The following is a 144,179-nucleotide window of genomic DNA, read 5'->3' as shown; positions in this document are numbered from 1 at the left end:
CTTCATTCTCACTAAAAGTGGGAACAAAATAGTCATTAGCGGTAGAGGGAGGGACCTGGGTGGGACAGGAGAGAGTGGGGAAAATGTAGGCAGGATCAGGTATGGGAAGAGACAGCAAAGAAGGTGAGATCCAGGAGAATGAATAAAATTATGTAGGATGTGGAATGTTGAAGGGACCACTAGAATGTTCACGGATGTGTGAGGTCCCCACCACTCACTGTGAATGATATCAGTTGCAATATCCAACAGGGAGGAGATAGAGCCTAAAGACACCACCAATAGATAGGCACAGCCCCCAAGTCAGGGATGAGACAAACCACCCATCTCAAAATTTTTAACCTAGAATCTTGTCTAAAGGAAGTACAGGGACAAATGGAGCAGAGACTGAAGGTAAGGCCATCCAGAGACAGTCTTAATTTGGGATCTATCCCATTCACAGATACTCAACCTCAGCACTATTGCTGATGTCAAAAAGTGCTTGGAGACAGGAGCCTAGCAAGGTTGTCCTCTGAGAGGCTCCACCAGCACCTGAAAACATAGATGCACGTATAAATAGTCAACAAATAGGACTGTGCCTGTGAACCCCAGTGGAAGAGATAGGGGAAGGATTGAAAAAGCTGAAGGGGATTGCAACCACATAAAAAGAACAATATCCACTAACTGGACCCCTCAGAGCTCCCAGAAACTAAACCACCAGTCAGAGTATACATGGATTGATCCATGGATCCTGTTACATTTGTAGCAAAAGATTGTCTTATCTGGCATCAGTGGGAGGGATGTGTTTGGTTTTTGGAGGCTTTTTGCCCCAGTGAAACTTGGTGCTATAAGGGTGAAGTGGGAGTGGGTAAGTGGGTGGGTGGAAGATCACTCACTTAGAGGTAAAGGGGAGGGTAATTGGATGGAGAATGGGGATTTTGCAGTGGGGAGACTGGGAAAGGGGACAGCATTTAAAATGTAAATAAGTGAAATATAAAAAGAAACTGCATGGGATTGGTATAGGAGTGACCAACCAATAATTGGCTCAAATTGAGAACCATGCCATGGGCAAGTACAAATCCCTGGCACTATTAATGATACTCTGTTATGCTTGAAAACAGGAGGCTGCCTTAACCATCCTCTCAGAGGCGCTACTCAGCTGACTGAAAACAGATGAAGAAGCTCACAGCCAAACATTGGAGGGTGGCCAAGAACTCTTAGGAAGAGGTGGAAGCATAGAAGACTCTGAATGGGATAGGAACTCTGCAGGAACACCAACGGAGTCAACTAATGTGACCTCCATGGAGCTCTCAGAGACTGAGCACCCAACCAAAGAATATACATGGGCTTTACCTAGGTACCTTGCACATATGTAGCAGATGTTCAATATGCAGCTCAGTCTACATGTGGGTGGCAACATTTGGTACCTTCCCTTTATTCCCAGATGAAAGAACACACAGAGACTTTATATTTTAATATGCTATAAGCAATACAATAGCTGGGAAAGTGACTACCCTTCATGCTGTTAGAATATACCTCCTGTCACTAACCCCAATATTACTTAGTTGGTCTTTACAAAACACATTCATGACCAAACTATCACTTTGGTTAATGTCATTCAACAACATTCTCTCCTCAACTTCACTGATACTTCCTTAAAAGTCTCCCACTTTTTTCTTTACTCCTTTCTTCAAAGCCCTGGGTTAGTCACAGTTTCTCTGCCAACATACTAGTTACCAATACTGTACCTCCATTACTGATTGATTGTACCTTGATCACCCAAGGCCCCCTTTGGGAACCAACACCAAGTTCTCTCCACATTTCCAAACCAAACCTCAAATCCTGTTACAGGAAATCCCTCTCACTGTTGATCAAGAGCCTCCCCACTCATCTATGTTCCCAAAATATTTTAATTTCAGAAGCTTCATTTGGAGGAATGGATCCTCACACTGGACAGAAGAAATAGTAATGCTGTAGCAAGTTCAGAACCCTTATAAAAATCTCACAATTAAAAATGGCAGGGGTTTGAACCAGGTCCCAACAAGGTTCCAGTCCTGAAGCTTATGACACTCCACTAGGAGAAGCATGATAATCAGTCATACAAGGAAAATTCTGAAATCTTTCCTGTGTAAATAAAGCATTCCTGACATCTCAGACTAAGCCAATGGGAAGATCAACCCCTAGATCCCACCCTACCACATTTTTATAAAGTACCTGTCCACAAGGAATAAAGTTCACCAGTTATTTCACCAAAGATCTTCTGAGGGTGCCTGCTTTATTGAGATGTAACTCTCCCTAGAAGAATTTCCTCTCCTGAAACCCTTATTGTTGGACTTTGGCTATGTCCTACAAGTCTGGTGCTTAACTGAAGCCTTTCTCCACCCAGTGGCTCCAGCTCAGGTTCCTAGCTTTCCTATGTGACTTGCCACCAACCCTAGGACAGTGAAATCCATGGAAAACGTCTAGCAGCCTGCTCTGCTCCCACCACACCAGAGCCTGAGACCTTTCTGTTCAGATGGCTGGGCTAAGTGTTCCTCTACTGGCTGGGACTTGGTCCACAGACTGGTACCCGCTTAGAGCCTTCCTCCCTCAAAGACTACTCTGATCCAACAAAAGTCTCTCAGGTTATATTCTCCCCAATACAACCAGATCCTGCTCTCAGATAACAGTTTTTCTTGAATTAACTTTATAATGCAAATCTAATTTTTTTCTGGCTCCTCTCAAGAGCTATCAAACAGACTCCAGATAAGTACTCCTACCAATCAACAGTCTAAGATTTTCTGCCTATTGCCTTTCCTAGGGTGGGATTTCTTCTCATTTCCTTGTTCATGGTGCTCCTCTTCCTAACCACCACAACCATGAATCTAAAAGTTTCAAATATACATGCAAGAGAGAATTTTTTCTAAACTGTTTAACTTTGCTTCTGTTCCTAGTCTATCTGTTCCAATAGATTTCAAATAGACCACAGACTACTCCAGCAACTTCTGTGCAGTCCCAGCTATTTCCTGAGAATGCACATCCTGGTTCAGCATCACACACTACAGCTCCCTAGCCTTAGATGGCTGCACAGAACCTGGGCATCTTCTGGCATAGCCTGCTATTCATGTACTTGACCAACATCCCTGCTTCACCAGGTCCCCCCACACTGATGCTCCAATGTCAGCAGGAAGTAAACAGAACTTATGATGCCCACTTACCCAACATCAGGGACCCAATAATAAAATGAAAAGGACACTAGACTTCTAGAGCATGTGGTCCTCACAGGTATTTCTCTTCTCTCTTCATTATTCTCTCACACCACTTGCTGCCTATGGCAATTAGTAGAGCTGGCCCCAGGGTTGTGAGAGTAGGAAAGCTACCATACTCTTCAATGGCTGCATCCCTCTGGAATGCAGGTCCTATACCTTACCTGGGCAGCACAGTAGAACCTACTGAAGAAAGATGCAGATGAGCCAGCCCCAAAAGTGTGAGAGCAGGAGAGGTGACCCAGTTCCTTGCCATCGGTAGCTGTCTGGAAATTGGGCCCTGCAACTCAACTGCCATTGCTGTAGAGCTGGCTTTGGTGACATCCATGCAGGTGAGCTTAACCTGAGGGCATGAAAGAAGGAGAGTTCCTCCTGCTCCTTGCAGACTGTAGCATCGAGTGAGCCAGCTGAAATAGTACTAGAGAATTCACCCTGGTGGTGTGGGTGTAGGAGAGCTGGTAGATTGACCACCCCAGCTACCATGAAAGTCCAGATTCAGAGCTTTGAGTTGGCTCACTCCAACATCTCCCTCATCTATGAACTACTGGAACTTGTGAAAGAGCTAATTCTGCAGATCCAAAGCTTCAGCATCTTCATTACGCAGGACAACACAGAATAACAGGGAGAAATCCTGATGAGGATCCAATATTGATGGTATCACAGACACCAAAGATCTTGAACCAGACCAGTGAATCATTACAATGTAAAGATCCAAGTAAAGATTTGTAGACAAAACGGTATATACTGTGGGGCATACTGTGCCATACTACGGCTTCTTGGATGAGATTATTTTATGCATTGTTTTGTTTCTCTTTAATTTTTCTTGTGAGGTAAGCTGCAAGTATTTAAGGCAGATAGAGAAGTAGAGGAAGATTAGTGACACTGAAGATCTTGATGTAAAATTCAGATAGAATCAAAAAAATTAAAAACAATTAAAAAAGCCTGGCAGAATTCTGCAGAGTATCCATAAGTCATGAACATCAATATTAGAAGTAAATTTTTATTGTATATTTGAAATATTTTATAAGAAAAAGTAAAATAATGCTTCTTTACTCCCCTCTCAGAAACACATTACATTAAAAAATGAGGTGCTATACTTCAAAACATTTACTCATGACTTCATTAGACTTGTTCACCTGTCCCTTATGAAACATACTTCTTTGAAAGCTCACACAGGAAGGGGTTATGAGAGACTAGGAGAGACACTGGAATGCAAACTGGTTGTACCTATTATTTATCACTAGCTCACACATTTATAGCTACTTTAAAAACTGGCACTGTAAAAATAAACTAGCTATTGTATGCAAAATTTTATTCTGTATCCAACAAACATAAAATTTATTTTTGACAGAAATGGTAAAAATTCTTTTACTGCTTACAATATTAGAGCTGCCAAAAATTAGGAATGTCACTTACTAGACTTGGTTAAAATGACATATACATCAAACTGTGCCATTAAAAGTCATTTTATGTCAGGTTCAAAAGAGAGCTTGTTGTTTCCCTGTATAGAAGTTACAACTGTCATCTAAATTACTGAAGGTGTTTTATGGCTCAGCTGACAGTTGTTGAGATTGTTCCCAACACGAGGCCCACATTCCTCTACCAGTTTCATCAAAAAGAGCTGATGCTTTTAAAATTAATTTCCTTATTTACATTCTAAATGTTGCCCCTCCTGGTTTCTCCTCTCAAAATTCTTCATCCCATCCCACCTCCTCTTTGAATCTGAGAGGGTGCTCCCCTCTAGCTCCCCGAGTTAGCATCCTCTTTATCTGGGGCATCAATTTTCTAGAGGATTAGGCACATCCTTTCCAACTGAGGCAAGAAAAGGCAGTTCTCTGCTACATATGTGCATGGAACAACAGATCAGCCTAGGTATGGACTTTTGTTGGTGACTTAGTCTCTGGGAGCTCCCAGAGGTCCAGGTTAGTTGACATCATTGGTCTTCCTATGGGTTTGCCAACCCCTTCAGCTCCTTCAGTCTTTCCCCTAACTCTTCCATAGGGATCCCTGACCACAGTCCAATGGTTGGATTTAAGTTTCTAGATCTGGTTCACTTAGCTACTGGTAAGGCCTCCCAGAGAACACTCATGATTGCGTCTTTTCTGAAATCACAACATAGCATCAGTGTCAGGATTTGTTGACAACCAAAGGATAGATCTCAAGTTGGGCTGATCACTGGATGGCCTTTCCTTCATTCTTAGCCCCATTTTCCCCTGAATTTCTTTAAGACAGAAACAATTCTGGATAAAAAATATCGAAGGTGGTTTGGTGACCCCATTCCTCAATTGAGAGCCCTATTTATCTCTGGAAGTTGTCTCTTCAGGTTACATCTCCCAACTGTTGAACATTTTGCCTAAGGCCATCCCCATTGAGTCCTAGGAGCCTCTCACATGCCAGGACTCTGGGCCTTTCTAAAAGTTTCCCCTGCCTCCCAACCCTGACAGCTGCATATTGGCAATCATATTCCTAGCACTCTGGGCTTCTATCCTGTCTTTCCCCATACTTGATTCTGCCCTCCTTCCCCTTCCACCTCTCCTCTAGCATCTAGATGTATTCCTCCATCTCCTCTCCATCCTCGTGATTATTTTATTTACCCTTCTAAGTGGGATTGAAGCATCCTCACTTGGGACATTTTTCTTGCTTAACTTCTTATAGTCTATGGGGCTGGATAATGGCATTCTGTACTTTTTGGTTAATATTCGCTTACCAGTGAATATATGCTATATATGTCCTTTTGGGTGTGGGTTACCTCACACAGCATAAACACTGAAAGTAAGCACCTTCTGACACAAAATTATATATATTCACTAGATTGGAGAGAAGTTTCTCAGTCTCTACACTTGGAAATCAGGTATGGAGATTTTAGATGGACATGGCTCCAGGAACAAAAGCAATAAATATCACATATGTAAAGTTTGTGTGTATGTGTGTATGTCTCTGTGTGAGTGCATGTGTGTGTAGGAATATGTGGTTTTATTATGTGTGTATGTGTATGTGGGTGTATATGTATGTGTATATGTGTGTATGTGTATATGTATAAATTTTTGTGTGCATATGTAATATGTGTATGTAAGTGGGAACAGCTCTCTCTCTCTCTCTATTTGTGTGTGTGTGTGTGTGTGTGTGTGTGTGTGTGTGTGTGTGTGTGAGACAGAGAGAGAGAGAGAGCTAGAAATTTAGAAGAGGGTCTGGAAGAAGAGATAGCAAGAAAGAGAAGGCAAAATATGGAAGATTAGTACATACATCAAAACACAGGATCCATTGAAAAAAATCTTTTTCATGAAAATTCCATACAATGACTTTACATAAATAAAGGATGTTAAGGGGAAGCAAGAAAATTCAGATGACAAATAAATTTGCTACCATGCCTGATGTCAAACCTGAGTTTCATCCCCTGAAACCAAATGTCAAAGAAGAAAATCATATCCAGATTGTCCTCTTACCTCTACAAACATGACATGCCATATGTGCACTGCAAACATGAACACATATACATACTAGTGGACAATCATATGCATGCAAATTTAATATAAATTAGAAGAATTTATAAGCTCTTTCTCTTGATCTTTGCTCTTCTCTTGCCCTCTTAACTTTGTCCCTTTTCTCCCCACCCCAACCCCTCCCCTCCATGTGCTCATGACCGGCCTTTATTTCTCTCCTCTTCTACTCTTCTTCTCTCATTAAAGGTCTCCACATTGGAAAAAAAGAAGAATTTATAAAACTAAAAAAAAAAGATAAAAGAAAAGGTAACAAATAAATTGAAGTAATAAACCCATTTGTAATTTAAAAAATGGAGTAAATTTACTGTTTCCTAGAGGTTCCAACTTGGAAGACATATTTCATATATTAATCACGTTCATGGATTCTTCATAACTTGAGTCCAAACAGTCTTATGCTGAATAACAGAATTCCAGTGCTATAAAAATTAATAAATCTCTCATATTCAAGCAGAGAAGTTTCTGGTAAGGTTACAAAAATAATAAACAGACAATACTGAGTTGTTATTTGCATTTTTATACAAAGATTTTCAATATGAAAAGACATGAGACATTAAACACATTTTTACTGGTCTCATCAATTTCTCAGGCACACTAATTCTCAGGCAGAAGGGGAAGTGGGCAAGGCCAGGGCTGTGTGTGGTATCAGCAGCTGGTGAGACACTCAAGGAGGTTTGTGTAAGAGGCTGAAGCACTGTGGGAAGAGAGCTATAATGCCGTGCACAGTAATAATCTGCCGTGTCTTCAGCCTGCACACTTCTGATGGTGAGAGTGAAATCTGTCCCAGATCCACTGCCTATGAAGCGATCAGGGACCCCAGATGCTCTATGGGATGCATAGAAGATCAGCAGTTTAGGAGATTGCCCTGATTTCTTTTGGTACCAAGCCAAGTAGTTCGCCTTGTATGTGCTTGAATAAAGGTTCTCACTGGACTTGCAGCTGAGGGAAACCATCTCACCTGCTGATACAGCAAGTGAAGTTGGAGACTGGGTCATCATGACATTAGCATTGGCACCTAGAATAAGAAATAGACAACAACAAACGTACACATTACACACATACATATAAAAACACAGAATAGAATAGCAATTAAAATTTGTCATTTAATATCCTTTCAATATCATGCTGTCAGAGTATTGTTGTATAAGACATATTATAGTTTAACACATATTATAAATTTCTTGCATACAAAGACGTGTCCCTTAAAAGATTATAATAATTTTCAACTTCTTACCAGATACCCAGAACAGCAGGGTCATGAATACCTGAGTCTGAAATTCCATCTTGCTCTCCCTGCTGCTTGACAATGCTCAGTTTTCACTGCAAAGACCTGATTTATATACTCTGAGCAGCTGAGCTCGACTGGACAGGCCTATGCAAAGCAGTCAGCAAGTACATAAACGAATGACTAGGAAGTGTGTCCAAGAGTGGCTGGTGTTAATTAACAGCCAAAAATAACATCAGAGAGAGCATGAGCAATCACTGAAAGATATCAGCTAACAGCAACTTGTGTGTTAGAATCTAAGACATATTTAAATCAATTGATTTCTACAGAAATATTAGGAGACCTATCTAAGACAGACAGTACTAGGGAAGTAGTAGGATATGCTCAAAAATATAACAACAACAAGAGAAACAAAGTAAAAAAGGAAGGAGGAGGGAAAAAGATGAAAGACAAATGAGACTAAATTTGTTTAATATAACTAATTTCAAAAACCACTCATACTGAAGATAAAGATTAGTACCTCAAAAATTTGGGCTTCAGTTCTTGAGCTAATCATGGATAGAAATGCAAAGAGCATCCCAGAATAAGTTAAGTCCTGTGGAAATTTTCATGGACATTAATTTATATCCAATCAAAGAAACTTTATCTTAAAGGAAGAGAAACCTAGTAGAAACTAGTATGTACTCTCCTGACAACTTCAGGAAACAGAGAGATCTAAGTTTGGGGAAAATAAAAGGGTATAAAAACAGATTTCATCATGAAGTAATGGCTGTTGACAAACAGTGCCATGAATTTTATTACAGAAATACAAATTCTAGTGTAATCTAGAAATTAGCAGCCTTGAATCTGGGTTCAATAAAATGTTCTTTTTGACATAATGACTAGTTTAAAGGAATCTGCACAAGGAAGCACAGCCATCCTAATCCAAATAAAGATTTTACAGAGACCAATAGATTACTGCATCCAAGATTGTTGACAATCAAAAAAATGTTGAGTATGAATGAAAATCAATAGCAGAAACATAAATGCTGAACCTGCTAGGACTTCAGATTAGTGAACTACAAAAGTATATATAAGAAGTAATTTATAAAATAAAGGTAAATAAAAAAATATCATGGCAAGGAGTGGAGATTCACATCTGTAAGTCCAGAATTAGGAAAACAATAGCAAGAGAATTATGAGAGTATGGCCAACCTTGGACACATAAAATGTGTCCAAGCTAATCTATGCATGGAGACAATCTTTCAAAACTATGTATTATTAATCAACTGGTTTCAGGACCTAGTAGCTTTATTTATTTAAAGCAAATTATTTATCTGATGTTAACATTTCATGACTAAGCCAAGAATATTATTGAAAATTAAATATGCATTTAATCAATATGCATTCCCTGTTATTTTATACAACTGTCTTACAGGTAAAAGAAGTTAAATAATTTCTGATAAGATTATTCAGATATCCACTGAAACTGATAACACCCCTCATATGAGAGAGTTATACAGAACATGAATTAAGGAAGTTCCCATAGTTAAGTTCAAGAATATGGCATATGAATAGCTATACCCAATCAGTGGTTAATAAAGTTGTCATATGCTCTCAATTCTCGTTAAACTTTATAATTTACTTTGTGATAAGTGCAGTGAGCTCAGACCAAGCTTTCATGTCATTTACTAGAGTTCATTCAGTTTGGACACATAGAGATAGCAACCTTACAAATCCAGACTCCTGTTTCAGACCAGTTTCCCTTATGAATATCAATGCAAAAAATACTCAATAAAACTCTTGCAAACCGAATCCAAGAACAAATCAAAATGATAATCCTTCATGATCAAGTAGGCTTCATCCCAGGGATGCGGGGATGGTTCAATATACGGAAATCCATCAACACAATCCACTATATAAACAAACTCAAAGATATAAGCCACATGATCATTTCATTAGATGCCAAGAAAGCATTTGACAAAATTCAACACCCCTTCATGATAAAAGTCCTGGAAAGAACAGGAATTCAAGGCCCAAACCTAAACATAGTAAAAGCCCTTTACAGCAAACCAGTAGCTAACATTAAACTAAGTGGAGAGAAACGTGAAGCAATTCCACTAAAACCAGGGACTAGACAAGGCTCCCCACTCTCTCCTGTTTCTCACAAAATAAGGGGAGAGCATGGAAACTAAAAACATAAAAATCCCAAGTTAAATTATGTCTAATAGAAGGAGTCCTACAGGCCTTAGTTACTTATCAAGTTTCCACAGTATGTCCTAGGCATTAATTTCTGATGTCTTTGCTATGTCAATACCCACTGCCACTGAATCTCTACAGAACACCAGTCTCTAAGATATGTGCACCATAGATCGGGAGCTTAGGAGTTTTTCTCTCGTTTCTGCTGATATCAAGATAACATAGTATAAACATCCTCACTAGCCTGGTAATTGATGGTGACGGTTTCTCCCAGAGATGCACATGGGGTAGAAGTCTGCATCATTTTGATGTTATATCTGCCACTGCAGTTAAAGACAGAAAAACAGCCACTGAGTAACCACATCATAAGAAAAGTTACTTGACAAATCAGTCTGGAATGAATACATTAGGCTAAGCTAATTACTCTTCTTGTGCTAACTTTCCGGAGAATCAGAGGAGAAGTAACACCAAGAGCTGAGTGACAAACCTCATGTCCATGTTGTGTTCTGGTTATAACTGACTCCAGCACAGACTGAGACCATCTTATTAAGAAGTCCTCAGAACTATCATCCTGAATGAGGTAACCCAATCACAGAAAAACACACATGGTATGCACTCATGTTTAAGTGGATATTAGCCCAAATGCTCAAATTATCCTAGATGCACAGAACATGTGAAACTCAAGAAGGATGACCAAAATGTGAATGCTTCACTCCTCCTTTAAAAGGGAAACAAGAATACCCTTGGGAGGGCATAGAGAGGCAAAGTTTAGAACAGAGGCTGAAGGAACGCCCATTCAGAGTCTGCACCACATGTGGCCCATACATATACAGTCACCAAACTAGATACGATGGATGAAGCAAAGAAGTGCAGGCTGACAGGAACCGGATGTAGAACTCTCCTGAGAGACACAGCCAGAATAAGGCAAATACATAGGCGAATGCCAGCAGCCAACCACTGAACTGAGAACGGGAGCCCCGTTGAAGGAATCAGAGAAAGGACTGAAAGAGCATGAAGGGGCTTGAGACCCCATCTTAACAACAATGCCAACCAACCAGCACTTCCAGGGACTAAGCCACTACCCAAAAACTATACATGAACTGACCCTGGGCTCCAACTGCCTAGGTAGCAATGAATAGCCTAGTAAGGGCACCAGTGTAAGGGGAAGCCCTTGGTCCTGCCAAGACTGAACCCCCAGTGAATGGGATTGTTGGGTGGAGGGCGGTAAAGGGAGGAGAATGGGGAGGGGAACACCTATATAGAAGGAGAGGGGGAGGGATTAGGGGGATGTTTGCCTGGAAACCGGGAAAGGGAATAACAATTGAAATGTAAACAAGAAATAACCAATTTAGTAAAGATGGAGGAAAAAAAAGAAGTCCTCAGAAGAGTGGGTTGTTCTCTGAACCAATAAAAATCACCATGGGCTGTGCAAAGTTATAGGGCTGGCTCAGAACAGTGGCTCAGCCAGGGATCAGTGTACCCAAAGATCTAAGGTCAGACATGAGATGGACATATTTTTATTGAAAAATTGATGGACATTTCTCTGAAATAAAAGAACAAAGTGAGTCTTCTTTTGTTCCTACAGGTCAATCTTGAACAGGGATCCTTTGTAATGACATAATCTTGAAAGTACAAGAACGCTGGTAGTCTCATTTTTCTTAATACCTGTCAGTATTGTGGGTGGCTAGATTTTATTTCTTTATTTCTTTAAAGATAAAGTGTGAGGGTGGGTCAGCAGGGCTCAGAGTGGAACAGTGTTGGAATTGTAGGCTCAGAGACTTAGTAGGAGTATGAATAGAGTGCCTTCCTGCTTAAAACTTCTCTCTGTGGGCATTTCTCTTAGGCCAGTGAGACTGTCACACCCGTAGTATTGTTAAAATATGATTGTTATAGGAGGATTATCAAGGAAATGAAGTTCTATGGGTCTGTGTCAGAAATACATTTTTCATGGGAAGTATAGAAACGGATTATACCTAGACATTGGCTTTCAATGCATGATTAAACAAATAAATAGATTAATGAATGAAAATATCATTCATAAATAACAATAAGAAAATGGATTGTAACTTATATTTTTAGAATATGACATATGAAGAGCAGATTTGTGTCACTTCCACCCCTCCTCTACTAACTCTTCTCATGTGACACCATACCCCTTCAATTTATGACTTCTTGTTTAATTATTTTTCACACACACACACAATTAATTTCTCTTGCTATTGTTCCTACATAGGTTTGTTTAGTGCTTTCCCCTGTAAACTCATCCCTGGAAAACTAATTTTCCTTTTCTCAGAAGTTGTTGCTTGCCTCTAGCTCTTCAGCTATGGGAAGCATCTTGTGAAATTCCTTGCATTCATGTTGTTTGTCATCTGCTATTCTTGTTTGGTGACCATAAATTTGAGGTTTCATGAGTGGAGCCTACCCGGAATGTCTATAAGCATGTAGGAACACTTGCACTGGTCCTCAGATGCATAACATCAGGTCTCTGTTTCTCCATAGTCTCTGAGTTTCAGGTGGAGGCATTGGTTGTAAATTTATGAACAGGGGCTTGTGGTATTAGAAGCCGGGGCTGGCAAGTCATAGTCATTCTCTTTACTTTGAATTCATAGCTCTCTGCAGTATTTTCTTTTTGTTGAAAAGAGAAGTTTTGTTGATGAGGAATAAGAGCTAGTTACCTATGGGTAAAAGAAAAATTACTTAGTATATACTTAGTACTTATGTTGGCTTAGGAAAATGGCAGCAGTAGCTTTTCTTCTAGGTTATGAATACTTCAGGCACAGGTAGTGGCCTAACTTTATAGAACCAGGCATGAGTATCTTAACATGGAATATACCTTAAATCTAATCAAGTTACTATTGGTTACTACAAAAATTAAAAGGCCATCATTGAAATATTGAAGGTATCTTCCCAAGTCAGTAACTATTTATACTTTATAAACTTATACTCAAGAAAAACTGTTTTTTCCTCTTGGCACCTTCCAATACTCTGAGAGACATCTCTTATGGAGAGATATGTTACATAAAAGTATAGTGAACATTATGGGAAGGATGGAAGTTAGTTGAAGGGATAAGGAAAAGTCAGAAAGCAGAAAACAAGGCAGAAGAATATATTCAAAAGAGATGGTGTATTTTTAAATTTTTTATTTTATAAAATCCAACATTATATATGACAGTAAGTTTATTTAAAAAGGAGAATTGGAAAAAACATACAAGGAGCACAAGACTGGGGGAGAGATATAGGAGCTCAGAAAAGCAAAGGACCAATTCTTTTCCAGATTAACCACTGAGAATGTAGCCTGCCAGCCTCTTGAATTCAGTCTATGGAGTCATGAACTCAGCTTCTGCATTCATGAATTATAAATAATGCTTTTACCAAGTTTAAGCTACATAATTTGTCTTAAGAAATACCATCTAAGAGAATAGGCAATCACTATGAAGGAAGGCCAGTGTCCAACTTAGAGCTCTCAAACCACAAATTTCTATATGATCTCATAAGCTTCAGACATTGCTGAAGAAATGAAAATATACACAAATATTTTTGCTTTCTTTTTCCATAAGAACCAAGCCAAGATTTTCACTAGCTTTTCACTAATGAATCAAGCATAAGTGCTCTTAGATAGAGGAGGAAATGTTCAAGGTCACAGCTGTAGGTGGTACAGGTATCTGTAAAACTCTCAAGGAGGTTTATGCTGGAGAGTTGTAATGCTGCTGACAGAAATAAACTGCCAGGTCATCAGCCTGCACACTGCTGATTTGAAGACTGCTTTGCATAGGTCCTTACAGATCAGCCCAGCTGCTCATGTCGTATAAACCAGGCCTTTTCTAAGAACTGAAATACATCAGACTGGCAAGGGCATCAACATGAAGTCACAGTCCCAGGTCTGCATATTCCTGCTGAATATGGTGAGAGTGAAATCGGTCACAGGTCCACTGCCTATGAAGCAATCAGGGACCCCAGATGCTCTACTGGATGCATAGTAGATCAGCAGTTTAGAAGAGTGCTCTGGCTTCTGTTGGTACCAGGCTATATTAGTACTAACACTCTGACTGGCCTTGCAGCTCATGGTAACTCTGACTCCTACTGATGCAGGCAGGGATTCTGGAGAGTGGGTCGTCACAATGCTCCCATAAGCACCAGCAATCAGAGATAAATAATGAGTGTGTGTATATACACACAAAAATTCCTGATACAACGTAGAAAATTATAATGCCTTTTCTAATGGCATTATGACTGTCTGCTATGGCTTCTAATAGAAAATAGCTATTATATCTTACATATCTTAAAACTATGATTATTTCTCTATAAATGAAATATTTTGAAGACATTATAGTACTTTGAAATTTCTCCCTAGACACACAGAGCAGCAGGAATATGAAGACCTGGGTCTGTGACTTCACCTTGATCTCCCTGCAAGTCTGATGTTTTTCAGTTCTTATAGAAAAGGCCTGGTTTATATGACATGAGCAGCTGGGCTGATCTGTAAGGACCTATGCCAAGCAGTGTTCCAATAAGGAAGTAATTGCCCGGGCACTGTGGTATGAGAGTTTCCAGCTCAAATAAATATCCAAAAATACTATCAAAGAGAATAAGCAATCACTGTGTAGGAAGGCCAGTGACCAACTTAGAGCTCTCAAACTGCAAATTTCTATATGATCTCATAAGCTTCAGTTCATGATCAAAGAAATGGAAAACAGTTGAGTTTCATAATAGTAAAAATACCATTGCTTGACAATCCAAGTAAAACAATAAACATGCTCGGCAAAAAAAGCAGAGTAAGAAATGGGAATAGAAAGAAAGAGAAAGGAACAGAAGAAGATGCAGGGAAGGGAAATGAGGGAAAGGAAGGGGGAGATAGAGAAGAGGTAGAAGTTTGGATTGTGGAGGTAAGTGAAATGGGGAGGAAACAGGCAACATATATTAAGACCAAGTATGGATCAGAGACTGAAGGAAAGGCCATCCAGAGACTGTCACACATGGGGATCCATCCCATATGCAGTCACCAAACCCAGTCACTGTTAGGGATGCCAAGAGGTACATGGTGACCAGAGCCTGACATAGCTGTCTTCTGAGAGGCTTTGCCAGAATCTGACAAATACAGAGGTGGATGTTTGCAGCCAACCACTGGAATGAGAACAGGGTCCCCAATGGAAGAGTTAGAGAAAGGACTGAGGTAACTGAGGGTGTTTGCAACCCCATAGGAAGAACAACAATATCAGCCAACCAGACACAACAGAGCTCCCAGGAATTAAACCAACAACCAAAGAGTACATACACATGGAGCAACCCATGGCTCCAGCTGCACATGTAGCAGAGGATGGGCCTTGTCGGGCATCAGTGGGAGGAGAGGCCCTTGATACTGTGAAGGCTAGATGCCCCAGTGTAGTGGAATGCCAGGGTGGGGAGGCAGGAGGGACTGTGTGGGTGGGTGGGGAAGCAGCCTCATGGAGGTAGGGGTTGGGGGAATGGGATGGGGATTTCCAGAGGGAACACCAGGAAAGGGGATATCATTGATGTGTACACAAATAAAATATTCAATAAAAAAATAAAATGAAGTTAAAGAAAGAGAAACATTAAAAAGAAAATTTGGGGTTTTGGAGACAGGTTGCAGGTTAAGAACACTTGTTATTACAGAAGACTGAGGTTTGATTCTAAGCACTTACATGATGATTCTCACTCATCCCTATCTCCAGTTAGGGATTTTCACATAGTATCTATACATACATACATACATACATACATACATACATACATACATACATACATATACATATATACATACATGCATACTTACATGCATATATATCTAGATGTTAGCCCTCAGCTTCTGCTCCAGCTAAAATATCTCCTGCATGCTGCCTCCATTCTGCCATCATGTACTCTTACTGAAAGCAGAAATGAACCTTTATTTATAAGTTGCATTAGTCATGGTGTTTCATTAGAGTAGAAGAATAATCAATAAAACGGGACAACCTATCAGGAGGATATTATAATTGTAAGGAGACACATACTGAACATGAATAATTGTATGTGGTCCATAAAACTTTCATTCCCTGCTGTATCCATTGTCTCTAAAGCCAGTGGATCTATTTGTTTTTAAGGAATACATAAATTGTTTAAATGGGGCCTTGGTTTTTCCCTTTCATAAATGTTAAATTAACTCAGAAAAGAAAGATATGGAAGATAGAGTCTGTCAACACAAAACATATCCTATGTTACTGTTGAGTGATATTTCTATGTCTTCACATATTGGTGTGTGTGTGTGTGTGTGTGTGTGTGTGTGTGTGTATGTGTATGTGTCTGTGTCTATGTGTTTCTGTGTGTGTGTGTGTGTGTGTTTCTTTGTCTCTGTGTGTCTGTGTCTATGGCTGTCTGTGTGTCTGTGTCTCTGTGTCTCTGTGTAGAAAAGGGAAATTAGTGTAGGAAAGGAAACATGTTAGAGGGAACATGGAACAGAAAGAAAGAGGAGAACAAGTGGAATGACTTAGCTAAGGTTATAATTGCTGTGTTGAAAATCATGAACAAAAGCAGCTTGAGGAAAGTGTTTATTCTGCTCATACTTCCAAATAATAGCCCATCACTGATAGAATTAAGGGCAGAAACTCAAACAGGGCACAAACCCAGGAGCAAGACTGCATGTAGAAATCATGGAAGAGTACTACTTACTGGCTGATCCTTCTGGCTTGCTAAGCCTGATATCTTTTAGAATTCAAGACCACCAGCCTAGGTGTGGGCCTCTCTACACTGGACTGATTGAGCCTTGCCCCAGTGATCACTAATTAATAAAATTTCCTAAAATTGCCCAAAGAATGATCAAATGAAGCCACTTTCTCAATTGAGGTTTCCTCCTAAGATGACTCTAGCTTTTGTCAAGTTAACCTAAAAACCAGTCAGGATAGGGTATAAGTATGGTTTATAGATCATATATTTGAAAGAAGTTGCTCTTATGAAACTTAACATTGTGTATAATGAGTATACATGAGTAAATATAATTTTCAATAGAAAAATTTTGGAAAGGCCCACAAGCTACAGAGTTTGGAAGCTCTGTATGAGTTCAAGAAAACAAAAGACATAACTCCTTCTAGATCCTCTAACTGGGAATGTAGGCTCCCTACATCAGTCCATTAAGTCCAGTGTTTGAATTCTGACATCCCGAACCATAAAATAATGAACTTCTCATATTTAAGTTACAGGTATATTGTAGTAAGTGATTGTAGAAGAAATAGAAAACTACTACAGAGACTTTTGTTTCATTTTGATGTAAGAACCTGTCACATCAATTGATATAGAAGACTGTGGTGGTTTGAAGAAAAATGACCCCCATAGATCCTTAGAGATACACACTATTAGAAGGGATGGCTTTGCTGGTGTACGTGTGGCTTTATTGAAGGTAATATATCATTGGGTGTGGACCTTGAGATCTCAGATGTCCAACCCAGGCTCAGTGTCTCACTCTCTTCCTGCTGCCTGCAAATCTTATTATGAAATTCTCAACTTCTTCTCCAGCACCATGATTGCCTACATTCGCCCAGGATTTTTTTTCACCGTGACAATGGGGCACTAACTTTCTCAATTGTAAACCATATCTGATGAAATATTCCGATATAAGAGTTGCTGCCTTTGTGGTGATACTTCCTAACAATAAAATCACGTGGTAGCTCATAACCACCTGTAATGGGTTCCAATGCCCTTTTCTGGTGTGTCTGAAGAGAGCAACACTGTACTCACAAAAAATAAATAAATCTTAAAAAATATTGTTCTCTAACTTTCTTTCTGATGATCACAAGAAAATTTTCCCATCACAAATGTTTTGAGTATGAGGAAGATAGTCTCTGTGGATAAGAAACAAACTCTAAGATAATTGGAAGGTGGTAAGCATTGGGGCAAAAATTTTCTCCTGCTCTGCTATCTTCTAGTTCTAAAGGTCAGTTTCTTTATTATCATCCAAAACTCTGAAATCATCAATTGTTTCAAAACTTTGATTTAAAATAAAACAAAGGATAATTCTTAAAAAATAGATTGCAAAAAAGAAATGATTTGTAAACCTGATATACGTGTGTGTGTATGTGTGTGTGTGTATAATGCATCAGTATATGTAAATAAGAATGACAGTTAATAAATAAAAAACAATTCATCAGAAATTTCATGTGTGGCCTATGCTGGGAGCTGACCTTGTGACACAGCTCTCTTTACACAGATCCAGTCTGCAGAAAGCCAGTCTTCAGGAGTGCTGACACACCTGAGAGCACAGGTAAGACCACCATTTCTGCATCAAGAGACCCTTCTGGAGCCCTCAGGACATAGAAACCGAGGAGCAGTCTGAGACAGGATCCTGGTTTCTGCCTGTGCCAGAGCTGACTCTGTGCCACAGCTCTCTGTACCCAGATCTTTTGGGGGAAAGAGCTGGATTCTCAGAAGTGACAACTATTCTGTGAGCACCGTAGAGACCACCATTTCTCCTCACATTCCTGTGCCAAGAGGAACCAACTTGGAGTCCCTTAGACACAGGAACAGAGGAGCAGTTTGGGAAAGGATCCTTCCAGTTACTACATGTGCCCAGAGTAGAACCTGTGAGAGAGCTCTCTATACCCAAATCCCTACTGAAGAAAGCTGAACTCCAGGAATGCTGATACACAAGCTTACATGAGGGTCAAGCTCCTGTCAGAGACAGAAGGACCAGCTAACATCAGAGATAAGCAGATTATGAAAGGCAAAGGAAAATACCTAAGCAAGAGAAACCAATTCTCCTGGCATCATCAGAAAACAGTTCTCACACAAAAGCAAGTCCTGGATAACCCAACACAAAAGAAAAGCAAGATTTTGATTTAAATTCACAATTTGTGATGATTTTAGTGGACTTTAAGGCAGACATAAATAACTTACTTAAAGGAATACAGTATAACACTGGTAAACAAGTTGAAGCCCTGAAAGAGGGAACACAAAAATCCCTTAAAGAATTATAGGAAAGAACAACCAAACAACAAAAGGAATTGAAAAAAGAATCCAGGATCTAAAAATGGGAATAGAAACAATAAAGAAAACACAAAGGGAGACAAACCTGGAGATAGAAAACCTAGGAAGGAGATCAGGAGACATAGACACAAGCATTACCAATAGAATACAAGAGATAGAAGAGAGAATCTCAGAGGCAGAATATACCATACAAAACATTGAAACAACAGCCAAAGAAAGTGTAAACACAAAAAGTGCCTTACCCAAAACATGCAAGAAATTCAGGACACAATGAGAAGATCAAATTTAAGAAAAATAGGTGTAGAAAAGAACAAAGATTCCCAGTAAGGGCCAGTAAGTATCTTCAACAAAACTATAAAAGAAAATTTCCCTAACCTAAAGAAAGAGATGCCCATAAACATACAAGAGCCTAAAGAACTCCAAATACATTGTACCACAAAAGAAATTCCTCCCATCATATAATGCTCAAAACACCAAACACACTAAACAAAGAAAGAATATGAAAATCAGTAAGGGGAAAAGGTCAAGTTAAATATTAAAGCAGTCCTATCAGAATTACACCAGACTTCTCAACAGAAACTATGAAATCCTGAAGATCCTGGGCAGATGTCATACAGACCAAAAGAGAACACAAATGCCAGCCCAGGTTACTTTTTCCAGCAAAACTCTCAATTAACATAGATGGAGAAACCAAGATATTCCATGACAAAACCAAATTACACAATAACTTTCTGAAAATCCAGCCCTACAAAGGATAATATATGGAAATCTCCAATACAACGAGGGAAACTATACCTTAGAAAAAATAAAAGGGTAATCTATTTTTAACTAACCGAAAAAAAGAGAGCAACACAAACATAATAACAAAAATAAAAGGAAAGAACAATCATTGGTCCCTAATATCCCTCAACATCAAAGGACTCATTTCCCTAATAAAATGACGTACACTAACAGGATGTATATGTAAAGAAGACCCAGCATTTTGCTGCATACAAGAAATAAAACAAAGAAAGATACTACCTCAGAGTAAAAGGCTGAAACACAATTGGCCAAGCATATGGTCCAAAGAAACAAGCTGGAGTAGCCTTTCTAATATAGAATAAAATCGAATTTGAAACAAAAGTTATCAAAATAGATAAGGAAGGACACTTCATATTTAACACAGAAAAAAATCCACCAAGATGAAACCTCAAATCTCAATATCTATGCTCCAAATGCAAGGTCACCTACATTCATAAAAGAAACTTTACATATATATATTATATATATATATTAAGAACTCTGCCCTAGGGCTGGAGAGATGGCTCAGTGCTACTCTTCCAGAGATCATGAGTTCAATTCCCAGCAACCACATGGTGGCTCACAACCATCTGTAATGAGATCTGGTGCCCTCTTCTGGCCTGCAGTCACATATGCAGGCAGAATGCTGTACATAAAATAAATAAATCTTTAAAAAAAAAAAAAAAGAACTCCACCCTAAAATCCTAACACATGACCACATGAGGGAGACAACAGTATGGTAGTCACTTGATAATTTTTTTTCCATTTCCCTATCTCACTACTGGGACTCCCATCTAGTTTAGGCCTGTGCTGGACCTGTGCATACTCCCACAGTCTGTGTGACTTAATACATGCATAAGTCCTGTTGTATTGAAGACACTGTTTCCTTGATGCTCTCAAAATCTTTGTGCCTCCTTACCCATGTAGATGCCTGAGCTCTCTGGTGAGGGGTTGGATGAAGCTATTAGTTCCCATCTACTACAGGAAGAAGTTTCCCTGATGATGGCTGAGCAAGATATGATCTATGGACATTCAGAATGTAATTAGAAATCATTTCATTGTTGTGTTCCTTTAGCAGAACTATATGCTTATCCTAGGACCATGACCTATCTAGTCTCATTTTCTTGGACACATGAGCAGTGCCTGGCATGGATTCCATATAATGGAGTGGACCTTAAATTCAGTTGGACAGGAGTTCTTTATTTCCACAAACATTCCAGAATACAGGATTTATAGTTGGGTTGCTAATTGTCTCTCTCCTCTGATAGAATACAGAATATTTTTCATTGCTATGAACACTAGTCAGTAGGCATGAAGGCTCTAGTTAGGCACCAGTAAAACTTTTTCTTGTTCAATATGGTGAAGGAAGAGGAATGTAAGAGAGAGAACACAGGAAGAGATAGCTAGCATTAAGAAACATTTGAAGGGTCATATAGAAACCTACTTTACAAGATGTTTATTAACATATATACATATAGGAAAGAAATTTAAATGGAATCTCCAAATGATAAGGGAGGAAAAACCCTCAGCTAGACATCTCTCACCACCCAAGAGAACCTCCAGTTCCATCAATGGGTTACATCTATATGAGTTGTTGGGCAGAGGATCCCCATGGAAATCCCCATTCAACTCTGGCTATTGGTTGCTCTCTACAAACTAATAGTAAGTCCCTATTGTGGAAGAGACTTACATCTTTCTTCTTGTTTTTACAGACTGAGGGGAAGCCATGACCTTTAAAACTAACACACAAAGAGAGAGAGAGAGAGAGAGAGAGAGAGAGAGAGAGAGAGAGAGAGAGAGAGAGAGAGAGAGAGAGTCCAAAATCTTGCTCTTCTGGTGCTGTCTTAAACTGGCAAGACTGTGTATTTCCCACAGATCTCAAACATTCACCATAAAATTCTGCAGACTGCTTCAAGCAATATGGATTTTATTTCTATTGTTCTTCCACAAAATATGTGATATTGATATCACTTGGATCATTCCAGGGGCTTTCTACCTTTGTCTGGCTTTTTTCTTTTTACATTACCCAATAAGAGAATGCATATTGTTCCCTGAATCTCCCTTACAAGTGTGAGATAAAACTCAAGCTTCAACCTTGCTCTAACTTCTCTAGAATCCTTAAGTTTCTCAAAAAGAGATTCCTTACTAGGCTCCTGGGACTGCTGATGCTTTGGATCCCTGGCAAGGATAGAAAAAAGAAATGAGATTCATGGTAATGCATGGTGAGTCATGGGACACTGCTGCAGTCCATGTGCATTTATTTCAGATATAAGAGCAAATGCAGGGCCTGAGGGATTTAAATCTGTGATCCTGAGATAAAGAATTTTGACAAGAAGGACCTGAGCTCTGATGAAGATTATCTTGTAGAAGGAATGGGATGATAAGAGAAAATCCTAGAATACTTGTTCTCAACCTTCCTAATGTGGGCATATCTGCATGTGAGGTGACATGCATGGAGACAGACAGAAGAGCACAGGCTAGTTCCTAAGGCTAGTGACTTTCAACTTTCTTAATGTGGCAACCCTTTAATACAGTTCCTACACTTGTACATATGCACATTCCAGTGGGTGGGCATGTCTGGCTGTGAATAGAGAAGCGATAGCTCAGTTCCTAAAACCATTTTCTAGCCAACCTTATGAAAGGGTTGTTCAGCCCCAAAAGAGTAACTACACAGAGGTTGAGAACAAATTCTCTAGATGTAACTGTTTCAGTTGGTAATTTGAAATACATGCTAAGCAATTAAATGAATTTTAACTCAGGATTAGAAAGAATTTCCAAAAATTTCTGACATGTCCCTAAGCATACTTCTGCCATTTTTGCAGTATATTTATGTATAATGATAATCTTGGTGTTGTTGACTACAAAATAACAATATCTACCTACTCTTTTATATGTTGAACTTGTGCTACACATTATGAAATCAAATATGCAGATATTATGAACTATTTTTATAAAAATAAGCAAAGAAACCCATGTCATTAACTTGTAGTTTTTATTTCATCTTTAATAAATTGTAAAATTATACAATATAAAAATGCTTTCAGTAAATTTTCTTATGACTTTTTATCATTTAATATTTTCTTCAATACCTAATTTATACACCTGTATGTCTGATGATGCACTGATTATTTCACATATGATATTGCAACTCAGATGAACATGCTGGACATTGACCATATATACTGATGTATAGATTTCCAAACTGGTTCTTGGGGATCCTGACAGCCCCATGGAAGTAGATACTGAAATATAAACATTTCATCCTAAAAACCAGAAGAATATAGACTGATAATATTGTCATTTATTAGGATGTAAAAGACACAAAATTTTCTTGTGCAATGCTATAGCCTAAATTGAAAATCTCCCTGCTCAGTCAGTCCTAGCACCATTATGTGTCATTTGCTGGGGTAATGTGGGGGTGCTTTGTTTTGTTTTCTTTCAATTCTTCTAAGTTCATAATCTCTTTTGTTAGCATTTCTTCTTGAACTTGAGCTACTCCAAGGGATTTTTGTTTATGTTGAAGCTCATTAAGTAGGACTTAGAATATTTTTTATTGTTTTAATATTTGGGAATTTCACATCAGAAGGGACTGCAGATGTCCCTGGTCTGTGCTGCTGCCTGGATCCATGTTCATGCTCATGGGCCATGTTTTTGAGAGTGGCCATATTGAGATGAATGATCATCACTGCCACCTAAGGAGTTGTTGAAGTCTTTGGCTTAGTCTTCTGCCGAGGGCTGAGATGGAATTTGTGGCCCATTCTATGGCAAAAAACCTGGTTGGTGTCCATGAACTGTACTGCAATTGCAGATATTGCTGAGGTACATGGCATGTGCTAACCCAAAATATCATGTGGATGTTCATTATTTATGCTGTTACCAAGAACCATGTGGAAGTTACATGGTCCATACACCCAATGACTGCAAAAGACAAGTAAGCTACTTTTGCAGTACTATAGATGACTAAGGACTCACATTTGAGAATGTAGGACATAGTAAGACTCTATGAGAAACCCTACAAACATCCTCCTACCCTACCCAATGCAAAGTAATAGCCTAGATGGAAATAAAATTCTTCCGTTGTGATATTGAACTTCTGTTTGTATACTTCAGAGGAGAAATTTTCTACTGCATTTTGAAAAAAAGAGTATTCTTCATGCAATACTGATGAGATGCTTTGAGAGGCACAAGGTGTCATTATTGAGTCTTTCCATTGAGTTTTCAAATTCTTTTTAACATTTTTTATAGATTTTCTTAAATTTACATTTCAAATGATATTCCATTTGCAAATTTCTTGAACATAAATCCCCTATCTTATCCCATCTCCCCCTTCTTCCATGAGTGTATTCCCCCACCAATCCACCCACCCCTTCCTATCTAAATGCCCTGACATTGATGGGATCAAACCTTGGCAGGACCGAGGGCTTCTCCTCCCATTAGAACCCAATATAACTATCTCCTGCCAAATATACATCTGGAGTCATGGGTGTGTGCACGTGTACTCTTTGGATGGTGGTTTAGACCCTGGGAGCTGTGGTTGGTTGGTGTTGTTGTTCTTATGAAGTTGAAAACCCCTTCAGCTCTTTTAATCCTTTCTTTAATTCCTCCAATGGGGACCCAGTTATTAGTTCAATGGTTGGCTCTGAGCATCTACCTCTGTATTTGTCATGCTCTCGCAAAGCCTCTCAGGAAGCAGCTGTATCAGTCTCCTGTCAGTTTGCACTTAGAGGCATCAACAATATTGTCTGGGTTTGGTGACTGTATGTATATGGACTAGATCCCCAAGTGGGCAAGCTCTGAATTGCCATTCCTTCAGTCTCTGCTCCAAACTTTGTCTCCATATCTGTTCCTATATTTTTGTTCCCCCTTCTAAGAAGGACTGAAGTGTCTGTACTTTATTTGTCCTTCTTCTTGAGCTTCACTTGATCTGTGGACTATATCATGGGTAATCCAAGGTTTTGGGCTAATATTCCCTTATCAGTGAATGCATACCATGTGCATTTATTTGTGATTGGACTACTTCACTCAGGATATTTTCTAGTTTCTTCCATTTGCCTTTGAATTTCATGAAATCATTGTTTTTAATAGCTGAGTAGTACTCCATTGTGTAAATGTACCATAATTTCTATATTCATTCCTCTGTTGAATGACATCTGGGTTCTTTACAACTTCTGGCTATTATAAATAAGGCTGCTATGAACATAGTGGAGCATGTCTCCTTGTAATATGTTGGACCATCGTTTGGGTTATGTAGGAGTGGTATAACTGGGTCCGAAGGTAGCACTATCTCCAATTTTCTGAGGAAACTCCAGACTGACTTCAAAAGTGGTTGAAACAGCTTACAATCTCACCAAAAATGCAAGAGTACTGTCTCAACATACTCACCAGCATCTGTTGTCACCTGATATTTTTATCTAAGCCATTCTGACAGTGTGAGGTGGAATCTCAGGGTTGTTTCGATTTCCATTTCCCTGATGACTAAGGATATTAAGCATGTTTTTAAGTGCTTCTCAGACATTCGATATTCCTTGGTTGATAATTCTTTATTTAGATTTGTACTCCATTTTTCTTAATAGGGTTATTTGATTCTCTGGACTATAACTTCTTGAGTTCTTTTATATATTGAATAATAGTCCTCTATTAGATGTAGGATTGGTAAAGATCTCTTCTCAATCTATTGGTTTCCATTTTGTCCTAATTACAGTGTCCTTTGTCTTACAGAAGTTTTGCAGTTTTATGAAGTCACATTTGTAGATTCTTGATCTCAGAGCTTAAGCCATTGATGTTCAGTTCAGGAAATTTTCCCTAGTGCCCATGTGTTCAAGGCTTTTCCTCACTTTTTCTTCTATTAGTGTGAATGTATCTGGTTTAAGTGATCCACTTAGCCTTAAGCTTTTTACAGGGCAATAAGAATGGATTGATTTGCATTCTTCTACATGCTGACCTCCACTTGAACCAGCACCATTTGTTGAAAATGCTGTCTTTCTTCCATTGGGTGGTTTTAGCTCCTTTGTCAAAGATCAAGAGACCGTAAGTGTGTCGGTTCATTTCTGTGTCTTCAGTTTTATTCCATGTATCTACCTGCCTGTCTCTGTACCAATAAAATACAGATATTATCACTATTTCTCTACAATACTGCTTGAGGTCAAGGATGGTGATTCTCCCAGAAGTTCTTTTATTGTTGAGGATAGGTTTTGCTATCTTTGGTTTCTTGTTGTTCCAAATGAATTTGCAAATTCCTCTCTAAATAGCTTTGATATGCATTTACCTGATCACTAATAAAATGGATCATTTCTTTGAGTATTTCTCAGCCATTTAAGATTCCTCCATTGAGAATCTTCTGTTTAGATCTCTACCCCATTTTTTATTAGACTACTTAATTTTTGATATCTAGATTATTGAGTTCTTTATATATTTTGAATATTATGTCTCATTTAAATGAATCCAAGTTGGTGAAAATCTCTTCAATTTTATATTTTACATCGTGTCCAATTGATGTTGTCCTTTGATTTACAGGAGTTTTATTTGATTCATTAAGTCCCATTTATTAATTGCTGATCTTAGTGTTTGAGCTTTCAGTGATCTGTTTATAAAGTCAACTCCTAAACCAATTCCTTCAAAGCTATTTGTCATATTCTGTTTTACATTATTCAGTGGATCTGATTTTAGGTTGAGATCTTTGATACACTTGGAATGGACATAAATGGATACATTTGGATTTTTCTACATGAAGATATCCAATATGACAAGTACCATTTGTTGTACATTATGTCAGTTTTGCAATGTGTATTTTTAGTCTTTTAATCAACACTCAATGTCCTTAGGAGTGTGGATTTCTCTGTGTTCTCAATTTGAGTCCACTGATCCTTATGTCTATTTAGCTGTTTTTATTGCTACAGTTCAGAAGTTCAAGTGGAAATTAGAGATGATGATACATGTGAATGTTCTTTTATTGTTTAGTATTGTTTTAGCTACAATGGGTTTGTATTTCTGTGTGTGTGTGTATACATGCACAAGAATGTAATCAACAGAAGCCAGTGTAATTTGACACCATCAGAACCCATTCCTTCCACAGCAAGCCTTGGTTTCCATAACAAACCCAAAGAGCAAGATTCTGACCTAAAATCTCATCTTATGAATATAAAAAATCCTTTACGAAGGATATAAGTAAGTCCCTTAAATACAGAAAAACCCAGTCAAATAGGTAAAAACCCTTAAAGAGGAAACACATACATCCCTTCATTAAAAATTGGAAAGTACATTCAAACAGGCAAAGAATTGAAAAAAATAGTCCAAGATCCAAAAATTTGAGATAGAAACAACAAGTGGAGGGAACCCTGGAGATGGAAATATCTATCTATCTCCTTATGAAGATCCATAAGTTTGTGTAAGCAGAGAACAAGAACTTAACTCCAATTTTCCTACAAATTGAGAATAAAAATTAAAATTAAAATTAAAGGACTAACCTGTTATTGTAAAAATATAAAAATAAAAAAAAGTAATGGTATCTTTTATCCAGCTAGGTCTGACACCTCAGTGTCCCAAGATATCTGCTAGATATCTTGGCGAAAACACATCCCAACTCCATGGCGACCCAGTGTCTCCAGACACTGCACACTTTCCTACACTCAAAACGTCACATAAAAGAACACACGACATAATAATCTTTGAGCCAATTGGTAAGATATAATTGCCCACTTAAACATACAAACCCCAGTACCATCCATCCCTTGAGATATTAATAACAACCTATAAATACACAGAGCAGAATCTTAACATCAGCCTCCATTGTCCTGCCACGGCTTCTCTCCTTCTCCCTCCTGTCTCCTCCTTTCCTTCCAGTCTCCTCCTCTTCCTTCAAACTTCTCTCCTGCCCATCCTTCCTTCTCCAATGACAGGCCTCTTTCTATCCTGTACCTGCCCCTCATCTGTATTTTATAAATTTAATGGGAAGAAGCTTCTGGTGAAGTCACATGATTCCTGAGTATGTGACTAAGCAGCTGTACTTGGGGCAGTGGAATTAGCATCAAAATATAGATAACTCCAGGACAAACCACAACACTAACCATCAAGGACATTGCCCCTCTTAGTTCTCCTAGCAGTCAGGAAATACTGTCTGTTATTTTTCCAAGTCATCACAGGGAATGGACTTCCCAATAGAATGTTTCTACTTGTTGCACAAGGTTTAGTAAGGACAGATTTTCCATTCAGTGGCCCTCTGTATGTATGGATCTGACTTATTTAAGAGTCTATTTGTTTGCTGCTGGCATTCTGCAAATACATAGGTGAATGCCAGCAGCAAACAACTGAACTGAGAATGGGACCCCCCATTGAAGGAATCAGAGAAAGGACTGAAAGAGCTTGAAGGGGCTCGAGACCCCATATGAGCAACAATGCCAACCAACCAAAGCTTCCAGGGACTAAGCCACTACCCAAAGACTATACATGGACTGACCCTGAGCTCCAACCTCATAGGTAGTAATGAATAGCCTAGTAAGAGCACCAGTGGAAGGGGAAGCCATTGGTCCTTCCAAGACTGAACCCCCAGTGAACATGATTGCTGGAGGGAGGGCAGTAATGGGGGGAGGATGGGGAGGGGAACACCCATAGAGAAGGGGAGGGAGGAGGGTTAGGGGGATGTTGGCCAGGAAACCGGGAAAGGGAATAACAATCGAAATGTAAATAAGAAATACCCAATTTAATAAAGATGAGAAAAAAGAGTCTATTTTCTGACTCACTTCTGAGACCTGGAGAAAAATCCAGCCAGTGTTTGGTCCACGTATGAATGTAAGTGGTTTTTATATCAGTGAACTAGCGTTAAGTTATTGTGAGCAACAGACACCTAATACAAGAATACAATTACATGTGAAACTTAAGAGTGTCACCCTGGGAGGTATATATTGCACTGTGCTGAATCAAATACTACAAAAATAGTATTTTAGAACTCTCTAATACCATTTCTAGAGAGTGCAGAAGCACAAAGTATTCCAGCACAAAATCTCTATGTGTGGCAAATAAATTTTCCACGACACTAGCTGTCACTTTCCAGGTAGAGCAACTACAAATTAGAAAGGAGTTCTGTGACACATGTGACATTAGAATTTCAAGAGAGGGAATATGAATGTTCCAATTCAAAGAAATTCTAGGCTGTACAGGGACTTCCAAATCAGCTTGGCCTTTTATATAAATAAGGCTGTAGGGAAAGTCTTGATCAAAAGAAAAAAATGAGATCCCACTCAAAAATGGCATGGGATGGTCAAGGATTTTTCCTCAAGCTTCATGACCAAGTTTGCATCCTGGGAACTCACATATAAACAATGAAGCACTTGCGCCATCTTTAATTCCAGCCCTTGTCCTGAAAGATGGAAGCAGAGACAGGGGCCTCTACAAGTTCACAGTGGAAATGGATGAGAGATCCTTTCTCAAACAAAGTGAAACCTCAAGACCAGCCCATGATGTTGTTCTCTGTTCTCCACATGTATTCCTTGTCACACACTCACAGACAATGACTCTGTCTTCAGACATACTGAAGGAAGCACTGGATCTCATTACAGATGATTTTGATCTGCAATGTGGTTGCTGGACATTGAAGTCGACCTCTGGTAGAGCAATCAGTGCTCTTTAATGAGGCATCTCTCCCCCCGTGACACTCACATTTTATATACATATACACAAAGGAGGAAGGAAGGAATTCAGGAAAGAAGGAAGATATTTTGACCACACATATAAATGTGTTAAAACAATGAATAATTGGTAAAGACAAAAGGTCAATCTACAAATCTGTTACTACAGACTAAATTGGAAAATGAGAGAGATAGAGTCATTGAAAGAAAAGCAGAAAAATAATGGCAACACAGACTCATGTTTCAAAGTAACTACAGCAAGATCTTTGTGAGTACAATCAGAAAAGCAGTAGAAAAATAAAACTACTAAGGAGAATTATAAACCTGAGTATTACAGATTATGATTGACCATCTTAAGTATAAAAATCTCTTTTTAGTTTAAATGATATACAAAGCTTCCATTAAGTTTACTATTACCTTAGGCCAAAAGTTAGTCTATCTGTAAAAGTACCTGATTAAGAAGTTACAGACTAGAGAGAGAAGCTGTGGCAGAACAATATGGCAGGTGACATTAAGATTCTACGCTGTACCTTTACAGGTTGTTACAAATGTTCTTAAGGGATGGATGGTACTGGGCTTTTTATGTTTAGGTGGGCAATTATATCTTACCTATTGTGTCAAAGATTATTGTGTTGTGTGATCCTTTATGTGATGATTTGAGTGTAGCAAAGTGTGCGGAGGGAGGAGACACTGGGCCACCGAGGAGTTGGGATGTGTTTCCGCCAAGATATCTAGCAGATATCTTGGGGCGCCTCGGAGCTGGAGCTAGCAAGGTAAAAGACAACAATACTTTTTTATTTTATTTTTTATATTTTTACAACAACAGATGGTAAACTAATGTGATGGGCAAGATTCCACTAGTAATCCTAAGAGTTGAGAGAAAGTTTTTATTTTCTAAGTAAGAGGAGGCCAGTGCCATGTTAAGTCATGTGATATCTCAAATGTGGGAATTTATCAAACAGGGAAGTAGCCTGGTATGGCAGGCTGTAGGTCACAGGCTGTGGGATGAGTAATAGCAGCTCAGAGAGTTAGAGATTAAAAGCTGCTTTTAAAGAATGTTGTTTAGAAAATCTTTCAGGACACTCATATTCTTTTTAACGTGGGATCCACGGGAATTTTGGGTTGAAATCTTGGTTAGACAAGCTACTTCTTAATTACAGTCATTCTTAAAAGGTGATTAAGTTTGTTTTTAGAAAGAGGAAAGTAAAGAGATTACCTGAATCAGGTGGGGATTTTCATCCACGGTTCAGAACTTAGATAGGGAAAAATTACTCACTACCTCCAAGTAGAGAGTTGTGATGAATGTCTGTAACCTCAGGCAGAGTGAATGCAGACTTATATTACAGAAGTTATTAAGGTTAAAGAAAAAATCTGTGGCTCCGGGTAGAGAGCTTAACAGATGGATATATTTTGGGCGAAAGTCCTGAGTTTTAAGTTGCTTACTGGTTTTAGAATTGATAGAAGGGGGTGCTGGTTCAACTGGAGGTCAACATGTAGAAGAATGCAGATCGATCCATGCTTATCACCCTGTACAAAGCTTATGTCCAAGTGGATCAAGGACCTCCACATCAAACCAGACACACTCAAACTAATAGAAGAAAAACTAGGGAAGCATCTGGAACACATGGGCACTGTAAAAAATTTCCTGAACAAAACACCAATGGCTTATGCTCTAAGATCAAGAATCGACAAATGGGATCTCATAAAACTGCAAAGCTTCTGTAAGGCAAAGGACACTGTGGTTAGGACAAAACGGCAACCAACAGATTGGGAAAAGATCTTTACCAATCCTACAACAGATAGAGGGCTTATATCCAAAATATACAAAGAACTGAAGAAGTTAGACAGCAAGGAGACAAATAACCCTATTAAAAAATGGGGTTCAGAGCTAAACAGAGAATTCACAGCTGAGGAATGCCGAATGGCTGAGAAACACCTAAAGAAATGTTCAACATCGTTAGTCATAAGGAAATACAAATCAAAACAACCCTGAGATTTCACCTCACACCAGTGAGAATGGCTAAGATCAAAACTCAGGTGACAGCAAATGCTGGCGAGGATGTGGAGAAAGGGAACACTCCTCCATTGTTGGTGGGGTTGCAGACTGCTACAACCATTCTGGAAATCAGTCTGGAGGTTCCTCAGAAAATTGGACATTGAACTGCCTGAGGATCCAGCTATACCTCTCCTGGGCATATACCCAAAAGATGCCCCAACATATAAAAAAAGACACGTGCTCCACTATGTTCATTCTGCCTTATTTATAATAGCCAGAAGCTGGAAAGAACCCAGATGCCCTTCAACAGAGGAATGGATACAGAAAATGTGGTACATCTACACAATGGAATATTACTCAGCTATCAAAAACAATGACTTTATGAAATTAAGAGGCAAATGGTTGGAACTGGAAAATATCATCCTGAGTGAGCTAACCTAATCACAGAAAAAGACATACATGGTATGTACTCATTGATAAGTGGCTATTAGCCCAAATGCTTGAGTTACCCTAGATGCCTAGAACAAATGAAACTCAAGACGGATGATCAGAATGTGAGTGCAGATCGCTCATGAGAGACACAGCCAGAATACAGCAAATACAGAGGCGTATGCCAGCAGGAAACCACTGAACTGAGAACGGGACCCCTGTTGAAGGAATCAGAGAAAGAACTGGAAGAGCTTGAAGGAGCTCGAGACCCCATATGTACAGCAATGCCAACCAACCAGAGCTTCCAGGGACTAAGCCACTACCCAAAGACTATACATGGACTGACCCTGGACTCTGACCTCGTAGGTTGCAATGAATATCCTAGTAAGAGCACCAGTGGAAGGGGAAGCCCTGGGTCCTGCTAAGACTGAACCCCTAGTGAACTAGACTGTTGGGGAGAGGGCAGCAAGGGGGGAGGTTGGGAGGAACACCCATAAGGAAGGGGAGGGGGAAGGATGTTTGCCCGGAAACCGGGAAAGGGAATAACATTAAATGTATATAAAAATACTCAAGTTAATAATAAAAAAAAAAAAAAAAAGAATTGATAGAAGGGTTGTTTAAGTTTGTTTTAAGGACAGTAAAAAGATTACCCGAATCACATGGGGATTTTCATCTATAGTTCAGAATTTAGATAGGAAAAAATTGGTCACTAACTACAAATAGAGAGTTGTGATAAATGTCTATAAGACAGGGAGAGTGAATGCAGACATATATTATAGAAGTTATTAAGATTAAATAAAAATCTGTGACTCCGGGTAGACAGCCTAACAGATTGATATTTTTGGACTAAAATCCTGGATTGATATGTTGCTTATTGATATTGGAATTGATAGAACATATTTGGTTTGTTTTATGAATTACCCTGCTAAAGGCCATACGGCTCGTTGATGCTAGCTAGCGAGGGTTTGTGGTTATTTTTTATATCTACCACAACAGGAAGCTCAGATTCTCTTAACATGGGCTCCACAGGAATTTTTGGTTAATTTCCTGATATCACAGAGTACAAAAGCCTATCAGGCTCATTGTTTAGCTTCCTTTTAAAAAAATTGTTTAATCTTCATAATGGGTGCTACTTTGAGTTTTATGGTTATATTATTACTCTGGGAGTGAGTGCAAGATACAAGCTTTTCTGGTTACAGATTAAGGAACACAATATATTGGGAGATAGATTTTGTCTTTGTGTTTTTAAAAAATGTGATTAGGCCCTGAAAACCTCATAGAGTCATACTAATCAGATTTGATAGAGGTAGACCACCTGAAAAATGCATTCAGGAGAATCAAACAAAAAGATATCTTGATTCTAAACTTTTGTCTTGAGCGTTGTATTTTACAGAATGTGCCTACTTGGATTCCTGGTCTCAAGGACTTTCAGCTGGGTCCAGTCAGGACATATCGGCTTCAGCATTTGCTTCATTATTCCTACCCTCTACCCCCAAGGATATCTCAACACCCATGTACAGCTTGAAGAAGTTATAGAGGAGTCATTGCCCCAATTCCGTGGACTTTGGGCGGCTGAAAGTGGTTATTCTAAAGTTGTTTTATGAGGAATTTAGAAATGGTTGTAATTTAACAGGAAGGAATTAGTTAGATTGAGTTATGTCGTCCTAATCTCATTTGTTAACTAAGCTAAAATCATATCTTTGCTTTGATATAGAATTTATTTGTTAAAAGTTTAAAAGTACAAGGTTTAGAGCCAGTCCTTCTATTGATGTCATTAGAAACTTCTGAGTTGATTACACATGTGAGTTAAGGGCCAAATAGCAAACATATTGCTGACTTTGTGACTTTCAAGATATTATTAAGATATAAAGACAACAGTACAGATTGTCTTACATAGGTAGATGGTTTTCAAAAACTTCAGAAATCCAAACAAATTGAGATTTAAATTTATTTATCTTTTGTTGAGACATATCTGCTCCTTACAGTTCCCCTTTGGCAGATTTAACAAAGAATTTGAACATCTCTACCTCCAGATGAGGCAATACTTTGTGGCTAGGCAGCCACTAGACAGTTTCATCTGCAGACTAATACTGTCCAGAAAAGGACAAATTATGCAGAATAGTTGACTGATAAACTCTGCCAAGACAGGGTGATCATCCCTTCAAAATCTGCATTTCAAGAGTCTGTTAGTTGATGTTGGGCCAAAAGACTGAAGTCTTGCACTCACATGTTGCTAACAGGGGACTGTGCTAGTGGAGAGTTGTCTCTACAACCTCTCAGTTCTGGAAGCCATGTTAGGCTTCCTATATGTATAGATATTTGGTCATTCTCATATTTCTGATGAGTTGAAGACTGATTATAGTCTCATAGCCTATCAGCTGTTTAACTCTGAATATACATATTTTATTGGAGTGTTATCAGATAGTATACAAGCTAGCCAAGATATAATATAGATTTTAAGCCTTTCTTCAGCTGGAATGGATAACTAAATGTTCTCTTTAACTGATATAGTGATGGAATGGGTTTTAAGTATATCATATGCTTTATAAAATGTAGAATGGTAATAATTGTACTCAATTTATATATTAAGTGAAAAAGCTTTTTAACTGGACAATAAGGGGGAAATGTTGTGGTTTGCCCTGGAGTTATCTGTACTTTGATGTTAATTGCACTGCCCCAAGGACAGCTGCCTAGTCACAAACTCAGGAATCAGGTGACTTCACCAGAAACTTCTCCACATTGAATTTGTAAAATACAGGTGAGGGGCAGGCAGAATAGAAGGAGGTCTGTCATTGGAAGAGAAGGAAGGATGGGTGGGAGAGAAGTTTGAAGGAAGAAGAGGAGACTAAAATGGAAAGGAGGAGAGGAAAGGGAGGGAGAGAAGCTGTGGCAGGACAATATGGCGGGTGACGATAAAATTCTATGCTGTATCTTCACAGGTTGTTACAAATGTTCCTACAGGATGGATGGTACTGGGCTTTGTATGTTTCGGTGGGCAATTATATCTTACCAATTGGGTCAAAAAAAAAAAGAAGTTATACACTAGGGGACTTAGTGCCTACTGCTATTATAGAGGATCCTTGTTTGGTCCCACCATCCACATCAACTAACCCAAACCCTCCTGACACTTCTGCTATGGGAACTCTCTCATGAACATACCCATACTCCCAAACATTATTTAAAATAAAATAAATACAGAAAGAAAGAAAACGAAATACTACATCATACTAGCAAGATTGCTCCTTTTAGGGAGAAAGCTACTTAAAGCAAAGACTAATGACCTGCGTTTGATTCCTAGCCCCCACATGGTAGAAGCAAAGAACAGATTTCTCCTGTTGTCTTCTGCTCTACACACACACACACACACACACACACACACACACACACACACACATACCACTACCACCACCACCACACCACCAAACCACCACACCATAATAAATGTCTTTTATTAAGTTTTTCCTTAATGTAGTTCATATTCATTGTCCTTTTTAAATATAAAACTTTTTTAAAGAGGTAGGAAAGTCAAAGGTACAATACTGAGAGTGGAGAGAATAGGCAGACATGTGGTAAAGGAAATGAAGGAGAAAGCATGAAAAATATAAGGCATGAAAAAATATGTTAGTAAAAGTTTTAAGTGATAAATAGTAATTAAGAAGCTATCACAAAGGTCTAAATTATGTTAAAATGTTATTAAATCCTAAAGTTATAGGATGGGAAATATATGATACATGTGTATCTGTTTGTAAAATCTCCTTTCATTATTTGAGATCTTTTTCCAAGCAAGCTGAGAGCTCTGTGTTGAGATGTCAGAGAGGAAGAGAGAACTGAGAGACCGAGCTTTAGTGAGTTACAAACCCAAAAGTTTTTGTTCAGCCCTGGAGCACTGTGGGAGGATCATTCCTACTCTGCTGACAGTAATAGGTTGCAATATCATCAGCCTCTACAGGATCTATGGTGAAGGTAAAGTCTGTCCCAGACCCACTGCCACTGAACCTGGCAGGGACCCCAGATGCTAGGTTAGATGCACCGTAGATGAGGAGTTTGGGTTGCTGTCCTGATTTCTGTTGGTACCAGTGCATACGTGTACTGACACTTTCACTGGCCCTACAGGAGATGGTGGCCTTCTGCCCTAGAGACACAGCCAAAGCAGGAGACTGGGTCAGCACAGTGTCACCAGTGGAGCCTGGAAAGAGAAACACACAGTTCATTGTTTTATATGTTTGAAAACCTTCCCAGCAGAGGACTTTGTAATTTAATTTTTTTCAGAAAAATTGTGGACTTCACTGGAGAAGCCAGAAAATCAAGGGGAATGGGGAAACTTAAAATGAATTACAAATGTCCTAATTATAACGAGAAGAGCCCAGAGGCATGGAAAGCCATGATGGCCACAGAGGTTGCTTCCAACACTTCTCTATATTATCACCTGGAACCCAGAGGAGCAGCACCCATAGCAGGAGTGTGTCTGTCTCCATCTCTAAAGCTCGAAGAGAGGATGATTATTAGGCTCCTGGCAGCTGCCTTTATAGGAGACTGGACTGTTGCATAATGACTCCGTATGCAAATCAGCTCAGCAGAGTGTGTACTGCTCCTGAAAGAGCACCTGGTCCTGTTTCACCCACAGGGAGTTGGTGTCAGCAGAAAATCCACTAGAGCATGATATGTGTCTTACAAAAACCTGAAAGTCTATTTTATTAAACCTTTTCCCTGTGGTCTTTCTGAGGTATGATGTAGGGGATTGCAAAAATAAATGTACCGTGTAAAGATGTAAAATATTTCAAGACCAACTTGATACCTCAAAATTATACACATTGATAATAGTTTTTTGTTTGTTTGTTTGTTTTCTGGTGTTTTAAATTTTGTGATATTTCACACAAAATATTCTATTTATATCAATTCTACCCCACCCCACCAATTCTTTTCATGCTTCCCAATTTCTCCCAAAGTCATTACCTAATAAATATTGTTTTAGGTGTATACATAAGTCTGTATGTGTTTCTAACATTGATACGTAATTTCATTCAGTCTTTCTCTTATGCATACATGTTTAGGTGTTATTGAGAATGAATAACCTATCATTGGAACATTCTACTTTGTATTTATCAGACACTAACTCATTGTAGCTCTTTATCTAGGAGTAGGACCTTGGGAGATTCCCTAATCTACAATGGTATTTTACCTGGTGGTGTTATTCTTCAGGTCTTGTTTATTTAGGCAGCTGTACCATTAAGATTTCTTAAGAACAGCTTCTCAGTCTCTATAAAATTACCCAATCCTACAGCATACCTTTTGTATGTCTGGTTATTACAGTCTTCCTGCTGTAGCTTTCATGATGTAGGATTTTTGTTGGTTTATTTGAGAATTTTATACATGAGTAATATATTTACTGAGGTTTAGGTATATGGGATGTATTAGAGAAATATCAGTTGAGACCAGGAATCTCACCATTATTCAGGTATTCTTTGCATTTTGACAATATGCAGATTTCTATTATGGTCTCTATCTACTGAAACAAAAACATGTCTTTGATACTGGGTGAGACACCAGCCCTTAGCTCGGAATTTAGGATAAGTATTTAGCATACAATTAGAAATTGTTTTACTTTCAGAAACTGATAATAGTAGGTAGTCTTCTAGAGTCCATGATTTCAACAGTAGGTTGCACTTAAATACCAAGCATAGGCTCCTTCTTATTTAGTGGGACTTAGACCCAACTAGGCAGTTGTTGATTGCCCACAAAATGTAAGTGCATTCTTCCATCATTGAGGATAACTTGCCCTGCTGGATATTGCTGTATTTCACAGGCTTTACAGTTGCATAGAACTAATGATTGCTTTTCATTTTGACAGTTTGCTTAGGTCTTTGCAATATTGAAAGAACTAGTCCCTGGGGAGGAGACTTCTAGGTTGGTTCTAGTTCTATTCTTCTAAGTCCTGTGTCTGAAATATGTAATATCTTCAGTAATAGACTCATGCTTTTAAGAGATGGGAGGCAAGCAAGGGCAAAATCAATAGACTATATTGTTTTCAGACTTAATTGGATTCCCCTGATCAACAACTAGAAAGAAAATAGCTTACACATTATGTATACTAGGCAACATTCAAATTCCTACTGATCCTCCTGCTCCTATCTTCTGGAAGAAGGAATCTCAATTTGTCTCACTGTGCCATGCTTGGTAAATAGCTATTTTTTTTAATTGAATAGTTTATTTATTTACTTTTTAAGTCCTTTCCTGGTTCCCCTCCTCCCAGGCACCCATTCCTACATCAACACCCTAGCATTCCCCTACACTGGGGAAAAGAATCATCACAGGACCAATGGCTCCTCCTCCTAGTCATGCCAGTCAATGCCATACTCTGCTATATCTGGGGCTTCAGCCATAGGAACCCCCTTATTCCATGTGTACACTTTGGTTGGTGGTTTAGTCACTAGGAGCTCATGCATTTCTGGATTTTGATATTGTTGTTCTTCCTATGGTATTGCAAACTCAGTCAGCTCCTCCAGTCATTTCTCTAACTCCTCCAATGGGGTTCCCATGCTCAGTCTCATGGTTAGCTGCACGCATATTAAACTGTATCTGTAAGGGTCTGGCAGAGCCTCTCAGAAGACATCTATATCAGGATCCACTAGGCAAGCATTTTTGGCATCAGCAGCAGTGACTTGGTTTGGTAGCTGCATACAGGCTAGATTCCCAGGTAGGACAGTCACTGCATGACTATTCCTTCAGTCTCTGCTCTACTCATGGTCCATGTATTTCTTCCTGAGGATATTCTCTTCCCCCTTCTATGAATGACTAATGCATCCATATTTTGGTCTTCTTTTTCTTGAGCTACATTTGGTCTGTGAATTGTACCTTGGATATTCTGAGCTTAAGGGCTAATATTGACATATCAATGAGTGCATACTATGTGTTTTCTTTTGTGACTGTGTTACCTCAATCAGGATGATATTTTCTAGTTCCATCCATCGGCTTAAGAATTTCATGAGGTCATTGTTTTTAACAGCTGGGTGGTATTCCATTGTGTATATGCACCACATTTTCTATATCCATTCCTCTGTTGAAGGACATTTGGGTTTTTTCCTGCTTCTGGTTATTATAAATAGGGTGCTATGAACATTGTGGAACATGTGTCCTTGATAAATGTTGGAGCATCTTCTGGGTATATGCCAAGGAGTGGTATAGCTGGGTACTTATGTAGCACTCTCTCAAATTTTTTGAGGAACCTTCAGACTGATTTCAAATGTTGCTTGCAATCCCACTAACAATAGTGGAGTATTCCTCTTTTTCCAAATCCTTGCCACCATCTGCCATGACCTAAGTTTTTGATCTTAGCTATTCTCACTGATGTGAGGAGGAATCTCAAGGTTGTTTTGATTTGCATTTCCCTGATGACTAAGGATGTGGTACATTTCTTTAGGTGCTTCACAGTCAATCAATATTCCTCAGTTGAGGATGTTTTGTTTAGGTCTGTACCTCATTTTCAATAAGGTTATTTGATTCTCTGGAGTCTCAGTTCCTAATGGATATAAGACATCTATCAGATGTAGGATTGGTAAAGATATTTTCCCAATCTATTGGTTGCTGTTTTGTCCTGTTGACAATGTTCTTCACCCTACAGAAACTTTGCAATTACATGAGGTTTCATTTGTTGATTGTCTATCTTAGAGAATAACACATTGGTGTTCTGTTCAGGAAAATTTCCCCTTTACCTATGTGTTTATAAGCTATGTGCTCTTAACTATTTTCTCTTCTAAAAGTTTCAGAATATCTGGTTTTATATGGAGGTCTCTCATGGCATAGGACTTGAGCTTTGTATGAGGAGATAAGAATGTATCAATTTACATTCCACTACATGATGACCACATTTTTAACCAGCACCATTTGTTGAAATGCTTTCTTTTTCTTTTCTTTATTTTTTAATCCCTAACCCCACATTTCTTATTTTCTTATTGGATTTTTTATTTACATTTCAAATGTTATCCCCTTTCCCCCACACAATCACCCACCCTTTCCTGCCATCCTACTCTGACATTTCTTTACACTGGGGGCTCCATCCTTTGCAGGATCAAAGGCTTCTATTCAATTTGGTGCAAAACAAGGCCAGCCTCTGCTGTATATGAAGTTGGAGCCATGGGCCTGTCCATGTGTACTCTTTGGATGGTGATTTAGTCCCTAGGAGCTCTGGTTAGATGGTATTGTGGTTCTTATGGGGTTGCAAACCCCTTCATCTCATTCAATTCTTTATCTAAGTCCTCCAATGGGAACCCTGTTCTCAGTTCAATGGCTGGCTGTGAGCGCTCCCCTATGTATTTGACATACTAAGGGAAAGATTTTCAGCAGAGAGCTATAGATGCACCTATCATCATTCATGTCTTGGCATCAGCAGTATTATCCCCATTTGGTAGCTGTATGTATATGGGCTAGATACTTAGGTGGGGAAGGCTCTGGATGGTCATTCCTTCAATCTCTGCCCCAAAGCTTGTCTCCATTTCTCCTCCTATGAATGTTTATTCGATGGGATGGTTTTAGCTGCTTTGTCAAAGATCAAATTACCATACATGTGTGGGATAATTTCTGGGTTTATTGATCTAACTGCCTGACTCTCTATGAATACAATGCTGTTTTTATCATGATTACTCTGTAATGCAGCTTGAGGTCAAGTATAGTGATTCCCCCACATGTTCTTTTATTGTTGAGAATAATTTTCCTTATCCTGGGGTTTTTCTTACTCCAAATGAATTTGCAAATTTTTCTTTCTAACTCTAGAAAGAATTGAGTTGGAATGTTGATGGGGATGGCATTGAATCTAGAGATTATTTTTGGTAAGATGGATATTTTTACTATAATAACCATGCAAATGCCTGAGCATGAGGATCTATCCATCTTCTGAGATCTTCTTTGATTTCTTTCTTCAGAGACTTGAAATTCTTGTCATACAGATTTTTCACTTGCTTGTTTAGTTTCACACCAAGGCATTTTATAGTATTTGGGGCTTGTTAAATTCCTCATTCCAGAATATAAGATAATATACTTCTTATGTTCATACACAGAATTTAAGCATTAGAAGAAAAAAGACACAAATATCTTTACTGAATTTTCTATATGTATATTTCAATTCAAAGAATCTGTTCATTAATTTTCTACCAAACTTTGTATCAGTTAGGCAGAGCAGCTACAAGCAGAAGGAGAAGTGTATAGTTTGAGGGATGTATGGTACAGTCACTTGGTTAAAATCTAAGAGGAGATTTGTGTAGGAGGCTGAAGCACTATGGGAGGAGAGTTGTAAACATGCTGACAGTAATAAAGGACTGTGTCTTCAGCTTGCACACTATTGATGGTGAGAGTGAAATCTTTTCCAGATCCACTGCCTGTGAAGCAGTAAGGAATACTAGTGTACTGATTGGATACATCATAGATCAACAATTTAGGAGACTGCCCTGGTTTCTGGTGTACCAGGCTATATTATTACCCACATTCTGACTAGACTTGTAGTTCATGGTGACCCTTTCTCCTAATGATGTGGACATGGATTTGGGAGACTGGGTTATCACAATGTTCCCATTGTCAGAAATAGATAATGAGTATACACTTATACATACATAGAGTTCCTGATAAAAGCATTGGAATCCAAAATGCCTTTTGTAATGGAAGTCTGCATACTATTGGCTTCCTATAGGAAATAGCTATTTCTCTACAAACGAATTACTGTTAAGATATTATACTTTTAAATCTCTAACTAAACAACCAGAGCAGTACAAATATGAAGTCCTGAGTGTATGATTCCATCTTGATGCCCATGATAGTCTGATGCATTTCAGATCTCACTGCAAAGGCCTGGTTTATAACTCATGAGCAGCTGGGAGGACCGCTAAGGACCTATGCAAAGTAGTCATCAAATATGGAAGTAAATTACCTGGACAAGGGATTGTGAGTGTATCCAGGTTAAATCAATAGCGAAAATTACCATCAATGACAGTAAACTATAACTGTGAAAGACATCAACTCAGAAGATCAAGAACCAACTTAGAGCTCTAAAACAACAGAAGTCTAGATTCTCTCATGACAGGCTTCCATTAAACTCAAAGAAATTTATCGGAGGTTTGTTTTTGAAGAAATAATACAAGAAGTACTTTCGATTCAATCAGGAAGAAACAATGAATATGCTGGACAACAACAGAACGAAACAGGGGAAGTAGAAAAGAAAGGAAAAAAGGAATGAAGGAAGGGCAAAAGGTAAGAAGAATAAAAGAAAGCAGAGAGGAAAAAGAGTATAGAAAATTTGGGATTTGGGGGAAGGGCAAATGTGGAGAGGAGAAAATGAGTGGAGAGAGATAAAAAGAGAGAGAGAGAGAGAGAGAGAGAGAGAGAGAGAGGAGGATTGGTGCAAAGAGTCAACTCAGTGGTAAAAGTCACTTTCTCCTCTTGTAAAACACTCAGGTTTGACTCATTTCAAGCTTTCATATGATGATTCTTAGCTATTTATACTTCCAGTTAAGTACGTACGAGGTATACATACATACATGCACACACACACACACACACACACACACACACACACACACACACACACGTATGATTTGGAATTTGAGCCCTGAGCATCTGCTTCAGCTACCAAGTCTTGTACCTGATGCCTTCTTTCTTCTTTCATTCAGTCTGTCCTTCTGAAAGTACAAATGAACCATTTCTTAATAAGTTGTCTGCTCATACTGTTTATCACAATAGAAAATTAACTACTAAAAAAAACCCATCAGGGGATATTATACCTGGAAGAAGATACACGCAAAATATGAACATTCTTATGTGTTCTAAAATACTATCATGTCCTACTTTGTCCATGGACTCCAAAACCAGCTGATCAGTTTCTTTCTGAGGAACACATATTAGCATTAATTAGCATACTGTTTGCATAGAGGTCCTGGATTTCCCTTTATATTTACTCATATATATGAGATAAAGGCCTGAAATGCATATTCTTCTTACACTTCCAGGAAACAGTCCATCACTGGGGGAAGTTAGTCCATGAACTGAAGCAGAATTGGAACCCAGAGGCAGAAGCTAACCAGAAGCCATGGAGAAAGGCTGCTTACTTTTTTTCCTCGTAGCTTTCTCAGTTCTATTTGATATAAAACTCATGTCCAAAACCAAAGGCTAGTCTGACCTACAATGGAATGCATCCTCCTCCATTAACCAGTAATTTATAAAATGCCCAACAAGCTTGCCCACAGCCCAGTCTTATGGAGACATAATTTCAATTGAGGTTTTCCCATTGAGATGTATCTAGCTTGTACGAATTTAATATAAAAATTAATCAAGTTGGAGTGTAAATATGGTTTACATATAGTAATCTTGATGGGAGATGCATTTAAGAAACTAAACACTAGGGCTGGAGAGATGGCTCAGTGGTTAAGAGCACTGACTGCTCTTCCAGAGGTCCTGAGTTCAAATCCCAGCAACCACATGGTGGCTCACAAGAAACTAAACACTATTATAATATGTATATGTCAATATAATTAATTATTCAGCCAGGTCAGGAGATTAAGAGCAAAGCTAGTAGGTAAGTGCCCTATGAGGCTCTCTGCAGCCTTTGCGTGTTCTGTCCATATCCTAAATACATGGAAACTTTGGGATTTAAACAGATGGATGCTTCAGTGCTTCAGTTTCATTGTTTATTTTTTCAGGATCAACAATTGATCCATATTTTCCTGCCTAACTCAAGTATACCTTTATATAACATAACTTGTGTTGGTTACTCTAAGTACTTGTTCTTTAACTAAAGAATTCAGAAAGAAATGAAGTTTGTATATAATAAATATGTATTCATAATTAATGTTTAAAATTAAATAAACTGCCATTATTGAAATTTAAAGATTGTCTATTTCAAGAATGTGGATGATTAACATGAAACAAACATTCTTAATTTGTTTCCAAACTACTTGTTCCACAAATGAGCACATATACAAAAATTAAAACACTTCATGTCAAGCCATCTTTAAAATCATGCTTTTAAGATAGGCAAAAGCAGTAGAAAAAATTACTTATTCATGACTCAAAATACTGTCTCTCATAATAGATTAAAGGACACATTATCCCCTAAAAGCTCTCCTTGGCTTTTAAGTTTAGTAGACTAAGGCAAGGCTCAATGATACTTGGACAAAGAGGTAAGTATTTGGATAGCAGACTGTATATTGAAAGAAAAGCTACTGATTCAGACATGGTCTGAGAGGTCTGAGGGCGTGTGTCTTGCAGATTGAGTCACAGGAGGAGACTACAACAGTATTTACAGTATTAACTTGTCACATCACCAGGCTGAATACAGATAGTGGGGAGAATGAACCCTGTCCTAGATCCATTGTTAATGGAACAGTCAAGATTTCTAGTGGGTACCTAGATAAACAAATGAGTAGCCTGTCTCTGCGTTTGTTAGTATCTGGATAAAGAGATTCTTATGAGAGCACTGTGTAGATACCACTGAACTTGCAGTTGATGGTGAACCTCTGTGCTGCAGATATGTCCAGGGGGTTCTCTAGTTCAATCACTGTCCTCCATAATCTTTCCACTCCTCTCTAGTCTCCCATGCTGAAGCCTATGATACATAGCTCTTGCTAGAGGTTTTAGGAAATGATGTAAGTTCCAAGCTGTGCTAGGGTGCTTTTGTTTATGTTCACAATCAAAAACTTATGTGAATTTCTCTCTCTCTCTCTCTCTCTCTCTCTCTCTCTCTCTCTCTCTCTCTCTCTGTGTGTGTGTGTGTGTGTGTGTGTGTGTGTGTGTGTGTGTGTGTACATTGTGTGTATAATTTACAATCACTTCCAATCTAATGATGTTTCATTGGCAGGACGGCTTGCAATGGTCAAAACTGTGGTAAGAACTGTTTTGGCTGCCATTCCTATCCCTCATTCTAAGCTATTACCCCAATACCATTATTGTTCTTAACTTTCTATATATTGTAGTGTAAATAGTCACACCTCTGTTCTGCTTGGTGATGGGTGTCTACAATCTGAGTATTTGGGAGGCAGATGCAAGAGTAACTGGAGTTTCCCAGCAAACCCTATCACCCAGCTACACAGGGGCACTGCTAGACACCATCTCAAAGGTATATATGTACACACACTTGTGTATCCCCTTGCATAGAGTTCCATCAATATGAACATATGCTATCATTTATGTTAACAACTTAATTGCCTTTTCCCTAACATTGATTATTTATCTTCTTCAATGAAACCAAAATTCCTTGTCCATCTGAAAAAGTAGATAGTACTGTCAGTCAGACAAAAATATAAATTGATAGAAAAGAAGATAAAAAATAACTCAGGTGATGGATTGCAAAACAAGGATGTGATAGGGGTGACTTCTTTAAAAGGAGCTATAAGAGAAAGCCAGAAAGAAGTGATCTGACCGTAAATAACTCAGAGAGGAGCCCTCTTCAAAAAAACACTGTGATTGTGAAAGGCCAAAGGCCTGAAAAAATGCACAGGACCTTCATATGTTCATTGTTGTGGAAGAAGATAAAATAGCCTTTGCATAGGACTGAGACTGCCTGATTTGGGAAGTCTCTCAGTAAGTGTGAGGTTAATGACAAATTCAATGAGAGCTGGTGGGACAATGAGCACAGTGAGCTCATGTCTTCAATGTTGTGTTAAAAACAAAAGCTGTGCAGACTGTTGTCATTGCTGCTCCAGATGACATTGTAGGATGTTTTCCTCATCCTTGTCTGAAACAAACACAATGATATTAATTGTAATGCCTGGAACTGAAAACCTGTTTCAAAGTCTATGTGTAGGAAGGTTACAGCCCACAAGGAAGAATCTACCATTGGTGTGTGTGTGTGTGTGTGTGTGTGTGTGTGTGTGTGTGTGTGTGTGAGAGAGAGAGAGAGAGAGAGAGAGAGAGAGAGAGAGAGAGAGAGAGAGAGAGTTTGGTTTGTTTTCTGAAGGGGTAAGGCATCAAACTGTATCCTAAGTCTTTGTATTTAAAGCTATTGAATGGTGTTATTCAGGATGATATTTTCTACTTCATTCCATATGCCTATGAATTTCATGAAGTCATTGTTTTTGATAGTTGAGTAGTACTCAATTGTGTATATGTACCACATGTTTTGAACCCATTCCACTGTTGAAGGGCATCTGGGTTCTTTCCAGGTTCCGGCTATTATAAATAAGGCTGCTATGAACATAGTGGAGCATGTGTCTTTGTTATATGTTGGGGCATCTTTTGGGCATATGCCCAAGAGAAATATAGCTGGGTCCTTGGGTAGTGCAATATCCAATTTTCTGAGGAACCTACAGACTGATTTCCAGAATGATTGTACCAGTCTACAATCCCACCAACAATGGAGGAGTGTTCTTCTTTCTCCACATCCTCACTAGCATCTGCTGTCGCCGGAGTTTTTGATTTTAGCCATTCTCAGTGGTGTGAGGTGGAATATCATGGTTGTTTGATTTGCATTTCCCTGATGACTAAGGATGTTGAACATTTCTTTAATTGATTTTTGGCCATTCGAAAATCCTCAGCTGAGAAATGTTTTGTTTAACTCTGTACCCCATTTTTAATAGGGTTATTTGGCTCTCTGGAGTCTAACTTCTTGAGTTCTTTGTATACTCTAATTGCTGCTAATTTCTTAAGTCCAGTTAACCACTATCAATGGTTCTAGTAGCCCCTTCTCTTCTTTTTTTTTCCAGTTCTTCATTTGGCTTTATTTTGTATTTACACAAATGTATCTGCTTAGACACCTTACAGGGTTTATGAAAATTAATGTAAATGAAGAGACTCTATAAATCAAACTCTGCCTTAAATATTCTAAAGCAGAATTCTATAGAAATTGGTTGCAGAAAAGGAAATAGATAAAACAGCAACAGTATTACTACTCTAAAAAACAAAAATAATATAAAGAGATAAGTAGTATGGTAAAAACTTAATGACTCTATGCTTCAAGTAGATGCATATAAATTTCATTAATGCAAATCAAACTATCAGCACAATAGGTCCCTTTACATTTAAAGGTTCTCTGTGATTACCAAAGCTGCCCATAGGAAAAACCCTTGCAGCTGAATTTCCTTTTCATTTTAACTCATTACTTATACATTGCTTGTGGCTGTTAATTTTTAAAATGTGAGATCAAAGGAAGTATTCTTCCACATCTCAAAATTGAATTTGTTCTTATCATAGATTTTAGTAACCTCCACATATGAAGGTTTTAAATATTCTTAGCAAGTCTATAATTCTTGCTTTTTCATATAATGGAGTCATTTTGTAGCTTCTCCTCCATGGATCTGAATGGCCAGCATAATTTCTCTTGCACTTTGGAGGTATTATTATGCTAAATAAGGGTTATATGAACACAGGCTCTATGATGATACCATCACAGGACTTCAGACATTTTAGACAGCTAAGTAAGAGGCAAGAGACATTAGTACATAGTGTGGGGATTCACATGGAAATTCAGAAAGAAGATTCAGAGCCAGGTGGAAATGGAGAGGGATGAGAATTCTATGCTGCTAGATATGCCATCCAATATAAAGTTTATCAAATATTTATTTATAAACATTTTCATTAAAGATTTTTGGAGTATGATTGAACCTATATTATTAAGCAGGAGAGAGAAAACATAGGGAAAAGATGATACTCTTTGGTTGGTGGCTCAGTCTCTGGGAGCTCCTGGTGGTCTAGTTTAGTCGACACTATTGCTCTTTCTGTGGAGTTGACATCCCCTTCTGTTCCATCTACCCTTCCCCTAACTCTTCCATAAGGGTCCTCAACCTCCACCCAATGCTTTGATCTGTCTGAATCAGCTGCTGGGTAGAGGACAGCCATGCTGCTTCCTGTCAGCAAATACAACATAGCATCAAGAATAGTTTTAGGGATTGTGCCTGCCCATTGAATAGATCCCAACTTGGGCTGATCACTGGTGGGCCATTTTTTTAGTCTCTGCTCCATTTTTCTCCCTGCATTTCTTTTAAACAGGAGCAATTTTGGTCAAAAGTTTTGTAGGTGGGTTGGTGTCCGCAGAGTCCAATGGGGGTCCTCTCTGACCAGTGGAGGTGATCTCTTCAGGTTCCATATTCCCACAGCAGGGCTTTTCAGCTAAAATTGCCTGCATTGAGGCCTGAGAACCTTGCCCATCCAAAGTCTCTGGGACTTTATAGACATTTTCCCCATCAACCACTACCCATCATCAGCAGCTGCATATTTCCATTCATTCCACTGGCCATCTGGATCTCTCCCCCTGTAAAAACATATCTCATCCTATCCCATATTATCCTCTTTTCCCTCTCTCCCACCCATTTATCTCCCTCTCTCTGCATCCTATGGCTATTATTCCCTCATTCTATGTGGGATATAATCATTGTCACTAGACTCACTTGGGTCTTCTTCTTGTTTACCTTCTTTGTGTATGTGGGGTGTATCATGGATATTCAGTACTTTCTGGCTAATATCCATTTATCAATAAGTATATACCATACATATCCTTTGATATCTCACTCAGAATATATTCTAGTTCCATTCATTTGTCTGCACATTTCACAATATCTTTCTGTGTGATACTGAATAGTTCCAATGTGTAGTTGTTCCATATTATCCTTATCCATTCTTCAGCTGCGGGACATAAGGCTATTTAAAGTTTCTAGTTATTAGCAATAAAGGTGCAATGAACATAATTGACCAAGTGTCCTTGTGGTATGTTGGAGCATTTTTCAGGTATACCCAGGAGTGGTATAGCTGCATCCTGGCTTAGAATTATTCCCAAATTTCTGAGAAAATGCCTAATTGATTTTAAAAAAGGGCAGTTGTCTTGTTTAGGATTTTACTGCTGTGAAAAGATACCATGACAAAGGCAAGTCTTATAAATGACAATACATTATTGGGGCTGGCTTACAGGTTCAGAGGTTCATTCCATTATTCTCATGTCAGCAAGCAAGCACGGTACTGGAGGAGCTGAGAGTTCTACATTTTCATCTGAATGCTGCTAGCAGAAACCTAATTTCCAGGCAGCTAGGAGTAGGGTTTTAAAGACCCTGCCTACAGAGACACACCTACTCCAACAAGGCCACACCTAATCCAATGAGACCACACTTCCAAATAGTGCCACTCACTAAGCCAAGCATACACAAACCATCACAGTAGTACAAGTTTGCATTCCCACCAACACTGGAAGAGTATTTCTTTGCTCACCATCTTAACCAGTGTGTGTGCTTCATTGAATTTTTTATTTTAGCCATTCTTATTGCTGTAAGGTGATCTCATGGTCATTTTGATTTTCATTTCCCTGATAATTAATGAAGTCGAACATTTCTTTAAATGCATCTCTTCCCTTTGAGAGTTCCCTTTTGAGAATTTTCTTTTAAAAATCTGTCCCCCAATTATAATTTGGTTTATTTTGTTTTTAAGAAGACTAAAATTTTGAGTTCTTGATGTATTTGGATACTACTGCTTTGCATGATATAGGCTTAGTGAAGATCTTTTCCCAATGTGTAGGCTGCCATTTTGATAGTATCCTTGGCCTTATAGAAGTTTTCAGTTTCAAGAGGTCCCATTTAACAATTGTTGGTCTTAGAGCCTGTTCAGTATATTTTCTCTGTTCAGTATATTTTCAAAGCATTCGAAGCTATTTCCTCCTTTCTCCTCTATTAGAGTCTGTATATCTAATTTTATGTTGAGATCCTTAACTCACTTGAACTTGAGGTTTGTGCTAATAAATATGCATCAATTTGTCTTCTTCTACATGCATAATACCCCTCAAACAAGTGGCACTTGTTGAAGATGTTTTCTTCTTTCCAATGTATAGTTTTGGCAGCTTTGTCAAAAATTGTAAGTGTATGGGTTTATTTCTTGGTCTTCAATTAATTCCATTGATCAACTGGTCTGTCACTGTACTAGTACGACTGAGGTTTTTAACTGTGTGCTTTGTAGTACAGCTTGTGGTCAGGAAAGGTGATTTCTACCAGAAGTTCTTTTATTGTTGAGATTTGTTTTCACTATTTTGGGTTTTTTGTTTTTTAATATGGAGTGGAGAGTTGCTCTTTCAAAGCCTATAAAGGTTGTGTTGGAATTTTGATGGGAATTGCATGGAATCAGTAGATTGGTTTTGGTAAGATAGCCATTATCAGTAAGCTAAGACTACCAATCCAGGACCATGGTTGATCTCTCCATGTTCTGAAGTCTTTTTTGACTTCATTCTTCAACCATTTGAATTTATGATCATAAATGTCTTTGACTTGTTTGATTAGCATTCTGCCAAAATATTGTATATTATTTTTAGACCCTAAGTTTGATAAAATTCAAGTTATCAAATGTATAGGATTTTAATTGGAATGTTGAGAAGGGAGGAAAATGGAAGCAAAAAATAGAGATGGAATGAACTGAGTGGAATGTAGAAGTATGGGAAGGTAAAAAGAGTACAACTGGGTGAATACGTTTCAATATGTGTGCTATATTTGAAAGTAATTGAAATACATTCAGACATTTATTATATTATAGCAAAAATTGTATGTTATGGTAAACAAATGAAAACAAAATAATATAGGAAAGCTTCTGTAAGGCAAAGGACACTGTTGTTAGGACAAAACGACAACCAACAGGCTGAGAAAAGATCTTTACCAATCCTACAACTGACAGAGGGCTCATATCCAAAATATACAAAGAACTCACGAAGTTAGATGGCAGGAAGACAAATAACCCAATTAAAAATGGGGTTCAGAGTTAAGCAAAGAATTCACAGCTGAAGAATGCCAAATGGCTGAGAAACACCTAAAGAAATTTTCAACATCTTTAGTCATAAGGGAAATGCAAATCAAAACAACCCTGAGATTTCACCTCACACCAGTGAGAATGGCTAAGATCAAAAACTCAGGTGACAGCAAATGCTGGCAAGCATGTGGAGAAAGAGGAACACTCCTCCATTGTTGGTGGGATTGCAGACTGCTACAACCATTCTGGAAATCAGTCTGTAGGTTCCTCAGAAAATTGGATATTGCACTACCCGAAGACCCAGCTATATCTCTCTTGGGCATATACCCAAAAGATGCCCCAACAAATAATAAAGACACATGCTCCACTATGTTCATAGCAGCCTTATTTATAATAGCCAGAAGCTGGAAAGAACCCAGACGCCCTTAAACAGAGGAATGGATACAGAAAATGTGGTACATCTACACAATGGAATATTACTCAACTATCAAAAACAATGACTTTATTAAATTCATAGGCAAATGGATGGAACTGGAAAATATCATCCTGAGTGAGCTAACCCAATCACAGAAAGACATACATGGTATGCACTCACTGATAAGTGGCTATTAGCCCAAATGCTTGAATTACCCTAGATGCCTAGAACAAATGAAACTCAAGACGGATGATTAAAATGTGAAGGCTTCACTCCTTCTTTAAAAGGGGAACAAGAATACCCTTGGCAGGGAAGAGAGAGGCAAAGATTAAAACAGAGACTGAAGGAACACCCATTTAGAGCCTGCCCCACATGTGGCCCATACATATACAGCCACCAAACTAGATAAGATGAATGAAGCAAAAAAAGTGTAGGCTGACAGGAACCGGATGTAGATCTCTCCTGAGAGACACAGCCACAATATGGCAAATACATAGGCGAATGCCAGCAGCAAACCACTGAACGGAGAACAGAACACTCGTCGAAGGAATCAGAGAAAGGACTGAAAGAGCTTGAAGGGGCTCGAGACCCCATATGAACAACAATGCCAAGCAACCAGAGCTTCCAGGGACTAAGCCACTACCCAAAAACTATACATGGACTGACCCTGGGCTCCAACTGCATAGGTAGCAATGAATAGCCTACTAAGGGCACCAGTGGAAGGGGAAGCCCTTGGTCCTGCCAAGACTGAACCCCCACTGAACAGGATTGTTGGGGGGAGGTCTGTTTGGGGAGGAGGATGGGGAGCAGAACACCAATATGAAAGGGGGTGGGGGGCTAGGTGGATGTTTTCTTGGAAACCTGAAAATTCAATAACAATTGAAATGTAAATAAGAAATAACCAATTTAATAAAGATGGAAAAATGGGGGGGAGAAAGTTTAAAAAAAATAGGAAAAGAGCTGAGTTGTTTGCAGCTCCCTGACCTCCACTGTCTGGGTCTGGCTCACACTGCCATCTTGCGGACACTTGCAGAACACAAGGAGCATCTTAAACTTAGAGGAATTCAGGTGTCTAAAACACAACTGGTCTGGAAACTTTCCCCACTAATTTTATGTCAGTCAGGTTCTCATAGGGCATATCCAGCACAGGTAAGTTATTCACTGCCTTTTACCCTCTGTTATTTGTTCAACAGGTCTCCTTGCCTTCCCAGGAAGTCCAGCTAGCATCAGAATCATCAACCAACACCAGGAATGACCATATGGCTAAAGGCCAGCATAAGAACACCATTCAAGGGGTTTATATAAAGAGACCCGTGGCTTCAGCTACATATGTAGCAGCGGATTAACTTGTTGGACATCAGTGGGAAGAAAAACCCTTGGTCTTGACAAGGCTCCATGCCCCAGTGTAAGGGATATCATGGCAGGGAGGTGAAAAGTGGGGTGTTTGTGGTTAGGTGGGGAAACACCTTTATAAAAGTAAGAGGAGGGGATATGGGATAGGTGGTTTATAGAATTTAACCAGAAAAGGGGATAACATTTAAAATGTAAATAAACATATATCCAATAAAAATAAAAAAAGAACAAACAAAGTAAAAGTTCAAGTATTTCTATAGTTCAATGAAAATGAAAATGCAACAAAACCAAACCTATGGGACACCATGAAAGCAGTGCTTTTAATGAAAGCACTAGAAACCTTCTAAAAGAAATGAGAGTGATCTCATGCTAGTAACTTAACAGCACACCTAAAATTCTAGAACAAAAATGAACAAACACTCAAAGAAAAATACATGCCAGAAAATCAATCTGGGATTGAAATCAGTGAATTAGAAACAAATAACAAAATTCAAAGAATCAATGAAACCAAAAGCTGGGTCTTTGAGAAATTAACAAGAGAAACATACACCTAGGGAAAACAACTAAAAGGCAGAGAGATAATATTCAGATTATCAAAATTAGAAATGAAAAGGCAGTCATAACAATTGAAATTAAGGAAATTCAAACAATAACTAGGTCTTATATCAAATGCATGAACTCCACAAAACTAGGAAAATTTAAATGAAATGGACTATGTTCTAGATAGATCCAACTTACCAAAGTTAAATAATGTTTAGGTAAACTATCTAAACAGTCCTATAGACACTGAGTAAATAGAAGCAGTTAACAAAGGTCAATCAACCAAAATAAGCCCAGAGTCAGATATTTTTGAGGATGCTATCACGTCGAAGGAGAGGTAGTACTAATACTCCTCAACCCATTCTACATAATAGAAACAGCACGAACATTGACAACCTCATTTTAGAAGGTCACACTTATGTTTCATTCAAATAGGCTTCATTACAGCGATAGAATTGTGAGTCAATAAAAAATTCATCAACATAATCTACCACATAAAAAATCTGAAAGAAAAAAAACATAAACATCTCATTAGATACTGACAAAATCCTTTGACATAATCCAACACCCCTTCACGTTAAAAGTCTGTTAGAAATCGGAGATATAAGGCACGTACCTGAACATAATAAACACTTACACACCAAGACAATAGTCAATGTCAAATGAAATACAAAAATAAAGCAATTCCACTAAAATCCAGAACAACCAGGAGCAGCAGGACCCCTGTGCCTGAGACACCGCCGGAACCTGAAGGAACAGACCGAATAAACAGTTCTCTGCACCCAAATCCCGTGGGAGGGAGAGCTAAACCTACAGAGAGGCAGACACGCCTGGGAAACCAGAAGAGACTGCACTCTGCACACATCTCAGACACCAGAGGAAAACACCAAATGCCATCTGGAACCCTGGTATACGGAGGCTCCCGGAAAGAGCGGCACAGATCTTCCTGGTTACTGCCACTGCAGAGAGGTCTTAGGCAGCACCCCACGAGCAAACTTGAGCCTCAGGACCACAGGTAAGACCAAGTTTTCTGCTGCAAGAGACCTGACCTGGTGAACACCAAACACAGGCCCACAGGAACAGCTGAAGACCTGTAGATAGGAAAAACTACACGCCCAAAAGCAGAACACTCTGTCCCCATAACTGGCTGAAAGAAAACAGGAAAACAGGTCTACAGCACTCCTGACACACAGGCTTATAGGACAGTTTAGCCACTGTCAGAAATAGCAGAACAAAGTAACACTAGCGATAATCTGATGGCGAGAGGCAAGCGCAGGAACCCAAGCAACAGAAACCAAGACTACCTGGCATCATCGGAGCCCAATTCTCCCACCAAAGCAAACAGGGAATATCCAAACACACCAGAAAAGCAAGATCTAGTTTCAAAATCATATTTGATCATGATGCTGGAGGACTTCAAGAAAGACGTGAAGAACTCCCTTAGAGAACAAGTAGAAGCCTACAGAGAGGAATCGCAAAAATCCCTGAAAGAATTCCAGGAAATCATAATTAAACAAGTAGAAGCCCATAGAGAGGAGTCACAAAAATCCCTGAAAGAATTCCAGGAAATCATAAATAAACAAGTAGAAGCCCATAGAGAGGAGTCACAAAAATCCCTGAAAGAATTCCAGGAAAACACAATCAAACAGCTGAAGGAATTAAAAATGGAAATAGAAGCAATCAAGAAAGAACACATGGAAACAACCCTGGATATAGAAAACCAAAAGAAGAGACAAGGAGCTGTAGATACAAGCTTCACCAACAGAATACAAGAGATGGAAGAGAGAATCTCAGGAGCAGAAGATTCCATAGAAATCATTGACTCAACTGTCAAAGATAATGTAAAGCAGAAAAAACTACTGGTCCAAAACATACAGGAAATCCAGGACTCAATGAGAAGATCAAACCTAAGGATAATAGGTATAGAAGAGAGTGAAGACTCCCAGCTCAAAGGACCAGTAAATATCTTCAACAAAATCATAGAAGAAAACTTCCCTAACCTAAAAAAAGAGATACCCATAGGCATACAAGAAGCCTACAGAACTCCAAATAGATTGGACCAGAAAAGAAACACCTCCCATCACATAATAGTCAAAACACCAAACGCACAAAATAAAGAAAGAATATTAAAAGCAGTAAGGGAAAAAGGTCAAGTAACATATAAAGGCAGACCTATCAGAATTACACCAGACTTTTCGCCAGAAACTATGAAAGCCAGAAGATCCTGGACAGATGTCATACAGACCCTAAGAGAACACAAATGCCAGCCCAGGTTACTGTATCCTGCAAAATTCTCAATTAACATAGATGGAGAAACCAAGATATTCCATGACAAAACCAAATTTACACAATATCTTTCTACAAATCCAGCACTACAAAGGATAATAAATGGTAAAACCCAACATAAGGAGGCAAGCTTTACCATAGAAGAAGCAAGAAACTAATCGTCTTGGCAACAAAACAAAGAGAATGAAAGCACAAAAACATGACCTCACATCCAAATATGTATATAACAGGAAGCAATAATCACTATTCCTTAATATCTCTCAACATCAATGGCCTCAACTCCCCAATAAAAAGACATAGATTAACAAACGGGATACGCAACGAGGACCCTGCATTCTGCTGCCTACAGGAAACACACCTCAGAGACAAAGACATACACTACCTCAGAGTGAAAGGCTGGAAAACAACTTTCCAAGCAAATGGTCAGAAGAAGCAAGCTGGAGTAGCCATTCTAATATCAAATAAAATCAATTTTCAACTAAAATTCATCAAAAAAGATAAGGAAGGACACTTCATATTCATCAAAGGAAAAATCCACCAAGATGAACTCTCAATCCTAAATATCTATGCCCCGAATACAAGGGCACCTACATAGGTAAAAGAAACCTTACTAAAGCTCAAAACACACATTGCACCTCACACAATAATAGTAGGAGACTTCAACACCCCACTCTCATCAATGGACAGATCACGGAAACAGAAATTAAACAGAGATGTAGACAGACTAAGAGATGTCATGAGCCAAATGGACTTAACGGATATTTATAGAACATTCTGTCCTAAAGCAAAAGGATATACCTTCTTCTCAGCTCCTCATGGTATTTTCTCCAAAATTGACCATATAATTGGTGAAAAAACGGGCCTCAACAGGTACAGAAAGATAGAAATAATCCCGTGCGTGCTATCGGACCACCACGGCCTAAAACTGGTCTTCAATAACAATAAGGGAAGAATGCCCACATATACGTGGAAATTGAACAATGCTCTACTCAATGATAACCTGGTCAAGGAAGAAATAAAGAAAGAAATTAAAGATTTTTTAGAATTTAATGAAACTGAAGGTACAACATACCCAAACTTATGGGACACAATGAAAGCTGTGCTAAGAGGAAAACTCATAGTGCTGAGTGCCTGCAGAAAGAAACAGGAAAGAGCATATGTCAGCAGCTTGACAGCACACCTAAAAGCTCTAGAACAAAAAGAAGCAAATACACCCAGGAGGAGTAGAAGGCAGGAAATAATCAAACTCAGAGTGGAAATCAACCAAGTAGAAACAAAAAGGACCATAGAAAGAATCAACAGAACCAAAAGTTGGTTCTTTGAGAAAATCAACAAGATAGATAAACCCTTACCCAGACTAACGGGAGGACACAGAGAGTGTGTCCAAATTAACAAAATCAGAAATGAAAAGGGAGACATAACTACAGATTCAGAGGAAATTCAAAAAATCATCAGATCTTACTATAAAAGCCTATATTCAACAAAACTTGAAAATCTGCAGGAAATGGACAAATTCCTAGACAGATACCAGGTACCGAAGTTAAATCAGGAACAGATAAACCAGTTAAACAACCCCATAACTCCTAAGGAAATAGAAGCAGTCATTAAAGGTCTCCCAACCAAAAAGAGCCCAGGTCCAGACGGGTTTAGTGCAGAATTCTATCAGACCTTCATAGAAGACCTCGTACCAATATTATCCAAACTATTCCACAAAATTGAAACAGATGGAGCACTACCGAATTCCTTCTATGAAGCCACAATTACTCTTATACCTAAACCACACAAAGACCCAACAAAGAAAGAGAACTTCAGACCAATTTCCCTTATGAATATCGACGCAAAAAATACTCAACAAAATTCTGGCAAACCAAACTAATGGCACATTAAGACAATAATCCACCATGATCAAGTTGGCTTCATCCCAGGCATGCAGGGATGGCTTAATATACGGAAAACCATCAACGTGATCCATTACATAAACAAACTGAAAGAACAATACCGCATGATCATTTCATTAGATGCTGAGAAAGCATTTGGCAAAATTCAACACCCCTTCATGATAAAAGTCCTGGAAAGAATAGGAATTCAAGGCCCATACCTAAGCATAGTAAAAGCCATATACAGCAAATCAGTGGCTAACATTAAACTAAATGGAGAGAAACTTGAAGCAATCCCACTAAAATCAGGCACTAGACAAGGCTGCCCACTCTCTCCCTACTTATTCAATATAGTTCTTGAAGTTCTAGCCAGAGCAATCAGACAACAAAAGGAGGTCAAGGGGATACAGATCCGAAAAGAAGAAGTCAAAATATCACTATTTGCAGATGATATGATAGTATATTTAAGTGATCCCAAAAGTTCCACCAGAGAACTACTAAAGCTGATAGACAACCTCAGCAAAGTTGCTGGGTATAAAATTAACTCAAATAAATCAGTAGCCTTCCTCTACACAAAAGAGAAACAAGCCGAGAAAGAAATTAGGGAAACGACACCCTTCATAATAGACCCAAATAATATAAAGTACCTCGGTGTGAATTTAACTAAGCAAGTAAAAGATTTGTACAACAAGAACTTCAAGACTCTGAAGAAAGAAATTGAAGAAGACCTCAGAAGATGGAAAGATCTCCCATGCTCATGGATAGGCAGGATTAATATAGTAAAAATGGCCATTTTACCAAAATCGATCTACAGATTCAATGCAATCCCCATCAAAATACCAATCCAATTCTTCAAAGAGTTAGACAGAACAATTTGCAAATTCATCTGGAATAACAAAAAACCCAGGATAGCTAAAACTATCCTCAACAATAAAAGGACTTCAGGGGGAATCGCTATCCCTGAACTCAAGCAGTATTACAGAGCAATAGTGATAAAAACTGCATGGTATTGTTACAGAGACAGACAGATAGACCAATGGAACAGAATTGAAGACCCGGAAATGAACCCACACACCTATGGGCACTTGATTTTTGACAAAGGAGCCAAAACCATCAAATGGAAAAAAGATAGCATTTTCAGCAAATGGTGCTGGTTCAACTGGAGGTCAACATGTAGAAGAATGCAGATCGATCCATGCTTATCACCCTGTACAAAGCTTAAGTCCAAGTGGATCAAGGACCTCCACATCAAACCAGACACACTCAAACTAACAGAAGAAAAACTAGGGAAGCATCTGGAACACATGGGCACTGTAAAAAATTTCCTGAACAAAACACCAATGGCTTATGCTCTAAGATCAAGAATCGACAAATGGGATCTCATAAAACTGCAAAGCTTCTGTAAGGCAAAGGACACTGTGGTTAGGACAAAACGGCAACCAACAGAGTGGGAAAAGATCTTTACCAATCCTACAACAGATAGAGGCCTTATATCCAAAATATACAAAGAACTCAAGAAGTTAGACCGCAGGGAGACAAATAACCCTATTAAAAAATGGGGTTCAGAGCTAAACAAACAATTCACAGCTGGGGAATGCCGAATGGCTGAGAAACACCTAAAGAAATGTTCAACATCGTTAGTCATCAGGGAAATGCAAACAAAACAACCCTGAGATTTCACCTCACACCAGTGACAATGGCTAAGATCAAAAACTCAGGTGACAGCAAATGCTGGCGAGGATGCGGAGAAAGAGGAATACTCCTCCATTGTTGGTGGGGTTGCAGACTGGTACAACCATTCTGGAAATCAGTCTGGAGGTTCCTCAGAAAATTGGACATTGAACTACCTGAGGATCCAGCTATACCTCTCTTGGGCATATACCCAAAAGATGCCCCAACACATAAAAAAGACACGTGCTCCACTATGTTCATCGCAGCCTTATTTATAATAGCCAGAAGCTGGAAAGAACCCAGATGCCCTTCAACAGAGGAATGGATACAGAAAATGTGGTACATCTACACAATGGAATATTACTCAGCTATCAAAAACAATGACTTTATGAAATTCATAGGCCAATGGTCGGAACTGGAAAATATCATCCTGAGTGAGGTAACCCAATCACAGAAAAACACACATGGTATGCACTCATTGATAAGTGGCTATTAGCCCAAATGCTTGAATTTACCCTAGATGCCTAGAACAAATGAAACTCAAGACGGATGATCAAAATGTGAAGGCTTCACTCCTTCTTTAAAAGGGGAACAAGAATACCCTTGGCAGGGAATAGAGAGTCAAAGATTGAAACAGAGACAGAAGGAACACCCATTCAGAGCCTGCCCCACATGTGGCCCATGCATATACAGCCATCCAATTAGACAAGATGGATGAAGCAAAGAAGTTCAGGCCGATAGGAGCCGGATGTAGATCTCTCCCGAGAGACACAGCCAGAATACAGCAAACACAGAGGCGTATGCCAGCAGCAAACCACTGAACTGAGTACAGGACCCCCCGTTGAAGGAATCAGAGAAAGAACTGGAAGAGTTTGAAGGGGCTCGAGACCCCATATGTACAACAATGCCAAGCAACCAGAGTTTCCAGGCACTAAGCCACTACCTAAAGACTATACATGGACTGACCCTGGACTCTGACCTCATAGGTAGCAATGAATATCCTAGTTAGAGCACCAGTGGAAGGGGAAGCCCTGGGTCCTGCTAAGACTGAACCCCAGTGAACTAGATTGTTGGGGAGGGCGCAAGGGGGGGGAGGATGGGAGGGAATACCCATAAAGAAGGGCAGGGGAGGGGGATGTTTGCCTGAAACCGGAAAGGAATAACACTCGAAATGTATATAAGAAATACTCAATTTAATAAAAAAAAAATCCAGAACAAGACAAGATTGTCCAGTCTCTTCATATATATTCAGTATAGTACTTGAAATTCTACCTAGACTAATAAGACAACTAATAGAGATAAGGGATACCATTTAAAAAGGAAAAAAAAATCAAAGTATTGTTATTTTCAGGCTATATAATAGGACATGTATGTGACCCCAAAAAGTCTACAAGGAAAGTCTTAGACCTGATGAACACCTAGAGTAAATCAACTGGATACAAAAGAAACTCAAAGACAAACAAACAGGAAAATTGCAGCCCTCCTGTTTTCCAAAGATAAAAATGGCTTAGAAATCAGGAAAACAATATACTTCAATAGCCACAAATATTATAAAATATCTTGGAATAACTATAACCAAGCAAGTAAAAACCTATATGACAAGAACTTCAAAAAATAAAGAAGGAAACTGATAAGATATCAGAAGAAGAAAAGATTTCCCACTTTCATGGATGAGTAGGATGAACTTAATGAAAATAGCCATCTTACCACAAGCAATCTACAGATAAATATAACTCACATCAGCATTCCAATGCAACTCTTTACCGACATCAAAAGAGCAATTCTCAACTTCTTATGGAATGAATATCAATAACTAGCCCAACTTGTGATCTATGCTACGGGCAAGAACCAAACTCTGACACTGTTAATGACACTCTGTTATGCTTGCAGAAAAGAGTCTAGCTGCCCTCTGAGAAGCTCCATCCAGCAGAAGACTGTGCAGACACCCACGGCCAAACTGTGGATGGACCTTGGGGATTCTTATGGAAAAGTGGGGGAAAGAATTACAGACCCCAAAGAGGGATAGGAATTCTACAGGAAGAGCAAAAGTGTCAACTAATCTGGAACTCTCCAGCTCTCAGAGACTAACTCACTAATAAAAGAGTATGAACTGGCTGGATGTCTCTGCACATACATAGTAGATGAAGAACTTGGTCTCCATGTGGGTCACGAACAAATGGAACAGGGGCTATCACAAAAGCTGATGCCTCTTTATGAGATATGATCTCCTAGCTGGGTTGCTTGCATGGCCACAGTGGGAGAGGGTAAGCCTAGCCTCTCAGAGACTTGATGTGCCAGGGTAAAGAAGATACCCAGGAGTCACTACTCTCTCAGAAGACAAGTAGAGGAAAGTAGAGGAAGCTGTGGTAGAAGCTGACTACAAGTGGGTTCAGTGTGTTGGATATAAAGTGAATAAATAAAAAATTAAAATTAAGTTAATTTAACTTTTAAAAATATACTGAAATAGATATCTTATGAAAGGTAATATACAGGTTCAAAAATATTATTATCAAAATTACATCACAGGTCTTATCAGATATTTTAATAATTCTCAATTTCATATGGAAAAACAAAAAAAACCAAGGATATATAAAATAATTCCTTATAATAAAAGAACATTTTGGGAAATTGACATCCCTGACCTCAAGCTATACTGCTGAGCAATACTAATAAAACCTGCATGGAATTGGTGTAGAAATAAAAGAGGTTGTTCAGTGCAATAGAATGGAAGACTAGCAAATAAACCCACACATGCTTAATTTTTGGCAATGAAGCAAGAATAAAATATTAGAAAGGGGAGAGGATCTTTTAAAATGTTGCTGCTCTAACTGTGCATCTGCATGTAGAAAAATGCAAATGTGTCCATATTTATCACCCTGCACCAAACTCAAGTCCACGTGGACCAAACAGGTTAGGGCAAAAACAGATACACTAAATCTAATTGAACAGAAACTGAGGAATAGCCTTGAACTCCTTAGTACAGCAGACACCTTCCAGAACAAAACACTAATGGTTCACACACCAAGATCAATAAATAATGAATGGCACCTCAAGAAACTGAAAAACTCCTGTAACTCCATCAATATGACAAAACAACCGTCTACAGAACGGGAAAAAATCTTCACCAACCCTACATCTGACAGAGAGGTAATATCTCAAACATATAAAGAACTCAAGAACTTGGGCACCAATGACCCAATTAAACAATTAAGAAATGTGGTACAGAGCTAAACAGATTTCTCAATAGAAGAATCTCCTATGTCCTAGAAGCACTTATAGAAATGCTCAAAGCCCTTAGTTATCAGAGAACTGCAAATGCAAATGACTCTGAGATTCTAACTTATACCCATCCGCAGGACTAAGATTAAGAATACCGAGCGATAGAACATGCTGGTGAGGATGTGGGGCAAGAACTCTCCTTCATTGCTGCAGGGAGTGAAAACTTTTACAATCACTCCAGAAATCAATTTTCTGTTTTCTCAGAAAATTGGGATTAGTTCTATCTAAAGATTCAGCTATACTCTTCCTTGGCATATACCCAAAGAATCCACTAGCACACCACAGGGTTGTATGCCACACTTTGTTCATAGCAGTCTTATTTATAAGAGCCAGAAACTAGAAACAACCCATATGTCCCACAATGGAAGAATGGATACAGAATATGTGTTTCATTTACACAGTGGGATATAAATCAATTTAAAAACAAAGACAAACATGAATTTGTCAGGCAAGTGGAAGGAACTAGCAAATTTCATCCTGGGTGAGGTAATAACAAATCCAAAAAAGCATACATGGTAGGTACATACTTATAAATGGATATCCCACATCATTTACTAATTAAAAAAATGCTTTTTAATTTTTATAATGCTTTACAGGCTTGCCTATATACCAATCGTGTGAAGGTATTTAATCAGTGTTCCCTATTCCCAAATAATTCCATTGTGTATTAAGTTAGCATAAATTTAGTCAGTATCCATGTTTTTTTTTTTTTTCAAGAAACCTACAGATCCTTGCTAGGGATGTCTAGAGAGAAAGAACCACGTGAGAATTGGAATCTGATTGAGCAGGAAGCCAAAGAGTTTCTTGTTTAGACATAAAGAACTGTGAAGAGAAATCCTTACCTTGCTAAATATAATCACTTTCACCATCCTTAGCCTCTAGTGGTATGAAATCTGCCTCAAACCAACTACCATTGAGCCTGACAGAAACACCAGATTCTACACTGAATGCTTCATAAATCAGGAGAATGTGGGCTTTTCTGGGTTCTATTTGGTAACACTGAATGCTATTATTGTACAAAATGTCAGTAATGCTCTCACAGGACTTGTATGATATGGTGTCTATTTGTCCCAGAGAAACAGCAACGCAAACTGAAAACTGGGTGAGCACAATGTCCCTGGTAGACACTGGAATGATAAATACACAAATACTACAGTTACATGTATTCTGAAACCATCTCAGTGTGATACATAGGACACCTGTGACAACAGTCACATGCATCACTCTGAACTATTAGGAAATAAAAGGGAAATTGTGATGGTTAAAACCAAATTTAAAATGCTGTAACTCCTGCTATCAAGATCCTAGAGATATGGGAAACACACATGGCTACAGCAGAAGCTCACAATGCTTTGCTGCACTGTCTCACCTCATACTCAGAGCAGCATCTGTAGCAGGAGAGCATCTGACCCCGTCTCTGAGAACTGATTCCAAGCTTTGAGGATCCTGGGCCTTTGCCTAATTATTCAACATGCAAAGGAGCTCATTAAACCTCATAATCAGAAGGACAACTGCTCTCAACTCAATGGTCAGTGGAGTTGACAAAACTATTCACTGAGCAGTTCAAACACATCCTAAGGGATTTAAGGAGTACCCTGTTCAATTTTCACCCTGTTTCTTTTATATATATATATATATATTGATCATGTTTCCCTGTCCCCAACTCCTCTCTCTCTCTCTCTCTCTCTCTCTCTCTCTCCCTCTCTCTCTCTCTGCTGTCTCTCAAAAAACATTTTTTTAAATTGAAAGACAGAAATAAGTACTCTATGCATACCCTACTGTAAAGAATTGGAGAATTTTGGAACATTTTCTAATCTCAACAATATCAAAATGTTCAAACAACAGTACATTTCATGTTGTGTTCCTTAGTGAGAAGAGAAAGCAACTGGATCTTATAAAAGAGTTAAAGGATATGGATTCCTCTTGGTTTCAAGAAGAATTTACTGAGTATTCTTCATCCCAAATCTATAAATGTCCTAAGGAACTAAGATTATGAAAAATATGAACAGAGAAAACAGATCATTGTAAATGAGCAGAATTTTACCTTACTCTACTGTTAATACCGAAATAACAAGATATTCAGAAGATAGAGCATTTGTACCACTGCGTCATATTCAGGATGGGAGTATCTAGTATCTCAGTCTCCACAGTCAAAAGCAGATAGAAAGTTTGCAGAGTGATATGTGACCCCAAAGATAAGGACAACAGATAACATATTTTCTCTCCTTTTTAGATCCTAAATATGTTGTGTGTAAAGTTCAGGTGTATATGTATGTGTATATGTGTGTATCTCTGTGTATGGTTTTTATTTGTGTATGATGTGTATGTGGGTATATGTGTTTAAGAGAGAAAGATGAGACAGAATGAGAGAGAGGCAGAGGGGGAGAAGTAGACTAGAAAGAGAAAATTTCGGATTGTTGTTGTTCGGATTCATAGAGTAAAATTGTGTCTCTGTACATTCCGTTGTTAATTATGGACATGCAGATGGCTAAATGCTTCTTACAGGACACTTGTTTTGTCATTTCTATGGCCCATCACTGGGTTTTCTATCTTATAAATATTTATTCTTCCCACCTTCATAATGCAATCTAAAATATTACCTAATTGGCTATGACAAATAACGAACAACAGGAAATGAAAGGTGGAACTTCTCAGCAGAGAGAGGGATGCTGGAAGAAGAGACATGTGGTAGATCCAGCCAATGAATACAGAGATGAACAGGTGAAACAAAGCCAAGCACGGTTAGAGCTGGCCACAAAGAGAGACTTAGTGCCAGGGATAGTCAAGTTAGAGTAGCTGAAAGACTACCCAGAGAAAGGCCTAAATTTCAAAATATTAAAAAGCCTCTGTATCAATATTTATGTTGCTGGTGAGTTGAAAATAATCTCACTATAATTTGAGGAAAAGGAAATGGGAAATGAGGCAATTTAGTGAATATGGTAAAATATATAATGTAATTTAAAGACATTCTGTTGTGAAACTTGTGTAAAATGAGTACATATCAATAAAGAATTTTAAAAAGCAGCAACAAAACACAAAGTACAAAGGAACTTGCCACCAAGCCTAGTGTCAGACCTGAGACCCCAGAAGCCACTTGGCAAAAACAGAATCAACTCCTAGTTGTCCTCTGACATCCACAAAAATTGCATGGCACATATTCACCTACATGTGTACACACACAAGCACACACATACACACACATACACAGAAAGAAAGCAGAAAGAGAGATGAATACATGTGTATAAAGATAACTAAGTAAATAAAAGGAATACAAATAGAAGAGTCAGAAAAGGAAAGAAAGGTCAGGAAAAAATGGATATCACTAAGGAAGTAAGAAACCCCTCTAGGAACTAGAGAAATAAAGAGACAAATTTTTTTCTATATACTTTTAACCAAAACACAGTTTACCAATATCACCACAACAGCCCATAGGTCTTACATTAGGTACCAGATTTATAGAACTATGAAAAAGATAAATTCCTCATATTTAATCAATAGAGTTTGTCCTAAATTGTTGCAGAAGGAATAGTAAAAAACAATACTGTGGTTTTATTCTGCATTTTGATGTATAGAAATTTCATACCAAAAGACAGAAGAGGAAGTGAAGACATTATTTTTTTACTGCTCTGTAAACATTTTCTTCAGCTTTTAGGCATGCCAGCTCTCAGACGGTAGAAGGAAGTGTGCATGTTGTACACAGCTGTTGAAACTCTCAAGGAGGTTTGTGTAGGAAGCTGAAGCACTGTGGGAGGAAAGTTATAGTACTGCTCACAGTAATAAACTGCCAGGTCTTCAGCCTGCACACTGCTGATGGTCAGAGTGAAGTCTGTCCCAGATCCACTGCCTATGAAGCGATCAGGGACCCCAGATACCCTAGTGGATGCCAAGTAGATCAGCAGTTTAGGAGACTGCCCTGGTTTCTGCTGGTACCAGGCCAAGTAGTTCTTTTCTTCTCCATTCCAGAAAACCTCTGACTGGACTTGCAGGTAATGGTGACCCTCTCTTCTGCTAACACAGCCAGGGAAGATGGAGACTGGGTCATCACGATGTCCCCACAGGTACCTGAAATAATGAATAAGCAATGAAAATGCATACATACAAAAACATAGATTATAATAACAGTAGAAATACATCATATATGTGTCCTGATAATGTCATAATGTCTGAACATTATTACATAAGAACATTATATATTCATATATAATAGTCACGTATTGCAAATTTCTTATTTCAAAGATGAAACTTTGAAAAGATTTTACTACTTTAAATTTCTTACCAGATACCCAGAGCAGCAGGAACATGAGGACATGTGTCTGTGATTCCATCTTGCTCCCCCTGTCTGTCTGATGCAGTTCAGCCACAGAGCAAAGGCCTGGTTTATAAATTCTGAGCAACTGGGCAGGGCTGGGGAAATCAATGCAAAGCAGACAGAAAAAAAACAAAAACAAAAACAATGCAGTGTGTATGTGTGTGTGTGTGTGTGTGTGTGTGTGTGCTTGGTGTCAATCAACAGGCAAAATACCATCAGAGAAAGCATAAGGAATACTGAAAGTGATTGACTTCCTCATTTCCAACAGAAATCTACTATCAGATCTAATAGTTTTGGGTTAAAATCCAAGACATATTTAAATCAGGTGACTTTTGTAGAAACATTTGGAGAGCTATCTCAGATCGACCAGTCTAGAAAGCATGATAAGATATTCGAGAAAATCAGAATAGAAGAAAGAAACAGAGTAAGAATATTGTCCTATGAAAGATATTAAAGGATATGAAGGGAAAGAAAAGAGTCAAAATATTTGAAGTTAAATTTGTTCATTGTCCCCCATCTCCAAATGAACTCTTACAATGAGAAAATAAACATCCACCATCCAAGATAAACATGGGACAGAGATGCAAGGAGAAGACCAAATAGCTCTGTGAAATCCTGGGGGACACTAGCATAAGCCTAGGGTCAAAGAAGCTTTAATTTCAAAGTAAAGGGAAATCCAACAGAAACTATCATGTTTCTCACAAGTTCGGGAAGCTTAAAGAGGATTCTCAGTTTGGGAAAAAGGCAAAGAATAAAACAAACCAGATTTCTTTACTTCGTCATGACTAGAGACCCCCACTACCAAGAGGTTTTATTCCACAAAGGCATGTTTTCGAGAAGTCTAAAACTTAGCAGGATGAAAACTGTGTAAATATGGTCTTGCTCACTATTGAAAAATTCTGCAGAAGTGGTACAGCCACTCTAAATCAAGGAATGAATTTACAGAGACCAATAGACCACAACATAAGAGATTGTTCACATCTAAAGGAAAAAAAATGTTTGAGTGTGAAGGAAAATCAATAGTAGTAACAGAAATGAAATAGTCACCTGAATTCAGGTTAGTGAATTATGAGAGTGTATATGAGATGAATTATAAATACAGCGTTATGTGTAAAATACAAGAAACAGAAAAGTAAACTAAGTATCATGACAAAGAGTGAGATTTATATTTGTATCCCAGGGCTGCAGAGACAAAAGTAGGAGATCCTTAAGATTACAGCCAGTCTTGGGTACATAAGTTCTAGGCCGGGCTAATCTATGCATGCAGACAAGTTGTCCAGATGTATATCATTAATCAACTGACTAAAAGACAGCACATGGTATTTGTTATCCAAAGTGAATTATTTGTCTGATATTAATGTGTCAACATTAAGCCATTATACTATTAAAATTAAATATGCATTTAATCAATATGCATTTTCTTTTACTTTTTATTAAATCTATCATTTTATACAACAACTTTACAGGCATAAAACATTAAATGATTTGTGATAAGCATGTTTAGATTTCCTTTATAAACTGCAAACATACCAACATAACAGAGAGATGGTCTGTGGATTAAGAAAGCTCCCAATCACTGTTATCAGCAGGCCTGGTAGTTCCCAAGGGCAACAGGCCTTCAGGGATACAGGTAAAGCTGGCAGTCACTGATGTCAGCAGGCTACTGGGATTGCAGGTAGAACTGTCTGTCCTGAGTGGCAGCAGGATTCCAGGGATACAGGCAGAGGTAGTAGTCCCTGATGGTTGCAGGCCTCCAGGGTTACCAGTGGAGGTGTGGATCAGTAGATGGAACACAGAGGACAGGGCAGACCACACAGATGCTGGGCTTGCTGAAGAAGAGGGCAGGTCCTGGGTAGCAGCAGGATACCACGGAAGCAGGCAGAACTGTGCCTCAGGATATGAAGTGCAGACAGTGTAGGAGAAGGAGCTCACTGCTGGGTTTTTCTGCAGGGGACAACATGCAGGAACTGTGTTTGTAGTCTCACCTGTTGGGCCCTGATGGCTGCAGGCCTCCAGAATTGCAGGAGGTTGTGTGGACCTGAAAATGGAGCACAGCAGGGAAAGTGCAGACTTCACAGCTGCTGGACATGCTAGGGGACAGAGCAAGCAGTGGATGGGGAGGAGAGTATAGGATGGAGGGATGCATAATATAACTGTCCTCTGAGAAGCTTCACCCAGCAGCTAGTAAGATAAATAGATGAAGGGACCAAGAGCCAACGATCAATGTTGGAAGAGTCTTGTGAAAGAGTTAGGGGAAGGATTGATGGACCCAGAGGGGATGTCAACTCCATAAGACCAACGGATTCAACTAACCTGGGCCACTGGGGGAACCCCAGAGACTGAACAGCCAACCAAACAGCATTCATGGGCTGGACCTATCCCCTTTCCATCCAACCCTGCATATATGTAGCAGAAGTGAAACTTGGTATTCATTTGAGTCCCCCAACAACTGGAGCAAGAATTCTCCCTGACTCTTTTACCTGACTGTGGACCATATTCCTCTAACTGGAATGACTTGTCTGACCTTGTTGGGGGAGGGTGTGCTAGTCCTGTAATGACTTGATGTGCCATAATGGGTAGGTACCTTTGTGTGATGGGGACCTCCCCTCTCTCAGAGGAGAGAAGGAGGATAATATGGGAGAAAAGCTGTGTAAAGTCAAGACTGGGAGGAGAGGGGAGCTACCATTCCCACGTAAATTAATTAATTAACTAATTAATTAATAAACAAAATAATTCCCAATCTCAAACTGAATAATATACAAGATGGGTAAATATTCCCATCAGTGTCTAACAAGTTGTCATGTGATCTAGATCTTAACTTTATATCTTGCTTTGTGATAGCTGCAGTGAGCTCAGACTGTGCTTTCATGCCATTTACTGCTGCTCATTCAGATTAGACTCATGGAAACAGGGTCTGACCAATTTAAAGACTCCTGCAGCTAAGCATGGGCTTCATTGATTCTTTGAATTATTCTATTTGTTTATACTTTATTGATTTCAGTCCTGAGTTTATTTTCTGGCATCTACACATCTTGGGTATATTTGCTTCTTTTTGTTCTAGATTTCAGTTGAGCTCTTAAGTTACTAGTATGGGATCTCTACAATTTCTTTTAGAAGGCATTTAGTGCTTTTCTTTTAGCATTGCTTTCATGGAGTCCCACAAGTTTGGATTTGTTACTCTTTCATTTTTATTGAATTATAAAAATACTTGAATTTCTTTTTTGTTTCTTCTTTTGTTATTTTTATTGGATATATTTTTTATTTACATTTCCAATGTTATCCACTTTTTTGGTTTTGGGAGCATGAACCCCCTATCCCATAGCTTCTTCCCTTGCTTCTAGGAAGGTGTTCCCCACCCACCCACCCACCCACATATTCTTCCCACATCCCTGCCCTGACATTCTCCTACACTGGAGTATTGAGCCTTGTCAGGAACAAAAGGATGTGTCTATCTTTGGATGGTGGCTTAGTCCCTGGGAGCTCTGGTCAACTGGTATTGTTGTTCTTATGGGGCTGCACACTCATTCAGCTACTTCAATCCTTTCTCTAATTCCTCCACTGGGGATCCCGTTCTCAATTTCATGCTTGTCTCTGTTTTTGTCTGGCAGAGTCTTCAGGAAGCAGCTGTATGAGGCTTCTTTTAGCATGCACTTCTAGGCATCGGCATTATTGTCTGGGTTTGTGGATGTATATGGGCTGGATGTCCAGGTAGGGCAGTCTGTGGATAGCCTATCTTTCAGCCTCTACTCAAATCTTTGTCTCTGTATTTATGCATGTGAACATTTTTGTTCCTCCTTTTAAGAAGGACTAGGCATCTACACTTTAGTTGTGCTTCTTCTTAAGTTTCATTTGGTTTGTGGACTGTATCTTGGACATTCAGGACTTTTGGGCTCATATCCACTTATTGGTGAGAGCATACCATGTATTTTTTTTATGATTGGGTTAACTCATTCAAGACATTTTCTAGTTCCATCCATTTACCTATGAATTTCACGAAGTCATTGTTTTGTAGCATCATTGTGTAAATATAATGCATTTTCTGTATCCATTGCTCTGTTGTGGGACATCTGTGTTCTTTCTAGACTTTGGCTGTTATAAATTAGACTTCTAGGAACATAGTGGAGCATGTGCTCTTATTGTATGATGGAGCAGCATTTGTGTATATGCCCAGGAGTGGTATAGCTGGGTTCTCCGGTAGTATTATGTCCAATGTTTTTGAGAAATCTCCAGACAGATTTCCAGAGTGGTGTTCCAACTTGGAATCCCACCAACAATGAGAGAACATTCCTCCTTCTCAACATTCTCACCAACGTGTGTGGTCACCTTAGTTTTCAATGTTAGCCATTCTGACTGGTGTGAGTTGGAATCTCACGCTTGTTGTGATTTGCATTTCCCTGATGACTAAGGATGTTGAACATTTCTTTAGGTGTTTCTCAGCCATTTGATATTCCTCAATTGAGAAATCTTTGTTTAGCTCTGTACCTCAATTTTGAATGAAGTTACATGATTCTCTGGATTCTAATTTCTTGACTTCTTTTTATATATTGGATATTAGCCCTCTATCAGATGTAGGATTGCTAAAGATCTTTTTGAAATCTGTTGGTTGCCACTTTTTTCCTAATGACTGTGTCATTTGCCTTACAGAAGCCTTGCAATTTTATAAAGTCCCATTTTTTTATTCTTGATCTTAGAGCATAAGCTATGGGTGTTCTGTTCAGGAAAATTTCCCTAGTGCCCATGTGTTTGAGACTCTTCCCAATTTTTCTTGGATTAGTTTTAGTGTATCTAGATTCATGTGGAGGTTCTTGATACACTTGGACCTGTCTTTTGTACAGGGTGATATGAATGGATTGATTTTCATTCTTCTACATGCTGACTTCAAGTTGAACCAGCACCATTTGTTGAAAATTCTGTCTTTCTTTCCACTGGATGGTTTTAACACTTTTGTCAAAGATCAAGTGACCATACGTGTGTGGAGTTATTTCTGGGTCTTCAATTCTATTCTATTGATCAACCTGCCTGTCTCTCTATCATTATCATACAGGTTTTATCACTATTGCTCTGTAATACAAGTTGAGGTCGAGGATGGTGATCACCCCAGAAGTTCTTTTATGGTTGAGTATAGTTTTCCCTAACCTGGGTTTATTGTTATTCCAAATGAATACACAAATTGCTCTTTCTAACTCTGAAGTATTGAGTTGGATAATAGATTGCTTCTTCTTTGACCTAGTGTCCATTGAAAAGAAAGTTGTTCAGTCATCATGAGTTTATAGGCTTTATATTTTCTGTTGTTTTTGAAGTCCAGCTTTAATCCATGGTGATATGATAATATGCAGGATTTCAATTTTCTTGTATCTGTTGAAGCTTGCTTTGTGAATGACTAAATGGTTAATTTTGGAGAATATTCAAAACATGTGGGGAGAAAAAAATATATTCTTTCGTGTTTTGATGAAATGTTCTGTAGACATTCGTTAGGTCCATTTGCTTCATAACATCTGTTAGTTTTATTATTTCTCTTTACAGTTTCTGTCTCAGGAACCTGTTCATTGGCGAGAGTTAGTTGTTGAAGTTTCCCACTGTTTATGTGTGAGGTTCAACATGTAATTTATGCTTTAGTAATATTTCTTTTATGAATGTTGGTATCCTAACTTTTGGAGCATAGATGTTAAGAATTGAATCTTCACTTTGGTGACTTTTTCCTTTGATAAGTATGAAGTGTTATTTTCTGTCTCCATTTATAATGTTTGGTTGAAAATTTATTTTATAGATATTAGAATCAGCATTCCATGCTGTTTCTTGGGTGCATTTACTTGGAAAACATTTTTCCAGCCCTTTTCTCTGAGGTAATGTCTATCTTTGTTGTTTGACTCTGTTTCTGGTATTCACCAGAATGATGGATCTTGTTCAGGCATCCTCTCTATTATCCTGTGTCTTTGTTATGGAAAATTGAGTTCATTGATGTTCAGAAATATTAATTACCAATGATTGTTAAGTTTTGTTACTTTGATGTTATTGGAAGTTGTGTGTATGTTTGTGTGGGATTTTATTCTTTTGATTTTTCTTGTGTGATATTATTTATTTCTTGTGTTTTCTTGGGTGTAGTTACCAACCTCATGTTTTCATTTTTCTTCTAATATCCTCTGTAGCATTGGATTAGTAGAACAATATTTGAATGTTGTCTTGCAAGCCAATATTTTGTTTCCTCTGTCTATGGTAACTGAACATCTTTCTAGGTATAGTAGAAAGAGTTGACATCTTTATTTTCTTAGGGTCTGAAAGCCATATGCCCATGCCCTTTTGTCTTTTAGAGTCTCTGTTGAGAAGTCAAGTGTTTTTCTGATAGGTCTACCTTCATACATTACTTGGTCTTTTTCCTTACAGCTTTTAATAGTCTTTCTTATGCACATTTACTGGTTTGATTATTATGCATCGGGAGGATGCATCTTTTTTCCAAGGATATTTAATGTTCTGTAAGTTTCCTGTATGTTTGTAGGCCTCTCTTTCTTTAAGTCATGGAAATTTCCTACTAGAAGTTGTTTGAGGATATTTTTTAAGCCTTTGAGTTGTGTGTCTTCTTATTCTTCTATTCCTATTTTTCTTAGATTTGGTCTTTTCATGGTTTCCAAAATTTCCTGGGTTTTTATGTCATGAAATTTTAGATTTAGCATTCTTATTACCTATGTATTAAATTCTTTTACCATATCTTCTATGCCTGATATTCTCTCTTCCATTTCTTGTATTTAGTTGGTGATGCTTACATCTGTTGTTCCTATTCTCCTTCTTAGACATTCTATCTCTAGGATTGCCTCAGTTTGTGTTTTCTTAATTTCTTTTGTTTGTATTTTCAGGTCCTGAATAGCTTTATTAATTTCCTTCACCAATTTTGTTGTAGTTTCCTATATTTCTTTAAGGGACTTATTCATTTCTTCCTTAAATGAATCTATCATCTTTGTATGATATTATTTAAGGTCAACTTCTTGGGATTTTGCTATGTTAGGATATTCACACAAGTTGTGTGCCATATACGTGGTAACTATAACATCATCAGCCCCCATATTGCTTATTTTGATGATGAAATGTGTATGTCCCTTGGCCAATTGCCACTAAGCCTATCAAGAATGCTAAAGTCCAGCTTCAAAATCTTAAATCAGTCAGTGTGCCCACTGCCCTGGCTCATGTACAATCTTTTTCAATAAGTGTTTTCAAAGTTTGTAGGAGAATCTGATTTGAGTTGCAAGGGATGAATATCAGGTCTCGAAATGCTGAGAGCAAGATACAATGGAGTCTGAGTCATCTGAATATCTTCAGAATATTGTTCAAGAATGAGATAAAACTGTGAGGTCATGTGAAATTATTAGACACTTAAACATTTTTGAAAATTCATACTGTAATCTTGGTGGATTTGTTTTGCATAGCCAAAATGTCTAAGCATTTTGAATTATAATCCAAAGTTTCCATGGGTAAAAGGCCTTTCCCACAGTATTTAATCCTTTGTATGTGAAATTACTACCAGAGCATGTGTTCCTATTGTTACCTTGTGTGTGTGTGTGTGTGTGTGTGTGTGTGTGTGTGTGTGTGTTCGTCCTTTTGCAAATGCAACATTCATGCTCCATTCTATGTGATGGCTAAGAATATATCCATTTTGTGCTAGGCCCCAATTCTAACTTTGTAAAAGATAGGTCTTTAGCAGTTATGAATCCTTGTCATTTTCCCAGCATTGTACAACTGTTAGTGAGGGAGCAACTGTTGAACGAGATTATGTACTCATTAAAGAAAAAATCCAACAAGATGGCATTCAATTCTTAAGATCTATACTTCAAGCACAATGGCATCCATGGATGTTTAAAAAACACCAGTACAATTTAAATCATGTATTGACCCTCATACTCATAGTGGGATACTTCAATACCTCACTCTTACAATAAGCAGGCCATTCTATTAATTTTGTTTTACAGAAATTAAACAAAGAAATTCTTGAGCTAACAGATATCAACAGAACATTTCACTAAACCACAAAGGAATATACTTTCTTCTCCACACATCATGGTACTTTCTACAAAATTGATCACATCCTCAGACATAAATCAAGTCTCATCAGATAAAAGAAAATTGAAATGATTCCATATACCTATCAGACTGCCGCCATAGACTCAATCTAGATATCAACACCAACAGAAACAAGAGAAAGCTTACAAACTTATGCAAACTCAACAACTCCTGAATGAATGGAGAATAGATCAAAACAGAAAAAAAGAAAGAAATTAAAAATTGTTTAGGATTCAATGAAAATGAATACACAGCATACCCAAACTCATAGGACACATTGAAAGCAGTACTAAGCAGAAAGTTCATACCATTAGGTGTCTACATTAAAAGTTAGAGAGATCTCAAACTTTGCAAAACAGTGAGAGCTCTAGAACAAAAATAAGTAATCACACTCCAGAGAAGTAGATACTACAAAATGATCAAACTGAAGGAAGAAATCAATAAAACAAACAATGTACAATAGAAAGCATCAATGACAAAAAAAAGCTGATTTTTGCAAAAATCAATAAGACATCCAAACCTGAATTGGAAACCTTTCTGGTTCTTTGGACAGTGAGTTGTGTTAGATAACATTTTGCTAGAGTTATTATGTGATGGCATTTTTCCCAATGTGGACAAAGGTGAAATGTTTCTCTAAGGCAGACTCATGAAGGAATGTTTCACTAAAGCAGACACAGGTGATAAGATGTTCTGCTAAAGCAACTCTGTGAAAGGACACTTGATGAAGGAGTTTTCTCTAATGACACTAATATGTTGGTCTGCCTTATATTGCATAGTTGAGCCCCATTTCCTAGGACTCCATTGACAGAAACATGCAAAACATTCTGGTGGTATGCTGTGGCTTCTTGCTGCTCCTGTGGGCTTGAGATGATTAGCACAGTGATGTCAGCTGATACAGACTCATAAGGACTTTTGCTAAATCAGCCTCGAATTCTGAGGCAAGATATGTGGTAAGGTGAGACCCATGGAGGACATGTGATATTTGGAGGGAATATAAAAAAGACTCAACTGACAGTGAAAGGGGCTTGCTGGTACAGCTATCTCTGCAACACTTCTAAGTCTTAAGTCTTTGTTGACCTTTGCTTCTTTGAGAGAGGCATTGTAGAAAACTTCTCCTGGTATCCCTGCCAGTCCAAATCCATCCTGCTGACTGATGTCCAGAATTGGCTGTGGCCTGGCTATTTCTGCTAGGTTGTTTCTCCCTTGCTGCTATCCCAATACTACTGACTGAGGTCTACAATTGGATTAAGTATGTATGAGTTAAGAAATTTGTTTCAAGCATTACAAGGGAATTCTAATTTAAACTTTGCAAAATGTCTAATAGCTGAAACCATAAAAGAGATAATTCTTGTAGAACAAATACTGCAAGAAGCATAAGTGGATGGAATTGATCTTGTACTTGATTGTATTCTAGTAATTTTACCTTCAACTCATTCTTCTACTGGTCACTTTACTCCAATGTTAGATAGTATTATAGAATGCATTTTCTTATCTCATAAACAAAGTAAAAATAGAAGATGTACATAATAAAGATTTCTGAATTAATTATTAAAGGTAGAATAAGAGTATGTCCATTGGCAGGAACAGTTCCAGCCAAAACTGCAGGACTTCTTACAAATGTAGTAATGAGGATTAGCTAAAACTTTGTAGTAAATTATTGGGAAAAGTTAATCATAAATATCCAAAAAGCAAGTGTCTGCACTTTACAAAAAGCACTAATTGGATTCTCCCACAAATAGTAAAGAGCACACAAATTCCAAATGCACCAACATTTTTACTTATGCAAATAATATAGGGATTACAGCTTTTAAATCAGATAAAATAAGCAAGGTGATTAAAAGTCTGGACATACTGATTAAAAAACGGAATTGTATACTATCCTTATGGTATTATTACATTATTCTGAATCTCAACATAATTACTGATTCTTAATATGCCAGAATAGTTGTCATGCATATAGAGGCTGCTAAATTAGTTCCTGATTAATGAGAATTAATTTTGTTATTTATACAACTACAACAATTCACCAGAAGTGAAAATTATCCATTATATATTATTCATATTCAGTTTCGTACAGGTTTGCCTAGTCCCTTATGTTAAGCAAATGAGGAAATTGGCCAATTACTAATAGGAAATGTATTAGAAGCCTCGAAATTTTGTGTGAAATATCATGCTAATAGGTAAGGATTAAAGAAAATAATTTTCATCAGTTGTCAAAAAACCATAGAAACAATTAAAAATGTCCTATGTGTTCTTAATAAAACAAAACACCATTACCTGCTGGTAGTAAACATAGGGGGTAGCAAAAGATGACATCTTGCAGATGGACATTTTCCATTTTGCAGAATTAGGAAAAGAAAAATATGTACACCATACCATTGACACATTCTCAGGGTTTCAAAGGACAATTGCTTTAAATTCTAAAATGGCTGATTGTGTAATTACACATTTATTGGAAATAATAGAAATTGTGGGGATACCTACACAAATTAAAATTGAGTGCTTTTTCATATGTATCCAATAAAGTGAAATAATTTTTCTTATAATATAAAGCATGTTACTGGTATACAACATAATCCAACAGGACAAGCAGTTATAGAAAGAGCCAATCATACCTTAAAAGAGATGCTTATTAATTTTCTAAATGTTGGTAAAAAAAAAAAAAAGGTACAACAGCAGCTAAGAGACACTAGATTATTGTGGCAACAAACCCTGAGGAACTAGGCCAACTATTGCACTGTGAGGATATCTTGACATTAGAATGGAGACCTGCAATAGTTTTAAGACAGAGGCATGGTGCACCTATACAGTGGATTACTACTCAGCTATCAAAACAATGACTTCATGAAATTCTTAGGCAAATGAATTGAACTAGAAAATATCATTTTGCATGAGATAACCCAATCATAGAAAAGCACATATGGTATATACTTCCTGATAAGTGCATGTTAGCCCAAAAGTTAGAATTATCCTAAATGTAATTCACAGAGCACATGAAGCTCAAGAAGAAGGATGACTAAAATATAGATGCTCCACTCCTTAAATGGAGGAACAAAAATATCCATAGGAGGGGATATAGAGGCAACATTTAGAGCAGAGAATTAAGGAAAAGCCATTCAGAGCCTGTCCCAAATATGGCCCATGAATATACCGTGACCAAAACTAGATAAAATTGATGAAGCTAAGACTTTCATATCGACAGGAACCTTATATAGATTGCTTCTGGGAGACACAGCCAGAACATGTCAAATGCAGATGCAAATGTTAACAGTGAAAGACCCCCGGAGCAGGGAGACCCTCACTCAAGTCTCGGGATGATGCGACCCCCCAAGAACTCACGTGAGACCATCCTTGCTGATAGGACCCAGTGCACTGGGGTCGAGACTCATATCCCACGCAGGGGCAGTGGAGTTCGACCCCGAGAGGCTGGGAGAAAAGGTATTTAAAGGGAGAAACCACAACCCAAGGGGGCAGTGGTGATGTCATTGGAAAATCACAAGAATACCAGTGAAAAATCACAAGGAGAAACTCCCTGCTTCTCAAAATTTTTCTCTAAGATTTTAATCTAACTTTATGGTCAGCTAGTAGAGGGCAGGGTCTGGAATTTGAGGTATTAAGGGCTTTTTTTAAACTTCTGACTTCTTAGCTGCATTTTTTATTCTTTCAACAGCAAACCACTGAACTGAAAACAGGACCCATGTTGGAGGAATTAGAGAAAGGATTGAAAGAGTTGAAGGGACTTTAAAACCTATCAGAAAAACAATGCCAACCACCCAGAGTTTCTAGGGACTAAACCACTACCCAAAGACTATACATGAACTTCAATTGCATATGTAGCAGAGGATGGCCTTGTTGGGCACCAATGGAATAGGGAATCCCTTGGTCCTGCCAAGGTTGGACCCCCCCAGTGTAAGATAATGTGGGGGTGTGGTAAAAGTGAATGAATTGGGAGGAGCACACCCTTATAGAAGAAAAGAAGGGGGAGGTTATATGGGGCTTATGGACAGGAAAATGGGAAAGGGAGTAACATTTAAAATGTAAGTAAAGAAATATCCAATAAAAGAAAAGACAAGAATCAGTAGACAAGATAAAGCATCAGATAGTCTGAGCTCAGTCTTATTAACCTGCATAATCACTGTTTATATATGAATATTCTCAGCTCTTTTTTATGAAAATACCTACATGTAGGGAAGATAAGACATTGTACTTTTAGGAATTTATTATTGTAAGTGACTCTCTTAGCCGCCTAATGATGGCTTTTCAGGGTATGATGACAGTGGAAACTAAAAAATCATCTAGCAACATCTCTGCAGTCTGAGGGTAATTTCTTTCCCAAAATCACCTACAAATCAGATAGACACTCCCACCAACACTGGCAGAAGCATAGAAAGTGGGGTTCTCTTATTGTGTACTAATAGATATAGGGCTAGAACTCTCGAAAATTGTAATTTCTCTCAGTGTATGGGAAGATACACTTGGGCCTGGGTTCACGGAAACTTTCTTTCCCAGGCAGAATATTCCAAGGCTGGTTGATGGCAATTTGACCTTGAGAAGCAGAAACCAGAGGCACAGATGTATAGAGGCAGAATATAGAAGAGGCTGTGACAGCCTACCACAGTAGAGGTGCATCAGACACAGGTACTAAATTTATATCATTTCCAACTCTCCCCTCCAACATCTAGCACACTTGTTCTCTGAACTCTCATATTTATAACTGCTTCTCCTTTTTCTTCTTAAATTATTATTGCTACACAGATGCACATACACATGCAAACACAAATATAAACATACGTGTATCCTACTGACTCCACTTAGTGTTGATTATATGTACATGTGCTTAGGGCCAACCACTTGGGATTGTATAACCTGGGGAAGGGACTGTCCAGAAATATACTGAATTCTCACTCTCTTAGCCAGCACTGACTGTCTTTAGCTTTTTATATGGGAGAAGGGCTTTGAATCAGATTTATGATGGATTTTCTTTTAATACTCTTTTGTATTTCTTCATATTGATTGCACTCTATGTATACTGAGTTACCTCTGTATGTAACCCATGTTTTAACACCAAATGTACCAAGCATCTTTAGATCAGATGAATGAAAAAAATCAGATAAAGAATATAAAATTGCTCCTAGGTTTAGTGGAAGAGAAAGTTTAGTGTAGATCAAAGGGAGAGCATACCTAGAGGCAGGATCATTAAGAGAACCTAGAGTTGACATGACCAGAAGGAACCAGAATATATGAAGAGGGAAGTTGGACTAGCCAGACCAAGAGGCCAAAATGTTTACTTAAAGGGTAGATAAAAACATGGTTGGATCCATAATGCTGGATTATATAGATGCCAGAGAGCTGGGGGAAGGTAAACACAGTCCAATATTTAGGATGGAGTGTTTAGGGTAGGGAGTGGGATGTGCCAGCCAAGAAGGCATTCTAACAGGTAAAGACTGGGATATGCTTGGCAGCCAGTGTCTTCTTTGATATGTTAATGGATATCTAAATTAGCTATTTTCCCCTTGTTTTAGACCTAACAAATATACTTTACTGTGTAGTGAGCATGATTCTAAAACTGAAAAATACAGAAGAGTATGTATATGTGTATATATGTATGTATGTATGTATGTATGTATGTATGCATGTATTTATAGTGAAAAAATAAACATTAGAATGAGAATATAATTTGTATTTGAAAGTTAGTCAGACAACTAACAGCCCTAATTATATGAGGTTCTTTTATGTTGAAAGAATGTGAAAATTTTCTCCAAATTTAGTAGTGTCACCTACTAAATAAAAAAGTAATAAATATCAAACATATTCTATGAAAATTTGAATAGAGATCACGATTTTATAAGGAAATTATTTATGACATGTACACACCATTATAAACACTGTACATTTCATAGTTTTATTTTTGTCTTAGGTCACTATTCTTACGAGAAGCACCACAACAAAAACAATCTAGGGAGGAAAGGGTCTAAGCACCTTATACTTCCACATCCATAGCCCATCACTGAAGAAAGTCAGAACAGAAAATCAAGCAATCCAGGACAGGAATTGAAAGATCCCACACAGAGAGACCCTTACTCAAGTCTTGGGAAATCACGGACCCCAGACACAGAGAGACCATTTTGGATGTAATAAGCAAAGGCGAGGTTTATTACAGAGACCTATTACAGAGATCTCTGGGCCAACACATATCCCATGCAGGAGACAGAGGTGTCGGCCCCGAGAGGCTGGGAGAAAGAGTATTTAAAGGCAGAGGCTGTGAGCACCAGGGGATGGGGGGGGATGTCAAAGGGGAATGTACCACAAGTTACAGGATTGTTTTATGGCTCCAGGAGATAAGGGGACACCAGAAGGTTTTATGGCCCCCTGGTTCCTGGAACACAGTTACTAAAGCAGGAGAATGGTTGGGTCTTTAGGTCCTCATTATTTTTAAAAGTTTGTCAAAATTGATGAAGCATCTGTATTTGAAACACCTCTGGTTAGGCTTGGGCTGTCCGGTTTCCTAGAATGCTCTCTGCAGGACACAATGGCTGAAAAGCAAGTAGGGGCTTATCAGGGTCTGGAGGATATCTGTTTAGAGTATGACTTGAGTAAGCTGGGGGATGTCTTGGATGGTTTATGGGTCAGTCCTCCATAGCTTGAGCTGGTTTTTGCATTCCTTTTCTTTATCTTTATGGCCTGCTATTCCTGGCGGCAGGGCTTACTCTTTTAATTTTATATTTTTAAACCTTAAATTCGTATAATTTTCCTTTCAGAATCTGAAGGCAGCACCTGATGCAGAGGTCACTGTGTATTACTGCTTAGTAGCTTGCTCACATGTCTTACAAAACTCAGGACCACAAGCTTAGGAATGGCCTAACTGGGGCATTCCCACATCATTTACTAATTAAGAAAATGCTCTACAGGCTTGCATATATACCAATCTTGTAAAGGTATCTAATCAGTGTTCCCTAATCTCAGATGACTCCATTGTGTATCAAGTTAGCATAAATTTAGTAAGCATACTTTTTTTTCCCAAGAAAACTGCAGACCATTGCTAGAGATGTCTAGAGATAAAGAACCATATGAGAGTTGGAATCTTATTGAGCAGCAAGCCCAAGAGTATTTTCTTTACACATAGAGAACTGTGGAAGAAATCCTGACCCTGCTAACAATCATAGTTTGCACCACTGTTAGCCTCTACAGGTAGGAAATCTGTCTCAGACCAACTGCCACTGAACCTGACAGAAACACCAGCCTCTACACTGAATGCTTCATAAATCAGGACAATAGCAACAGTTTTGGCTTCTGTTGATACCACTGCACACTGTTATTGAACAGTGTGTCACTGTTGTTCTCACAGGACTTGCAGTATAAAGTGTCCATTTGTTCCAGAGACTAAACCCAGCAAACTGAAGACTGTTTCAGCACAATGTCCCTGGTAGAGTCTGGAATTATAAATATGCAAACACTACTGTTACAGATGTATGGAAATCATCTCAGTTTGATGTTGCTGTAAAATAATAATTTAAAAAAAGGCTGTTCTTTTTCCAGCAATAGTTCTGGCACCAGAGTGTCCCAAGATAACTGGTAGATATCTTCAACTCTGTCAGCAAACCCTCTCACCTGCTTTGCTCTTTCCTATATCACACTGCCTAAGGTCTCTCTCTGAGCCTGGCAACAATCTATCTATCCATCTAGTTCCCAAGGCAAGTCGCCAACATGCCAGACATATATATCCCAATTCTGTTGCAGTTTAGTGTCTCTGACTGCTACATACTCTCTTAAACTTAAATCAGTACAGGAAAGAACACACAACACAATAACCTCTGATCCAATTGATAAGATATAACTGCCCACATAAACATAAAAGTTCTGTATAGATCTATCCCTTAAAAATATTCATAACAACCTGTAAATGGGCAGAGAGGAATCTTAACATCAGCTTCTATGTTCTCTCTGCGGCTTCCTCCGCCTCCCTTCCAGTCGCCTCCTCTCTCTGAGAGTCTTCTCCCACCCATCCTTCCTTCTCATCCAATGACAGGCCTCATTCTATCTTGTACCTGCCTATACCTGTGTGATGACATCATCCTGCATTTTGATACATTTGACTGTCAGAGCCTCCTGGGTCACCTGCAGTGTTTTACCCGCCTCCTCAGACTCTTCGGGGGTCCCTTGCAGGGTTTGACCCCTGCTGAGCCCTGCTGTTGCACTTGGAAGCTTTTTTTTTCCTAACAAAGGAACAGCCTAGCCCAGACACACCTGGGTGATGGTCAATTGTTACTGCCTTTTGTTTTCTCCCAGCCTTTTGTTTTGGGGATTTAGGCTGGTCTTCTTGGATTTCTCCCAAGTAAATTTGGTCACAAATTCGCTCTTTTGTTACCAAAGCCTTAAGGCAGGGTTTCCCACTGTGCCTCCTAGATTTTTCCACCTGGTCAACTTGGGGTATATATTCGGTGACTAAAGCTACAGAATTGCCTTTTCTTGCTTAACAGGAATAACCCTGGTATGTCTGTGTCTTTTTTAATCCCACAGGCTTATGCCTGGTTATCTGTGCTATGTTGGTGTGGGCATCGACATATGATGCCTGTGACAAAAGTCACAAGTATCACTGTGAAATATTAGGAAATGAAATAGAAAATATGATAGTTAAAACCAAATTTAAAATGCTATAATTCTTATTATCAAGATCCTAGGGACATGGGAAACAAACATGGCTAAAATAGAAGCTCACAATGCATTGCTGCACTGTCTCACCTGGTATTCAGTGCATCAGCACCCATGGCAGGAGAGCAGCTTACCCTGTCTCTTAGAACTGGCTACAGGCTTTGAAGATCTTTGAGCATCCTGGGCCTTTGCCTAATGATTCAACATGCAAAGCAGCTCATTAAACCTCATAATCAGAGGGAATGAGAGAGAGGCAGAGAGAAAGGGGGAGAATGAGAGAAAAATAACAAGTTGTTGGGATTCATAGAGTAAAAGTGTGTCTCTGTACATTCTGTTGTTAATTATGTACAGGCAGATAGCTAAATGCTTCTGACAGGACCCTTGTATTGTCATGTCTATGGCACATTACTAGGTTCTCTATTTCTAAATATTTATACTTCTCTACCTTCCTAAGGCTATAACAAAGATTGAACAATAGCCCTACAAAAAGTAGAAGGTGGAACTTTGCAACAGAGAGGGGGATGCTAGAAGATGAGACATGTGGTAGATTCAGCCAGTGAATATAGAGGTGAACCAAATGAACAGGTGAACCAAAGCCACACACAGTTAGAGCTGGCCATATAGCAAGACTTAGTGTGAGGACTAGTCAATTTAGAGTAGCTGAGAGACTGCGCAGGAAAAGGTCTAAGTTTCAAAATATTAAAAAGTCTCTACATATTTACATTGCTGGTGGATCAAAGACATTCTCACTATACGAGGAAAAGGAAATGGAAATGGGTAAACTTAGTGGATGTGGTAAAATATCTGATATACTTGAAAGACATTCTGTTGTGTTAATTGTTGCAGGAGGAATAGAAAAATAATACTGTGGTATTATTCTCCATTTTGTTGCATAGATTTTATACCAAAAGACAAAAGAGGAAGTGAACACATTATTTTTTACTGCCAGCATGCCAGCTCTAAGAAGGGGGAACTGTGTATGCCAGGGCTGTGGATGGTATACACAGCTGTTGAAACCATCAAGGAGGTTTGTGTAGGAGGCTGAAGCACTGTGGGAGAATAGCTATAGTACTGCTGGCAGTAATAAACAGCCAGGTCTTCTGCCTGCACACTGCTGATGGTCAGAGTGAAATCTGTCCCAGATCCACTGCCTATGAAGCGATCAGGGACCCCAGATTCCCTAGTGGATGCCCAGGAGATCAGCAGTTTAGGAGACTGCCCTGGTTTCTGCTGGTACCAGGCCAAGTAGTTCTTTTTGTTTTCACTGTATAAAAGACTCTGACTGGACTTGCAGCTCATAGTGACCTTCTCCCCTGCTGACACAGCCTGGGAGGATGGAGTCTGGGTCATCACAATGTCCCCACAGGTACCTGCAATAATGAATAGGCAGTGAAAATGCATACATACACAAAATTGATTAGAATAACGGTAGACATTTGTCATTTAAATGTCTTTACAATGTCAAAATGTCACAATATTAGTATATAATAAATATTACACACTGGCAAATATTGTAAATTTCTTACTACAAAGTTGAAAGTTTGAAAAGATTTTAATACTTTAAATTTCTTACCAGATACCCAGAGCAGCAGGGACATGAGGACCTGGGTCTGTGATTCCATCTTGCTCCTCCTGCCTGTTTGATACAGTTTAGTCACAATAAAGAGACCTGGTTTATAAATTCTGAGCAGCTGGACTGGGCTGGAGGAAACCATGCAAAGCAGACAGGAAATATAAAGCAGATGCCAGTCCAATGTGGGTGTGAGTGCTGGTGTCAATCAACAAGCAAAATGTCTTCAGAGAGAGCATAAGAAAACACTGAAAGTGATTGACTTCCTCATCTCCAACAGAAATCTACTACAGGATCTAATAGGTTTGGGTTAAAAATCCAAGGCATATTTAAATCAGGTGACTTCTTTAGAAATTTCAGGAGACCTATCTCAGACTGCCCATTCTAGAGAACATGATAATATATGCTAACTAAACCACAAGAGTACAAGAAAGAAACAAAGTAAAAATAAGTCCCATAAAATATAGTAATGGTAAGGATGAAAGTAAAAAAAAATTGAAGATAATTCGTTCATTGTCTCCCATCTCCATATCCATTCCTATAATGAGAAAATGAACAGTGCCTCAAACATTTGGATCACAACTTCTGAGATAAACATGGAAAAAGAGATGCAAGTAGAAAACCAAATTATCTCTGTGGAAATTCTGCAAGCCACTTACTTAAGCCTAGGATCAGAGAAGCTTTAAGTTCAAAGTAAAGGCAAATAAAACAGAAACTAGCAATCATATTTCCCACAACTTCAGCGACCTTAAAGAGGCCTTTCAGTTCAGAGAAATGGCAAAGAATAAAACAAGCTAGGTGTCTTCGGCTCATCATGCCTGGATACCAACAATACCGAAAGGTTTTATTCCATAAAGGCGAATTCTCGAGAAGTCTAGAAATTAGCAGGACTAAAAGTGCCTAAATATGATCTTGCTCACTCTTCTAAAATTCTCCAGAAGGGAACAGAACCAGCCTAAATCAAGCAATGATTTTACAGAGAGCAGGAGTCCACAACATCAGAGATTGTTCACATGTAAAGGAAAAAATGTTTGAATGTGAAGGAAAATCAACAGCAGTAACAGACATGAAAGAACCACTTGAATTCAGGTTAGTGAATTATGAGAGTGTATATAATATGAATTATAAACACAGCATTATAGGTAAAGTGTAAGAAACATAAAAGTAAACAAAATATGATGACAACGAGTGACATTCATATCTGTATCCAAGAATTGGAGACACAGAAGCAGGAGATCCTTAAGATTAAAGCCTGGCTTGAGTAAATATATTCTAGGCCAGGCTAATCTATATACTTGCTTACGAGATTAGAGGTGGAATTATGTTTGTGCCATTCTATTCTTTAGGGTTAGTTGAAGTGTGATTACTTTCTTGCTTGTTCTTTAATGAGGCTTTCCTCCGTGTGTTGGAGATTTTCATGGATTATTCTTTGCAATAGAATATCTTGCTTTTCCCATCTATGGTCATTGAGAGTTTTGCTGGATATAGAATCATGGGCAGGCATTTGTGTTCTCATAGGCTCTGATGATATCTGCCCAGGATCTTCTGTCTTTCATAGTCTCTGGTGAGAAGTCTGGTTTAATTCTGATAGTTCTGTCTTTATGTTACCTAACATTTTTCCCTTACTACTTTTAATATTCTTTCTTTGTTTTATGCATTTGGTATTTTGACTATTATGTGACAGAAGAAATTTCTTTTCTGTTCCAATCTATTTGGAGTTCTATAGGCTTCTTGTATGTTCATGGACATCTCTTTTTTTAGGTTAGGGAAGTTTTCTTCTATATTTTGTTGAAGATTATTGGCCCTTTAAGTTCTATACCTATTATCCTTAGGTTGGGTCTTATTATTTTGTCCTAGATTTCCTGAATGTTTTGGGTTAGGGACTTTTCGCATTTTGCATTTTCTTTGACTGTTGTATCAATTTTTCTGTCATATCTTCTGCCCCTGAGATTCCTTCTTCTATCTCTTGTATTCTGTTGCTGATGCTTTCATCTATGAATCCCGATTTCTTTCCTAGGTTGTCTATCTCCAGGTTTGTCTTTGTTTGTGATTTCATCATTGTTATTTCCATTTTTAGATCCTGGATAGTTTTGTTCACTTCCTTCTCCTGTTGGCTTATACTTTCCTGTGATTCTCCAAGGGATTTTTCGGTTTCCTCTTTTAGGGCTTCTACTGATTTACCTGTGTTGTTCTGCATTTCTTTAAGAGAGTTATTGGTGTCTTCCTTCTCTATCATCATCATGAGTTGTGATTTTAAATCTAATTCTTGCTTTTCTTGTGTGTTCAGGTATCCAGGGCTTGCTGTAGTAGGGGAACAGGATATTGATGATGCCAAATGGCCTTGGTTTCTGTTGCTTGGGTTCTTGCCCTTGCCTTTCTGCACATTGTATCCCTGGTGTTAGCTGGTCTTACTGTCTCAGATACTGACTTGACCCTCCTGTAATCCAGTATGTCAAAACTACTGGGATACCAGCTCTCTCACTGGGGCATGTGCATAGGGAGAGGTGGAGCACAGGGTAAGCTCTCAGCAGACAGAAACCAGAAGGATTCTATTCCACACTGCTCTTCAGTTCCTGCATTCTTAGGGCTGCACACAGATTCCTCTTGGGTCAGGAATGTGATCAGAAGTGGTGTCTCACCTATGCTCTCAGGATTGTCCGCACTTCTGTGACTCCAGCTTTCACCCAACAGAATCTGGGAACAGAGAGCTGTGGCACAGGGTCAGTTCAGGGTGCAGGCAGAAACCAGAAAGATCCTGCCCCAGACTTGTCCTTGGTCCCTGTGTCCTGAGGGCTCCAGCCCCATTCCTCTTGGGCCAGGAAAGTGAGCAGAAATGGTGATCTTACCTGTGTTCTCAGGATTCTCAGCCCTTCTGAGAATCCAGATCTCTCCCAGCAGGATCTGGGTACTGAGAACTGTGGCATATTTTCAGTTCCCAGTGTAGGACTCAGATTTACTTTTGAAAATCATTAAGAGTTTGCAATTTTTCATTATGGATTGGTACCTTTTGTAGTCAAAATTTTTTTGACTAATTTTATAAACTAAATAACTGAGTGAGTCTCTATTTTTTTCTATACCCTTAAGCATGGCAAAATTCTTTGTGTTATATTAAATATATTCTCGAAAACATATCTGTCAGAATCAGCATACAGAATGTCTTCCCTATAGAGATAACAGACAAATTGAGGAAATTGCTTAAAAACAATTTCTAAGGGTTGTTGCATAAAATAATGGCATATAGTTGGAATATTTTATATTCCCTGTGGAAGTACCTTGCACTGGTATCACTTTAGTGCAGTGCCCTTTCAAAGCAGGTACTGTGAAAGCAATGCTTTCTCTATATTTCTCATGCAAGGGTATTAAAAAACAATCTTTGAAGTCAATTATTATTATAAGTCTTGGTAACAAAGATAGTAAAGGAAGCCCAAGCTGTAAAGGACCCATTGCTTAAATTACCTTATTAACTGCTTTTAAACCCATTGTCATCCTCCATTTACCTGATTTCTTTTTTTTTTACAACAAAAAATGGAATTCTAACAGCTGGTAAACTCTTCTATATATTGAGCATCCAGCTGCTCTTACACCAGTTGTCCTAGTGCCTGCAATTTTTCTTTTGTTACAGACCACTGCTCTCATCAGAGAGGCTGGTTTTATAACCATATGGATGAAGTAAGGCTGTTGGTATATTAGCAGTGGCCTCCTTTATAAATTTGGAAACTCAATCCCTGTGATGTCCTGTTTTCTAGACATGAGCACAGCTTTCAATAGTTCTCTATCACCTGTATCAATACCTTTCCTGGGAGCATCTACCATATCACCTTTAATTTCTTCATTTGCTTTTTCTGGATTTGCATGAATATTAATTAAAGTATCCCATCATTGTAAAAGATCCTTTCCCCATAAATTGATTGGTATGTCAGTCAAATAAGCTCTCAACTTTCCTGTTTGCCCTTCTAATCCCACACAGGTAATCCATTGGACACATCGTCTTATTTGTGATAATGGAACCCTTTCTATAAATTGTGTGTAAAATGTCTGAAGTCACCAATATGGATTCTAGTACATTTGGGAATATATGCTAACTAACATCATCTCCTATATCCACCAAACCTCCTATGTCAACACCATTCATTTGTAGCATCAATTTGTGTCTCTGATCACTAACCATTTTTTTTGCCAGAACACAAGGTTTCCAGTACTTCCTTTCTACTGAATCAACCTTGTCCTTAATGTAAGGAAACAACAACAGTTGAGAAATTCTATCCCCTTCATCAATTTGTATCTCCTCTTTCACATACCGCATAATTTTTATTTCCTACTTGCTATCCATACCTACTATACCTGCATACACAATAAATTATTGAGAAGTTAATCAACTTCTTACCAATATTATTCCCATTTTCCCTGAAGGTAAGGGACCATGTACACCATTGGTCAACTTGTAACATTCAACTTTTGGGAATAATGAAACGGAGTATCTATAGCCAGATGCTAAGCTGCACTTCTTTCTGTAACATGTATAACATGAGAAATACCTAATTCTATTTTCTTGCCTATTTGGTACCTCCTGACTGATCAAGGAAAAACCACTGTTATTGTTTCCTGCACAGTTTCAAGCTGACAGGCTGTTCTCTTTGTTTCCTTTAGTAACATTTAATTCCTTGCTAAATTCTGTTTTGCTAAATTTTGTAGCATCATGCTTCCACCATTTAATTGCTCAACCATTGTAATTGCTGTCCAGCTTCTAGGACAGCTGACACCAATCCCTTGCAATCTTGTGAGATACCCTATCCTGTGTAGACCAGTTATTTAGAATGTCTTTGACAATGTAGGAATATTAGCTGTATTTCTCTCAGTTGCCAGGTCAATTCATTATAAGCTTGCCCACAATTGCTAGCAGGTTTATGCTGTACAAGGACTGGGAAGGCTGAAGGTGCCAGTGTAAACCAAGGCCAATTGTCTGGTGGTGTGCTTGGCTGCACCTTAACCTGTTGTACCCATACAATTCCCTGTTCTTTCCAGCCCCTAGATGCAGAGCAGGTAGCAGTTGACTTTCCAGCCCAGTTTACTTTGGGCTTTCATCATGTGGTACATTCCTGGCCTCATTAACCAAGCATGAATTTTTTTCACCTCCCACTTGTCCTTTATTTTCCAAGAACTTCCATATGCAAACTCTCTGAACACAGAGACAATTCTGCACTCTTCTCTAACAAAAGAAATTGTCAGCTTTCTTCTTAAACTTTTTCAAAATAATTTGCATTAAAACTGTGAAGCAAAACCAAGAAAAACTCTTCTGGTAGCAAGGCAGTAGATGCCATTTTGCCAATCTCCATAAGCAACATTGTTAATGACTCATAAGTTACCTTTTCCTCTACATTAGAAGCAAATTACTCATTGGGACTTGTAAGGAGCCATATTGGATTTGGGCCTGGCCATTTTGTGACTATAGCTCAAAGTGGCTACATGACTCTTGGCCACATGTACTCCTCTAAGAGCCTCTCCCAGGAATTTACGGCACAGGAAGATAACATTCACGGGATGCTTCAGCCTAAGCAAAAATCAGTTATCTCCTGAGTCAACACCCGCTGTCTCCACTGCCTGACCTCATTGTCTACCGCCTGACCTCTTTGCCTCCAGCTATCACTGCCTATATCTTCATCTCCCCCTCCTCTGTGTTTCACGAAGGACACTCCCCCTACCTGAAAGCCTTAAAAGCTGTAACATTCACCCCAATAAAGGAGACCTTGACAATAGAATCTTGCTTGGTCTCCTTCTTCTCTTCACCCTCATTTGGCCCACAGGTAGAAAGACTCTTCGGGACCCTGAATAACTGGGTCCCCGCTGGCGGGGACAGGGACTGACACATGTTGTGCACCACAGATAAGCTTTAATTTTTTTCTCACCTTACATTTAATGATGGTTCTTTTTCATTAGATATTTTATTTCTTTACCTTTCAAATGTTATCCTTCTCACCTCTGCTTCTATGAGGAAGCCACCTAATCCTGCCTCCCTCCCCTGGCATTCTCCTACTTCGGGCATCGAGCCTTCAAAGGAACAAAGGCATCTCCTAACACTGACACCTGAAAAAGGCCAGCCTCTGGTACATACGCAGCTAGAGCCATGGGTCCCTCCCTGTGTACTCTTTAGTTGGTGGCTTAGTCTTTGGGAGCTCTGGGGTTTCTGATTGGTTGATATGGTTGTTCTTGCTATGGGTTTGCAAGCTCATTCAGCTCCTTCAATCCTTTCTCTAACTCCTCCATTGAGGAACTATGCTCAGTCAAATGGTTAGCTGTGAGCATCCGCCTCTGCATTTGTCAAGTTCTAGCAGAGCCTCTGAGAAGACCGCTATAACAGACTCCTGTCATTAAGCAGTTCGTGGCATATACAAGAGTGTCCGGGTTTGTTGGAGAAAGAGGAATACACTTCCCTGGTTGTTGGAATTGAAATCTTGTACAATCTGGAAATCAGTCTGGCAGTTACTCAGAAAATTACTACTTGAGGACCCAGCTATACCACTCTTGGGCATAAACCCAAAAGATGCTCCAACATACAACAAGGACACATGCTCCACTATGTACATAGCAGCCTTATTTATAATAACCAGAAGCTGGAAAGAATCCAGATGCTTTTCAATAGAGGAATGGATACAGAAAATGTGGTACATCTAAAAAATGGTGTAATACTCGGCTTTCAAATCAATGACTTCATGAAATAGTTAGGCAAATAGATGGAACTAGACAATATCATCCTGACTGAGGTATCCAAGTTACAATTAAACATACATTGTATATACTCACTGATAAGTGGATATTACACCAAAACTTGAAATTACGCAAGATACAATCCATAGACCACATAAAGCTCAAGAAGAAGGATGACCAAAGTATGAATGCTTCACTCCTTCTAAAAGGGGAACAAAATATTCATAGGAGGAGATATGGAGACAAAGTCTGGAGCAAAGACTGAAGGAATGGCCATTCAGAGTCCTCCCCCACTGGACAAAGCCAAAAAGTGCATGCTGACAGGAGCCTGATACAGCTGTCTACTGAGAGGCTCAGCCCGAGCATGTCAAATACAGAGGCTAATGCTAGCATCAAACCACTGATTTGAGAATCGGGTCCCCATTGGATGGGTTAGAAAAAGGATTGAAGAAGCTGAGTGGCTTTCAACCCCATAAAGACAACAATACCAACCAACCACAGCTCACAGGGACTAAATCACTAATTAAAGACTACACATGGACAGACCCCTGGCTATACCTCTATATGCAGCAAAGGATGGCATTGTTGGGCACCAGTTAGAAGAGAAGCCCTTGTTCCTGCTAAGGCTAGACCACCCACTATACGGGAATATCAGGGTAGGGAGTTGGGAAGGGGTAGGTGGTTGGGGAGGGGTAACTCCCTCATAGAAGATAGAAGAAAGGGGGTGAGATGGGGGCTTATGGACAGGAAACTGTGAAAGGGAATAACATTTGAAATGTAAATAAAAAATACAATAAAAGCAAATCCACTTTCATGTTTCACAAATGATAATTTGTCTCAAAAGTGAATAGCAAGAAAAGGTAAATTTTCAATTAATATTTAATTAATACATGTTTGAGGTTGATTAACATATTGTTTTTATTGAAGTAAAAAATATTTCTCTCAACCCATCCCAAAACCTTTACTTATTATAAGACAAAAAACAAACTCAATTTTCATGACACAAAGTCTTGTTTATCATTAGTGTAGTATAGTGTAGAATGATGTATCACAGTCTCCACATTTGGAAAGTAGATGAGAAATCAGTAGAGGCAGATGAAATAGGAATAAGAAGCATAGATCAGAAACATTGGTTATAAAGTTAAACCTCATGGTTTCTCTAATATTTGCATCCTAGATTTTATAGGCTTAAAACTCTGTGTATTTGAATGTGTAAGTGTGGGTGAATGTGAGTGGGCATGTATATATGAACGTGAGTGTGCACCTGTATATATCGCATGAAAATACATGGAAGCCTAGGGGTTGGAAGGACATTATTTGGAGGGAAAGTGTGTGTCATAAAAAAGAAACAAGGGAAAAATGAAGATTGTCAAATTGTATGACATAATATTTATATTTTTATGGAAATCAAAATGCATGTACAAATAAATAAAGTTAGCCAAAAAGAGAAATGGAGGCAAATTGCCAAGTGTTTCAAGGTTAAGGAAGATTTCCCATAGCTGAGAAAATCAAAAACCAGATTTTCTTTTGTATACTCCAGTGAGAATATAGGCTGCCAGGTTCTTAATTTAGCCAATGGAGATTCATGTTATAATTTCTTATTCCAGAATATAAAATAATAAATTTGTCATGTTCAATGTGCAGAATTTAATTAAAATTAAACAAACAAATATCTTTTCTTTCTTTTGCCATAAAGATCTTCCAATTCGGGGTTGGGGATTTAGCTCAGTGGTAGAGCGCTTGCCTAGCAAGCGCAAGGCCCTGGGTTCAGTCCCCAGCTCCGAAAAAAAAAAAAAAAAAAAGATCTTCCAATTAAAAAATGTCTCCCGTTCATAAATTTTCAACCAAACTTTGTATCAGTTAGACAGGCATAGCAGCTCCCAGGCAGAAGTGGGCAGTGTGCAAACCAGGGCTGTGTGTGCTACAGGCATCTGGTGAGGCTCTCAAGGAGGTTTGTGTAGGAGGCTGAAGCACTATGAGAGGAGTATCATAATGCTGCTTACAGTAATAAACTGCCAGGTCTTTAGCCTGTGCACTGCTGATGGTAATCCCAGACACACTGCCTATGAAGTGACCACGGACCCCAGTGTACCAATTGAATGCCCAAGATATAAGCAGTTTAGGAGACTGCCCTGGTTTCTGTTGGTTCCAGGATACATAACTACCCATATTCTGACTGCCTGTGCAGCTCATGGTGACCGAGTCTCCTCCCAATGTGGACATGGATTTGGGAGACTGGATCATCACAGTGCGCCCATTGGTATCTGAAATCAGAAATAGATAATGAGTATACACTTATACACAAATAGTTCCTGATACAAACACTGGAATCCAAAATGTCTTTTCTAATGGCATCGTCTGCATACTATTGGCTTCCTATAAGAAATAGATACTTCTCTACAAATGAATCACTTTTAAGAAATTATAATACTTTTAAATATCTCACCAGACAACCAGAGCAGTACAAACATGATGACCTGAGTCTGTGATTCCATCTTGATGCCCATGATGGTCTGATGCATTTCAGATCTCACTACAAAGGCCTGATTTATAAATCATAGGCAGCTGCTCTGGCCTCTAGGAACTTATGCAAAGTGGTCATCAAATAATCAAGTAAATTACCTGGACAAAGGGTTGTGAGAGTATCCAAGTGAAATCAATAGCCAAAAATGCCATCAAAGACAGTAAGCAATCACTGGGAAAAAAGTCAACACAGAAGCTCAAGAACCAACTTAGAGGCTCTAGATACTGTCATGACAGGTTTCCATTAAACTCAAAGAAATTTATAGGAGGGGAGTTTCCCAGAAATAATACAAGAAATATGTCTGATTCAATCATGAGGAAATAATAAATATTCTGGGGAACAACAGAACAAAACAGGAGAAGTGAGAAAGAAGAAAGGAAAGAGAGAAGGAGAAAGGAAGGCAAGAGGAATGTGTGAACGCAGAGGATGTAGAAAAAGAGGAAATTTAGGATTTGTGAGGGAAGGGAAAATGGGGAGAGGAGAAAATAAATGGATGTAAAAGGCAGAAATATTTTTAAAAAGGAAGGAAGGAGAAAAGAAAGAAAAGAAAGACGGAAGAAAGGAGAATGAAAGAGAGAGAGACAGAGAGAGGGACAAAGACAAACAGACAGAGACAGAGACAGAGAGAAAGGAAGAGAGAGAGAGAGAGAGAGAGAGAGAGAGAGAGAGAGAGAGAGAGAAGTATTTGAGTTCAGAGAGTCAGCTTAGTTGTTGAGATCAAGTTCAGATTGACATGAAATGCAAAAAGAAGCAACAGGGTTGGACAAATGGCTTAGAAAAAAAAACACTATCGCACATACTCTCTCATTTATAACTCACAGAGTTTTAAATTCAATTATATAAATATAATCACAGTTGTGGTGGGTGTGTAGCAAGGATACTATGAGAAGAACACAAAATTTTGGGAAAGGAATTATGGAGAGATTGAGAAGGTAAGGGATGTGTCTTAGTTAGGATTACTATTTTTACAATGTAATATTAAGACCACAATCAATTTAAAAGAATCCAAAAATGTATTAGCCTTACAATTCTAGGTATAACAGTCCAGGTAACAGTCCATCACTGAGCAAAGTTCAAGCAGGAACTCAAATAGGGCAGGAACCCAGAGGCAGGAGCTGACCAGAAGCCATGGAGGAGAGCTGCTTACATGCTTGTCCCCTCAGACATTTCTGAGTTCTATTTGATATAGAAATCAGGTCAGACCAAGGGTAGCCCCACCCACAATAGACTGGATCCTCCCCTGTCAGACAGTAATTAGGAAAATGCCCTAAAATCTTGCCTACAGCCAAGCATTATGGAGGCATTTTTTTCAATTCAGGTTTTTCCCATTCAGATGACTCTGGCTTGTGCAAATTGAACATTTAAAACTAATCAGGACAGGGTATAAATATGGATTATATACAATAATGTTAAAGGGAGATGCTTTTATAAAACTGACCACTGTGCATAATGTGTATATGTCAATGTAGTTAATTTTTCAGTATGGACAAAAAATAAGGAGCAGAGTTGGTAGGTAAGTACCCTCTGAGACTCTGTTGCTGCCTTTGTGTGTTCTGTCCATTTCCAAATTACATGGAAACTTTAGGATTTAAACAGATGAATGTACTGCAGTTTCACTGATTACTTATTCAGCATCAAACTTTTGATATACAAGTTTTTGCATAACTCAACTGTACTTTTATATAACATGACGCATCAAGATCATTCTAAGTACTTGATCTTTTACAAAAGAACTCAGAAACAAATGATTTTTATACCTATGCAGCATTCATTGCTAATGTTCAAAGTTCAGTAAAGAAAATGATGTTATTATTGGAATTTAGTGACTGTCTATTTGAAGAAAGGGATGATTAATAGGAAATGAATATTCTTAAATTGTTTCCAAACTACTTGTTCTGCAAATGAGCACAGACATAAAAATTAGAATACTTTATGTCAAGTAACCTTTAAAATCATGCTTTCAAGATAGGCAAAAGTAGTAGAAAATAATTATGAAAACGATACGAAGATTAAAGAACATAATACCTGGTAAAAGCTCTCCCGGGCTCTCAAGTCTAGTTGACTAAGGTAAGGTTCACTGATTTTTGGACAAAGAGGAAAGTGTTTGGATAGCAGGCTGTGTAGAGAGAAAAGCTACTGATTCAAAAACTTGCTGTCAGGCTGAACTCTGATGGCTAAAGTACAGGAGGGACTATAAGCAGTGTTCACAGTATCAACTTGTCACATCAGACGGGTAGTGGTAGAGTAAACACTGTTCTAGATCCACTCTCACTGGAACAGCCAAGATTCCTGTTAAGTACACAGTTGAACAATGACTAACCTATCTCTGTTAGGTAATAATGTGCTTTGTAGTCCAGGCTGCCCTGAATCCCTGGAAATTTACCTGTTAAAGCATTTTATGTGCTGCAATTCCAAGTATACTCTACCTTGTATATCTTACCAAAAATAGTACTTTGTTAATATTTTATCTGAATGTAGAAAATCCTCCCATGTCTACTATTGCCTGTCACTGATATTGGGTAGCCACAACCATTCATCCAGAGAGTAAAATATGTGTAACTCAACAGTAAATCCAAGTTCAGCCTTGGATTGTTTCAGTATAATTTCCATCTCAGACTGATGTTCCCTAGGCCTCTAGGCATGGTGGATGAATGGAAAAGGCTGCTGTGTCCCAGGAGCTCAAGTCATCATCTTCAGACTTCCTGGCTCCAAGGTCGGGAGGAAACTCTTCTGTGTTATATTGTGTCAGGTGGTTTGTGGTGCATTTTAAACCACAGCCCAAGGAGTTGAATGAACTGGGAAATGTTGTGGAAACCATATTTGTGGGAAAACTGTAACTAAGAGCTGTCAGCCTTTCTCGATATGTAATCACAAAACATCATGGAACTTTTATCTTCCAAGGCCCTATGATCTCCCCTTACCTACTGTGAGAAGCCCATATTTAACTGCAGGAGTCTTTATATTTGTCAGACCCCTGTCTCTCTATGTGTCCAATCTGAATGAGCAGCAGTAAATGACATCAACACATAATCTGAACTCACTGCAGCTGTCACAAAGCAAAGAATAAAGTTTAGTGAGGATTGAGATCACATGACAATCTGTTAGACACTGGTGGGGATAGTTACTCATCTGGTATATCTTTCAATTTGAGATTGAAAACTATTTTGTTAATTAATTAATTGATAAGGTAGTTGATTCAATTTACATCTTAATGGCAGCCCTCCTCTCCTCAGAGTGTCCTCCTTACACAGCCTCTTTCCCCACATACTCCTCCTGTTCTCCTCTGCAAAGGGGGACGTCACCCCACAAGACCTTGGGCACCAAGCCAGTATGGTTGGTGTGCATCAAGTCACTGCAGGACTAGCACATCCTCTCTCACCAAGTTCAGACAATGCAGCCCAGTTACTGGAACAGGGTCCAGAATCAAGCAACAGGGTCAGGGAGAGTTCTTACTCCAGGTGTTGGGGGACTCACATGACTACCAACCTTCACTTCTGCTACATATATGCAGAGGTGGACGGGAAGGGGCTAGGTTCAGCCTATGAATGTTCTTCGGTTGGCTGTTCAGTCTCTGGGAGACCCCCAAGTGACCCAGGTTAGTTGACTCGATTTGTCTTATGTAGTGGTCATTCCGTATGCATCCATCAATCCTTCCCCAACTCTTTCATAAAATTGCTTGAACGTTGTCTAATTTTGGTTGTTGGTCTCTTCATCTGTTTTGGCCAGCTGCTGAGTGAAGCCTCTCAGAGGACAGTTATGTTAGGCTCCCCTCCACTCCCTAGTTTCCTCCCCATCCCCTGCCTGTTGGGGCATCTAGCAGGCCCAGTGGCTGTGAGGTCTGCACTTTACCTGCTGTGCACCATCTTCAGGTCCACACAGAAACCTGCAATCATCGAGGCCTGCAGCCATCAGGGACCACCAGGTGAGATCACTAACACAGTTCCTGCAGGTTGGCCCTGCAGAAAAACCCAGCAGTGCGCTCCTCCCCCTATACTGTCTACACTTCATGTCCTGAGGCACAGTTCTGCCTGCTTCCCTGGAGTCCTGCTGCTACCCAGGATCTGCCCTCTTCTGCAGCAAGCCCAGCAGTTGTGTGGTCTGCCCAGTCCTCTGTGTTCCATCTTCTGATCCACATCTCCACTGGCAACCCTCAAGGCTGCAGCCATCAGTGACTACCAGTTTTGCTTCCATCCGTAGAAGCCTGCTGCAACCAGGGACATCCAGAAGCCTGAGGCCATCAGTGACTGCCAGCTCTGCCTGTATCCCAGGAGGCCTGTTGCCCCCAGGGACAACCAGGCCTGCCAATACCAGATATTAGGAGCTCTCTTAATCCACAAACCATCTCTCATTTATGTTGATATGTTAGCAGTTCATAAAGGAGATCTGAACATGCTTATCACAAATCATTTAATTTTTATACCTGTATAAAATGTTGCTGTATAATGTTGCTGTAAATATGTTGCTGTATAAAATGATAGGTTTAATGTTAAAATCCAAGAAAAAAGCATATTATTGAGTACAATAATATACTGGCTTGATATTTGTACATTATTATCACCCGAATAATTCACTTTGGATATCAAATACCATGAGATGTGTTGTAGTCAGTTGATTAATGATATACATCTGGAAATCTTGTCTGCAGTCATACATTAGCCTGGTCTAGAATTTATGAACCCAAAACTGGCTATAATCTCCTCGATCTCCTGCTTCTGTCTCTCCAGCTCTGGGATATAGATATGAATGTCACTCGTTCTCATGATATTTTGTTTACTTTTATGTTTCTTACACTTTACCTTTACCTGTATTTATAATTCATATTATACACACTCTCATAATTCACTAACCTGAATTCAGGTGGTTCTTTCATGTCTGCTGCTCTTGGTTTTCCTTCACACTGAAACATTTTTTCCTTTAGATGTGAACAATGTCTGATATTGTGGACTTCTGGTCTCTGTAAAATCATTACTTGATTTAGAGTGACTGTGCCCTCTTCTGGAGAATTTGTCAAGAGTGAGCAAGACCATATTAAGCCAATTTTAAACCTGTTAATTTCTAGACTTCTCTAAAATATTCCTGTGTGGAATAAAACCTCTTGGTAGTGCAGGTTTCCAGGCATGATTAGGTAAAGAAACCTGGATTGTTTTATTCTCTGCCATTTTCCCAAACAAAGAATCCTCTTTAAATTCCCTGAAATTGTGGGAAACATGATTGTTAGTTTCTGCTGATTTACCTTCAATTTGAGATTAAAGCTTCTCTGATCCTAGGCTTAAGTTAATGTCCCCCAGGATTCCCAGAGATAATTTGGTCTTCTCCTTGCATCTCTGTTCCATGTTTATCTAAGAAGTTGGGACACTGATGTCTGAGGCACTGTTCATTTTCACATTATAAGAGTGGATATGGAGATGGGAGACATTGCACTAATTTAACTTCAATTTTTTGACTTTCCTCTTTCCCTTCCTATCCATTTCTCTTTTATAGGACATTATTCTTACACTGTTTCTTTCTTGTATTCTTCTGATTTTCTCAAATATCTTATCATGTTTTCTAGAATAGTTAACCTGAGATACCTCTCCTAAACTTTCTACAAATGTCACCTGATTTAAATATGTCTTGGAATTTAACCCAAACCTATTAGAACCCTGGGTATATTTCTGCTGGAGATGAGGAAGCCGATCACTTTCAGTTTTTTTCTTATGCTCTTTCTGATGGAATTTTTTCCTGTTGATTGACACCAGCCTCTCTCACATACTACCCAGGCATTTGATTTTATTTCCTGTCTGCTTTGCATGATTTCCTCCAGCGCAGCCCAGCTGCTCAGAAGTTAAAACCAGGCCTTTGCACTGTGACTAAACTGCATCAGACAGACAGGGAGAGCAAGATGGAATCACAGACCCAGGTCCTCATGTCCCTGCTGCTCTGGATATCTGGTAAAATTTTTTAAAGCATTAAAATATTTTCAAACTTTCATCTTTGTAAAAAGAAATTTGCAATATTTGCTAGTGTGTGATACTATTTGTATAATAATGTTCTGACATTATGACATTTTGAGGACATTAAAATGACAAATTTCAACTGTTATAATAATCTATGTTTGTGCACGTATGCATGTTCACTGCCTATTCATTATTTCAGGTACCTGTGGGGACATTGTGATGACCCAGACTCCATCCTCCCTGGCTGTGTCAGCAGGAGACAAGGTCACTATAAACTGCAAGTCCAGTCAGAGTCTTTTATACAGTGGAAACCAAAAGAACTACTTGGCCTGGTACCAGCAGAAACCAGGGCAGTCTCCTAAATTGCTGATCTACTTGGCATCCACTAGGCAATCAGGGGTCCCTGATCGCTTCATAGGCAGTGGATCTGGGACAGACTTCACTCTGACCATCAGCAGTGTGCAGGCAGAAGACCTGGCAGATTATTACTGTCAGCAGCACTACAGCTATCCTCCCACAGTGCTACAGCCTCCTACACAAACCTGCTTGAGAGTTTCAACAGCTGTGTACACCACACACAGCCCTGGAATGCACACTTCCCTCATCTGCCTGAGAGTTGCCATGCCTAAAAGCTGAAGACACTGTTTTCAGAGCATGATAAAAAAAAATAATATGTTCAATTCCTCCTATGTTTTTTGGTATAAAAATTCTATACACCAAAATATGGAATAAAACCACAGTATTATTTTTCTATTCTTCCTGCAACAATTTACCACAAACTCTGCTGATTGAATAGAGGAATTTACCTTTTTATAGTTTGATAAATCTGGTATCTAATGTAAGACCTATGGACTGGTGTGGTGATATTGTTAAACTGTGTTTTGGTTAAAAGTATCCAGAAAAAAATTATTTCTTGAATTTTCTAGTTCCTGGAGGGATTTCTGACTTCCTTACTGTTATTCATTTTTTCTGACATTTTTCCTTTTCTGACTCTTGTATTTTCATTCCTTTTATTTAATTAGTTATCTTTATGCAGATGTATTAATCTCTCTTTTTCAGTGGATGTGTGTGAATGTGTGTGAATGTGTGCATATGTGTGTGTATATATGTGTATGTGTATGCATGTGACTGTATATGTGCATGTGTGCATGTGTGTGTATGTGTGTGTATGTGTGTGTGTGTGTACACTCATAGATGAATACGTGCCATGCCATTTTATGTAGGTCAGAAGACAACAAGGAGTTGATTGCTTTTTGCCAAATGGCTTCTGGGTTCTCAGGTCTGACACTACAATTGGTGGCAAGTGCCTTTGCCCTTTGTGCACTGTTGCTGCTTTTTAAAATTCTTCACTGATATGTCCTCATTCTACGTAAGTTTCATAACAGAATGTCTTTCAAGTACATCCTATATTTTAAAATATCCACTAACTTTGCCCATTTACATTTTTTTTCCTCTGGTTATACTGAGAATAACTTTCACCTACCAGCAACATGAATATAGATACAGGAAATATTTAATATTGTGAAGCTAAGGCCTTTTGCTGGGCAGTCTCTCAGCTACTCTAACTTGACTAGTCCTGGCACTAGGTCTTTATATGGCCAGCTCTAACTCCGCTTGGCTTTGGTTCATCTGATCGTTTGATTCAGCTCTGGGTTCAATGACTGAATCTATCACATGTCTCTTCATCTAGCATCCCTCTCTCTGCTGTGAAGTTTCACCCTCCACACATATCTGACTATTGTTGTTTGATCTTTCTTATAACAAATTAGATAATATTTTGGATTGCCTTAAGAAGGTAGTGAAGAATGAATATTGACAAATAGAAAACCCAGTAATGAGCCATAGAAACGACAATACAAGAGTCCTGCAAGCAGCATTGAGCTCTCTGCCTGTACAGGAGTAACAATGGAATGCACAGAGATACACGATCATAGTATGTACACCAGTGAATAGATATACTTTCTTCCTAATGTACTCTCACTTCCCCCTCCACATCTCTCTCATTCTCACTGTCTCCTCATTCTATCCTAAACACACACACACACATACACACACACACCTGTACACATACATACACACGTACACACACATATGTACACATACATATACACTTACACATGCATACACAAATATACACTACAAACATACTCATATGCACATGTATACACATACACAAATGTACACATACAGAGATACACACATACATACAGACACATGAACTTTACATACAATATATTTAGGATTCAAAAGGAGAGAAAATGTGATACCTGTTGCCCTTGTCTCTGGGGCCACAAATCACTCTGAAAACTTTTTATCTGCTTTTGACTGTGTAGACTGAAATACTAGATACTCCCATCCTGAGTACGACTCAGTAGGACAAATGCTCTGTCTTCAGAATATCTTGTTAGTTCAGCATTTGATTTTGGAGTGCAGTAAGGGATGACTCTGCTTATTAACAATTACCTGTGTCCCATATTCATGTCTCTCATAAACTTAGATCCTGAGGACATTTATAGATTTGGGGTGAAGGTTACTCAGTATTGTAAATTTTTGAAACCAAGAGGAAGCTATATCCTTTATCTCTTAAATAAGATTCCGTTGTTTGTATTCTTGCTAAGGATCACAACTTCAAATGCACTGTTGCTTGAAAATTGAGATATTGTTGAGATTTGAAAGTGTTCCAAATATTCTCAAATTCTTCACAGTAGAGTATCCATATAACACACTTATTTTTGTCTTTCAGTTTTAAAATTTGCTTTTTGAGAGAGAGAGTGTGTGTGGGGAGAGGGAGAGAGAGAGAGAGAGAGTGAGAATATGAAGTTGGGTGGGTAGGGAAGAGGAAAGAATCTGGTAAGAGTCGGGAAAAGGGAGATTTTATCAAAATGTATTATGTAAAGGTGGTTATTTTTTTTTTAAGAAATGAGTTGAAAATTGAAGGGCAGTTGTACAATTCCCTAGGATGTGTTTGAGCTGCTCTGTGAATGGTTTTGCCAACCCCACTGACCACTGAGATGAGAGCATGTGTCCCTCTGATTATTAGCTTTACTGAGCTGTTCTGCACGTTGAATCATTAGGCAAAGGCACAGGGTCCTGAAAGCATCTACAAAGCCTGTGACCTGAAAAGGAGCCACTTCTCAGGGACAGGATGAGCTGCTCTCCTGCTCTGGGTGCTGCTGTGAATACCATGTGAGACAGCACAGCAAAGCATTGTAAGATTCTACTCTAGCCATGTATATTTTGCATTCCTTTGTGACCGTGATGGTTGGAATTAAGGCTTTTTAAGGGGTTGGGGATTTAGCTCAGTGGTAGCGCGCTTGCCTAGCAAGCGCAAGGCCCTGGGTTTGGTCCCCAGCTCCAGGGAAAAAAAAAAGCTAAGGCTTTTTAAATTTGTTTTTAACCATCACATTTTCCCTTTTATTTCCTAATAGTTCACAGTGATGCTTGTGACTATTGTCACAGGTGTCATATGTATTACACTGAGATGGTTTCAATATGTCTGTAACTGTAGTGTTTGCATATTCATCATTCTAAACTCTACTGGGGACATGGTGCTGACCTAGTCTTCAGCTTTCTTGGTTGTGTCACTGGCACAAATTGAAACAATACCCAGCAATTCCTCTAAGAGTGATGACACTGACACACTTTACAGTAATATTATGCAGTAGTATACAAAGAACCAAGAACAGATTCCCATAGTCCTGATTTATGAAGCATTCAGTGTAGAAATTCGTGTTTTTCTCAGGTTCAGTGATAGTTGGTCTGAGACAGTCTTCACATTCACCATTAATGCCGTAGAGGCCGACAGGGCTGCAAACTTTTACTGTCAGCAGTGTAAGGAATTTCCTGCACAGTTCTCTATGTCCAAACAAAAAGCTCTCAGGCTTTCCTCCCAATAAAATTCCAACTCTCATGCGTTTCTTCCTCTCTAGACTTTAATAGCACAGATTTTCAAATTCCTTGAAAAAAAGTGTACCGGCTAAAATTATGTCAATTTGATACACAATGGAGTCATCTGAGAGTAGGAAACACTGATTAAATACCTTCACAAATGAGGTATACAGTCAAGCCTCTAGGCCATTTTCTGAATCAGTAAATGATAGGGGAAGATCTCTGAAAATATCCCTGAGGCCATCCCTAAGCTTGTGGTCCTGAGTTCTATAAGACAGCAAGACGTGTGAGCAAGCTAGTAAGCAGCAATCCTCAGTGGCCTCTGCATCAGGTGCTGATCCAGGTTCCTGTTCTCGCTTGCTAGAGTTTTGTGCTAACTTCCTTTAGTGATGAATTATGGATGTGGAAGTATATGCCACAAGAAAACAGTTTCTTCCCCAGATTGTTTTTGTTGTGGTGCTTCATCATAAGAATAGTGACCTAAGACAACAAGTAAAACCATGAAGCATACAGTATTTATACTGGTGTTTATGATCCCCTGTACATGTTATAATTAATTTCCTTAATAAATGGTGATTTCTATTTTATTTCTCAAAGAATTTATTTTAGTTTTGTTAATTTTTTTGAACAAGTTGCACTACTAAATTTGAAGGAAATTCCTTCATTCATTTAAGATAAAAAAAACACAAATATTTAGGACTATCAGTTTTCTGACTTCCAAATACAGATTTTATTCTCACCCTAATGTTTTATTTTTCACTCTATACCTTGGATTGGACTCCTAAACATTTGAGAAAGTATCACACTCACTCCATAGTCCAAGCTGAACTGCAATGCACTATAAAGGCCAGTCTAGATTTGACCTTATGGACTATGTACTTTCTCCTCCTGAGTGATCAGATTCCGATACACATCATCATGTCCAGAACTTTTGAATTTTTTGATGATCTCACTTTGGAAGTGAGGTAATTCCAGATATCTGAGTATAAACAGCCACAATCCATAGAAATTTGGTTAATACATGCCTTTTTATCCCCATCTTGACCTTTCATATTGTTTCAAGAAGAGTTAGTGATCTCTATAATATGACCTTCACCAGAAGTACACTTCTGTATTTTTCAATTTTAGAGTTAGAGCTCATTACACATGAAAGTATATTTGTTAGGTCTTAAACTAGGGACAAATGGTTAAGTTTGGGGTCCATTAAGATATCAAAGAAAACACTGGCTGCCCAACATATTCTAGTCTCTACCTGCTACAGAGCTTTCTTAGATGATACACCTCAGTCTCTACCCCGAATACACAATCCCATATATTGGACTGTGCTTGTCTTCCCACTGTTCCTTTGGCATCTATATAATCCAGCATTATGGATCCAACCCCTCTTTTCATCTACCATTAAGTAAACTTTCTAACCTCTTTGTCTGGCTCTATCATTCTGGTCATGGTGACTATGGATTCCCAAAGATGTACCTGCTCCTGGCTTTACTCTCCCTTTTATTTATTCTAAATTTTCTCGTCAACTAAACTTAGGAGGATTTATACCCTTTCCCTGATTTTGTTTTCATTCATCTGATCTAAAGGTGTTTGGCTTATTTAGTGTCAAAACATGGGTTACAGACAGAGGCAAGGCTCATTATACATAAAGTACAATTAAAATGAGAAAATGTGAAAGAATGTAAAAAAGAAAACCCAACATAAAACTGATTCAAAGGCACCCTCTTCATAAAAAGCTAGAGGCAGTCAATGCTGACTGGGAGAGTAAGAATCCATTATATTTCTGGAACAGGTTTTTCTCTAGGTTATAGAATTTCAACTCGACATTCCTAAGTATATGTACACATAAGCGTGGTGTCAGGAGGATACACATATATGTATATTTGTGTGTGCCTGCATTTGTTCATGTGTGCAGCAAAAATAGTTTAAGAGCAGTAGCAGAAGATGACAAAGAGTAGGAAGAGGAGGAGGAGGAAGAGGAAGAAGAAGAAGAGGAAGAAGAAGAAGAAGAAGAAGAAGAAGAAGAAGAAGAAGAAGAAGAAGAAGAAGAAGAAGAAGAAGAAGAAGAAGAAGAAGATTATAAGCCATGAATATGAGAGTTGAGAGCATAGAAAAGCATAGATGTTACAGAGGAAAGTTAGAAATGATATACATTTAGTACTTGTGTCCTATGCACCTCTAGTGTGGTAGGCTCTTAAAACTTTTCTATACTATGCCTGTATATATTTGTGTCTCTGGTTACTGCGTCTACAGGTCAAATTGCTATTAATCATCCTTGGGAGATTCTGTAGTCTCCCTGGGAAAGAACATCTCCATGATCCACAGGGCCAGGTATATCCTCCCCTACACTGAGAGAAATTACAATTTGCCACAGTTCCAGCCCTGTCTCCAGCATGCCACCACAACAAACCCCCACTCTTCCCATGCTTCCGCCAGTGTTGGTGGGAGTGCCTATCCTATTCTAAGGATGGATCTGGGATAGAATTTACTAACAGATTGGAGAAATGGTGCTGAAAGATTTCTTAGTTTCTCCCTGTCATCATATGCTGCTGTTAAATTATAAAAACTAATAGCTGTCTTTTACCCACACTAGAGCTGGCATCATAGTGTCCAAAGATATCTGGTGCATATCTTCATCTCAGTTATCAAAGCATCTCACCTGCTCTGCTCCATCCCATATCACACTGCTGGTGGCTTCTCTCTGAGCCTGACAAAAATCTCTATACCCATCTAATTCCCGGAAGATTGCCATCATGACAGATATACACGTCTCCAGCCACCACATACTCTCTTGAGTTAAATTGCCACATGAAAGAACACACAACACAATAACTTCTGATCTAATTGATAATATACAATTTTGTCATCTAGACATACAAAGCCCTATACACATCCATCCCTTAAGAATATTCATAACAACCCATAAATGTGCAGTGAGAATCTTAATATCTGCTTCCATGTTCTCTTAGTGCTCTCTCTCTCTCTCTCTCTCTCTCTCTCTCTCTCTCTCTCTCTCTCTCTCTCTTGCTCTCTCTCGTTCCAGTCTCTTCCCTCTCTAAAACTTCTTGCCTGCCCACCCTTCCTTCTCGTCCAATGACAGGCCTCATTCTATTTGGTACCTGTCTCCACCTACATAATGACATCATCCTTCATATTATCCTTTTTGTCTAATAAAAAGAAACCTCTTCTCTCAAATATAAGCAGAGCACAACTATTATCATTTTGTAATTAAAGTATAAAATATACCTAACACCCAGTTCAACATTTTATCAGTTAAATAGAATATGTAATTATCCATTCCAACTTAAGAAATGCTTAAAATCTATGTTATATTCTGGCTAGCTTGTATACTATCTAATAACTATCCAATAAAATATGTATTTTCAAAGTTAAAGAACCTGATAGTCTATGAGACTATAATCAATCTTAAACCTCATCAGAAATCTGAGAATGACCAAATATCTATGCACATAGGAAGCCTAACACAGCTTCCAGAACTGAGAAGTTTTAGAGACAAACCTACACTAGCACAGTCCTCTATTAGCAATATGTGAGTGCAAGTCTTCAGCCTTCTGGCCCAAAATCAACTGACAGACTCTTGAAATGTAGACTCTTGAAGGGCTGATAATTTTGTCTACTATTCTGCATAAGGTTTCCCTTTTTGGACAGTATTAGTCTGTAAATGAAATAGGCAATTTCTGCCCAGTGACTGCCTAGCCACAAAGTATTGCCTCACCTGGAGGTAGAGATGCTCAATTTCTTCATTAAATCTGTTAAAGAGGAACTTTCAGGAGCAGATATGTCTCAACAAAAGATAAATAACTTTAAATCTCATATTTTATCGTTTTCTGACATTTTTAAAACCATCTATCTATATAAGGTAATCTGGACTGTTGTTTAATGTTAATATATTATCTTGAAAATATTCTAACGATCTTAGAGCCATGAATTTGCTATTTGGCCCTTAACTCACATGTGTAACCAACTCCAAAATTTGTAATGACATCAATAGAAGACTGGCTCTAAACCTACTTTTAAAATTTTTGTAACAAATAAGTTCTATACCAAATTAAAGATATGATTTTAGCTTTGTTATCAAATGAGATTTTGGCTGTTCAACTCAACGCAATCTAGCTAATCCCTCCCTGATAAATTACAAACATTTCTAAATTCCTCATAAAAATAACCTTAGAATAACCACTTTCTGCTCCCAAAAGTCCAGGGAATTGGGGTGACAACTCTTCCATAAGTTCTTTAAGCTGTATGTGGGAGTTGAGATATCTTTGTGGGGTAGGTGGTAGGAAAAATCGAGTAAATGTTGTAGTCTGATGTGCCTGTATTGAGTGGACCTAGTTGAAAGTCCTTGAGATCAGGAATCCAAGCAAGTACATTCCTCAAAATATAATTCTCAAGACAAAAGTTTAGAATAGAGATATCTTTTTGTTTGATTCTCTTGAATGTAGTTTTTCAGGCATACTCCCTCGAATAAAATCCAACACTTTGAAAAGTGTCCAGAGCCTAATAACGCTTTTGAAAAACACAAACATAAAAACCTTTCCCCGGAAATACTGTGTTCCTTAGTCTGTAACCAGAAAAGCTTGTATCTTGCTCTCTCTCTCTCTCTCTCTCTCTCTCTCTCTCTCTCTCTCTCTCTCTCTCTCTCTCTCTGTGTGTGTGTGTGTGTGTGTGTGTCTCTCTCTCTCTGTCTCTCTCTCTCTCTCTCTCTAATAATATAACAATAAAACTCAAAGTCACATCCATTATGAAGATTTAAACAATTGTTTTAAAAAAACAAAAGTGAATGAACCTGTTAGGCTTTCCAATTAGTCATATCATGAAATTAACCCAAAACTCCCATGGAGTCCACAGTAAGAAAACCTGAGCTTCCTGTTGTGGTAAATATCAAAAAATCCACAAAACCTCTCTAGTCAGTGTGATTAAGCCACATGGCCTTTAGGGGGTTAATGTATAAAACAAATTAAACACCTTCTACTAATACTAATAACAATAAGCAACTTATCAAACCAGGACTTTAGCCCAAAATATATCCATCTGTCAAGCCTCAGATTTTTATTTAACCTCAATAACTTGTAACTATCACAATTCTCTACTTGGAGTCAGTAATTCGAGTAATCTCTATACTCTCTTTTTCTTAAAGACAAACGTAATTACCTTCTACTAATACCTGTCATTAAGAAGTAGCTTGTCTAACTAGGATTCTAACCCAAAATTTCGATGAAGCTCACATTAGAAGGAATGTGAGTACCCTGAAAAACTTTCTAAACAACTTTCTTTAAAAATCAGCTTTTATCAATATCTGAGCTGCCACTACATATCACAGCAGGGAACCTACACCATGCAAGACTGGCTGCTTCTTTGTATAAAGTTCCTGAGCTTGGACCATCATTTGATTCAACATATAGCTGGCCCCCTGTTACTTAGAAAATAAAACTTTCAACTCTTAGGCTTACTAGTGGATTCTTGCGCACCACATTGGTTCACCTGTTGCTATAAAATTATAAAAAGTAATAGCTGTCTTTTACTCCACATTAGACCCAGCACCTTAGAGCCCCAAGATATCTGGTGTATATCTTCATCTCAGTTATCAAATCGTCTCACCTGCTTTGCTCCATATCATACTGCTGATGGCTTCTCTCTGAGACTGGCAACAATCTCTCTGCCTATCTAGTTCCCCAGGAAGGTTGCCATCATGCCAGACATATACATGTCTACAGCCACTACATATTCTCTGGAACAGTAATCGCCACATGAAAGAACACACAACACAATAACCTCTGAGCAAATTGATAATATATAATTTGCTCATTTATACATGCAAAGCCCTGTACACATCTATCCCTGAAGAATATTCATTACAACCTGTAAATGTGCAGAGTGAAATCTTAACATCTGCCTCTATGTTCTTTTGGCTGCCTCTCTCTCTCTCTCTCTCTCTATCTCTCTTATTCCAGTTTCTTCCTCACTCTAAAACTTTTCTCCCTCCCATTCTTCCTTCTTGTGCAATGACAGGTCTCGTTCTAAATTGTACCTGCCTTAACATGAGTAGTGATACCATCCTACATTCATTACCCTGAAAAGTCATCTTTGTGTGTCTAATTGAGTCCCTTACAGTAAATTTCAACAAGGGAAAGGCCACAGACCTATTTATGTCATCTTCCCAAGAGGTATGGGTCTTTTTAAAGAAAGAGATGTGAATACTCATGTATAGTCAGTGAATATGCAGGTTAATAAGACTAAGCACAGACTTCCTGGTGCTTTAAATGTCCAGTTATGCTTGTCTGTTTTTAAAGAAAAAACTTCAATGACAGGAGCAACTAGACCAAAAGAAGCAGAAAAAAGTCATTATCTGTTTTATCTATTTCCCAAACCTCCACTTAGTTCCCTCTGGATAAAGGTTTCCCTGTCTACATCTGACCAAGCCACTTTTCAGTCAGTCAACAAGTTCCACAGAGCAGAAGTGAGGATTGAAAGGAAACAAAAGACACATAGACAACACAGTAGTGTGACTCCAGCCAGTTCTGAAGCTGAAAGAAATGTTTTATTTTCCAATCTGCTTTTATACCACTTTAACTACATGAAGAAAGATAAGATCTATTCTGAATAGAGGCACAAGCAAGGTGATAATCAAGATCCTGTAAACACCTTTCTGGGGGCTAATCAGGATGGCCAAGACAAAAGGGCTGCCACAAGTGCTTCTGTTATGCCTGCTCTGAGCTTTGTATTATCTCAAATGTAAATGTTCTTTTACATGGCCCATTTTCTGAACCCAAGCCCAAAGCCAGATTCCTGCACTGGGCTTCTTTCATTTGTCCTGATAAGATCAGACTCCCCCCACCAAGTATCTAGAAGCTAAGCAAATGGCCACAAACAGCTCTGCACATATCTCACAATTCTATTGATTCTTTACATCTTGTATCATTACTCTGTGAGAGTCTAGACACTTATAAGATAGTGGTCAATGTAAATGAGTACACAGTAAAGAAAACACCAAAATGGCTGGTTCATGAGTTGGTAGGGAGGTTTTATTGTAGTTAAGAGAAAATATCCAGAGGCACATTGAAGAACTCAGGGCAGAGAGAAAAAGAAGCACAACAGACATGGTCTGGGCTTCTCTTGGGAGTAGGAATGAAAGGAGAATTATACGAATTTAAGGTTTAAAAATATAAAATTAAAAGAGTAAGCCCCAAAAGCCACAAACTCAGGGCTAAGCCCTGCCGCCAGGAATAGCAGGCCATAAAGATAAAGAAAAGGAATACAAAAACCAGCTCAGGCTATCGAGGACTGACCCATAAACCATCCAAAGACATCCCCCCAGCTTACTCAGAGTCATACTTTAACCAGATGTCCTCCAGACCCTGATAAGCCCCTACTTGTGCTTTTCAGCCATTGTGTCCTGCAGAGAGCATTCCAGGAAACCGGACAGCCCAAGCCTAACTAGAGGTGTTTCAAATACAGATGCTTCATCAATTTTGACAAACTTTTAAAAATAATGAGGACCTAAAGACCCAACTGTTCTCCTGATTTAGTAGCTCTGTTCCAGGAACCAGGGGGCCATAAAACCTTTTGGCGTCCCCTTATCTCCTGGAGCCATAAAACAATCCTGTAACTTGTGGTACATTCCCCCTTTGACATCCCCCCCCATCCCCTGGTGCTCACAGCCTCTGCCTTTAAATACTCTTTCTCCCAGCCTCTCGGGCCGACACCTCTGTCTCCTGCGTGGGATATGTGTCGGCCCAGAGATCTCTGTAATAGGTCTCTGTAATAAACCTCGCCTTTGCGTATTACATCCAAAATGGTCTCTCTGTGTCTGGGGTCTGCGATTTCCCAAGACTTGAGTAAGGGTCTCTCTGCGTGGGATCTTTCAGGAAGAAGCATAATAAGAAAAAATAGCTAGATCTGAGCCCTAGAGCTAACCTTGTGTCCAGCTCTCCATACTCAACTCTAGATTGGAAAGAGCTCATCTCCTGGGAGTGCTGACACACCTGAGGGCATGTGTGAAACTAATACTGTAGAACTAGAGTTTTAAAAAGGTTACTCATTGTCAGAGCCCGAATGTGCAGAACTAGAGTTTCATAAAGGTAGCTCATTGTCAGAGTCCAGATGGGCAGGGCCGGACGTGCCTGAGGGAGAGCCAGAGATAGGACTTGCCAAACCAGCTATCAGCCCCAAGGACATTGACCGTCTGTAGCCACCCCCTCCCCTTCCTTCACCCCCCTGAGTGAGATGAGCCACCCTACCTGCCTGCCGAGCTGCTAGAGAGCACGTACACCTTGCTGATGTAATTTTGCGCCGAAAGTAACTGTGCACCATTTGAATTGACCAATCATGTGTAACCGCGCGAATGCCCCTAACCTCCCCTATATAAACCCCCGAGTTTGGAAGCTCGGGGTCGATTCCTCTGTCTCCTGTGTGAGATACGAGTCGACCCGGGATCTCGTTAATAAAAGCTACCTCTTGCTGTTACATCAAGATGGCTACTCGTGATTCCTGGGGGCACCCCACCCGGCGATCGGAGCGAGAGATGCGGCTCCCTGTTTTGGGGTACGCTCTTTCAATACTACTGCTCAAATACCTGGCCCGAGGGGGATCATCCCAGAGCCCACAGGACATAGGAAACAAGAAAAGTTAGGGACCAGATCCTTCCAGTTTCTAACAGAGCCCTGGAGCTGACCCTGTGCCACAGGTCTACATTTCCAAATACTGCCAAGAGAGAGATGCTTTCCTACGAGTGCTGACACAGAAGCTTACAGGCAAAACAAGCCATGATCAGATACAGCAACACCAGCTAACACTAGAGATAACCAGATGCATAGAGGCAAGTGTAAGTACTTAAGCAAGAGAAACCAAAGCCACTTGGCATCAACAGAACTCAGTTCTCCCAGCACAGCAAGCCCTAAATACCCCAACACACCATAAAAGCAAGATTCTGATTTAAAATTTCTATTCATGATGATGATTGGGGAAGTTAAGAAGGACATAAATGACTACCTGAAAAATATATAGGAGAAAACAGGTAAAGAGGTAGTAGCACGTAAAGAGAAAACTCAAAACGATCTTAAAGAACTATAGGAAAACACAGCCAAACAGGTGAAGAATTGAACAAAACCATCCAGGATCTAAAAACACAAATAGAAACAATAAAGAAATCACAACCTGAGACAACCATGGAGATAGAAAAGCTAGGAAAGAGATAGATTCCAGCAACTGAATACAGGAGATAGAAGAGAATATCTCAGAGGTACTAAACATTGAGAAAATAGTCAAAGAAAATGAAAAAAAGCATAAAGCTCCTAAAACAAAATGTCCAGGAAATAATGAGAAAATCAAGCCTAAGGACAATAGGGTTAGAGGAGAGCGAAGATTCCCAACATAAAGGGCAAGTAAATATCTTCAATAAAATTATAGAAGAAAACTTTCTTAACCTAAAGAAAGAGATGCCCATAAACATACAAGAAACCTACAGAACTCCAAATATAAAAAGAAAAGAAGTCACATCTGTCTCATAATAGTCAAAACTCCAAAATCACAAAACAAAGAAAGAATATTAAAAGCAGTAAGGGAAAAAGTCAAATAACACATAAAGGGAGACCTATCAGAATTACATCAGATTCTCACCAGAGATTATGAAAGCCAGAAAGTCCTAGAAAGATATAATACAGACCCTACAAGAAAACAATCGCCAGCCCAGGCTATTATACCCAGCAAAACTCTCAATTTACCAGAGATGGAGAAACCATGACATTCCATGACAAGACCAAATTTTCACAATATATTTCCATAAATCCAGCCCTACAAAGGATAATAGATGGAAAAGTCCAACACAAGGAGGGAAACCACATCCTAAAAAGAACAAGAAATTAATCTTGCAAAAACAAAAAACAAAAAAAAAAAAAACAAAAACAAAAAAGAAGGTAGGCACTACAAACAGTATTCCACTTGTAACAAATCAAAAAATAACAAAAATCAATAATCACTGTTGCTAAATATCTCTTTACATCAAAGGACTCTATTCCCCAATCATATGACATAGACTAACAGACTGGGTAAATAAACAGAACCTAGTGTTTTGGTTCGTACAGGAAATGCACTGTTGTAAAACTATTGAAAATAAAATGCTGACTTTAATCCCCCACTAGGTCTGGCACCTCAGTGCCCTAAGATATCTGGTAGATATTTTAAGTCTCAGTCAGCAAAGCCTCTCTTCCATTTTGCTCGATCCTATATCACTCTGCTCAAGGCCTCTTTCTGAGCCCTCTACCTTTCTAGTTCCGAAGGTAGGTTTCCATGCCAGAAATACACATTCCAATTCTTTGGTGGCCCAGACTAGCCGCCCCATGTTCCCTTACATTAGAACCTGCACATAAAAGAACACACAACAAAATAACCTTTGATCCAATTGATAAGATATAATTGCCCACCTAAACACAAAATGCCCTGTACATATCATTCCTTAAGAATATTCATAGCAACCTGTAAGGGTACAGCATGGAATCTTAACGTCAACTCCCATGTTGTCTCTGCTACAGCTTCTCTTTGTCTCCTCTTTTCCATTCCCACCTCCTCTACTTCCTTCAAACTTTTCTCCAGCCCATTCTTCCTTCTCATCCAATGATAGGCTTCATTCTATCTTGTACCTGCCTCACTTGTGACATCATCCCACAATGCACCTCAGTGACAATTACAGATACTATCTCAGACTGAAGAGCTGGAAAAAAATTTCCAAGTCAATGATCCCAAAAGCTAGGGTAATTATTTTAATATCACATAAATTCGACTTTCAACCAAAAGTTATCAAAAAACAAGGAAGGACATTTATAGACCTCAAAGGAAAGATCTACGAAGATGAACTCTCAATTTTGAACATTTATGTTCCAAATGCAAGGGCACACACATTCATTAAAAAAATAAGTAAATAAAAATAAAAGCTTTACTAAAGCTCAAAACACACATAGTACCTCACACAATAATAGTGTGAGTCTTCCATACCCTACTCTGATCTGTGGACACATCCTGGAAACAGAAACTGAACAGAGACACAGAGAAACTAACAAAGTTATTAACCAAACAGATTTAGCATATATCTATAGAACGTTCCATCCTTCTTCTCAGCACTTCATGGTACCTTCTCCAAAATTAACCATATCACAAAAACAGGCCTCAACAGATGGTACCAAAGATTGAAATAATCCCATGCATCCTATCAGATCTTCATGGATTAAGGATAGTCATCAATAACAGCAATAACAACAGAAAGCACACATATATAGGAAGTTAACAATCCTCTACTCAATGATAACTTGGTCACGAAAGAAATACAGAAAGAAACTAAAGACTTTTTAAAATATGGAGGAAATGGATTATTCTCTAGACAGAAACAGGTACCAAATTTAAATAAGTGTCAAATAAATCATCTAAACAGTTTCAAAACCTGTGAAGAAATAGAAGCAGTCAATAAAAGTCTCCCAACCAAAAAGGCCCAGAACCAGATGGGTTTAGTGCAGAATTCTATCAGACCTTCAAAGAGGACCTAATACCAATACCCTTCCAACTATTCCACAAAATAGAAACAGAAGGAACACTACCCAATTTGTTTTATGAAACCAAATTTATGCTAACACCAAAATCACACAAAGACCCAACAATGAAAGAGAATGTCAGAACAATATTCCTTATGAATATCAATGAAAAAAGCTAAAAAAAAATCTGGCAACTGAAATGCAAAAACACATCAAAATGATCATCTATCATGATCAAGTAATCTTTATCCACTGATGTAGGGATGGTTGAATATATGGAAATCCATCAGCATAATAAATCACAGAAACAAAGTCAAAGAAAAAAATATGATCATTTCATTAGATGTTGAAAAAACATTTGACAAAGTTCAAAAGTCCATCATATTAAAAGTCTTGAAAAGATCTGGATTCAAGGCCCGTAGTTAAATGTAGTAAGGGTAATATACAGCTAAATAGTAGCCAATATCAAACTAAATGGAGAAAAACTTGAAGCAATCCCACTTAAATCAGGGACTAGACAAGGTTGCCGACTCTCTATCTATTGAATATTGTACTTGAAGTTCTAGCCTGAGCAATTAGAAAACAAAATGAGGTTAAAGGGATACAAATTGGAAAGGAGTAAGTCAAAATAACACTATTTGCTGATGTATATATATGATATACATCATATATGATAGTATACTTAAGTGACCCCAAAAATTCCACCAGAGAACTCATACAGCTGATAAGCAACTTCAGCAAAATGGCTGGATATAAAATTAATTGAAATAAATCAGTATCCTTACTCTATTCAAAGGATAAAAGGGCTGAGAAAAAAATTAACAAAATGACACCCTTCCTCATAGTCCCAAATAATATAAAATATCTTGGGGTGACTCTAAACAAGCAAGTGAAAGATCTATATGAAAAGAACTTCAAATCTCTGAAGAAAGAAATCTGAGAAAACCTCAGAAGATGGAAAGATCTCCATGCTCATGGATTGAAAGGATTAATATACTATAAATGATGATCTTGCCAAAAGCAATCTACAGATTCAATAAAATCTCCATCAAATTTCCAAATCAATTTTTCCTAGAGTTGGAAAGTGCAAATTCATTGGGAATAACAAAAACTCAGTATAGGGAAACCTATTCTCAACAATAAAAGAACTTCTGGGGGAATGATTATCCCTAACCTCCAGCTGTAATACAGAGAAATAATGATAAAATAATCATGGTTTGCAGACAGGCAGGTAGATAAATAGAGTAGATTTGAGGGCCCACAAATGAAGCCGCACACCTATGGTCACTTGATCTTTGACAAAGGAGCTGAAACTATCCAATGGGAAAAACGGCATTTTCAAGAAATGGTGCTGGATCAACTGGAGGTCAGCATATAGGATAATGCATATTAAGTCATTCTTCTTTTTTTGTCTTTATTAAATTGAGTATTTCTTATTTAGATTTTAAATGTTATTCCCTTTCCCAATTTTCCATGCCAACATCCCCATAACCCCTCCCACTCACTTCTATAAGGGTGATCCCCTCCCAATTCTCCCCCATTACTACCCTTCAAGCAAGAATCCCATTCACTGGGGGTCCAGCCTAGTCAGGACCAAGGGATTCCTCTTCCACTGGTTCCCTTACTAGGCTATTCATTGCTACCTATGCAGGTAGAGCCCAGGGTCAGTCAATGTATAGTCTTTGGGTAGTGGCTTAGTCCCTGGAAGTGCTGGTTGGTTGACACTGCTGTTCATATGGGGTCTCAAGCCCCTTCAGCCCCTTCAGTCCTTTCTCTGATTCTTTCAACAGGAGTCCCATTCTCAGTTCAGTGGTTTGCTGCTGGCATTCGCCTATGTATTTGCCATATTCTGGCTGTGTCTCTCAGGAGAGATCTACATCCGGTTCCTGTCAGCCTACACTTCTTTGCTTCATCCATCTTATCTAGTTTGGTGTCTGTATATGTATAGGCCACATGCAGGGCAGGCTCTGAATGGGTGTTCCTTCAGTCTCTGTCCTAAACTTTGCCTCTCTATTCCCTGCCAAGGGTATTCTTGTTCCCCTTTTAAAGAAGGAGTGAAGCATTCCCATTTTGGTCATCCTTCTTGAGTTTCATGTGTTCTGTGTATCTAGGGAAATTTTAGCATTTGGGCTAATATCCAATTATCAATGAGTGCATACCATGTGGGTTTTTCTGTAATAAGGTTACCTCACTCAGGATGATATGTTTCAGTTCCATCAATTTGTCTATGAATTTCATAAAGTCATTGATTTTGATAGCTGAGTAGTATTCCATTGTGTAGATGTACATTTTCTTTATCCATTCCTCTGTTGATTGGCATCTGGGTTCTTTCCAGCTTATTATAAATAAGGCTGCTATGAACATAGTGGAGCATGTGTCTTAGTTATATGTTGGAGCATCTTTTGGGTATATGCCCAAGGGAGGTAGAGCTGGGTCTTCAGGTAGTGCGATGTCCAATTTTCTGAGGAACCTCAGACTGATTTCCAGAATGGTTGTACCAGTCTGCAATTCCACCAACAATGGAGGAGTATTCCTCATTCTCCACATCCTGGCCAGCATCTGATGTCACTGGAGATTTTGATCTTACCCATTCTGACTGGTGTGAGGTGGAATCTCAGGGTTGTTTTGATTTGCATTTCTCTTATGAGTAAAGATGTTGAACATTTCTTTAGGTGCTTCTCAGCCATTTGGCATTGCTCAGGTGTGAATTCTTTGTTTAGCTCTGAACCCCATTTTTAATAGGGTTATTTGTCTCCTTGCAGTTTAACTTTGTGAGTTCTTTGTACATTTAGGATATAAGCCCTCTATCAGTTGTAGGATTGGTAAAGATATTTTCCCAATCTGTTGGTTCCCGTTTTTTCCTAACAACAGTGTCCTTTGCCTTACAGATGCTTTGTAGTTTTATGAGATCCCATTTGTCTATTGTTGTATTAGAGCATAAGACTTTGGTGTTTTTTTAAGTAAATTTTCTCCAATTCCTATGTGTTCGAGATTCTTCCCCACTTTTCCTTCTATTAGTTTGGGTGTATATGGGTTGATGTGGAGGTCCTTAACCCACTTGGATGTAAGCTTTGTAGAGGGTGATAAGAATATGTAAACCTGCATTCTTCCATATGCTGACCTCCAGTTGAACGAGCACCATTTGCTGAAAATGCTATCTTTTTTCCATTGGATGGTTTTGGCTCCTTTGTCAAAAATCAAGTGCCCATAGGTGTGTGGGTTCATTTCTGGGTCTTCAGTTCTATTCCGCGGGACTATCTATCTATCTCTGTACCAACACCATACAGTTTTTATCACTATTGCTCTGTAATACTGCTTGAGTTCAGGGATAGTGATTCCCCCTGAAGTCCTTTCATTGAGTTCAGGATAGTTTTATCTATCTTGGGCTTTTTGTTATTCCAGGTGAATTTGAAAATTGTTCTGTCTAACTCTATGAAGAATTGGATTGGTATTTTGATGGGGATTGCATTGAATCTGTAGATCGCTTTTGGTAAAATGGCCATTTTTACTATATTAATCCTGGCAATCCATGAGCATGGGAGATCTTTGCATCTTCTGAGGTCTTCTTCAGTTTCTTTCTTCAGAGTCTTGAAGTTCTTATCATGCAGATCTTTCACTTGCTTGGTTAAAGTCACACCAAGATATTTTATAGTATTTGGGACTATTATGAAGGTTGTCGTTTCCCTAATTTCTTTCTTGGCTTATTTCTCCTTTGTGTAGAAGAAGGCTACTGATTTATTTGAGTTAATTTTATACCCAGCCACTTTGCTGAAGGTGTATATCAGTTTTAGTTGTTCTCTGGTGGAACTTTTGAGATCACTTAAATATACTATCATATCTGCAAATAGTGATATTTTCACTTCTTCCTTTCCAAACTGATCTCCTTTTGTTGTCTGATTGCTCTGGCTAGGACTTCGAGAACCATATTCAAAAAGTAGGGTGAGAGTGGGAAGACTTGTCTAGTCCCTGATTTTAATGGGATTCTTCAAGTTTCTCTCCATTTAGTTTATGTTAGCTACTGGTTTGCTGTATATGGCTTTTACTATGCTTAGGTATGGGCCTTGAATTCCTGATCTTTCCAGGACTTTTATCAAGAAGGCGTGTTGAATTTTGTCAAATGCTTTCTCAGCATCTAATGTAATGATCATGTGGTTTTTATCTTTCAGTTTGTTTATATAGTTTATATGGTTTTCCATATATTAAACCATCCCTGCATGCCTGGGATGAAACCTACTTGATCATAATGGATGATTGTTTTGATATGCTCTTGGATTCTGCTTGCAAGAATTTTATTGAGTATTTTTGTGTCGATAATCATAAGGGAAATTGGTCTGAAGTTCTCCTTCTTTGTTGGGTCTTTGTGTGGTTTAGGTATAAGAGTAATTGTGGCTTCATAGAAGAAGTTTGGTAGCACTCAATCTGTTTCAATTTTGTGGAATAGTGTGGGTAATATTGGTATGAGGTCTTCTATTAAGGTCTCATAGAATTCTGCACCGAAGCCATATGGACCTGGGCTCTTTTTGGTTGGGAGACTTTTAATGACTTCTTCTATTTCTTTAAGATTTATGAGGTTGTTTAAATGGTTTATCTGTTCCTGATTTAACTTCTATACCTGGTATCTGTCTAGGAAATTGTCCATTTCCTGCAGATTTTCAAGTTTTGTTGAATATAGGCTTTTGTAGTAGGACCTGATGACTTTTTTAATTTCCTTTGATTCTGTTGTTATGCCTTCCTTTTCATTGCTGATTTTGTTAATTTGGATACACTCTCTGTGTCCTCTGGTTAGTCTGGCTAAGTGTTTATCTATCTTGTTGATTTTTTCAAAGAACCAGCTTTTGGTTCTGTTGATTTTTTGTATACTCGTTTTTGTTTCTACTTGGTTGATTTCAGCTCTGAGTTTGATTATTTCCAGCCTTCTACTCCTCCTCAGTGTATTGCTCCTTTTTGTTCTAGAGCTTTTAGGTGTGCTGTCAAGCTGCTGATAACTGCTTTCTCCTGTTTCATCTGCAAGCATTCAGAGCTATGAGTTTTCCTCTTAGCACAGCTTTCATTGTGTCCCAAAAGTTTGGATATGTTGTATGTTCATTTTCATTAAATTCTAAGATGTCTTTAATTTCTTTCTTTATTTCTTTTTGACAACATTATCATTGAGTAGAGTGTTGTTCAACTTACATGTATATGTGGGTGTTCTTTCTTTATTATTATTGAAGACCAGCTTTAGCCTGTGGTGGTCTATTAGGACGCATGGGATTATTTCTATCTTTCTGTATCTGTTGAGGCATGTTTTGTGCCTGGTTATATGGCCAATTTTAGAGAAAGTACCATGAGGAGGCGAGAATAAGGGAAAGGGTGTGTCAGAAAGGAGAAATAAGAGGAAATTAACAACATACATATGCTAATCAACATACTTATGCTAATAAATAAAGTTAGCCAAAAAGAAATGGAGGGAAATTGCCAGGGTTCAAGGGTAAGGAAGACTTCTCACAGCTGAGAAAAGCAAAAGCCAAGTTCTCTTCCACGGAGAATATAGGCTGCCAGATTCTTAAGTAATCCCATGGAGATTCATGTTAGAATTTTACACTCCATAATATAAAATAATAAATCTATCATGTTCAATGTGCAAAATTTGAGCATAAGTAGTTAAAACAAGGGATTGGGGATTTAGCCCAGTGGTAGAGCGCTTGCCTAGGTTCGGTCCTCAGCGCCGAAAAAAGAAAAGTTAAAACAGCAACAACAAAAAAAAAACAGAAATGACTTTTTTTCCTTATGCCATAAAGAACTTCCAATTCAAAGAATCCAAAAGGTCTTCTGTTCATAAATTTTCAATTTGCATCAGTTAGGCAGACCTAGCAGCTCCTAGTAAGAAGTGGGCAGTGTGCAGACCATGGCTGTGTGTGGTGCAGGCAACTGGTGATGCTCTCAAGGAGGTTTGTATAGGAGGCTGAAGCACTGTGAGAGGAGTATCATAATGCTTCTGAAAATAATAAACTGCCAGGTCTTCATCCTGTGCACTGCTGATAGTGATCCCAGATCCACTGCCTATGTAGCGATCTAGGACCCCAGTCTCTCAATACATGCACACATCAGGAGGATACAGGGTCACCGTGAGCTGCAAGGTCAGTCAGAATGTGACTAGTTATGTAGCCTGGTCCTGAAAGAAACAAGGACAGTCTCCTAAATCTATCATGCATGGGTTATCACAATTTTCCCATCAAAAAATTGAAATCAAAAATAGACAATGAGTATACACTTATACACAAAAAGAGTTTGTGATACAAACACTGGAATCCAAAATGTCTTTTCTAATGGCATTGTATGCATACTATTGACTTACTATAGGAAATGGAAACTTCTCTACAAATGAATTAGAATATATTAAAATACTTTTAAATATCTCACCAGACAAACAGAGCAGTGCAAATATGAAGATCTGAGTCTGTGTTTCTATCTTGATGGCAATACTGGTCTGATACATTTCATATGTCACTGCAAAGGCCTGATTTGTAAATCATGGGCAGCTTCTCTGGCCTCTAGTGACCCATGCAAATTAGTCATCAAATAAGGAAGTAAATTACCTGGACAAAGGGTTGTGAGAGTATCCATTTAAAATCAACAGCCCAAATAGCATCAAAGACAGTAAGCAATCACTGGGAAAGAAGTCAACTCAGAAGCTCAAGAACCAACTTAGAATTCTAGATTCTCTCATGATAGGCTTCATTAAACTCAAAGAAATTTATAGCAGGTGAGTTTTTCAGAGATAATATAAGAACTACTTCTGATTCAATGGCAAGGAAACAATAAATATGCTGGGTAACATCAAAACGAAACAGGGGAAGTGGAAAAGAAGGAAAGAAAGAAAGAAGGGGGAAAAGAAGGAAAGAGGAATGATAGAAGGCAGAGGATGGAGAAGCAAAGAGAAAATTTGGGAATGGAGAGGGAAGGGAAAATGGGGAGAGGAGAAAATAAATGGAGGATAAAAAAGGAGAAATATTTTTAAAAGAAAGAAAGGGAGGGAGGAAGAAAAAAGATTGAAAAAAGAAAGATGGAGGAAGAAAGAAAGGAGGAAAGAAAGAGAGAGAGAGAGAGAGAGAGAGAGAGAGAGAAAGGAAGGAAGGAAGAAAGAAAGGAAGAAAGAAAGAAAGTGTTTGAGAACAGAGAGTCAGCTCAATGGTTAAGATCATTTGCTTATCTTGTAACTCATTCAGATTGATATGCAACCCATCTGGAAGCGACAGGGTTGGACAAATGACTTAGAAACAAAACTATCACACATACCCTCTCACTTATAAATCTTAGATTTTAAACTCAATTATATAAATATAATCACAGTTGTGGTGGTTATGTAGCAGAGATACTAGCAGAGGGACAAAAACTTATGAAAAAGAAATTATGGATCAGAGAGAAAGAGAAGGTAAGGGATGCGTCTTAGGATTACTATAGTTACAATGAAATATTATGACCATAATCAATTTAAAAGGACAAAAAATGTATTAGCCTTAAAATTCCAGGTATAATAGTCCAGGTAACAGTCCATCACTGAGGAAAGTTCAAGCAGGAACTCAAACAGGGTAGGAACCCAGAGGCAGGAGCTAAACAGAAGCTATGGAGAAGAGCTGCTTAAAGGATCCCCAGCTTGGACCGTTCTCATTTCTATTTGCTATAGAACTAGGGTCCAAGACCATAGGCTGGCTACACCCACAATGGACTGGATCCTCCCCCATCAGTCAGTAATTAGGAAAATGCCCTAAAAGCTTGCCCACAGCCTAGCCTTATGGAGACAATTTTTCCCATTCAGTTGAGTCTAGCTTATGCAAATTGGACTTTAAAAACTAAACAGGACAAGGCATAAATATGGTTTACATATAATAATATTAAAGGGAGATGCTTTTATGAAACTAACCACTACATGTAATGTGTATTTGTTAATGTAGTTACTTTTTCAGCAAGGACACGAAATAAGGAGCAGAGTTGGTACATAAGTGCCCTCTGAGGCTCTGCTGCTGCCTTTGTTGGTTCTGTCCATGTCCTAATTACATAGAAACTTTAGGATTTAAACAGATGACTGTGCTACAGTTCCATTGATTACTTATTCAGTATCAAACATTTGATATACAAGTTCCTGCATAACTCAGCTGTATTTTTACATAACATAAATCATCAAGATCATTCTAAGTACTTGTTCTTTTACAAAAGAACTCAGGCACCAATGATTTTTACAGCTGTGTAATATTTACTGATAATTAGTGTTAAAAGTTCAATAAATAAAATGACATCATTATTGGAATTTAGTTATTGTCTATTTGAAGAATAGGGATGATTAATAGGAAATGAACATTCTTAAATAGTTTCCAAACTACTCATTCTGCAAATGAACACAGACATAAAAATTAGAATACTTTATGTCACTTAACCTTTAAAATCATGATTTCAAGATAGTCAAAAGTAGTAGAAAATAATTTTTGTAAACTTGACACAAAGAATAAAGAACATAATATTTCGTAAATGCTCTCCTGGGCTCTCAAGTCTAGTTGACTAAGGTAAGGTTCACTGATTTTTCGACAAAGAGGAAAGTGTTTGGATAGCAGACTCTGTATAGAGAAAAGCTACTGATTCAGACACTTGCTATCAGGCTGAACTCGGAAGGCTAAGGCACAGGAGAGGACTCCAAGCAGTGTTCACACTGTCAACTTGTCACATCAGATGGATAGTGGTAGAGTAAACCCTGTTCTAGATCCACTGTCACTGGAACAGCCAAGATTCCTGTTAAGTACCCAGCTGAACAATGAGTAACCTATCTCTGATAGGTTAAAACTTGCTCTATAGTCCAAGCTGCCCTGAACCCATGGAAATTTACCTCTTAAAGCAAAATGCTTTAAGTGCTGCAATTCCAAGTGTACCCTACCTTGTATGTCTTACCAAAAGTAGTACTTTTTAAATATTTTATCTGAATATAGAAAATCCTCCCATGTCTACTATTGCCTGTCCCTGATATTGGGAAGCCACAACCATTCATCCAGAGAGTAAAAGATGTGTAACTCAACAGTAAATCCAAGTTCAGCCTTGGATTGTTTCAGAATATTTTGCATCTCAGACTGATGTTCCCTAGGCCTCATGGTGGATGAGTGGAAAAGCCTGCTGTGTCCCAGGAACTCAAGTCATCATCTTCAGACTTCCTGGATCCAAAGGTAGGAGGAAATTCTTCCGTGTTATTTTGAGTCAGCTGGTTTGTAGTGCACTTTAAACCATAGCCCAATGAACTGGGAAATGTTGTGGAAACCATATTTGTGGGAAAAGTTGTAACTAAGGACTGTCAGCCTTTTTTGATATATAATCACAAAACATCATGGAAATTTTATCTTCCAAGTCCCTATGCTCTCCCCTTACATATTGTGAGAAGCCCATCTTTAACCGCAGCTGTCTTTGAATTTGTCAGACCCCTGTCTCTCCATGTGTCTAATCTGAATGAGCAGCAGTAAATGACATGAGAGCACAATCTGAGCTCACTGCAGCTGTCACAAAGCAAAGAATGAAGTTTAGTGAGGATTGAGATCACATGACAGCTAGTTAGACACTGAAGGGAATAGTTGCTTGTCTGGTATATTTTTCAATTTGAGATTGGGAACTATTTTGATCATTAATTAATTAATTAACTAGGTAGTTAATTTAATTTACATCCCATTGGCAGCCCCCCTCTCCTTACAATCTCCCTCTTACATAGCCTCTTTCCCCATATACTCCTCCTGTTCTCCTCTGAGAAGGGGGACATCATCCCTCTAGACCTTAGGCACCAACCCAGTATGGCTCATCAAGTCACTGCAAGACTAGCACATCCTCTCCCAACAAGGCCAGACAAGGCAGCCCCATTACTGGAACAGGGTCCAGAGTCAGACAACACCGTCAGGGAGAGTTTTTGCTCCAGTTGTTGGTACTCACATGAATACCAAACCTCACTTCTAGTACTTAAATGCAGGCGTGGATGGTAAGGACCCAGGTTCAGCCCATGAATGCTGTTTGATTGGCTGTTCAGTGTCTGGGAGCTCCCTCAATGGCCCAGTTTAGTTGACTCTGTTGATCTTATTGACAAGCCATCTGTTCTGGGTCTATTAATCCTTCCCCTAACTTTTTCACAAGACTCCTCCAACATTGTCTAATGATTGGCTGTTGGTCCCTTCATCCGTTTTGCCATCTGTTGGGTGAAGCCTCTCAGAGGACAATTATGTTAGGCTCCCCTTCACCCCCAAATCTCTTCCCCATCCCTGCCTGCTGGATCCTCTAGCATGTCCAGAAGCTGTGAGGTCTGTACTTTCCCTGCTGTGCTCCTTCTTCAAGTCCACAGGGCCACCTGCAATCCTGGAGGCCTACAGATAGCAGGAAACACTGGTGAGACTACTAACACAATTCCTGCATGTTGGCCCCTGCAGAGAAACCCAGCATTGAGCTTCTCCTCCTATACTGTCAGCACTTCACCTTCTGAGGCACAGTTCTGCCTGCTTCCCTGGAGTCCAGCTGCTACCCAGGATCTGACCTCTTTTCCAGCTTGCCCAGCAGCTATGTGGTCTGCCCTGTCCTTTGTGTTTTGTCTTCTGATCCACACTTCCACATGAAACCCTGGAGGCCTGCAGGCGTCAGGGACTACCAGTTTTGCCTCCACACCTAGAAGCCTGCTGCAACCAGGGACATTCGGAGGCCTGAAGCCCTAGTGACTACCAGCTTTACCTGTATCGCTGGAGGCCTATTGCCCTCAGGAACTACCAGGCCTGCCAACACCAGAGATTGGGAGTTTTCTTAATCCACAAACCATCTCTCTGTTATGTTGGTATGTTAGGACTTTATAAAGGAGATCTGAGCATGCTTCTCACAAGTAATTTTATGTTTATATCTGAAAATTTGTTGTATAATATGATAGGTTTAATGCAAAATCCAAGAAAAATGCACATTGATAAATTACATATCTAATTTCAATTATATTTTGGCTTAATGTTTGCACATTAGTATCAGACAAATAATTCATTTTAGATATCAAATACCATGAGCCGTCTTGTAGTCAGTTGATTAATGATATACATCTGGAATCTTGTCAGCATGCATACATTAGCTTGGCCTAGAATTTATGTACCTAAGTCTGGTTGTATTCTTATAGATACCCTGCTTCTGTCTCTCTAGCTCTGGGATACAGATATGAATTTCACTCTTTGTCATGATACTTTGTTTACTTTACTGTTTATTGTAATTTACACATAATGCTGTATTTATAATTCATCTCATATATGCTTATAATTCACTAACCTGAATTGAGGTGCCTACTTCATGTCTGTTACTGCTTTGATTTTCCTTCACATTCAAACATTTTTTTCTTTAGATGTGACCAATCTCTTATGTTGTGGACTCTTGGTCTCTGTAAAATCATTGCTTGATTTAGAGCAGCTGTGCTCCCTTCTGGAGAATTTGTCAAGAGTGAGCAAGACCATATTTAGCCAATTTTAAACCTACTAATTTCTATACTTCTATAAAGTATGCCTGTGCAGAATAAAACCTCTTGGTAGTGCTAGTCTCCAGGCATGATTAGGTAAAGAAAGCTGGATTGTTTTATCCTCTGTCATTTTCCCAAAGTGAGAACCCTCTTTCAGGCTCCTGAAGTTGTGGAAACGTGATTGTTAGCTTCTACTGGATTTGCCTTTACTTTGGATTAAAGCTTCTCCACTCCTAGGCTTAAGTTAATGTCCCCCAGAATTCCACAAACCTAATTTGGTCTTCTCCTTGCATCTCTGTTCCAGGTTTATCTTTGAGTTGGGGCCAAAATGTCTGAGTTACTGTTCATTTTCTTATTTTAAGATGGATATGGAGATGGGAAACAATGAACAAATTATCTTTAATTTTTTTGACTTCCTTCCCTTCATTCCTCCACCATTACTATCTTTTATAGGACATTATTCTTACTCTCTTTCTTGTATTCTTGTGATTTTCTCAGCTATTGTATCATGTTTTCTAGAATGTTCTCTCTGAAATAGGTCTCCAAAAATATCTACAAAAGTCATCTGATTTTAATATGTCGTGGATTCTAACACAAACCTTGTAGATCCCATAGTAGATTTCTACTGGAGGTGAGGGAGCCAATCACTTTCAGTGTTCTCTTATGCTCTTTCTGATGGAATTTTTGCCAGTTGTTTGACACCAGGCACTCACACTCACACACACACACATACTTCCCAGGCACCTGCTTTTTATTTCCTGTCTGCTTTGTATTATTTCCCCCAATCCAGACCAGCTGCTCAGAATTTATAAACCAGGCCTTTGTATTGTGACTAAACAGAATCAAACAGGCAGGGGGAGCAAGATGGAATCACAGACACAAGTCCTCATGCCCCTGCTGCTCTGGGTATCTGATAAGAAATTTAAAGTATTAAAATCTTCTCTAAGCTTGTAATAAGACATTTGAATTATGTGCCAGTGTGTAATATTTCTTATATAATAATAGTCTGACATTATGACATTATAAGGACATTTAAATGTCAAATTTCCAGTGTTATTATAATCTATGTTTGTGCATATATGCATTTTCACTGCCTATTCATTATTTCAGGTACCTGTGGGGACATTGGGATGACCCAGTCTCCATCTGCCCTGACTGTGTCAGCAGGAGAGAAAGTTACTATGAACTGCAAGTCCAGTCAGAGTCTTTTTTAGAGTGGAAGCCAAAAGAACTACTTGGCCAAGTATCAGCAGAAACCATGGCAGTCTCCTAAATTGCTGATCTACTTGGCATCCACTAGGGAATCTGGGGTCCCTGATCACTTCACAGGCAATGGATCTGGGACAGACTTCACTCTGACCACCAGCAGTGTGCAGGCTGAAGACCTGGCAGTTTATTACTGTGAGCAGAATTACTGCTCTTCTCCCACAGTGCCTCAGCTTCCTATACAAACCTCCTTAAGAGTTTCAACATCTGTACACCACACACAGCCCTGGGTATGTACACTTCCCTCTTCTGCCTGACAGCTGGGAAATATTGAAGAAAATTTTTACAGAGCCCAGGAAAAAATAATGTGTTCACTGTCTCTTATGTCTTTTGGTGTAAAAATTCGATATATACCAAAAAATGCAGAATAAAACCACAGTATTATTTTTCTATACCTCCTGCAACATTTTACCACAATCTCTGTTGATTGAATATTAGAGAGATAATTTCTATAGTTCTATAAATCTGGTATCTAATGTGAGACCTTATGGGCTGATGTTGGTAAACTGTGTTTTGGTTAGGAGTATATAGAAAAAAATTATTTCTAGATTTTTCCAGTTCCTAGATGGTTTTCTCACTTCCTTAGTGTTATCCATTTTTCTGTTTTTTTCCTTTTCTAACTCTTTTATTTGTATTCCTTTTATTTAGTCTTTATGCACATGTGTTCATCTCTTTCTGTGTATGTGGGTGTATGTGTGTGGATGTGTGGATGAATATGTGCAATGCCATTTTTGTGGAGGTCAGAGGGCAACTTGGAGTTGATTCTGGTTTTGCCAAGTGGCTTCTGGGGTCTCAGGTCTGACACTAAGCTTGGTGGGAAGTGCCTTTGTACTTCGTGCACTGTTGCTCCTTTGTAAAATTCTTTATTGAAATGTCCTCATTTTGCACAACTTTGACAACAGAATGTTTTTTAAGTACATAATATTTTTGACCATATTCACTGAATATCCCCATTTCCATTTCCATTTTCTCTTGTTATACTGAGACTGTCTTTGACCCACCAGCAACATAAATATGGATACAGAGGAAGATCCTATAAGGTCCACCCTCCACTTCCTGTCTGGCAATTTATTTTTAGATCTTTGTAATAGCCAATTAGATACAATTTTAGATTGCCTTAGAAAGGTGAGGAATAATGAATATTTGTAAAATACAAAACCCTATAACAGGCCATAGATATTACAATATAAGAGTCTTGCCAGCATTTAGTTCTCTGAGTATACATAATTAACAATCAAACATACAGAGACACTCCTTCACACAATGTACCCCAACATCTTGTTATTATTTCTTTCTACTTTCCTCCTCTTTCCTCTTTCTATGTTAAACACATATATACACATACGTACATATATACGTATTCAGACAAGCATAAGCATGCATACACAAAAAACTACCACACCCACGCACATACACACATGTATAGACATACACACACACACAATACAGAGATACATACATGTACATATATATGCACACGAACTTTACATACAACATACTTAGGATCTACAAAGGATAGAAAATATGATATATGTTGCCCTTTTTCTGGGGCCACATATCACTCTAAAATCTTTATATCTGTTTTTGATTGTGAAGACTGAGATACTAGATATTCCAACACTGAGTATAACAGTGGGACAACTGCTCTGCCTTTAGAGGAGCTTGCTCTTGTTGGTCCAGCTTTGGAATTTGGAGTAGAGTAAGGGATGACTCTGCTTATTCACAATGATCTGTGTTCCCTGTTCATGTCTTTCATAAGCTTAGCTCCTTAGGATATTATAGATTTGGGGTAAAGGCTACTCAGTAGTATAAGTTCTTCTTGAAGCCAAGAGAAAGCCATAACCTTTAACTCTGGAATAAAATCCAGTTGCTTTGTCTAAGGATCACAATGTGAAATGCACTGTTGCTTGAAAACTGTGATATTGTTGCGATTTGAAAGTAATCCAGAAACTCTCAATTTCTTTACAGTAGAGTATCAATAGAGCACTTATTTTTGCCTTACAGTTGTAATTTTTTTGTGAGAGAGAGAGAGAGAGAGAGAGAGAGAGAGAGAGAGAGAGAGAGAGAGAGAATGAATTAGAGAACACAAAGTTGGGTGGAAAAGGAAGAGGAAAGAATCTGGTAGGAGTTGGAAAAAGGGAAACATGATCAAAATATATTATATAAAGGTTTTCCTTTTAAAAAGAGAATAAATGGAGAAAAATAGAACAGAGTAGTTCTAAAATATCTTAGGGTACGTTCGAGCTGCTCTGTGAATGGTTTTGACGACCCCACTGACTACTGAGATGAGAGTAGTTGTCCCTTTGTTTATGAGCTTTACACTGACCTGTTTTGCATGCTGAATCATTAGGCAAAGGCCATAATGCTGAAAGCATCTACAAAACCTGTGACCTGAAAAGGAGCCACTTCTCAGACACAGGATCAGCTGCTCTCCTTCTATGGGTTCTGATGCTCTGCGTACCAGGTGACATAGTGCGGCAAAGCATTGTCAGCTTCTACTGTAGCCATGTGTGTTTCCTATATCTCTAGAATCTTGATAATATGAATTATGGCATTTTATATTTGGTTTAACAATTTCATTTTCCCTTTTATTTCACAATATTTTTGGAGTGATGCATGTGACTGTTCTACAGGTGTCATATGTATCACACTGAGATGGTTTCAGTATGCCTGTGACTGTGGTGATTGCTTATTCATAATTCCAGGCTCTACTGGAGACATTGTGCTGACACAGTCTTCAGTTTGCTTCTCTGTGTCTCTGGGAAAAGGGGATACCATATCCTGGAAATCCTGTGAGAGTGAAACTGACACAATGTACAATAATAGTTTCAGTGCTATCAAACAGAACCCAAAACAGCTTCCCATAGTCCTGATTTATGAAGCACTCAGTGTAGAGACTGGTGTTTTTGACAGGTTCAGTGGTTGTTGGTCTGAGACAGATTTCATACCTCTAGAAGATAATGATGGTGAAATTTTTGACTGTCAGCAATGTAAGGATTTTTCTCCAGAGTTCTCTATATCTAAACAAAATACTCTTCTGTTTGCTGCTCAGTAAGATGCCAACTCCCACATGGTTCTTTATCTCTAGACATCTCTAACAAAGATCTGCAGGTTTCTTGAAAAAAAAAAAAAGGATACTGACTAAATTTATGCTAACTTGGTACACAATGGAGTCATCTGAGAATAGGGAACACTGATTAAACACCTTCACACGTTTGGGATATAGGAAAGCATGTAGAGCGTTTTCTTAATTAGTAAATGGTGTAGGATTACCACTAAAATATCTGTGAGGCCATCCCTAAACTTGTGGTCCTGAGTTATATAACACAGCATGCCATGTGAGCAAGCCAGTAAGTAGCACCCCTCAGTGGCCTCTGCATCAGGTGCTGCCTCCAGGTTCCTGTTCTGGCTTGCTTGAGTTTCTGTTCTGACTTCCTTCAGTGATGGACTATGGATGTAGAAGGATAAGGCCCATAAACCCTTTCCTCTCCAGATTGTTTATGTTGTGGTGCTTCATCATAAGAATTGTAACCTAAGACAAAAAGTAAACCATGAAAAATACAGTGTTTATAGTAGTGTGTTTCCCTGTACATGTTATTAATAATTTCCTTACAAAATCATGATCTCTATTGAAATTTTCAAAACATTTATTTGAGATTTGTTGTTTTTTTTTTATTTAGTAGATAGCATTACTAAATTTGAAGAAAATTTCCACATTCATTTAAAGTAAAAGAACTTCATATTCTTAGGACTGTTAGTTGTCTGAATAATTTTTTAATACAGATTATATTCTGTCTACACATATTGCATTGAACTTCTAAACATTTGAGAAAAGGTCCTCTCCATAGTCCAAGCTGAACTGCAATGCACTATAAAAGTCAGTCTAGATTTGATATTTCCTCCTGAGTGACGAGATTCCAGTACCTATCATCATTATCAGATATTTTCATTTTCAGATGCTCTCACTTTGCAAGGGAAATAGTTCCAGAAGTCTAGGTAGAAACAGACACAATTGCTGGAAATTTGGTTAGTATATGCCTTTCCAGCCCCATCCCCATCTTGGCCTTTCATATTTTCTCAACACGAGTTAGAGATCTCAATAAGATGATCCTTCATGGCATGTACACTTCTGTATTTTTCAAGTTTAGAGTCATAGCTCACTACACATGAAAATAGATTTGTTAGGTCTCAAACTAGATACAAATGGTTATGTCTGGTGTCCATTAACAGTATTAAAGAAGACACTCACTACCAAGCATATCCAAGTCTCTACCTGTTACAAGGCCTTCTTGGCTAGCACACCTTACTCCCTTACCCTGAACACTCCATCCCAGATATTGTACTGTGTCTACATTCCCCCAGCACTGTGGTCTCTATATAATCCACCATTATGGATTCAAAACTTTTTTATCTACCCTTTAAGTAAACTTTGTAGCCTCCTGGTCTGGCTCTTCCAACTTCCCTCTTCATATGTCCTGGTTACTTCTGGTCATGTCGACTCTAGATTCTCCCAGATGACCCTGTTACTGGCTATGCTCTCCCTTTGATCTACACTAAACTTTCTCCTCCACTAAACCTAGGAGCAATTTTATATTCTTTTCCTGATTTTTTTTCATTCATCTGATCTAAAAGTGCTTGCTACATTTGGTGTCAAAACATGGGTTACAGACAGAGGCAAGACTCACTATACATAGAGCACAATCAAAATGAGGAAATAGAAAAGAATGTTAAAAGAAAACCCATCATAAATCTGATTCAAAGCCCTACTCCCATATAAAAAGCTAAAGGCAGTCAACGCTGGCTAAGACAGTGAGAATCCATTATATTTTGGACAGTCCTTTCCCCAGATTATACAATCCCAAGTGGCCTGCTCTAAACATATGTACATATGAGCAACACTAAGTGGAGTCAGTAGGATACACATATGTTTCTATTTGTGTGCACATGTATATGTGCATCTGTGAAGCAATAATAATTTAAGAAGAAAAAGGAGAAGTTATAAATGTGTGAGTTCACAGCACACGAAGTGCTGGATGTTGAAGAGGAAGAGTTAGAAAAGAGATAAATTTAGTACCTGTGTCCTATGTACCTCTACTGTGGTAGGCTCTCACAGCCTCTTCTATATTGTGCCTCTATACATCTGTGCCTCTAGTTACTTCTTCTACAGGTCAAATTGCCATCAAATAGTTGGGGAGATTATATAATCTCCCTGAGAAAGAAAGTTTCCATGACCCGTTAGCATGGTGTATCTCCCCTACACATAGAGAAATTACAATTTGCCACAATTCCAGCCCTATTTCCAGGAGGCCCCCCCAAAATTTCCCCCATTCCTACGTTTCTATCAGTGTTGGTGGGAGTCCCTATCTTATTCTTAGTTGGATCTGGGAAAGAATTTACCCTCAGATTGCAGAGATGGTGCTGAAAGATGTCTTTGTTTCTCACTGTCATCATACCCTGAAGAGCCACGTTTTGTATCTAAGTAAGTCCTCTACAATAACTTCCCACAAGGGCAAGGCCTCAGGCTTAGTTGTGCCATTCGTCCCAGACCCAGGGATCTTCTTTAAGAAAAGCTGTGAGTGCTCGTAAATTGACAGTGAATAAGCAGGTTAATGAGACTGACCACAGACTCTCTGATGCTTTATCTTGTCCACTTATGCTTGTCTGCTTTTAAAGAAAAAGTTAAAATAACAGGAGCAACTAGATCAAAAGCAGCAGAGAAGAAGGAGGAAATATTTGTAATTTCTGTTTCTCACATCTTTATTTGTGAGTTCCCTCTGAACATTGAAGATTTCTCTGTCTGCATCTCACAATTCTATTGATTCTTTACATTTTGCATCATTAGTCTGGGAGACAGCTAGACACTTGTATACAGTGGCCAATATAAATGAGTGAACAGTAAAAAAAAAAGTGGCTGCTTCATGACTTGGTCAGGAGGCTTATTGTAGTTAAGAGAAAACATCCAGAGGCCCATGTAAAAGCTCAGAGGAGAAAGAAAAAGACACGGACTGGGCGTGGTCTGGGCCTTCTCTTGGGAGTAGGCAGAAGCATAATAAGAATAAGAATAATAAGAAAGACAATAGTAGAGAATAGTTGGTCAGGGGAAAACCTTGTCATTATAAAGAAAGCAGGAATCTAGGAGAGAGAAAAACCATGAACTGTAACAGTCTAGGAGCTAGCAAAATGGGGCATGTGAAATTGTCCATGATTGCAGCCTGTGCTTTAAAATCTATAAGAAGTAATTGTGCATAGAGATTGAGGAAGTATGGAGGCTGACATGGATTTTGATATGCAATCACAGGTGTGTATCAATGGAGAGTCCTTTGTCCCTTCTGCTAGTGACAACAGAATGAATCCATTTCACTAGTATCTCATTAGTGCTGGCTTTTATCTAACCACCAGAAATGCTTCTATAGTCCAATTTGAACTGAGCCTAGACACAATTTTAGACCACCTAAGTGGCTCTCTTGTATTGGGATGCTTGGTGTTTTCCTCTAGGTCTAACACCCAGCTTCCCCAAAATTGCTCTTCCATACCAGTTGCCCATCTTGATCTCCCCAAAGACCAAGACTCATCAGACCAATAATAATCATTTTTAAGTGAGGATTTTCTTCTTGATGACACTCGTTCCCTGCGAAGATTTTTCAAAATTATCTTTTGTCCTAGAAATGGGAACGTTACGTCCACAGCTGTATTATTCTGCCAAGTAATGGCACACTGCCTTTCTACAGTCATATGTCTACATAAAATTTTCAGTCAGTTTCAACACATTAACAATACACTCAGAGGTGCCCATTATAAAACAATGTTGCATTAAGGAAAGACAAAAAAGCACTTCACTCGGTGTCAATTAAACCATATCTTGTTCAGATTTGAATTCTGCACTTCATGCTTTGTGTCTTTCATTCTCTTGTTTTATTATTCTGAATCTGGTTCTGCCTGAAGGCTGTTTTATGAATCTGTCCTTGTGTCTTTCCTTGCTCTGTATTTAGTGAACAGTATCAAATTCCTCATGTGAGTATGGGAGGAAGAATGAGGGATTATTTACAGAAGTTTTAAGCAGAATTTTACAGTGGATTAAGTCAAATATTCCAACTGACCCCAACTGACTCAGCTAGCAGTGTTACAAACATCATTGTTTGTCATGCAATAAAAACATATGACAAGCAATAACACAGTATTTATGGTAGGTATTTGCTTTGTATTATTCTTTTAAACCTCTATTTTTGTTGCTTAAAAAAATTAACATTAGAACATACATATCTTACTTTGTGTCATGGGCATGGAAGAATATATAAATTCTGTTTGCAGCCATGCATTGCCACAGGTTGTGAAAGTTGATTACATGAGAAAATGAAGTCAGTTAAGGTTTATTATTACATTGTTCTCTTAAGCTAAACAAATAGGCTAACTATAAGCAGGATATCAGTCTTAAATGACCTCAATATGTATTATGAACTATCAATATGAGGCCTAACAAAAGATCAGTATCTTACAAAAGATATTTTAGTCTCTCTGCCTGGAGCACTGCTGGCCTTGCCAACTGGTAAATATGCTAAGCAATCTTCATTTCACCTTCTTTCCGTCAATTCTGACCCCAGTTCTTATCCCCAGCCCTATGGCAGCAAATTTCTGGAGCCTCTCTTTCATTTGTGGTCCCATTCCCACTTATCTTCAGCCAATTTCCCACATTCCATCCATTTTTCCACCCACCAAATTCAGGGTTACTCTCTACCTCAAAACCAGCTGGACTCCACACCCTGGACATTATGTCAATAATATTCACTCACCCTTCTCGCCTCTATATCCTATTACCCTCCATTTCCAATATGTCCAGCCCTGAGGAAGATCATCCTTTCTGCTTCAATTTCAGAGGCACCCAAAAGTTTCTTTTATTGGTCTCCACTTTCCCTCTTCTGGAGTGTGAATCAGGTAGGTCATTCTCACTCTCCTTCCTGTTCTCTAATTCTTATTCCTTACTCTTATCCCCAGCACTATAGCAGACATCTTGCAGGGACCTGTTCAAACTTTAGGAGAGACCTGGCTTTCCTCTTTTCTATGAACCATTTAAAGCCCCTCTTACCACACCTTTGAGCCCATCTCCACTCCTGTCAGTCTCTAATACATGGAAACACATGTAAACTAAGGCTAACAGTGGCCATTTCCAGCAGGAACTCACATGTACAGTCTACCAGGTAGCCCAAAGCAACAAAGTGTTCCTAAGACCCAGATATAACAACAAATTCAAGGAATTTTTTTATATTCAAGGAATATAATACCCAGCCAACATAGACAAGAACAGACATCCATACTTACAATCACAATCACTCCAAATCCAGATTCCTAAATACCAGCACATTACTATAATCAAAACAACCTAAAACGATATGGATCTGTGGGATGATGTCATACAGGTGTGGTAGGTACAAGATAAAAGGAAGACTGTCATTGGATGAAAAGGAAGGATGGGCAGGAGAAAAGTTTGAGGGAAGAGGAGGAGATTGGGACGGAAAGGACAGGAGACTGGAGGAGGAAGGAGAGAAGATGCGAAGAGAATATAGAGGCTGATGTTAAGATTCCATACTGTACCTTTACAGGTTGTTATGAACGTTCTTAGGGATGGATGTGTACAGGGCTTATATGTTTAGGTAGGCAATTATATCTTATCAATTGGATCAGATGTTATTGGATTGTATGTCTTGTGGCTATTTGACTTTGGGAGAGTGTGTGGCAGCAGAGACAGTGGGCCACCACTGAGTTGGGATGTGTTTCTGACAAGATATCTACCAGATATCTTGAGGCACTGTGGTGCTGGACCTAGCAGGGTAAAAGACAGCCTTTTATTTTTTATAATTTTACAACAACATGGATCTACCAGAAGCCATTAATCATAGGATAGGCGGACTCAAGAAAATCAATACAGGTTAAGCACAAAATGATATATTCAACAAGACTATTATAAATATGCTCAAAGCCTAAAAGAAGAAATAAAAAAGTTCATTAATAAAACCTATGAATTTCTCTTGGGCATATACCCAAAAGATGCTCCAACATATAACAAAGACACAGGCTCCACTATGTTCATAGCAGCCTTATTTATAATAGCCAGAAGCTGGAAAGAACCCAGAATGGATACAGAAAATGTTGTACATCTACACAATGGAATACTACTCCACTAACAAAAACAATGACTTTATTAAATTAATAGGCAAATGGATGGAACTGGAAAATATCATCCTGAGTGAGGTAACCCAATTACAGAAAAACACACATGGTATGCACTCATTGATAAGTGGATATTAGCCCAAATGCTCGAATTACCGTAGATACATAGAACACATGTAACTCAAGAAGAACGGCCAAAAAGCAAATGTTTCACTCCTTTAAAAGGGGAAGAATAATACTTTGGGAGGGAATAGGGAGGCAAAGTTTAGAACAGAGGCTGAAGGAATGCCCATTCAGAGCCTGCCCCACATGTGGCCCATACGTATATAGCCACCAAACTAGATAGATGGATGAAGCAAAGAGGTGCAGACTGACAGGAACCGGATGTACATCTCTCCTGAGAGACATAGCCAGAATACATAGGCGAATGCCAGCAGCAAACCACTGAACTGAGAACGGGACACCTGTTGAAGGAATCACAGAAAGGATTGAAAGAGCTTGAAGGGGCTTGAGACCCCATTTGAACAACAATGCCAAGCAACCAGAGCTTCCAGGGACTAAGCCACTACCTGGAGTCTATACAAGGACTGACCCTAGGCTCCAACTGCATACATAGCAATGAATAGCCTAGTAAGGGCACCAGTGGAAGGGGAAGACCTTGGTCCTGCCAAAACTGAACCCACAGTAAACAGGATTGTTGGGGGGAGGGTGGTAAGAGGAGGAGGACGGGGAGGGGAACACCGATAGAGAAGGGGAGGGGGACGGGTTAGGGGAATGTTTGCTTGGAAACCGGAAAGGTAATAACAATTGAAATGTAAATGAGAAATAATCAATTTAATAAAGATGGAAAAAGTAAAAAAAAAAGTAAAACCTATGAAAACACAAATTTTTGAATGAAATAAAGAAAACAGTTCAAGACACGAAAGAAGAAATAGAATTACTAAAAACAAATCCCTAAGTGAGGTAAAGCTGGAAATGAACATTCTGGAAGTAGAACTCAGTGGTAAGCCTCACCAATAGAATATAGGATATGGAAGAGAGAATCTTAGGCACTGAAGACATGCTAGAAGAAGTGAATACATTACCTTATGAAAACCTCTCCTCTGCTGTGAGGTATCCTTGATTCCTGGAGGGTTGGAGGGTGTTTCCTCTGACCAATGTCCCCTTGCCACCCAAGGCAGGCAGGAGAGTTGGTCCTGGGATTATGAAGGCAGGTGAGTTGACTCTTCATCTTTCCTTGTCAGAATAGTAGGCCTGGCTCTGGTGGCAGGGGCAAGACTGGAGAAGGGCCAACCCAGAGGGTCCTTCCATACTCCTGGATTGAGGTGGAATGGGTCAGAGACAATACCTTCCCTATCTATGATAGTCAAGCGAACTTGGTCTGAAATTATGAGACCTGGTGATTTGCCGTGGTCTCTTGCCTGGCATAGCACTTAGGAGAGTAGGACCTGCATTTTATTTGGGCAGCACTGTGTAGTGACCTTAGTGGAAGAGCTCATTTAAGTGAGCAGGCCCTGAGGACAAGAGTGTGGGAGAGTAGCAACTCATTTTGTATGAGATGGCCAATGGATGTGGGGTGATTTCCCTCCACCTGCAGTAGCTAAGACAGCTGACCCTAGGGTCATGAGAGCAGGAGACCTATCCTTGCCTCCTTATTGACTTTAGCACTTAAGAGAATTGTCCCTGCACCTTACCTGAACAATAAACTGGAGCTGGCACTGATGGAAAAGCAAAAGGTAAGTCAGCCCTGAGTGTGGGAAAGCAGGAGAGATGACCTAGGTCATTATAGGCTGCAGCACTTGGGAGAGTAGCCACAAACCATGATAGGGCAGTACAGTAGAGCTGTCTCTGGAGGCATGCAGGAGTCTAAAAGTCATTGTTAAGATGCCATGAAATCAGAAAATCTGACCCTGTCTCATGCAAATGGTGGCATTTGCTCACCAAGCTAGAGCACTGCTGAAGAGCTAATCTTGGCAGTGCTGATAAGGGAGAGCTGGTGGACTGATCAGTTCAGATACCTCCCAGGCCCAGATCCAGGGCTCTGATTTGTCCACATTCAAATCTATATTATCTGTAAATCTTTGGGATTCCTGAAAAGGCCATTCTTGCTGATTCAAAGCTGTAGGATCTCCTTGATACAGGAGAACAACACAAAACCCAGATGAGTCCTGATGAGGATCCAATACTGATGGTGTCAAACAAGCCAGAGATCTTGAACCAGACCAATGACCAATTACAATAAACATTTGCAAGTGAAGATGTGTGGACAGAGATATTCTGCTAGACACACTGGCATATTGCAGCTACTATGATATGATATTTTCTGTCAGGTGCCAAATTGGATAAGCTAAATACTTCCAGGTGATCTTCCTGAGATGATCTGCTCCAGTTTATAGAATAATCTGAAAAAGATTTTCTTCTATTAGCAAGGCCATAACAGAATTCATTTTAGGAAAGATTCCTTCTACTAGTAGGCTTTCCCTGTCAATATATATATATATATATATATATATATATATATATATATATATATATCTCACCATGTATTATCCCACCCCTTTCGATCAGATATCTGCAGATCTATAATGTCTTGTAGTGATTTTATATAGACAAATAAATGACTTATGTCTTAATAATGATCCTATAAGGATTCCTAAACTTTTATCAGTGATTATTAATCTTCTTTACAGAGGGACTGTTATAAGGTCCTTTTCTGATAGTCAAAACTGGAATGAGAACTCTTCTAGTCTCTCATATGTCACCAGCTAATTGATCTTAGATAGAATTTCTACTACTCAAAGAACATTCCAAGAGGTTGTTAAACAATTAACTACAGGTCATTAAAAGGGAACTAATGATTTGCTAAAGGTGCTAGAACAGGAGACAAAATATTGACTGGGTTTATCTATATAAAACATCACTAATAACTTAGTTATGGTTTTCTTTTTCAACAGTATTTTTCTTGCATATTTTACATATTTACATTTCTTTCTTTTTTAATGTTATTTATTTCCTTTTCCTCCTACTGCTAAATGACAATGCCATCCTCTCCTACATATGTGGCTTGGGCACACAGGTCTCTCCCGAGTGCATACCATGTACTTACTGGTTGGTAGTTTTCCAGTTCCAACCATTTGTTCATAGAGCTGTGGTTTTAGGAGTCTGGTTGGTTGATATTGTTCTTTTTTTGTTTTTCAATTTCCTTCTTTTGTTTTTTAGTTAGATATATTATTTTTTTATGTTGGGGCATTTCAAAATGTTAGCCCAGTTCCCTGTTTCCCATTCATAAACACCCATCCAATACACCTTTCCCTTTCTTCTATGAGGGTGTTCCATCCACCCACCCCTTCCCACCTCCCTGCCCTGATATTCACCTGTACTGGCAGGTTGAGCCTTCGCAGGACCAAGGGTTTCTCCTCCCATTGGTGCCCATCAAGTCTATCCTCTGCTACATATGCAACTGGAGCCATGGTTCTGTCCATGTGTACTCTTTAGATGGTGGTTTAGTCCCTGGGAGCTCTAGTTGGTTGGTATTGTTGTTCTTTTGGGGTTTCAAACCCCTTCAGCTCCCTCAATCCTTTCTCTGACTCCTCCAATGTGGACCCCGTTCTCTGTTCAGTGGTTGACTGTGGGAGTCCACCTCTGTATTCGTCATGCTCTGACAGAGCCTTTCAGCACACATCATATAAGGGTCCTGTCTGAATGTAATTTTTGGCATCAACAATATTGTCTGGCTTTGGTGGTTGTATGTATATGAGCTAGATCCCTAGGTCTGGCAGTCTCTGGATGGACTTTCCTTCAATCTCTGCTCCCACCTTTGTCTCCATGTTTCCTCCTATATAGTTTTGTTCCTCTTTCTAAGAAGAACTGAAGCAGCCATACTTTGGTCATCCTTCTTGAGCCTCAAATGGTCTGTGAATTGTATCTTGGGAAATGTGAGCTTTTGATCTACTTGTATATGTTGAGGCCTGTTTCATGACTTCCACCTCACACTGTCAAATGACTAAGATCAAAAACTCAGGTGAGAGTAGATGTTGGCACGGGTATGGAGGAAGAATCTTCATTGTCAGTGGGATTTGCAAGCTTGTACAACCACTCTGGAAATCAGTCTGGCAGTTCCTCAGAAAATTGGACCTGAGGACCCAGCTTTACGACTCCTGGGCATGTACTCAAAAGATGCTCCAACGTATAACAAGGATACATGCTCCATTATGTTCATAGCAGCGTTATTTATAATAGACAGAAGCTGGAAAAACCCAGATGTACTACAACAGGGGAATGGATACAGAAAATGTGGTACATTTACACAATGGAGTACTACTCAGCTATTAAAGCAATGACTATGTAAAATTCTTCAGCATATGGATGGAACTAGAAAATATCATCCTGAGTAATATAACCAAGTCACAAAAGAACATATATGGTATGCACTCACTGATACATGGATATTAACCCCACAGCTCAGAATACTCAAAAATCAGTTCACAGAGCATAATAAGCTTAAGAAGAAGAAAGATCAAAATGTGGATGCTTCAGTCCTTCTTAGATGGAGGTCTAAATACTCACACTCACTGGAGGAAATACAGGGATAAAGAGTGGACAAGGGACTGAAGGAAAGGTCATGTAGAGACTGCCCCACCAGGGGATACATTCCACATGCAGCTACCAAACCCAGTCACTATTGCTGATGCCAAGAAATGCTTGCTGACAGGAGCCTGATATGGATGTCTCCTGAGAAGCTCTGCCAGAGCCTTACTGATACAGATGAGGATGCTTGCAGCTAACCATCAGACTGAGCACAGGGACCACAATGGAGGATTTAGAGAAAGGACTGAAGGAGCTGAAGCATTTGCAACCCCATAGGAAGTACAATAACATCAGCCCACTAGACCCTTAGTGCTCCCACAGACTAAAACCCCAACCAAAGTGTACACAGGGAGGGACCCATGGTACCAGCCCTGTATGTAGCAGAAGATGATATTGCCTGGCATCAATTGGAGAAGAATCTTTTGGTTCTGTGAAGGTTCTTTGTCCCATTGTAGGTGAATGCCAGAGTGTTGAGATGAGAGTTTGGGGGTGAGAGTGGGAGCATCTTCATTGGAACAGGGGGAGGGAGGAGGGGGATGGGGCTAGAAGATGGGGAAAGGGGATAAGATTTGAAATGTAAATACATAAAATAATAAATAAAATTTTTAATGACTTTTAAAAAAGAAAGAAAAATTGTATTTATCTTAGTCTAAGTTACTTTACTACTGTAGCTGACCTGCCTTCTGTGATCCTATGTGCACAGAAAATGCTGCCTCTGGCAGTAAGCAGCTTTTCCTAAAAATAGCAAAGGATTAAGTAAATAGCCTTTGTACTATCTCAGCAGGAACTGCATAGTTCTACTTCAAACCTGCTAGTAGGAAATCACAGGAAGGAAAAGGGACACTTAAAACGCGATTATAATGATTTTTACTAATTTGTAAAACAGTTTCCTATAAATGTTTCCTAAGGGGAAAAGCAGAAATATCCTAAGTAAGGAAAGATAAAAACATCTAAGTGGTAAAAGGGGAAAAAATTCTCTAAGCGGGAAACACAAAAAATTCTAGTAAGAGACAATTCTTCTTTCATTTCTTTGGCCTCAGTTCTTATACATATTTCAGAATACATGATCACATGTTAAAAAGTTCATCACAAGTTCACACAAAAAATTAAATCATAAATTAAAATACAAGTTTATAACAGAGAATGTTTATATGCATATCCATTACAAGTAATTATCTGGTTAAACTTCCATCAATTGTCCCAGCTCACCAGTTTCAATGTAAGTTGAAAACCATAACTAAGCACGTTTTGTCTCCATCTGCACCCAGAGCTGAGCCCTAGAACAAAAAACTTGAAAGCAAAGAGATGGTCTGTCATGAGCACTGTCCCTCATAAGCCCGCAGGTAGAACCGCACCTACTCTCTACTGAGTATCCAAGAAAGACCCTGACAGCAGTGCACAGGGCTCAGGGCTCTGGAGCAGAAGGGCCACCTGGGACTGACCCCATCTGGTCTCTATCTGCACCCAGAGCTGGGGCTAGCCCAGAGCTCTCTACCCAAAAACCTGACAGCAGAGATCTGGTCTGACAGGAGCTCTCTAATTCCAAAGATCACAGGTTCACAGGCCCACAGGAGGGACAAGCTCCAGTCAGAGACAGCAAGACCAACTAACTTCAGACATAACCAGATCAGGAGAGGCAAGGGCAAGAACCTAAGAGAATGAAAGCAAGACTACTTGGCATCATCAGAACCCAGTTCTCCTACCACAGCAAAGACTAGATATCCCAACACACTGAAAAAGCAAGATTAGGATTTAAAATCACATCTCATGATGATGATAGAGGACTTTAAGAAGAACATAAATAAGTCCCTTAATGAAATACAGAACACAGGTAAACAAAAAGAAGTCATAAAAGAGGAAACACAAAAATCCCTTAAGGAGTTACAGGAAAACAAAAGCAAACCAGTGAAGGAATTGAACAAAACCATCCAGGATCTAAAAATAGAAATAGAAACAAATAACAAAATCACATAGGTAGACAACCATGGAGGTAGAAAAATCTAGAAAAGAAATCAGGAGCCATAGACACAAGCATCACCAACAGAATAAAATAAGTTCTGGGGCAGAGGATACCAATGAAAACACTGACACAATAGTTAAAGAAATGCAAAAAAACAAAAACTTCCTAACCCAAAACATCCAGTAAATCCAGGATACAAGGAGATGACCAAACCTAAGGAAAATAGGTTTAGAAGCAAAGGAAGATTCCCAACTTAAAGGGCCAGTAAATATTGTTGGCAAAATTATAGAAGAAAACTTCCCTAACCTAAGGAAAGAGATACCCATAAATAATCAAGAAGCTTACAGAACTCCAAATAGATTGGACAGGAAAAGAAATTCCTTCTATCAAATAATAATCAAAACACCAACTACACAAAACAAAGAATATTAAAAGCAGTAAGGGAAAAAGTCAATTAATGTATAAAGGCTTTTCGACAGAGACTATGAAAGCTAGAAGATCCTGAACAGATGCCATAAAAAGAGAACAGTAATGCCAGCCCAGCCTAATATACCT

At 38.8% G+C, this 144,179-nt stretch overlaps 1 pseudogene and 4 gene segments (V, D, J or C); 1 reads left to right on the top strand and 4 right to left on the bottom strand.

The window, feature by feature from the left end:
* Nucleotides 1–1,127: 1,127 nt before the first annotated feature.
* On the bottom strand, nt 1,128–8,001 carry LOC116900981. The segment is given in 4 exon segments: nt 1,128–1,139; nt 3,386–3,447; nt 7,422–7,733; nt 7,953–8,001. Coding segments are annotated over 4 exon segments (435 nt in total).
* Nucleotides 8,002–35,788: 27,787 nt separating this feature from the next.
* On the bottom strand, nt 35,789–36,407 carry LOC116900980. The segment is given in 2 exon segments: nt 35,789–36,102; nt 36,343–36,407. Coding segments are annotated over 2 exon segments (363 nt in total).
* Nucleotides 36,408–65,662: 29,255 nt separating this feature from the next.
* On the bottom strand, nt 65,663–66,367 carry LOC116900979 (annotated as a pseudogene).
* A 26,790-nt stretch (nt 66,368–93,157) lies between these two features.
* On the bottom strand, nt 93,158–93,804 carry LOC116900978. The segment is given in 2 exon segments: nt 93,158–93,561; nt 93,744–93,804. Coding segments are annotated over 2 exon segments (465 nt in total).
* A 5,877-nt stretch (nt 93,805–99,681) lies between these two features.
* On the top strand, nt 99,682–100,393 carry LOC116900977. The segment is given in 2 exon segments: nt 99,682–99,751; nt 99,957–100,393. Coding segments are annotated over 2 exon segments (486 nt in total).
* The last annotated feature ends 43,786 nt before the right edge of the window (nt 100,394–144,179 follow it).

This window comes from Rattus rattus, chromosome 5, assembly GCF_011064425.1.
Source record: "Rattus rattus isolate New Zealand chromosome 5, Rrattus_CSIRO_v1, whole genome shotgun sequence".
In the NCBI taxonomy this organism is placed as follows: Eukaryota; Metazoa; Chordata; class Mammalia; order Rodentia; family Muridae; genus Rattus; species Rattus rattus.
The sequence above is the reverse complement of the archived record's forward strand: the minus strand, read 5'-3'. Positions and strand labels throughout refer to the sequence as shown.